Source organism: Melanostigma gelatinosum, assembly GCF_949748355.1.
Source record: "Melanostigma gelatinosum genome assembly, chromosome: 4".
Taxonomy (NCBI): Eukaryota; Metazoa; Chordata; class Actinopteri; order Perciformes; family Zoarcidae; genus Melanostigma; species Melanostigma gelatinosum.
This window is the reverse complement of record NC_136637.1, coordinates 10716261-10860439: the sequence shown is the minus strand read 5'-3', so window position 1 is coordinate 10860439 and position 144179 is coordinate 10716261. Positions and strand designations below refer to the sequence as shown.

The 144179-nt window shown below is 41.2% G+C and overlaps 7 protein-coding genes across 9 annotated transcripts; 6 read left to right on the top strand and 1 right to left on the bottom strand.

Annotated features, from left to right (window-relative positions):
- Positions 1-1592: 1592 nt before the first annotated feature.
- On the top strand, positions 1593-11686 carry slc5a5 (solute carrier family 5 member 5; the record flags this gene model as incomplete). Its single annotated transcript, XM_079266620.1, has 16 exons — positions 1593-1940; positions 2379-2444; positions 2602-2653; positions 3919-3986; positions 4555-4709; positions 5344-5484; positions 6284-6413; positions 6858-6946; positions 8209-8321; positions 8600-8670; positions 8912-8998; positions 10256-10458; positions 10732-10829; positions 11059-11144; positions 11526-11620; positions 11674-11686. 16 exons carry the CDS (start codon positions 1593-1595, stop codon positions 11684-11686), a joined length of 1815 nt encoding a protein of 604 aa, XP_079122746.1.
- Positions 11687-13866: 2180 nt separating this feature from the next.
- On the bottom strand, positions 13867-17204 carry LOC306775973 (uncharacterized protein). Its single transcript, XM_079266563.1, has 2 exons — positions 17167-17204; positions 13867-14669 (listed from the first exon to the last, which is right to left on the bottom strand). Exon 2 carries the CDS (start codon positions 14551-14553, stop codon positions 14095-14097), a length of 459 nt encoding a protein of 152 aa, XP_079122689.1. The 5' UTR covers positions 14554-14669; positions 17167-17204; the 3' UTR covers positions 13867-14094.
- On the top strand, positions 16341-24928 carry cluap1 (clusterin associated protein 1). Of its 2 annotated transcripts, none has more exons than XM_079266562.1 (13): positions 16341-16450; positions 17289-17351; positions 17453-17564; positions 18174-18258; positions 18353-18532; positions 18931-19026; positions 19261-19344; positions 19432-19565; positions 22312-22453; positions 23001-23076; positions 23166-23276; positions 23447-23492; positions 24559-24928. In XM_079266562.1, exons 2-13 carry the CDS (start codon positions 17330-17332, stop codon positions 24692-24694), a joined length of 1224 nt encoding a protein of 407 aa, XP_079122688.1. In that variant the 5' UTR covers positions 16341-16450; positions 17289-17329; the 3' UTR covers positions 24695-24928. The 2 variants fall into 2 exon arrangements, with proteins under 2 accessions (XP_079122688.1, XP_079122687.1); XM_079266561.1 differs by having other exon boundaries at positions 23443-23492.
- Positions 24929-25748: 820 nt separating this feature from the next.
- ccdc124 (coiled-coil domain containing 124) lies at positions 25749-27815 on the top strand. Its single transcript, XM_079266961.1, has 5 exons — positions 25749-25835; positions 26381-26558; positions 26737-26935; positions 27074-27179; positions 27319-27815. The coding sequence occupies exons 2-5, from the start codon at positions 26400-26402 to the stop codon at positions 27521-27523; spliced, it is 669 nt and encodes a 222-aa protein (XP_079123087.1). The 5' UTR covers positions 25749-25835; positions 26381-26399; the 3' UTR covers positions 27524-27815.
- Positions 27816-30980: 3165 nt separating this feature from the next.
- kcnn1b (potassium intermediate/small conductance calcium-activated channel, subfamily N, member 1b) lies at positions 30981-36556 on the top strand (the record flags this gene model as incomplete). Its single annotated transcript, XM_079267869.1, has 9 exons — positions 30981-32114; positions 32521-32955; positions 33105-33200; positions 33683-34101; positions 34488-34629; positions 34922-35032; positions 35297-35424; positions 35612-35681; positions 36269-36556. The coding sequence occupies 9 exons, from the start codon at positions 30981-30983 to the stop codon at positions 36554-36556; spliced, it is 2823 nt and encodes a 940-aa protein (XP_079123995.1).
- A 1835-nt stretch (positions 36557-38391) lies between these two features.
- On the top strand, positions 38392-50090 carry uhrf1 (ubiquitin-like with PHD and ring finger domains 1). Of its 2 annotated transcripts, none has more exons than XM_079266691.1 (17): positions 38392-38501; positions 40428-40585; positions 40807-41073; positions 42253-42404; positions 43118-43333; positions 43755-43870; positions 44076-44262; positions 44462-44585; positions 44742-44849; positions 44980-45084; positions 45245-45351; positions 45469-45631; positions 45796-45933; positions 46313-46415; positions 46622-46773; positions 47084-47182; positions 48229-50090. In XM_079266691.1, the coding sequence occupies exons 2-17, from the start codon at positions 40433-40435 to the stop codon at positions 48373-48375; spliced, it is 2337 nt and encodes a 778-aa protein (XP_079122817.1). In that variant the 5' UTR covers positions 38392-38501; positions 40428-40432; the 3' UTR covers positions 48376-50090. The 2 variants fall into 2 exon arrangements, with proteins under 2 accessions (XP_079122817.1, XP_079122818.1); XM_079266692.1 differs by having other exon boundaries at positions 38403-38501; positions 40423-40585.
- Positions 50091-50804: 714 nt separating this feature from the next.
- On the top strand, positions 50805-97242 carry kdm4b (lysine (K)-specific demethylase 4B). Its single transcript, XM_079266928.1, has 22 exons — positions 50805-50904; positions 53295-53694; positions 54111-54286; positions 54976-55090; positions 56242-56435; positions 62090-62139; positions 67309-67412; positions 70376-70513; positions 77050-77246; positions 77448-77695; positions 78448-78656; positions 79239-79338; positions 80380-80540; positions 80838-81033; positions 84891-84967; positions 85851-85906; positions 86450-86558; positions 90523-90711; positions 91013-91189; positions 91407-91526; positions 93752-93844; positions 94277-97242. Exons 2-22 carry the CDS (start codon positions 53323-53325, stop codon positions 94718-94720), a joined length of 3525 nt encoding a protein of 1174 aa, XP_079123054.1. The 5' UTR covers positions 50805-50904; positions 53295-53322; the 3' UTR covers positions 94721-97242.
- The last annotated feature ends 46937 nt before the right edge of the window (positions 97243-144179 follow it).

Below are 144179 nucleotides of genomic sequence, written 5' to 3'. Positions count from 1 at the left end.
CCGGTGTGAACGCAGCATTACACTGTTTTTTAATTGTTTTTGAAATCTCCTTTTCTTTTGCCTTGTGTTTTGATGCTTTTAATGGTTTTATGTGAAGCACTTTGAATTACCTTGTTGTTGAAATGTGCTATACAAATAAACTTGCCTTGCCTTGCACTTATCGGATTAGCCACACGTACAATTTAGCCTAAAGGCAATAGGGGTGAGAAGCCCTTTCATCTTGTTTTCTCCTGTTCATCTCTTAGGGAGGTAAGCTGCCTGTATTTTTGTGTTGTTTATTTTGGGAATAGTTAAGTTAGAATATTGATAGAAAGATTAGAAGGTTAGAAAGATTGATCTGTGCATTGTGACATCAGTTAGTCCACTTTCTGCAACATCCAAATAATGGGACTCTGAGAACATGGGGTCAATGCTGCTGTTGTATTTTTATTTCATATAATTACTTCTGTCACTCAACATTTAAAAAAATAAGCGTGCATTCTAAAGGTCAATGAATCACTTTGCCTTTTTTCAGCAAAAATGTAATGATTTCTCTGTTTCCAGCTCCTTAAATGAATACTTTCATGGTTTCTATGATGGGTAGGCTAGAATGAACATCTTGTATTCAGACAAAACAATATGTACATTGTACCTATATTTTGTGAACGAAACAATTATTGATTCATCAAGAAATGAATCATCGGATTAATACAAATATAGTACTATTACATGGTAAGACGTCTTTACACTCAGTCGTAGTTTTAAACACAGTAACAGACAGAATAATATTTTAGAATAATAATTACCCTCTTATTTTTCCTCTCTTCCCCACCTCAATTTTCTATCCATACATCTCATAAGCACACACACACACAACAGCACCCGTGTTAACGTAAACAGTCGCGTCTTGCACACACACACAGCGATCATGCGCTGCAGAAAAGCAGCGCATGATCCTTTTACCACACACCTGAGTGGCTTTTATAGGGGTAGACGACAAGGGAACATGTACGCACGCCTCACGCAAGCGCGCACTTGCTTTAAATAGGGTGCGCTCTCAGCAAGGGTCGGTAAATACCGCTGAACAACAGCATACTATCGGCCACCTTTCGATCTCGGCGCTACTGCAGCTTTTTCACTGAGTGGAAGCAATGGGCCAGTGGTGAGTCTCTTGAATTGTTTTTTTTAAATGCAGAATTATTGAGTGTTGACACTAGTTATTTAATGCAACTCTAATAACTAAGAGGAACCCGATGTGTAACCTACCACATTTTATTTAGATTATTCACAGTAATGTGCCTTCTAGAACTCGATTTTTACTGAATGAAAATGTGTAATTTTAAAAGTTCTTTTTTTTAAAACTTCATAACAGTAAAATTACTAGTAATATTGAAAATTGTTACACCCAGATACCCAACTTTTGCATTTTACCACAAATTAGTGTGGCAAGTTATCACATTTAAGATTTAGAAATCCTAAAGTTATCACTAAGAATAAATGACATAAATGCCCTGTGTCAGTCAATGTATGGTCACTACTTGACTCTAATTCACAGATCAGCTAAACATCTGGATCCACCAAATTACAAGGCAGAGGGCATTCAAATAAAAACAATGGAGGAGCAGTCTGCAGGCTTCATCTTGGCCGACTACGCAGTCTTTTCTTCCATGTTGTTGGTCTCTATGTCCATCGGACTCTTCCAGGCCCTGAAGAAGAGGCCAGGGGACGCCACTGCTGATGACTTCTTCACCGGGGGTCGGAGCATGCCGGCAGTGCCTGTTGGGCTGTCGCTCTGTGCCAGTTTTATGTCAGCAGTCCAGGTTCTTGGTGTGCCCTCCGAGGCGTCTCGCTATGGCTTTAAATTCCTCTACATGTGCCTCGGACAAAGCATCAGTTCCCTGCTGACAGCTTACCTTTTCCTGCCAGTTTTCTTTCGACTGGGAATCACCAGCACCAATCAGGTCATAATGAGCTTCCAGTTATTACCGCAATTTTTGTCATGAATTTAGGGGGAGCATAATGTAAACAACGTGGTATATTTTACTTTCATGTGACCTGTTTGCAAAGGTCTAAAGAATTAAATTTGTATTTATTTAGATATGATATATTCTTTTTTGATGGGAGTAATTGTATAATCTGGACCAAACTGTATAAATATTCTCAGGATAACAATATAAGAAAGTGGTTTGATTTAAGTGTGTAAAGAAAACTGAACACAAATACTAGTACGAGTAAGTGTTTCTAACCAATCATAGGTAGACAGATGGATTTTTACGTCAACATTTTAAAATTCACCTGTGGGTCTGATGTGTGGCATGAATATAAGAGGTGAGGAAGGATGAGGAATGTGTGCAGAGATACTGTGCTGTGTTGTAACTGTTGCCATCTGCCGGTCACAGTATCTGAAGATGAGATTTGGCAGAGGGATGCAGCTGTTGGGGAGTATCCAGTTTCTGGTGGCAACGGTATGACAGACATTGCTGTGTTCTCTGATATCAAAGTTGTGTTCAGTGTTTTAAAGAGGATGTCACATTTTTCACCCACACATGGTCTTTCATTTGCACAAACTGAAACCTCACAAAAGTTGTCACTGTATTTGTTGATTTCCTTGTTTTTTCCCAGCTGCTTTACACAGGGATTGTCATCTATGCACCTGCCTTGATCCTTAACCAAGGTAAGATCAGCTGACACTCCTCTCTCTGTATGCATTGATAGGATGTTTTTATTTATTTGACATTTTGATTATTCTCATATTCTCACAATTGTTTGTATTTAGTTGATCTTTCTCCATGATTTTTTAAATGTATCCATGAATTCACCACTTTATCACAGGTAGAAATATATGTCTTGTCAGAGATTCCCTCCATTTCTTACTAACAACACCCTGGCAATGTTAACCTGTGGTGAAATGTTGTGTTCTTCCCTCCACTAGACCTACATATATTTTTGACAGATTTAGTTGCACTTTGTTGAGTCAGAATTTCAATAAAAAATATAATCAACTAATAAATTGGGATGTATGGAATAAGTCACCAGCATCGTATAAATTAGTTTAAATTAGTTCCACATTCACCAGCTGCAACAGTAGTGACTTTACACATTAATGCATCACATCATTGAACCTTTCTACAGCGTCATCTAAATGGTGAGCATATTGGGTGAAGAATGTTTAAATAACCATGCTGCAGGGAGGACAATGTTTTATAAATGTCAAACTTTTCAAGAGGAGGCTTTCGACATCACACATTTTGAGTAATTTAATCAAAAATATTCAGTCATCAAAGTGTGGTGAATTTAATGCTATATGGGCCCTATATAGCTTATTAGACAACACAGGCTGTAGGTGAATGAAATAACATATTAGATCGGGCATAGCCTCTTAGTCAACGCTGAGATCTCAGGGGACAATACATTTATTTGGCCTGTACACAGTTTGACTTTCTTGGATGGTCATTTGTTGCTCATTGGAAGAAAACTACGTAAATATTAATTTGTATTTTTTAAATGTTTTTGTTAAAGCCATCCTCATGTGAGTGTGTATAATGTTAGCTTACCCATGTTGGTTCCTTAAATGTCGTGTCTAATCAAAGCATAATTTGGAAGTAACAGTAGAATAGTGTCTGACTCGTGGATGTGACACGGCATTGTGTATGATTTCATATCATCTAAAATGTGTCATAATGTAATAGGATCTCCTATTTGGTTTCTAATTAGAATATAATTTTGTATAATAGTGTCGTAGCCTACCTTGGCTTTAATTTAGGTGTATGGTGTCGAAGTAGGGTATGTTCATTTACTGTCAAGAACATGTTATTTCTAGTTTTGGCCTAATTTGATACAAAGCAGGGCTTGTTACGTTTTATTAGTGTACTGCAAAACAAGTATAAGATGGTACATTAACTGTATAATTCTATATTAACACTGTTTTCTTTTTTTAAGCGACTGGACTCAATATGTGGGTGTCTCTGTTCTCTACTGGGATTATTTGCACACTGTACACCACACTGGTAAGGAAGTATTTTTTTCAATCTCATTAAACCTGCCTGGTTCTTAGCTAGATGCTCTTGAAGAGGACTGGTTTCTGTTGGGATTTAAAGAAGACTGGCAGGAGTCCCATCCTTTTAATATAGGTGCCACATTTGCAGTAATTTTGTCACTTCAGCCACTGAAGGCAAGGCAACTTTATTTATGGAGCACATTTCAAAAGAACAACAAGTCCTTCTTCTCCTATGTTTAAAATGTATTTATTGTCTGTAGTTTCAATACGTTTCATCCAAAGTGTTTGTTGGATGGTTGAATGGTGTTTGAAACCCCCTTCCAACTCAGACAATTTTGGGATCTTTCAAAAAAAAAATACGACAAGCACGCCTGCTTCAATTTGGTGAATGTGAAAAAGTAGTTGTGCAGTATAGTTTTTTAACGTCTTTCTCAAGTTCTTAGCGCACAGACTTCTCTGTGAACATTGAAACTAGTGGAACAGAAGAATACATTTTGCCCTTAATTTGTTTTTTGTAAATGTCTCATGTATTGTGGTTGGTTTTCCTGTCTGTCTCTTACATCGTCTGTCTGTAACAGGGTGGCATGAAAGCTGTGATCTGGACTGATGTGTTCCAGATTATAGTCATGTTGGCTGGCTTCGTGGCCATTTTCATCCACGGTACAATTCTGGTTGGTGGTCCTGCAATGGTGCTGGAAATCGCCAGAAATGGATCACGCATTAATTTCAATGAGTAAAAACACTGTTTATTTAGTTTCCCTTACATTTCAATGCATGCATATCTGGACAACCCCACATTACTGTCTGAACACATTAAGATGCTCACGTCATAAACTATTACCATATTCCTACTGCAGTTCCTTGCCAGTCGTATCAAGTACGGTACCTTTTGATAATGATGTTTACATTTTGGATTATTTCAGGCTGATATGAAAAATTAAAAACAGGAAATACTACATGTTACTCCTGGTAAAAGTAGACTTACAGTTAAGCACAAAAGTGAATTCCTGACCTGGGAAACATACGGTTGATAAAAGCAATCTTAACTCAAGGTCCACTCACCAGGTTTTCTTGAGCTTTCTTCTTGGTGGAGAGAGTTTGCTCCAGTTGTTGTCACGGCACTGAAATCCAAATCCCATACTAAAGTCCAGTGATGACAACTGAGCAAAACATATCAGGTGCTTTTACATGGGGGAGAAATTGTAAATCCATGACATGCTGTCAAAAGCCCTGAAAAAAGTGAGTAAGTGGACATGGATTTAAGATTATTTTTTTTGTCAAACTATACCTAGACTCCAGATGTTTCAATGGAAAGAGCCTGTGAAGTGTGGAGTGTCACTGATTTGTTTGATAATATTTTGCAACAGTTTTAGTGTTGACCCACGGCAGCGCTATAGTTTTTGGAGCCTGTCTGTCGGAGGTGCATCGCTTTGGCTGTCCATGTATGGGGTAAACCAAGCTCAAGTCCAGCGCTACATCTCCTGCAGAACAGAAAAAGATGCCCAGTGGTGAGTGGAGACCTGTTTGTCATTCACATAATTATTCGGAGTTTAGAACAGCAATGTAAAAGGTTTCATGAATTTCATTTAGGTTAAGTTCATGGATTGTGGATAACAACAATGTAGCATCTGTGAAGTCACCTTCTGGTTTCCAAAGAGACATTTTAAAGATTTGTATTAGATTAAACATCAAACAGTATTGTGACACGCATCTACCACACGTCACCAATATTCCTGACAATAACAGAAATGTTATTTTCCTAAACTGTGTTTGGGTAAAAGGTGTAACTTTAACAGCCAATGTTGAAGAGCAAGGTTTCATTATGTATACAGGTATCCACATATCAGCTTGATATCAGTTTGTTTTCGGTCAACATTTATTTCCTGAAGGTAAAAACACCAACTAACTCCAAGTAATATTCCTTGTCAGGTAGTTCTCTCAAGGGTTTTTCTCAATATACAATTTATATTATCATAAATTGTTGCATATTTTATTTTTCGTGTCTTTTCTAAAATGTTCATGAAGATATTCCTCTGTAAGATTATTAATAAATGGTTGAATTAATTAATTAATGTTGACAGTCAAGCCTTTAATTTACATGCAAGGCATCAATGAGCATCTAATTCCTCCCAAAAACATACAGCCCTTCAGGTTTCACAAAAGTGCTTGCAATTATAGATTGTACAATAATAAAACCATCATCAGGCAAATCTAAAGTTGTATCTTTCCCACACAAGTGAGGAGCGAATATGCAGAAGTCCAACAATGAAGCTGCGTCACTATAATGATGTTTGCTTTTGATTACAGGGCGTTGCTTGTGAATCAAGTGGGTCTGTGCCTCATCGTGAGCAGTGCAGCAACCTGCGGCATCGTCATGTTTGCTTATTACATCAACTGTGATCCACTGATGTCTGGGAGAATTTCTGCTCCGGATCTGGTACTCAAGACACTCATATTGACCCAAGATGACAAAAGCATGATGCTGTGTAGGGTTAAAAGCTATTGAAAGAGAAACATCTGTATGTATAAGATGTTTGACTTCGCTACTTAATGTGCTACTGCACTGCAGATGTTTGCTTAGGCTAATTACCACACCGTGCTTTGATGTGACTAAGGAACACATTAGTGTGGATGTAGCCATGGTCAAACAGGGCTGCAAGCTCAGGTGTGTTTTATAGATCAACTCAGGAGAAGCCTTTGGTTGGTTGATGAGTCGAGACTTTGAAAAAACATTTAATTTACGAAATGAATTTGATTTGATTCAATCAACAACAATTGGAAATAATAAATGTTTCTAACATAGATTTCTCTTTCTTACCGTCCCCCCCCCGTCCCCCCCCCCCCTCTCTCTCTCTCTCTCTCTCTCTCTTGTCTGATGAAGTGCATGGCCTACTTTGTGTTGGACATATTCAGAAATCACCCTGGATTTCCAGGTCTCTTCCTTGCCGGTGCATACAGCGGAACGCTGAGGTATTCAATCATAGATTCTCTAAACTAAATTTATGACAAATCTCCCCCTTTTAAAGGGACAGTGTGTAGCATTAGGATGAACGTGAACGATCGTCCAAAAGCTTTTTTTTTGTAAACTTCTCCGCCCGCTGAGACAAAGCAGTCATGTGGACAGAAGACAGGGGAAGTGACTGATACTGACGGATGTATGTGTTCTTCATTCTTTATAAACTTCACTCAGAAATGTTATTTATTTAATTGACATTTGACATTGTGCAATATGAATTACTTTATATAGGGACTTTGATTAACTGTTGCTGCTCTAGAAACAATATTTAGCAATATATTACAAATTACTTCTAATTATTTTTTGATTTTTTTTAAAAACAATTATTCAGCAATGTAGAATTATAATACAATAGCCCCTAGTCGTACTGAAATCCTAAAGATATCCATACCTGTAGGTCACAGTAGTTTTCCAACACCCTTGGAAAGGGAGGGGGGAGCGGAGGAGTATTTAATTCTTTGCAACCTGCCATAAACCACTAGATGCCACTAGAACTGTTCCATTATTGAGAACCAGTGGTGGAAAGTAACCATGTACATTTACTCAAGGACTGTTCTTAAGTATATTTTTCGTACTTGAGTATTTTCTGCATCTTTATACATTCTATTCCATTACATTTCAGAGGGAAATATTGTATTTTGTACTCCATCACATTTATTTGACAGCTATAGTTACTTGTTGAACAAGTGCTTTTACTTTTGATTCTTTGTGTAGAAGGTAACAAAAGAAAAATGGCCTTTCAACCATTTTAGACCACATCTCCGGGTCATATTGTGCACCTATTAACAATATTCAAAAAGGAATTGTGGTTTTATATCAGAATCCATCTTTTCTTTCTGTAAAACAAAATATGTCATGCGCTTACGTAAGCAGGTATTGACCAATTTCAACCAATTATACATACATCCATCGATCAATCCGCCACTTTTAGAGACAATGGAGGTGTGTGCGGCACCACAGTCCTCTGTAGCTTGGTATCGAGCTACATTCTGAGCCTGTTCACTTTTTAGCGGTGCAATAAAATGCAAAGAAATGAACTTAAATTCCTCTTCTAACTATACACCGCTCAAATATTCAGTCACAGACAGTACAGAAGCTGAAGACACTTTAGTCCTTAGTGGCTGTGATATTCACAAGAAAGAGTACTAATACTGTGTAAACATGGCCAGTGAGCTGGTGTTGTGGGATATTTGGTGACCACGTGTCTTTTTCACAGCACGGCCTCTACAAGTATCAATGCAATGGCTGCAGTAACAATGGAGGATCTGCTGAGGCCTCGTCTGCGCCTCATGACCCAGAAGAAATTGATACTCATTTCGAAAGGACTGTGTAGGTCAATCCTCACCGAAAACATCCACTTATGAATTCTTTTACCCTTGCATGTGTTCTCAAAACCACTATTCTTTTAAAACCAACTGACAATTATATGAGGCAGAAAACTCACGTGATTTACATTGGCACCTACTGTCACTTCTTGGAGTACAAATCATGTTTTATCAATGTTTAATCACGTCATATTTAACATCGACCCAGTAAGAGATGATACTACTTTCTGTGGTTGTATTTTGGAACCTTGGGGAATTTTCTTCTCTTTTTCTTCTCTTAAGCGTTGCTGTACGGAGTTAGTTGTATCACAGTAGCTGCTCTGTCTTCTCTCCTGGACTGGGGAGTTCTTCAGGTATAATACCTAAATATTACTATCCACTATCACATGATATTTAATATATATATATATATATATATATATATATATATATATATATATATATATATATATATATATATATATATATATATATATATATATATATATGACTATTATAGTAAATGCGCAATAGTTCTGAACTGAACTACAGTATAAGATTGACTATGTTTTTTCTGATAAAGTCTCCAGAACTGCCTTTGTCTTTCCTATTCAGGGTTCGTTCACAGTAATGGGTGTGGTCAGTGGTCCAATACTGGGTGTATTCATTTTGGGGATGTTTGTCCCAGCAGCAAACAGGCTGGTGAGTGGATTGATTTTTTCCTGTGTTGTGCACCGTAGTTCATTTGTTTATTCTCTTATTCAGGAAAAGCTATAATTATGACGTTATTTTACTGAACTCTAAATTAATTCCTGATTGTTTCAGACACTGGAATCGTTTAAACGCATTAATGTAAACTCCTCCACTTTGTGTTATCACTGCACCATTCCTATATTATTATGAACACTTTTAGACCAAACAGGGCTTCTATCTAAGCTATGCACTTTCCATGTTATTCTTTTTTTTTTACTGTCAATACCTCTTACTGTTTAAGAACATCACTGTTTAGAATCGAACAAAACTATTCATAAACATTAACTTCAAACCACCTTGAGACAGCTTTCAGAGTTCTCCCTGTATGTGTCGGGGCAATTTTTATATTGTCAAGGAACAGTTGTAATGTAAATCAGTTTTACTACTGCAGCAATAAGTCATTTTATGACGGCTTTCACTTCCGTTAGATGTCACTGATTTATATGATTTTATGTTGAGTGCTCTATATGAACCACATTCAATTAATATATTAATCAATTTCCTGCATTTCTGCATTTTACTACTGAATTTTATTTCTTACACTGTTTCTTTAATTGTTTTTGAAATCTCCTTTTCTTTTGCCTTATGTTTTGATGCTTTTAATGGTTTCATGTGAAGCACTTTGAATTACCTTGTTGTTGAAATGTGCTATACAAATAAATTTGCCTTGCCTCTATTTGTATGATAGTGTACAATATCATAAAGTGAGTTATCTTTATTGAAATCCAACTTTTAAGAAAGGACAGGTATTATATATATTTATATATATGGGGGGCGACTGTGGCTTACTGGGTAGAGAGGGTTGTCCGTCCAACTGAAAGGTCACCGGTTCGATCCTCGGCTGCACCGTGTCCTGTGTCGAAGTGTCCCTGAGTATTGTTGTATTGTATTGTTTTTTAACAGCAGACATTGTACACTGTATGTATGTTTCCAAGACAAATTTCCTTCGGGACAATAAAGTCTATCTTATCTTATCTTATCTTATCTTAACTGCTCCCTGGGCGCCTGTCATTGGCAGCCCACTGCTCCCTATATATAATACAGGGATGGGTCAAATGCAGAGAATAATTTCCCCACTGTGGGACTAATAAAGGAATGTTTCTTCTTCTTCTTCTATATATAAAATGAAGTCCAACTAATGTGTGGCATCCTGTTTGCCTCAAATTGCCCCACGTCTTTTGTTAAAAGTTGTACATGATCTTTCAGGGGGCGTTCTCAGGAATCATAGTGGGCTTCTGTGTCTCTCTGTGGCTGGCTGTTGGTTCAACTCTTTACCCTCCCAGCGAGGAGACCATGGGTGTGCTGCCCTTCTACACAGGCGGGTGTGGACCCAGCAACATCACCCTGAACAGCAGCCATCCCCAGGACCAACACTCCATCTCCACGCTGCCTTACCCCGATGACCAGGGGTCAGTGAGTTCAGCAAGGCCTGCACTGACACAGAATGTTTTTCCCCACATGGTTTACATTGGTTAAACATGGAGCATCTATAATTACAATTTATTTGTACTAAAATGAATATAATTAATGAATGATTTCATTGAAGGAGCAATATACGACATTCAGAGCATTAATATAGCAGCGCCACCTATAAGTGTTGTGTAGTCAATAAAAAAAGCAACTCAGGCTGTCATTAAACTAGATTTGTGTTCCAACAATAAAACTTTCTTTTCTGAAACCAGGGGCTTGCTTGACTTCTACACCCTGTCCTACCTCTACTTTGGTGCCATGGCAACTGGTTCGGTCATTCTAGTTGGGCTAATCATGAGCTATGCAACAGGTAAGAAGATAAAAAGCCACACAAGGACACCTTCAGAACTGCTGTTTAAATACACTGAGTTGCCAGTATTTTAGCCAGACAACCGACACCATCCAACACAAGTTTCTGTGCAATCCAAGCGTCTAATGTTCCATTTTAGACACCATATCAAAGAGATGTGATTCAACTCCGTTGACACTTCTGTCTGTTGTTATTTGTGGTGACATTACATTTTTCTCTCTACACACAGGACCAACAAAGAGGATTGATATTAAAGAGGGTTTGTTGTGGTGGGATCTGGACAAAAAGCAAGTAGAGGTCCTATCAAAGCACAGCGTAAGTACTAACTATATCACAAGCTTGTGACTTTGGTGCCCGTTGTTTTACTTGAGTAGATACACCTTCAGAATGTAGAAACATGAGGATAAAGTTGAACAGGATGAAACAGACATCTTAATAAATACAAGATATTATCTTCTTTTTTTTAAAATCTTGGCTAGGTAACACACTGGATTGTTAACTTATGGATTCACATTTTTCTGTATGGAGTGGGCATGCCTTCATCTTAATGAAGGGTTTTGTTCCAAAAAGTTATAGGTCAATTTTGTAAATTGCACAACGAAATGAATCCCTGCTAAGACTGTAACACCTGTATTTTGTTAATAGATCATTTGCGTGTATAATTGTGGATGCATTGACTGGCTGTGTTTGTTTAAGACTGGAACAATGTCCAGAATGTTTCCCTGTCTTCTGCACAATGCATGCTGGGATACGCTGCAGCCGCCTGTGGGTCTGAATAAAGCAATAACCAGGTAAAGAAATGAATAAATATGTTATGACTTAATAACTTGGTCTTTTTTTGCAGGGAGATGAGGTAACAGATGAACCACAGTTTGTGCCTTTGATGGAGATGCATAAAGAAGAAACAAAAGAAGAAGAATATTGACTCACCACTCTGAGTTTAAGTGTTGAACAGCTTTTTAAAAATTCTAAACATCACTAATGGGAGGTTATCGTCTCCAGTGGCAGTAAGCATTTTATCACTATTCTTTACACACTCAATTCAACTCCTAATTCCTTAAGTTGTGTCTCTTTCTAAGTCTGCTCCACATTTGGTGCTATGTTTAATCAAAACAAAATCCTTCAAATGTTCTTGGACAATGAAGGTCTTTATTTTTGCGCCAAGGAAGGTATAGACTCTAATCAAAAAGCCTCCGGTTTTATTTGAATTCCTGTAATGCCGAAAGTCTCTTTCATGACAATTCTGGTATGTTCCATATCTGGAGCAATGCACACCTGCACTTCAACCAGTGTGAATGGATATGTGACAGGTGGCCTGGGGTAAACTGTGGGTGTGTGCATTACCAGTTATTCAACTCTTGTTTCATGTTTAAGCTCATGTCCTTACATAACTTTAAATGTCCTCTTAAAGAGACAGTAAAGGGAGAGTCTTTTTCTTTGCATACACAATGGAAGATCTATTTTGCCTGTGATGCCTAATATGGCTTTCCATGTAAATCACATTTATCCTATAATTGCCACAGTTGCCGCTGTTTAGCAAGTTATATCGGCCGGTTTCAACTAATGTACACTCCCAAGTACAACTGCCAGTGGTATTAGCAGTTTCTAACACCTTTAATCTATTTCAAGTAGGTTTTATAGTACATGCCTAAACCACAACTTATATAACAACAATAAATGAAATTATTGTTGTTATAAAAATGAATATTATCCACATTACAAGCTTTATATATATATATATATATATATATATATATATATATATATATATATATATATATATATATATATATATATATTGGTGAAGGTGAAGGGTAACAAGTCGTATTACTGTTAATATGTCGATTTTTAATGTTCCTATAGTTTTATGGGTATTGTTATGGGAAAATATGTCAGTCTACTGCTTTAGGGTTAAAGAATGTAAGTTTTAGAAGTTCAGGCACTAAACCTTGTTTATCTTGGTATCTGTTTGTTCCTGTGCATTGTTTCTGTCTTTAAAGACGGGGACACACACAGGGGTCATGATTGCGGTATTTCCCTTGATGGGCATCAGCTGAAGGGCATGACCCTCTGCAGGCATATATGATGTGTGATGGTTCACAGGCTTATTCCGTCTCTGCAATACTGTGACTTAACTCTTTGACCAGGTCACAGTGACATCAAAGGACGCATCTGGCTGGGTGTATCCATGGTTTATTGTGGGGCAAACTGATAACAAAGGGATTTGTAAACAGGCCATAAAGTGCCTTCAGGTTATTGTAAAGACAGGGACTATGCTTCAAAGAAAAACATCTGCCTTGACTGGTTTCCTTCTTCTGTTTATTCTTGTTTGCGAACCAAGATAACAGCATGCTGACTGAGTATAAATGTCCATGCATTTAACTGTGTCGTCAGAACACCTCTTGCAGATGACGGTGATGTATCTGTGAGACTGTGTTCTCTTTGCTTGCAAGCAAATAAATTGACTATTACAACTTTGATCGTTCATCCAGACTGTTTCATTTGACATTGATTTGATAACACTTTGACACTCTTCTCCCGACTATTCATAGAAATATTCCATAACAGTATGTTCTCAAAATACTGTTTAAGTTCTATTATTTTAAATTGAAATATTGTACTTATTTTATTTGTATTGTCTCTCCATTCTAAGTCGGAATAAATCTTTCTGCTGTTGAAAATATGGTCACGTCTTTGGAGAGTATTTATTCAAATTTCTAAGTTGTAGATTTAGGCTTAAAGAAAGTAACTTGAGCTTTAGGTGCTTCATATTATCTTATATTTTTGGAAAATAACCATACTTTTAGTGAAGTAGGATAGTCTGTATCTTAATTTAGTCTCTCAATTTCAGTTCTCATTTTAAGGCCCTTCATAAGAAGCTATCCTGGTATTAAGGTGTGCTACATTCGGCTATATTTTGGTGCATACTGACACCTGCTGATGATAGAATGTCACTTCAAAATTGAAATGCACACACATGGCTGCCACACGTCCATTATGGCTGCCATATACATGTAACCAATAAGTACAAAAGCGCTTCACATCACATGGTGGTCATTTATTGCATTTTCTTAATCGTTCACTCATCCTCATAATACAAAAGTAAGCACAACATTTCCAGACACTCCATCTTCCAGAATGAATCGGTAGATCTCACTGAAATCATTTCTTTATTGTTGTGGGATTGTGCTTCCGTGCACATTGGTCCTGAATCCCTCAAAACACCTCCACGTTGCCTCTGCTGCTCTTCAACCAGCCCGGTGCCTCACCACTCATCTGCGGCCCTGTTAGAGTCCTCGTCCGCTACTGCACAGTCCAGGCGCTGAACACCGGGAAGCGCCAGGTCCCTTTCGTTAAGCTTCTCCAGAAACGAGGAGAGCAGCCGTTTGTTTAAATGGTCCGTCAGGGTCCTTTCCTCTTCGACCCGCTCATTGGCAACAGTTCCATCCGAATCCACATCATCCGCCTCGGTGTCCGCGCGGAGCTGCGGAGGGGCCGACTGGTGGTTCAAGGACAAGCCGTTCGACTGCTCGTCCTCCCCGGGCTGCTGCTCCGTGCACCTCCCGGCGTCCGCTCCGGATTCCGTCTCCATCTGTGATATTAAAGTGGTTTGCAGGGCGGCATTCTCCAGCTGTTTAAGGCGTTTACTGTGGAGGCCGCAGGCAGGAGGTTCATTTCCAGTCGCGTTGTTGTTGTGAGGTGGCTCACCAGTTTGCTCCATCATGCTCTGCGTCAGGAGTGCAGCCCACAGATATGAAAGGCTTACGTGGCGCAGACTGGGAGGTGTCGCCTCCCTGCGCCCACACGTATTACTGCACCATTACCGGACACCCTGCAGCTCTGTGCCAGTGTGAGAAAGTGGTAAAAAAGTTAATGTGTGCAAAGTAAAAGTGAATTAAAAGTACAGAAATATAAGCAACATGCTATTTTAAGCAGTGGTGGGATGTGCATTTAGTAGGCCTGTTCTTAAATACACTTTGAGGTACTTGTACTTCACTTGAGTATTTCCATGTTATGTTACTTCTACTGCATTTTGGAGGCAAATACTGTTACGTTAACTACATTTGTCTACACTTTCCAGAGACAGGTTATAAAAACAAAATGTAATAAAACTAATAAAGTAATTAAAATGAGTTGCAAAAATAGTAATGCGATTTACAGATTAATGCATCAATAGTTATAATCCAATAAATTAACATTTATCATTCTCAAATATGACCATTCTACATAATGAGTACCCTTTTTAGTGCTTTAAGTATATTTCTGATGCTAATGCTTTTGTACTTTTACTTCAATAAAGTTTTGAATGCAGGACTTTTACTTGTAACAGAGTATTCTTATAATACTTATTCCAACACTGCTTAAAAGTATCAAAAGCAGAAATACTCATAAACAGCTGTTTGTTGTCAAGGCGGGATTCATTTTAATGTATTTGTAAGTATCAAAGTCTTAATATGAAAGAACTCAAGTATAAGTACATTAAAGTTGTACTAAAGTACTAGTACTATGTAGAACTATACTTGATTCTTGAATAAATGTATGTAGTCACCTTCCACCACTGTCTATATCATTATTATTACAATAATTCTTCTTCTATGTGTTATTATACATATTATTATTACTACTGTGGTTATTATTATTGCTATATTAATAATTATGTTTATGATTATAGTTGTTGTTTGTTGTCCTCATTATTATTATTACTAATACTTATTTTCACCTAAAACCATGGAAATTATTCTCAATCTCTAGGTCATCTCCCTATTTCTGTCCTTTCTATAAATTCTATAATTCACAATTTCTGTGTATGTTTGACTACTTTGGGAAGTGGCTTTACAACAAACTTTATCACAACTAAATACCAACATCTTTTTTTGTTGGTCTTTATTGAAAACAAAAAAGGAACATCAATAAGCATGTGCAGACACCGTGTAAACTGTGTGCTGGACCAAAAGAAGATATATAAAATCATATTTTCATTGCACGCTTGGGAAATCCATTTAGTCAATTAAAGTCAATTTACTTCTCCCTATACCCAAATCAGCATGAGTAATAATATGCAAATGCTCCTGATGCCACTGTAAATAAAGCAGATAATATGTTGTCTTTTGGACCACGTTGACTTCAGTAGAACCAGAATATACATTCATTAAGTCTACGATCTACGTCATGAAGCAATGAGCACAGTCTTATATCGTGCAGGACACTTACACAGAAAAGACAAGGAATTATGACAAACAGTTTGTGTCATAATTCCTTGTCTAAACTATGGAAAAGGGTGGGGCTAGAGGACAACGTATATATATGTATATGTTTATGTGTATATGTAAATGCAAATGTATATGTTTATGTGTATAAGTATATGTGGACACAGTGCTCAAGGGAGGAAGTGGTTATTTAGTTTTTCCAGGACGACTGGACTGGACTGAGCATACCGAGAGAGGCTGAAACCTAAGGGTGGCAGTAATGCAACATTGTGAACGCTTACTGCCGTAAAACATCATAGAAGAAGAAGAAGAAGAAGAAGACGAAGAAGAAAAAAATCGAACAAGAATATGTTTCCATAGCGACCATCAATAGTGGAGGCGAATGGCCACCTACCTCAGATACAACAACGACAGGTAACAACTCCATCATCAGGCCCGGAAACACATCAGATATTTCAGAAGTTGAATCTCTAGTTTACAGGCTGACCCGCAGTGAACAACCAGCGACACCAAGCTTTAGCTCTTTGCTAACGTTAGCATCTAGCCACAAGCTAGCCTCTGGGGTCAGGGTATGATTTATGCACAAGCAAACAGTCTCTCACGCAAGTTTGGTCTGTGTACAGATGGAGTGAAGATGTCTCTGTTCAGAGCATATTGTACTCCACTCTACACTGCACACTTGTGGTCAAACTACAAAAAAAGAGTTTACAGAGACTTCAAGTCGCGTACAATGACGCCATGAGAATACTTTTAAAGAGACCGAGATGGAGTAGTGCTCGTGAAATGTTTGTGGCTGCACGAGTCAACACTTTCCAAACAGTTTTAAGAAATCTCATGTACAAATTCATCTGTAGACTGAATGACTCTGTAAATGGGATCATACTTGTTTTAACCAACATAAGGTTTAGCACCACACGCTACCAGTCCCAGCTGTGGCGACATTGGTACAGCTGTCTCTTTGTAAGGCATTGCTAGGCCTATGTACTTTTATTGTTTGTGTCTGTCTTTTTATGTAGCTGTCTGTATGGACCCCAAGTCTGAAATAAAGTCTATCTGTAGTCTAGTCGTGTCAGATGTATTTAGCGTTCTATACCGTTAGCTAAATCAAAAATGTGTCTCGGAGGACTTACCGGTCTGGTCAGCACAACTACGACGCCCTCGATCCTTATCGAAGTCTAACAAACGGATACGCAGAGTCAGTAACTTAAGGTTGACTGTAAATAACCCCGCATCCTCTCTCCTTTGCTGCTAGAGGAGGAACCAGTGCATATTGTGCTTCACGGGGCTTTTAAAATGTCCTTCAGAGACTTAAGAAGTAAGTGATTGAATGCAGTTAACATTATAGCACTTTGCTGAAAATCTGTGCTTTATGTCTGCACTTGCGTTGGTAACTGGAGTTGAATTTGATTTTGACAGATTTCACAGAAATGATGAGGGCCTTGGGCTATCATCGGTTGATATCCATGGAAAACTTCAGAACACCAAACTTCACTTTAGTGGCAGAAATCCTAATATGGCTTGTGAAGAGGTATGCTAAAACTACACACGACTGATCCATCAAGAAGTAACCACTTAATCATCTTTAAACTACACACTACTGATCCATCAAGAAGTAACCACTTAATCATCTTTAAACTACACACTACTGATCCATCAAGAAGTAACCACTTAATCATCTTTAAACTACACACTACTGATCCATCAAGAAGTAACCACTTAATCATCTTTAAACTACACACTACTGATCCATCAAGAAGTAACCACTTAATCATCTTTAAACTACACACTACTGATCCATCAAGAAGTAACCACTTAATCATCTTTGTTTTCCATCATTTTGCACACTATTTTGCATTAATTCAATTCAAAGTTGTACTTTGCAATATGTGGAACTTCCCAAGTCACTTTTTAGTTCAATGTAGTTCATACATTTTCTAACTCTGAAAACACATCTCTGTATGTCATTTACTTGTACTCCACGTTTTGTGTTCTGCATGCCCACTGTTTGGAACGGATGTCTTGTTTTTAATTTGATCAGCTAAAACTACGTATTGACATCATGTGTGCATGGATACTGTGATACATTTGGCTCTTTATCTTTTTCCCTCTGTCCCTCTCTGTCTCCTTTACACTGTAGATATGAGCCTCAGATGGATATTCCCACTGATGTTGATACAGAGTCAGACAGAATATTCTTCATCAAGGCTGTGGCCCAGTTTATGGTAATGTACTTTCTTGACTTCTTACAGACTGCACAGATTACTCTTAGCTTGTTGTTTATCAGTCTGTCTTAAACGCTGTCTCACTTGGTTTCAGGCAACAAAGGCTCACATCAAGTTGAACACCAAGCGCCTCTACCAGGCTGATGGCTACGCAGTGAAAGAGATGCTGAAGATCACTTCAGTGCTATACAGCGCTATGAAGACCAAGCAGATGGCGCTGGGAGACAGAACCGAGGAGGACAACAGCAAGTTCAAGTTCGACCTCGGCTCCCGGGTGAGATGCAATATTCACACAATGTTGGCATATGTATCTCCATATGTGTGTATGTTAGTGTATCTGTAATCCTTTTTAGTTAAGTCAGTGTTTGGAAACTACAACAGAGAATAGGATATATTGTCCAAAAGTTAGCAGATGTGAACGTTCCCTGCAATTACGTTGGTTTTTATTCACTTTTTCATTGAAACACCTGACTTGCACAGTTGGTCACTGTAAGTCTGACCCACATGCATGTAGACTCTCCCAATAAAACAGCCAGAATTATATGTTTGACTTAATACCCTCATGCTATTTATATTTCCTTCTATTCCATTTTTTATTTTTCTGTTGTCAAATCCAGAGTGGAAGAGAAAACCTTGTGTCGCTGATTAGCTCTCACTCTCGCTTCACTCTAGATTTCCGATCTCAAAGCAGCTCGGCAGCTGGCATCTGAGGTCACATCTAAAGGAGCATCTCTGTATGATTTACTGGGAAAAGAAGTGAACCTAAGGGTGAGGGAAAACGGATGATAACAGATACACATGCTGGTTTGCATTTACCTTGATCTCGAGTCCTCACAATACATGACAATGTGGCTGTTTCTCTTCATTCATCAAGTAACTGTTGAACCCTAAGCTATTCCTCGGTGAGTGCTGATGAGGCTGGTAGCATGATGGGGCTTTGTTTTGTCAGTGAACGTGATGCAGGTGATGACTCTGCTGTCTATGTTTTCAATGTTGCCACAGGAAATGAGAACTGCGTCCATCGCCAGACCTCTGGAGATCAATGAGACTGATAAGGCCCTGAGAGCTGCCATCAAGGAGGTTTTGGTATGCATTCATCCTGACAATCCACAAAGCTTTTAACTATGAAAAGGCACTGAATCTGCCGACATGCCTTTTGTGTTCATTGTCAAGGAAAGTGTGGCGAAGACGAAAGACATGCTGAGCAACGTTGTTTCTGATGAAACCAGTCTGGACGCTAAGATAGAAAAGAAGACGCAGGAGCAGGAGAGGAGTCGGAAGAGGCTCCAGACACTGCAGAGTATCAGGTCAGTTCACTACCCTGATAGCTAGCAGACATGCTCAATGACAGCAATGATTCCCCGGTGCCTTTGGCAAATTCAAACAAAACATAGAATGAATGTGAGCTACTTTCTTTTGTGGTTGAATTATTTGTACTCTTTGCTCGAACGTTTAGCTTTTAGCCAATTTTCTGTCTTCGACTTACACCAAATCTTTAAATACAACTTTGACTGACAAGTAAATGTGTGCTCATCCCATAAGTCAGGGGTGTCAAACTCAAATACACAGTGGGCCGAAATTAAAAAATTGCTACAAGTCAAGGGCCAGACGGGTTCAACGTTTATTGAAAACTTATTGAAAGAACCTTAGTGCACATATTGAACCTGGAACTAACAAGGCCTATAGAGTATTGCCTATAAAACAACATTAATTATGAAATAAAAAGAATAAATAGTTCATAAATAAATAAAAATAAAAGTAATAAAATCAGTTTCATTAATTGCTTATGGCTCTATCTGCAGTCATTTAAAGTAAAAACATATTCTACAGGCAAACAGCCAAAGATAATTTACTTCAAAGAAAAATCAAATGTTCTGTAGTAGCAAGAGAAAAAAAAATGCAAAAATGAAACTGCATTCAAAACTGAAAATGCGTCAAAGCACCGTTTGCTGCTGTGATGCTCACTGGTCTGAGCCAGACACTTGGTGTCTCATCTTGGATACAAGTTCATCAATGTCTGGGGTCAGGCTCTGAGCTGAGGAAATCCTCAGGATTGAGTGAAGGTGCTCATCAGTAAGACGAGTCCTGTGTGAACTTTTGTTTGTCTTCATCAAAGAGAACAGTTGTTCACACAAGTATGTGCTGCCAAACATAGACAGCGTTTGAGCAGCCTGGGAGCGCAGCTGGGGCATTGTGTCGGGGCTGAAACGTGGACACTCTGCAGCGCCCACAGACTCATATTTTGCCTTCAGTGTGTCATTAGATTGGAGCTCAATCAGCTCCATTTGGAGGTTTGATGGTGCGTTTTCCACGTCAGCTGCAAATGGATTACTGAGCAGTTCAAACATGCTTTTTTGGGCTTCAAAATCGGCAAATCGCCGCGTGAAGTCAGCACCAAGTATGCCGAGTTTTTCAGCAAACTGTGTTGTTGGGAAGGCAGCGACCTGCTCTTTCATTGTTTGGCAGTGCGGAAAATGGCTCAAGTTTTCCTGCAGCATCTGCGTCTCCCACAGGCGCAGCTTGGCTTTAAAAGCCCTCACTGTAGCGTACATGTCAGTGATGACACGGCCCCGCCCCTGAAGCTGCAGGTTGAGCGCATTCAGGTGGCTCGTGATGTCACACAGAAACGCCGCTTCACACAGAAACATTTTATTTCGGAGCTCTGTTGTGTCTTTCCCTTTGCTTTCCATGAACTCACAGATCTCCTCACCCAACTGGAAAAATCTTTCCAGCACCTTTCCCTGGCTTAGCCATCGCACCTCTGTGTGACAGGGCAAGTCACCATATTCTGTACTTAACTCCTCCAGAAAAGACTTGAACTGGTGGTGATTTAAACCTTTGGCTCTGATAAAGTTTACCGCTAATGTTATGATGCTCATCACATGTTCCATTTTCAAGGCTTTGCCACACAACGACTCTTGGTGGATGATGCAGTGATAAGCTGTCAACTCACTTGTGACGTTTTCCTCCATCTTTTCTCGGATCCTCCCCACCAATCCACTCTTCTGACCGCACATCGCAGGCGCTCCATCTGTTGTCAGTCCCACAAGTTTATCCCACGGCAGCCCCATTTCATCCACACATCTGGACACCTCTTCAAAGAGATCTTTCCCTGTAGTTCTGCCATGCATTGGGTGTAATCCCAAAAACTCTTCTGTTACGCACAGGCTTGAGTCCACTCCACGGATGAAAATTGACAGCTGGGCAGTATCAGAAGTGTCTGTGCTCTCGTCCGCAGCAAGGGAGTATGCGATGAAATCTTTTCCCTTTCCCACAAGCTGTTGTTGGAGATTGGCAGCAAGGTGACGCACACGGTCAGCAACGGTGTTTCGGCTTAGGCTCACATTTTAAAATGCTTGCCTTTTTTCTGGGCACACGGCGTCGCAAACTTTAATCATGCAGTTTTTGACAAATTCCCCCTGGGTGAAGGGCCGGGCTGATTTTGCAACCTCTGCTGCCACAATAAAACTGGCCTTAACAGCAGCCTCGCTTTGTGATTTGGCTTTAGTGGACATAGCCTGCTGTGACACCAGACTTCTTTTTAACTTCTTTCCTTCTGTAGCCTTTGTGTCGTGTCCAGATGCTTGTATCTGTCTTGGTGTTTCATAGTGTCTTCTTATGTTGTATTCTTTCATGACAGCCACACTGTCTCCGCACAGAAGACACACAGCTTTGCCCTTTACATCCGCGAACATATACTGTGCCTCCCACCTGTCTTGAAAACTCCTGTTTTCAAATTCCACATTTCGTTGAGCCATTTTTTGGGGCGAGGGATCGTTGAAAGTTGACACAAGTGGTATGTAATACAGACTGTGAGGCGCGCGTTCGCGGGCCCGCGATTGACGTGCCGCCACACGGGCAGTGCATTGTGGGATTTGTAGTATTATGGTGGTGCGTGCGATATACCGGCGGGCCAGCTCTAATAGTAAATAGATTTTATCATGCGGGCCAAAGATAATTCATTCACGGGCCGGATGTGGCCCGCGGGCCTTGAGTTTGACACATGTGCCGTAAGTGCTTGTTTTTTGTTGGTCACTGACTTTTTTTTTTTAGGCCGGCCTTCATGGATGAATATAAAAAGATTGAGGAAGATCTGCAGAAGCAATATGAAACCTATGTGGAGAAGTTCAGGAACCTCTGCTACCTGGAGTCTCAGCTGGATGAATACCATAAAATGGAGCAGGATAGGTTTGAGGTGTGTGTCTGTCTGTCTGATCTCATATTTTGTACTTGCTTAAACCACAGAGCATAATTGAAAGGAGAGTGACCTCTTGTAAGAGCTATAATAATAATTTCATGGCCTGTAATGATGATAAATAAGACCATATTGTTCATAAACATAAATGAGAGGAACTCATGGCGTGGATGGAGGAGAATAGAGACGGCCCTCTTTATGCTGTCTATATGTGGCTGTGGCTCAGGGTGTAGAGCGGGTCGTCCACTAACCGGCAGTTTGATCCCCGGCTTCTCCAGTCTGCATGTTGAATTGTCCTTGGGCAAGATACTGAACCCCCAATTTCTACCGAAGGCTGTGGCATCGGTGTGTGAGTGTCTGTGAATGAGCATTAGATGAGATCCTTTGGCACCTTGTATGGCCGCCTCTGCCATCAGTGTACAAATGTGTATGTGACTGGGTGAATGTCGGCATGTAGTGAAAAGGCTTTGAGCGGTCAGAATACTAGAAAAGCACGATATACTGTAAATGCATGTCCATATAGATTGTGCTTTTCTTTCCACTACAGGAGGCTGAAAACACACTCAGGATGATGCAGGACGTACTGAGGGAGGAGGAGGAGAGGGATCTGACGAGGAGCTCCTGTGAGACAACCAATTACAGACCGTTAAAGCAAAGCAGTAGTCACATAATCTCAACCCTTTGTATGATCTCACACACTTGTTTTCTGCAGTGAAAGATGAGGATTCTGACATGGACGTTCCAGAGGACGACGGTTCAGACAGCGACATGGAAGAGTGTCGACCTTCTAAGCCACGGCCCGCACGAAACGGCATCATGGCAGGTACACGAACAAGAAACAGTCCTTTTTATGATCCCCCATTAGTTGCTTGGGGAAAAAAAATGCGAAGACAAAATTTTCTCCACAACGTTCTGCTTTCTATGAAATGCTTTATCTATCAAAACTGATCATCAAACATGATCTGTGTTACCCCCTTTTTGCACTACAGGAAGAGGAGCTCGATTCACCGGGAACATGCAGGGCGGTGATAGTGATGAGGTTCGTATTGTCAAAGCAAAATCAATACAATATTCCTTGTTTTTTCGTCTTAAGTTAAACCTTATGTAGAGAGTATCTTTTAATTTTGAAGAGGTTTTTGCTGAGTTTTCTCCCAGTGGCCCTAGATGGCATTCTCTGTGCTGTCTCTCCTTCATTGTTAGCCAACTACCCTGTGCACCACCAGCTCTGATCAGTTTCACATCCCCTTTGGGTTTAAATCTTGTACTCTGTTCCATCTTTTACCTTTGACTTTCATTCACTTATATTTTAAAAGCCCTCTTTAGCTGTGTCCAGAAAGTTAGTCCCTCGTGCCAAAAAACAACGGAAAGGAAAGGTTTGTGCAGGACTGGGATCTAGTTCACTCCTTGTTCCTCTGTGTTTTTAAAGGAAAAATCTATTCCCGAATTATCTGACGGTAGGGATTTTTTTTACACAGGACAAGGAATGGATCCTCATCACTTTCATGGCATAGTCCTCCATGTCAGGAGTGTTCGTACGGGAGAAGTGCGCTTTGAGCTTACAGACCTGCTAAAATGATTTTGACATGGACTATTTTTTACTCACATAAGCAGTACAAACCTCATCACCTGTGTTAGTTATCTAAATAAGGAAGAGGAAAAGAAAGGAAGACAGACTAACTGGAGAGAGAGGAAGTATTGCTTCAATGCATTTCTCTCCACTGGTGCAGGAATTGGTCTTTTCTACGATGCATTTTGGCCAGTATAGTTTATGAGCATAGGTGCAGATGTTTTTAACAGTTGGAAGAGATTTTTCCTTCAAATGAGGTCAATTGTTTATCTGGTCTGTGTAGTTATCTAGCTCCAGGTGGATGTCCCAGTTCAATGATTTTCATCAAATCGGTTCTGGACTGGCCATGGTGTCATTACAGCCCAAGAGTTGATTCCATGATTAGATCCGTTTTTGTGAGACGTTACCTGGTTCAATGTTTCGTTAGAATGAGAGTGTGTCCATCCCTGTTGTAGTTCCACATTCTGTGTTGTAATCATTGAGTGGACTCTGAACACTGAAATAGTTATTCTGTGTACCTGCCTGCCTGCTGTTTCAGACTGAAGACAGCGAGATTGATGTGGACGAGGATGACGAGGAAGATGAAGGCGAGGAGGAGGAGAGCAAAGATTTGGAGGATGACAGTCTGGAGGGCCCAGTGTCCAGGGGTGCCCGCCCTTCCAAGGGGGGCATGAGACCAACTTTGCTGGAGGAGAGTGACAATGACTTCTGAAAGAATACAGATGAGCTCCAGCTGTTTCTGTGTCGCTCAGATTAAACCATCGAATTACTTCTGAGAGATATGCACTAATTATTATGTTCCATCATGTCATTTTGCAACATGACATCAATATAGTTCCTTTTTTATATTTGTGTAAACTGTTACCATAATGTTACCATTTTACCATAATAAAATATTTACAATTTAATATCTCTTCTGTGTCCCTTGATTCAAGTGTGACAGCAGCATAAAATGTTATTGTCCAAAGAGTCAATCAGTCAGATACTGAGACTGAGTATTTAAATTGTGTCCATTTAAACTCCATTTAAGAAGACAACACTGTACTTCTAACTCTGTTTTACTTTGATAAACTGTAAACTATTAATTTTATACTGTTTTACGTACTGAATATATGGATGGAAATTCCTGACAGAGGAAGAACATAAATCAGAAATGGAAAAAGAATAAAGTGACTGCCTAAGTATGAAGGATAATGAGGACAATTGTAGAGTGAGTGCTGAGGAAATGTGTACAGTACACTAATAGAGAGGTTCATTTTAAATACATGCTACGCTGTCTCTAGGCTGTGGTTTAAAATCTTTGGCAATAATAATGCCTTGTTACATTTCCCTAAAATGAATGTACTTAATTGGATGAAATTCACATTTCTTGACATTTCGATAAAAATGTAACACGTGGCACACTTGTATAGTATTTATCCAAAAGCTAAAGAGGAATTTAAAGGACAGTGTTATAAACTTGAAAGACTTCATTAAGCCCATAGAACTACACCTTTTACACTATCTCCTCACATCATTTGGGACTTTTAGTTGTATTTAAAAAAAATTATAATTCAACGTGTTGTGTGACGTTTTAGAGAACATTTTCAAACAATTTGTCTTTCTCATTACCAGAAAAAATGTATGTGTATATATATATATATATATATATATATATATATATATATATATATATTTTTTTTTTTTTTTTACGATATGACAACAATAGGAGACGCGACGTCATCAGAGTGCGCCCTGGTTTCAGAGGCGGCGGATGCCTCTTCGAAATAACAGCCAACAGTCGTCTACTTGCGACCTGTTTATATTCTCATACTGGTATGAAACCGTGTGTATGCTTTGTGTGTTGTGGTCACTATGCTCTCCGCTACATTTTGGTAAAATTGAAATAGGGAATGACCGGTTTTTTGACAAGCAAAGCAGTCTTGTGTATCAGGCTAACATCAGCTAGTTATGGCTAACTAACGTTAGCTAACGTTACACTGTGCAGTAAAACAGTCATCTACCGTTAACAAGAACAATCAGCTAATAACTGGCTTCCGTTTTGCTACTTTATTAACAGGTTAAACCAAAATGATATAGCAAACGTTGGACTAACTGACGTTACCTATTCATCTAACGTTAATTATCAAAAAAGAGCTGCTGCACACTACTCAACATAAATACTGCATGTTGAACCATCACAGTTTATACAACATGTAGGTGATGAACACTAAAAAGAAAAGTCTTTGACAGAAATAAATCTGTAGGAAAGGGTTCTGAATAATTGTAATGTTAAACTGGCTATATCTGTATTAAAATCAGCCTTGAAGACTATCTTGCGAGACAAACTCTCATTGGTCTCTTGTCTCTCCTCCTCTCAGCTGAAGAGGAGCTGTTGGGATGCCAAAGAAGTTCCAGGGCGAGAACTCCAAGGCGGCCACAGCCAAAGCCCGTAAGGCCGAGGTCAAGGCGGTGGCAGACGCCCACAAGAAGCAACAGGAAGAGGATGCTCTGTGGCAAGAAACCGACAAACTTGTTCTCAAAAAAGGGCAGAGAAAGGTGAGCGCTCTCTTCCGTGTGATGTTCACATTTGGGAAATTTCATACTCGTGCTGCTTTACTTGGGCTTCAAGAATAGTTCAGTGACTGCATGTGTCATAATACATTGAGTGGCCAAACTACTTTATGTGTTTTTTTACGAAACCAAAGTCTGATGAGACAGCTTTCGGACTTTGCAGGATGACAAGGAGAAGAAGAGGCTCGAGCTTTTGGACAGGAAAAAGGAAAACCAGCGACTTCTGGATGAGGAGAGTTTGAGCATAAAAGGCAGAGCCCTGCGGGAGGCTGGACCTGGAGGAAAAGTGACTCGTGCCCAGATCGAGGAGGTGCTTCAGAACGAACTACAGCAACAGCAGGAGCAGGAGCTCCAGCCAAAAGGTCAATTCTGGGTTTAAGTTGACGACAGAAGTGGTTAGAATAAAGACAACACGAGTGGAGATGCAATCGCAGCTTTGGCTGTGTTGGGGATCAAATCGGTACATTTGTTTTACCATCAAATACAATTTCTTCCCACAGAAAAGAGCCATCTGGAGATCCCACTGGAAGAGAACGTGAACAAAATTATACTTGAGGAAGGAGCCGTGGAAGCCAGAACAATAGAAGATGCCATCTGTGTGCTCAGGTACCACTTGTACTGTGTGTGTGTGACATCCTGTTGTCCTTGTGATTTGTCTGATGCTGATTTGAATTAAGTTTCTTTAGGCCTATAAAACAACAATGGTGCCTTGTGAATGTTAACGCGCCATCATTCCGTCCTCTAGCGCGGGGCCTGAGGACGTGGACCACCACCCGGAGCGGAGGATGAAAGCAGCATTTGCTGCCTTTGAGGAGGCTAACATGCCTCGCCTAAAACAGGAGAACCCGAACATGAGGCTGTCGCAGCTGAAGCAACAGTTGAAGAAGGAGTGGATGAAGTCACCAGAGAACCCCCTGAACCAACGCTTTTCCACCTACAACTTAAAGTGAATGCACTCTTTACCCCCCCCCCCCCCCAGATAACTCAATTTGAAAACTGTCTGCCTATGAACATAGGAGACGTTGAAAAAATCTAATAATTTAATTTAAAAGTGGGTGTTGCTATTGAGAATTTTACCCGTTACCTCCGAAGCCAGATGACTCAGCTTTGTTGTTCCATTCACCAGAAAGGAGAAGCTCCTTTTCCCCGATCAAGATCATAATAACATCATTATTTGAAGCACTGCTGGGGAGGTGGGAAGTCAGATGTTTTGAGAGAAACTTATTAAAGTTCACCACTCGATCATCACCATCTCTTGTTGCTTTCTACTCACAAATCAAGTCACACACTGAAATCAACGCCGCTGCTGTGAGATGGAGTTACATAATTCAGACTTCATTATTCATTCATGAAGATAGTTGTCATTTTGTGTCCGCGGTAAACAATCAATGCTCACCAGCAAACATCACAGCTGCCTTTCAAATAGCTGTGGCTGCAAATCACTCTTTTTCTTTCCCTTTCTATTACTTTGAGAAGTTTCTTCAAGTGAGTTGTTTGTTGAATTAGCAAAATAGTTTGCATTGAACATCAAAGCCACTGTCGCCAGTGGATTAAGACTCAAAATGCTGACGCTCAAGTCCTTCAAGTACGAATTGTCCATTGGCTGTTAAGCCTTCTGAATGTCTGACGTGATCGTCTGCCGATGTCTCCTGTCCAGTATCTTATGGCGTCATCCTGTGAAATATGTGCTCAGATCAGAATTGTTCATGTAGTTTCTAGTAAAATCCAAATGTGACACTTCGTTCAGTGGCCTGGTATAACCCTCTCTAGATCCTAAACTGTAGCTGCGATTGTCCTCCCTTATCTTCTTTAGCAGCCCTGTTGGCCTCTAGCCAGCAGTGACTTCAAGGTCCTCTGATCCTCTCGTTGTAAATGGATGGTGACCTCTGAAAAACGAGGACTCGGGTTGTGATCCAAACACTCGGAGCTGCATTGGTGCTGTATTTAAAGTGTGGGCTCGTGCTTCAGTGTGCATGAACACAACAAACCTGTTTTCGACACTGCAACAGACCCGCCACGGGTTGAGTCGATCGGATGAGCGGTCGTCCAGAAACTGGAAGGACAGACGTGCACACAGACAGAGGCTCCTTCCATGAAAACAAACATTTTAAATCCAGTTCATTCAAACAACAAAATGAATATTGGGGAAATTACTTGTTGTACCTGTTGTTGTTTTTTCGCATCCCTATCATTTGCAATTAATTGATTATTGTTTTAGACCCGGCCATGTGTCATACCATAGTTATTGCTTTTGCATTCAGTTATGTGTCCAGTGCTGCCGTTTGCCACAAAGGTTTTCTCCAGCACAGCAACATTCACGTACTGAGCTGCTGAGGCAGCAAGCTTTCGGCTTTGTGGGTTTGTCCCGATGCCAGATGGAAAGACCGAAAACAAGAACAAAAACTGAGCTTTCGCTGTCTTAAATGTAAGCATAGAAGAAAAACATAACAATTTAAAGTATCTGCAGTGTTATTTGTGAGTTGGGGGGTTACCCAAACAATGATGCTCTTCAACAGGCCTGAACATTAAAGGGAAATGTATACATTTGTTGGGTTACATCTGAAGAGACTTTGCACTTGGCTTGATTAATTCAGAACCCGATTTTTTAGAAAGGCCACGGTTGTCCAGCCAGGCTGTTGTGGCGGAGGAGATAAGAGCCTCTGCCAAGGCCTTTGAACCACGGAGCTTCAATGACATGTTCAACTGACCTTTTATTTTCCTTTTTGCATTGAAAGCGCCCAGTTCCTTTTCTTTCCCCGAGCAACCAATCAGTCCACTCCCAATTTATAGGGATGTCTTTGAGCTCGTGCGTGTGATGTTCCGCCTTAACGCTGGTCTGATGTTACAGGTTTCTTTGTTTTTCTGCATCCTAACCTTGTCGCTGCACCCTCACACTCCCTGGCCATTTGCATTACAGCCCTTTACCAGGCCAGCTGCTGCTGCCCTTTTCTTTCTTCATGTTGAATTATAATGATTACTTTCAAAGGAAAGCCGTCTCCAAAGCTCCTTGATCAAGTGTGTGTGGAGGCAAGCCGCTGTCCAGCACCCACTCAGGCTTCTCTTCTTCTCAACACTTCTGTTCTGCAAGCGGGACCGTTTGCTGTTAGGAACCTGCTTTTTCAAGTTTGGAGAAAAATTATTTGTGGAAGAAGAAGGTAAGGATCATCAGTACTCATCGGGCTTTGTACAAATACGCTATTTTTGTTTGTTATGGAGAGAATTATGAAAATTGAGATTTAAATTGCAGTTCTAGGGTTAAAGTGACGAATAGGACCACCATTTAGAATAATCATATTGCACTCTAATGGTGCCTTAATTGTAAAGCACGTTAAGATGAACAATTAGTTTTCATGCTCTTATCTTTCAGTATTTGCATCTACTCTCATTTCCTCAAGTTCATTTAAGAGTGAACACAGTTTTCATTTGCATAATGACAATTTACGCATCTTTTTGGGCTGCGCTTTATGAGTCAAACATAGTACATATCATGTTGTGTCAGTCGTTCTGTGCATTGCATCAGGACGACATCTGTTATGAAATAAAGCATAAATTACCACTTTTCAGTGGTTCAAAAGAAGATAACCGAGGTCTTAGTTTCTGAGTCTTTTTCCCTGTTAAATTAATGAAATAAACGAATAAATCAACAGTAGATAACACAAACTTACATTAACTTCTTAAACCTTTATAGAGAGCAATTCAAGACTCGAGCAATAACTCTAAATTATGAATTTCTTTCCTCCGAAATAGTTAATTCATTTTTGAAACTGGTGAGTGATAATTCTTTGAGATTTCCATGTTGAGCAGGCTAAGAGGGGGTCACATCTGCTTTTGTCAGAATGCTTCACATTCATAACCAGCTGTGTACACAATCTCAGATTAAGCAAATCATTTATTTTACAACGATGATGATTTTGCTTTGAGTAAATACTCCCAACACAGGAGTGTGTGTGTTGTTAGTCAAACGACAGACTGTTATATTCACAGTTTAGGGACTAAGATCTTACAATACATTTTTTAAAAGACCATTATTGAGGCTTAAGACAAAAAAAAGACAATGCTATAATTAGAATACTTTATTTCTGAAGCAAAATAACACTTGTTTCTATGTATTTTCTGTTGCCTGTGAAAACAACATCTTTAAAGGGCCTCTGAATTTAAGATGTTTCTATACTGCTTATTCCAGGATACTTCTGCAGCCCAGGCTTTATACCTTATGCTCATTTATGTTTGTAGCAAAAAAATGAGAAGAAAAAACATGAATTGATGGATACTGTGTGCACATCATTCAACCGTAACATCCTGCATTCAAATGTATTTGAGGACACTTGCTGCATGTCATCTTCATCTTTCTCATCTCTGTGAAAAAATGATTTGAGTGTGATCTCATTTCAGCCCTGCAGTGATGCCATGAGGTTGATTCTGGTTAAACCCACCAACGCAACGCGACGTCTTGACTCAACGGGTGAAGTCTTCCGTGATGGGGACCACGAGCATTGTACTGCAGGAGGTCCATCGCCTCCGACAAAAACTCCTGAGGGGATGCGGGATCGATTCTCAGGTACCTCTGTGGAAGCATCTTCTTCCCCACAGGAAACAAGTCTGTGCTGTGTTTCATCCTCACCCCACGAAAGATCTAATGGTATCAGCCCACTAAGAAGTTCGGTCCAGATGTCGCCATTGAAAACCAGAAACCTAACCTTATCACAGCTGAGTGATCAGGACTGGCTGCTGCTTTGCGGCCAGGTTAGCAGTGTAGGAGATGATTCTCCGTCAGCGGAGAAAGCCGGCTCCAGTGTGGGACATCCAAACCACAATGACAGGTGTGGTTGTTCCTGTCCTGAGGCACACCAACATCCAGAGGCTTCTGGTTTTCATCCTCAATCAAAACAGGGCACTGTCCAACAAGACTGTCTCTCCAGAGTTTCGAACAAGAGAAGCCTTTCATCTCCACCGCACACCCAGCCTTTTCCCCAAAGCGCCCAAGCTTTGACCACTTGCCAGGTTTTACCACAGCAAACAAACCAAAGGGATCTTTTGAAACCAGCAACAAACCATCCACAGGACAATTTCATGCGCCAATGCAGCGACCGAGAAGGTCAAAAGGAGCTATTGCAGCAACAGCCCTGCAATCATTTTAAACTTCAAGACAGCAGCCAAGCAACTTTATTCAACATTCCTCTGAACTCCATTGAGTGTGTTGAGACTAATCAGAAGCTATACCAACACCCTCAGCCTGCCGTCACTGCAGACTTCAACTGGAGAGAGCTTTTTGGCAAAGAACCACTGTTAGTTCAGCAATGTCAAAAACAAGACTCTCATTGCTCGATGAGCGGTGATCAGACCTGCAAGTCTTCTGGAGATCCCTCCGTCGTCCTCAAGTGTCGACATCTCCCTTGCAACCCTTTAACCAGCACTACGCGGGTACAGAGGTCCTCTACTCCAGCCAGTAACAAAAGTGTCCAGTCCTTCTCTACCAGCCAGTATAGCTCCCTGGAGAACCAGGATTTAGTGGCAAAGAGAGATAGACGGCGACAAAGTCAGGTACATGAATTTTCTTTAAATGCTGTTGCTTTCTGACCGAGTAAGGGAGTGCATTTCCCCCCAAAATGTATTAAATCTTATGGAAATGTTTTTGTCAAATGGCAGCATTGTAACTGAATTCCCTATTTTATTTTTTTTAATCTTATAACACATCTTGAATGACATCTTACCAGTCTGTTAAGGGACAATAAAACAAAAGACAGTGCAGTAAAGGAGAGTTATTGCAGTGTTGAAAGTTTCAAACAAGATTTTCTACCAAAATCTGAATTTAATTTCGGCAAGTCCAGTTCATGATTGTAAAGGTAAAATATATTTTCTTATTTTTGCAGTCCTCTGACTCTCAGCATACGGTATTTTGTCTGATTAATTACATTTCCTGTGCTGATTGTTTTACTTTCTTTCGCAGAGAAACTCTCAGCACCTCAGTGGATCAAGACACTCCCTCCCTAAACACACTCCTCCGCCTACCTCCACCTTAGCTGGTGACATAGTCAACGGGGACGCAGTGCGACCGCTAAGCAGCCATGTTAATTTAAGATCCAGTCTTGCAAATCTCCAGTCAGGTCAACAGCCTCTTCCGATTCTTCACAGTGCCATCCTGGAGGACGCCTTCTCCAAAGTCATCAGGGAAGATTCCATTAAGGCCAACAGCGAGAGCCTGACCAGAGAGGAAGGCAGCGTACCACAGAAGAAGACCAAGGACATTAGCTACCGGCTGGGTCAGAGAAAAGCTCTCTTTGGGAAGCGCAAACAGTTGAGTGACTACGCCTTGGTCTGTGGGATGTTTGGCATTATCGTTATGGTGATCGAGACTGAGCTGTCGAGGGGATTTTACAGCAAGGTACTGTAGTCCTCTTCAGAATCACTGTGTTCATGAAGTATAAGAGGTTTACAAAAAAGTTCACCGTACAAGAAACAAAAGTCACGTCTGGCTGTCATCAAAACTGGCTACACTTATTATGTTCATGTTTTTGTCTCCATTATTTACAGGAATCCATGTGTTCATATGTACTGAAAGGCCTGATCAGCCTCTCCACGTCTATTCTGCTTGGACTCATTGTGATGTACCATGCAAGGGAAATCCAGGTATTTGGATAGAAATCAAGAGAACTTGCATACCTATGGTCCCTTGGTGAACCTTATTTTTATCCAGGAGAACCTAATACTGGGGTGTTCTTAGTACTCTGACTGGGAAAACCTGCCAAGTTAACCATGTGTTTCATCTGATTTGTATTACATCCTGGGGCACAAACGTCACCAGAAAATAGTTTTTAAAATATATTGTTTCACAGAATGCAGTGGAAGATCTATTACCTCCGTTGGATGAAATTCCAAACCTGCCATCAAATGTTTTAAATAGAACAACGCTTAAATAGTCATTTCACTACTTCATGCTGAGTTTTAGAAACATTTTACTGTGAACGAGAAAAATCTCAATTGCATCAATGAAAAGTTAAATTCGAAATCTACAGTCCAAACAAATACATTTAGCATTAATATTCCTCTGCTTTTGAGGTCAGTTGGGTCATTTGCTATGCAGAATTCATCACCCTGAAGTCTCTCGACAGCTCTTCATGGTGGACAACGGAGCAGACGATTGGAGGATAGCGATGACCTTTGAGCGGATCCTCTTTGTTGCGTTCGAGCTCCTTATCTGTGCCATCCATCCAATCCCGGGCCAGTATGTGTTCACCTGGACTGCTCGGCTGGCCTTCAGCTACACGGCATCAGTGGCGGACGCTGACATCGACATCATCCTCTCTGTGCCGATGTTCCTGCGCCTCTACCTCATCGGCCGGGTCATGCTGCTCCACAGCAAACTGTTCACGGACGCTTCCTCCCGCAGCATCGGGGCGCTCAACAAGATCAGCTTTGACACTCGTTTTGTCATGAAGACGCTGATGACCATCTGCCCTGGCACAGTCCTGCTGGTCTTCAGTGTGTCCTGTTGGATCATCGCAGCATGGACCGTGCGTGTATGTGAGAGGTATCAGCTTCAGACTTCTGATCTTCTCACTCTTTCTTTTCTTCGCTTAGTACCCAGCAGTGGTGGAAAGTGCATACATTTACTCAAGTATTGTACTTTAATTGAGTATTTCCATTTTTTCTGCTGCTTTATACTTCTACCCTACTACATCTCAGGGGCAAATATTGTACCTCTTACCCCAATGCATTTAAGCAAAAGATTTAAGCACTTATTCCACCATTGGTAACCAATTACATTGCTTCAATATCATAAGTTTGTACATTTTCAATGATATTCAAAAGGTGGATCACTAAAATCTGTGATAGTCTGCTTGCAAAACATCTTGCTTGGTGTAACTGAGCAGAGACAGCCTTCAGGGTTTACGTCCAGGTGTCATGTGTCCATAGGTATCACGATGCACAGGAGGTGACCAGTACCTTCCTTGGAGCAATGTGGCTAATCTCCATCACCTTCCTATCCATCGGCTACGGCGACATGGTCCCTCACACCTACTGCGGGAAGGGGGTTTGCCTGCTGACAGGAATCATGGTGAGATTTGTACAGATACAGCACAACCAGGCGTGTGGTGGAGGGTCATCCAAACATTCTTTGGCCTTACATGTTATCGTAAATCTCATCGTGTGTAAATATATTTGTAAACCAATGCAAAGGAAAAATAATATAAACATAACAAAGTTTTCTTAAAATGTTGCATGTTTTTACAAGATCCACGGCTGTGAATAGTTTTGCTCTATTTTTAACTGTTTACACATGCAGCACTTGTCTATATACATGATCATTGTAGTGCCGTGGTTATGAGTTTCATCATCGTTTCTCTTAGGGAGCAGGCTGTACAGCATTAGTGGTCGCCGTCGTTGCAAGGAAGTCAGAACTCACCAGAGCCGAAAAGCATGTCCATAACTTCATGATGGACACTCAACTCTACAAAAAGGTCAAATTTATTGTACAATTTTGTTGTTATATTTACGGTTAATTTCAGTCTTTTTCTTTTTTGACCATATTGTGTCAGTTTATGTTTTGTCTGATTTATATCTCAAAGAGCTTTACAGAACAACCGAATCAAGAAAATGATGCGATTCAGTCGACCAAAACAAAGCACATGATACAAACATTACTAACTACAACTGCTACTGGAAACAATTCAATAAATCCCTCTTTTGCACTTTTATCCGTATGAAATTTGAATCCTCTTCAGGTAAAAAACACTGCAGCCAATGTGTTAAGGGAGACGTGGCTCATCTACAAAAACACCAAGCTGGTCAAGAACATTGACCGTGCCAGAGTACGCCACCATCAGCGGAAATTTCTGCAAGCCATCCACCAGTAGGTATAGAAATGTCATCCCCCGGCAGTGCAGAGTTAAAACAACAATAAACGTCATGTAGATGGGTAGTTTGCTGGCATGTCTATTATTATATTTATTAAGGCCATGATTTCAGTTGTTATCAAGACAAACTGTACTTTGTATTTGTTTTATTTGGCACATAAGTGACTTTGGTTCTTATTTCAGACTGCGAAGAGTCAAACTGGAGCAAAGGAAACTAGCTGATCAGGCCAATACAGTTGCTGACCTTGCCATGGTTTGTATATGCATCACCCTCGTATGTATGTGCAGTGAGTTAGACACTATAAGGCTGGTTTCATATTCATCATCTGAAGGGAGAAAGTGTCTCTGTGCTTCCCTTAAATATGTGTACGTAAGAGCAGGATTTTGTTACATCTCAACTGGTTTGGAAGTCAATAGTGGGCCAATCGGAAACTTGCACAAGTGTGACATGGAAACGTGAAACCTCCAGTCCACATACACTAAGAGTGGACTTTTCAGTGAAGTAGGAATGGAAACATATTGGCATATTCATAGATTCTGGATGTTTGAATGAGAGAGAACGTTTGTTTTACTTTTCTTGTCAAAAAAAACCCATTAGACAGATTAATGTTCAACATGCCTGTAGGAGATGTTTAAGTTGAATGGGATTGAAAACAGATCATCTTGTTATAATGAAATTCACAACCATAAAACATAACATGTTTTTGGTGAAGTTAAATCTTGAAACTTTCATAATCTGTTTGTAAAAAATATGGAGAGAGAGGTTCCCTGCTACACTTAACCCAATGTCTCTTAAAATGGACCACAACATCGTGTAAGGTCCTCCCTGTTGCTTCCCAGACTCAGAACATGATGTATGATCTGGTGTTGGAGCTTCAACATCGAAGTGAGGAGCTGGACAGGAGGATCGTAGCTCTGGAAGACAAACTGGACTCCATCCTTCTCAGCGTGCAGTCGCTGCCCGTTGTGCTTTCTCAAGCGATAACAAAGCTACAGAAGGATTTCCTGGACGACTTGGCCTGTCGTGTCCACTTCCTGTCATCCTCCCTGAGCTCTGAGTGCTGTTCAGTCCCTGCCAGGCCGCTCTGTCAAGGACCCACCACACCAGAGACACCATACAGCTCATAGCCCTTACACAGTGGTTTCGCTTTAGTCTGCAACTTTTTTTCATGCTGAGAAGGATTTTCTCAACATGCACACTCTTTTTTTTTTTTTTAAGTAGCACTCTGCTACACATTCATTCAGTTACACACATTCACCCCTGGGAGTTACAGCTACCGTCTCATACTGAGCAGCTCCAATGAAAAGGGAAGTGCCTCAGTCAGGGGATTCTAGAGGAAGGGAAGAGCATTATTCCTTTATTTCCTCTACTCAAAGTTTCACTGTTAGACTGAGTTCTCACCTACACATGAGTCCATAGAGCCCGCTTTTTTCTTACTTCATTGGACCCATTGGAAGATGATTTGTAAGCTATGGCTACATGGATAATTACAATGTCATTGTCAATACAATATATGATTAAAATAGCTTATCTTATACAGTCTTATTGAGTTAATTCCAAAGCAGTACATGAGGAAATTGTTTGAGGACACAAATGAGCTCACAAGATAAGATAAGCTCTTCTTGTTTTCACTCCTCTATCTTGCAATATTAATTTCTGAAATGATACTCATCATTCATCATGACATCGTGGACCTGGAAAAGGTTTTTGACTGGTTCCTCTAATGAACTGGTTATGAAAGAGATGAGAAAGGCTTCCCATTCATCTAAGAGTTGTTGTTTTTCCTGTTCCAGTACAACAATATTTTCAGTTGCAGCATACAGTAAATGAGGTTCTCAATTAGAGAAAAGTGACTCGTCATAGAGAAGATATTTTCCAATGTTTATGATTACTCTCAAAGCAATAATGGTCTGGAACCGGCTAAGATTTCATTCAAGTGTAGTCCCAGATGTTTAGACAAAACTGTAAGTGCCAAATCAACCTACACTAAGAACATTTTGCCTGAAGGTATAACATCCATTTAACACTGCAACTTGTTCATTTTAATACTCTTGTTCTTTACTCACATCCTTGTATTTGTTGTTGTGCTCATTTAAGACCTAATTTCTGTCTGGCGATTGGCTGCTTCTTGGAACATTTTCCTGTTTAGGCCTAGTTAAGTCTATTAAAGTTGTAAACTTGAAATAGAATGCAATAGAAATGAAGTTAATTCATATTCAATAAATTATGAACATTATTTAAAGCTCTGAAATCTTGCTTTGTGTTTCACTAGCCGTAGCCTTTTAGCTAGTAGCTTTTGACAAAAAAAGGAAGCAGAGCAACTGAGGAAGACAGTAGCTGTGCGATGAGAAAATAAGCGAATGGGAAAAAAATGACAATACATGTAGTGTATTTATGAAAAATTATAAAATAGCTATAACTTTGTGACACACACACATATACCCAAATACAGATCCTCCTCTTACATGTGCACCTGCTTATTTCCAATGCCCCAGTTTGAACTAAGTTGACCTCATTCACTTTCAGCTCCCGTCACACTGAAGGGGAGGACAGTTTACATCATTAAGCCAAACAGGGGGACTCCACATACACGTTTAAAATATATTGACGATTCGTTTGAAGAAGTAAACTCATTGTGTAACCAAATACCGAAGCAGTCACACACGAGATATGGTAAACAGCTCTACTAACGAGGTTGTTTACAAGAACTACCATCTGTCTCTCCGGGTTACTGGTTTCTAGGAGTCCTTCATAATCTCGCGATAAGTGTCCCGGAGGCGAGCTGCACCCACGAGAATGTCGTTTCGCGCGCTGAGGCTAAGCTCCAGTCATATTTCAAACCGACAGCTCTGTTACCCAATGAACTCGATTTGCCAAGAGGCATTCGTCCAATGGCGAAGCTGTAGTTTTAGAGCAGGCGGGGTTATGAAAGTCTTGAAGAATAACTCATTGATCAATCTCCAACAAGCCATAGAGTTGCTCGTGCAAACCTTACTAAGAAGTTATTTGCGGAAAACCTGCGTGGTACTCCGTAAACGTCAATTTCGTGGGTTCACTTGGACGAACGAACAGGTACAGCAGCTTTTCTCATGTTTTAATAACTTTAAAAGTGTTGCTCATTGATATTTTTTATCAGTTGCTAGCTCACTATGGTTAGCTAACTTGACGAAGTCCTGCCTCGTTTCTGTTTTGGGTTCACGTCACTACCAAGTTTCCCAGCCAGCCAAATGTAGAAATCTGCATTAATCATAATATTTAATCACCGGGACAGTCTTCGTGATGTTGAATGTAGTGATTTCGTATCGCTAACGTAACGTTACTAGAACGCTCTGTAACAATAAGTTGTAACGTGGTTTGCTGTAACGTTAAGCATTGATGGGGGCTGATGAACTTGACGAGCTGTTATCTTATGTTGTTGATCTGTAGTGTAGCCACATATTGTGTAACACATGGTGGAATTAACATTAGCTTTGCCACCTAACCGCGTCACACGAAACAAACACGCTAACATCAAATACTTCGCTTAGTTTACTTTTTTTTTGTATTTTCCACCTTGTGTTTTTTTAACTGAATGGTGTCGGTGAAATAAAACTTCTTGGTTGGGAGGAAGTAGTTTGTTTTCGGTGTTATTACTCGTGCTCATTAGTGTTTTGGGTTTATTTGGGGCAAGCGGAGCGAACAACACCTCAGCAGAGCGCAGAAGTGAAAGACGAGCAGCCGTCGAGCTCGCAGCGTCACTCCTCGCGAACAAAGCACGGTCTCTGTGGGCAAAGGAGGGTTTCAGCGTTACAATAATCGAGTTCAAAGTGCGTACAATGTAGTATTTCGGTGTGTTTTATTGTCAGAGAGCGAGGGCACATTGTTTGCTAGCGCTCCCTCCCCTCCGGATGTGCTTGGTTTTAAAAGAACTGGGAGTGGCCTGCAGCTTAGTTTCCCGCACTGTATTTAAATCAGCTTGTTCCCTCCCTTTCTGATCCTCTGTTGAAGTGACAGCCCAGTACAACATTTCCATAATACACGGATCAAGAACTTCACATATTCATATTTAGTTAATTCTTTAACTAAAATTTGATTTAGAGCATTACAAAACCTTTTTGATGACTTCATTGGCAGGAACCTCCAGTTTTGACAGTGTCCACAAAATGCTTTCAAAAATACTTAATCTCGGGTGTAAAAATGCTTTTGTGTGGATTGGAAGGTGAAAAGGAGGAAAATATTAATTTATGAATTTGACCAGTTGAGTTTAGTATTAACATGGGCTTGGCAGTCACAGTTGCAGGCTCACAATCGGTGAATCTGTATCGTCCATTACAAGGAAATAAAGAAATTTGTCTTTGACATGGTTCACAAGAAAACAATGGACGCAGCAAATAATGAGTCAATGCAACAGAGCATAAGCATTAAGAACCGGTTGAATTTACATGGGAATCCCAAAACTTCATAATTTTAAAACATCAAAATGATGATTGGCTACCCAGCAAGTCACACGTAGCGTTGTCTGATCAGCCTCAGATAATATATGTATTCAGTTATTGCACGCAAATAATCATGAATCTTTGCTCAATCCTTCTGAAGGCAAACAATAATAATTTTGGGTATTAATAATCCTCTTAAAATGAGCAATTAGCAGGCCAAATCTACGCTTTATTCTGTTGCGAAATTGTTTTAAAATTGAAAAAAACTAAACATTTGTTTCCAGCAGAAACAGTCAAAAACTAATTTGGATTGATGACAGACCAACCCATATGTTATCAGACATGGCCATAGTTATTTATCAAGCTTGATCAATGCTTTTTAATGCATGTTTTACTGTTGTTTTGAAATGTTTTTGCAGTGGATGCAATGACACAAACGAATAGCCGACGAATCTTGTTGCTGTTGATGGAGTTCAACAATACTGGCTAGCTTACGTATGGTACCTGCTGGAGGTGACCAAATGATCCATTACACTAGACTGATTGCTTAATGGGTCATGCTTTGGCTGTTGACACAGGGCAGCTGCAATGTGGATTCAGGTGCGCACAATGGATGGGAAGGAAACCCACCAGGTGGATTCCCTGTCGAAACTCACCAAAGTGGACGAGCTGCGTCTCAAAATCACAGAGCTCTTCAAGGTGGAGCCCGAGAGACAGCGGCTGTTCTACCGTGGCAAGCAGGTGAGGAAGCATGCTTAAAAACTAGTTCAGAGATGTGTCCTGGCTGCTGTTCGTGGCATTTGTGTCCCAGTTCTCAAATATATGAGCATTTTAGGAACGTAACCGTATAGGAGGGATATGGGTGATGGTCGTAGCTCATTCATGAGCATGATCTACTTTAACATTTCCTTGTGTGCTGCCTTTCTCCTCTTTAACCACGTCTTACTTTTGTTTTGGTTCAGATGGAGGACGGCCATACCATATTCGACTACAACGTGGGTCTAAACGACATAGTGCAGCTGCTTGTTAGGCAGAAAATGTCTGCTGTGGATGTCGTCAAAAGCAAAGACAAAGAAGCCGAGCTTTCCGACTCTGATTCTGGCTGTGGCTCAACCCAGAGCGAGTCTGACAAGAGCTCAACTCACGGTGAGGTCGAAGGTCAGACCGCCGGTACCTCTGCCCAGACGAACATCGCAGAGCTCGTCGATCCGGGGTTCGGATTTTACAAGGTTTGTTTTAAGGCTGGTAGTTGGGATTAAATTGGGTGTTTTTATATCTTGTGTTTGCAGGTTACTTTTGCTTTGTGGGGAGGGGGGAATCAAATACTTCTATGCGTCGCATGCTACAACAGGGTTGGAAATAAGCATCAACCATCATCAAAATACAAACAATATTTTCATTGGGTCTGTAAAAATTGTTGTCTGATGGAATAATGTAGTTACCTACTAGCCTATGTGGCTAGTCTATTGTCTAAGAGTGTGTGTGTGTGAGTTACTTCTCGTAGTGCAAGACAAAAAGTTCAACAATAGTTTGTCACACACAAGAAAAATTACAAAAAGAAGGAAAAATAACCTTTTTAGAATCCACCAGCCACTTTTACTGGAAGAAAAAGCTAATTTCCTAAACTGAAACAATATGAACTGTTACACCGCTGAACGGCATGCTGGGTACAGCTCGTGCGCTGTCTATGTTATTGTGAGCTTTTGCACCCAAATGTTGCAAAGACTCTAGCGTGTGGATCTCTTTAAGAACAGCTACGAACACTTTTGATTGCAGAGGTTGTCAGAGAACACGTTGTGCAAACTACTGCTTTTTTCTTGTATAACCGAACCGTGAGCTGAATCACTGACCCATCTGTATGACACCATGTAATGTGACGCTGCTGAATTCTTCGTTAAACTATACATGAGTTATTTTACAGTATGAGGTTGTTTTTGAAATTGGCTTTACCATGATGGTGCAGGGTAATGAGTTTTAGTGTGCATGACTACAATAATAACTGAAGTATAAAAACACAACTCTGTAGTTTGGCATGTCTGTAAACGTGCTGTTGATTAGTTTCTTTGGGCATTCAAACCGAACTGAGATGGGTGTTCATTCTGTGAACACTTTGCATGAATATACAAATATGGGTGATTTGCATAACGTGGGGGTGTAGTTGCTGGAATGTGTTTGAGCCTCCTTTTCTTCCCCCAGAGTCTTATAGATGTAGAAAATGTGTAATTTTCCATTCTGTAGTGTATGTTAGGATAACGGCGTGACAAGACGCGAGAACTTCAGGCGAGCCATTTTGCAAAAACAAATTCACCGAACCCTGAATGAGATTTTTGTTTTGGGGTTGTTACTAAATACGGTGAAAGCAATTAGTACAATGTCTCTGAAGATCTTTCTTTTCTTTGTCTTTTAAGATCAATGAGCTGGTGGATGCGAAGGACTTGAATATGGGGGCTTGGTTTGAGGCCCAGATCGTGAATGTTACGAAGACAGCAAAGACTCCCAAAGAGGAGGCCGCTGAGGCGCAGTCAGCAGAGGAGATCCTGTACCATGTTAAATATGAAGAGTAAGAATCTTTTTTTCTGTTACTCATGGCTGGGGATGTCATGATTTTATTGATACAATCTTTTTGGCATTAATAGTTTTAATTGTGTATTAGAGGGCCATGATTCACTCTCTTGTATCAGACGGACACTTCACAATGAAACTGTATTCACTCCGGTCTAATAATGTGTAAATATGTGAAGAAAGATGATGCTAGTTAGAGGCATTGTAGATTAGAAGGCACCTTACTAATTTAAACCAACAAACACCATTTCAGCAGCATGACTTGTGCACTTTCATTGGAGTTGAAATAAGATTCTGTTTTTCTACTACTTCTGTAAAACGACCACTTCCTGCTGCAGCTTCACATAAAAGGCTTACGATGGATCCTTATAGACTGACACAATTTCTGGTTCAAATACTTGAAAACTTACTTAGGACGGCAGTGGCGTTGCCTTTTGAAATCTTAATTGTGGGACTAAAATTGACTTGACATTAAAATATATCATTCAAGAGTTTTTTAGTTTTGTGGTATCTATGGCCTTTCCCCTGCCTGAAAGGTGCTTGTGTGAGTATGTTTGAGGAACATTCCTCTGAGTGCACCGGCAGTTGATCCTCACCATTCAAAACATATTTGTGTTCATTGGGCTGCACTGTGTAGGAAGCACCTGTGATGGTGTGTGTGGCTTGCCTCTGAACCACAAACTCACATGGCACCACGTTTTACTGTCGCAGCTACCCAGAGAACGGTGTCATTCAGTTGCTGGCTAAGGATGTTCGCCCGCGGTCCCGTACGGTATACCAGTGGCACCAGCTGGAGCCCGGAATGGTCGTTATGGTCAACTACAACCCAGACGACTCCAAGGAGCGGGGGTTCTGGTACGACGCCGAGATCCAGAGGAAGAGGGAGACGCGCACCGCACGAGAGATCTACGCCAAGATTATCCTCGGGTAAGGACTGTGATGCATGTAAAGTTACTGCGTTCTGGTGCAGTACACAGAGTAGTGGGGGGGGGGGGGGGGGACTCAACCTGCTGCATGTGAGCATCTCGTGGTGTCATTTTTAAACACCATGTCAAAGTTGTTTTGGATGCCACAGTAGCTGGTGGGAACGGGTTCATTTCCTGCCATGGTATCAATGCAGATTGCACATCTGGGTACTATGCTGTTAAAAGTTGGGGTACAAACTATTGTATGTTGATTTGGCTCTCATTTACACTTTAATGAAAGAGGTACACTTGGCTGTTTTCATGATAGTTTAAAAAGAAGCCTTACTTTTTATGTGTGTATTGCCTACAGCTGTGTTTCTGTCTGTGTAGTTTCCTATTGTTGCTAAGTTTCCTGTTGTTGCTCTTCTAAACTTTGTCTGCAGTGACGCTGGTGACTCTCTTAATGATTGCCGGATCATGTTCCTGACTGAAATCTATAAAATCGAGGAGCCTGGTTCTCTGGGTGACGCCCCAGCTGGATCTGAGAGTCCGTTAAAAAGTAGGTTTAAGATGAAAAAAAGTAAATTATAAATATGTGTGTCAGTAGCTATTGACTTGGTGAGGACTGACTTGTGAGGCATCAGGGTTTTGAATATTGTGTTTTAACAGTTGATGTTTATTGGTACATATGAAACTTGCCCCTCATTGAACATGCAGTATAATGATATAGAATACATAATTAATGAAATATCCTTATTCTCCAGGATCAAATGGACCAGAGTGCAAGCACTGTAAGGATGATCCCAAGAAAAACTGCCAGTGGTGTAACTGCCATATCTGCGGCATCAAGCAGGACCCGGACAAACAGCTGCTGTGTGATGAATGCGACATGGCCTTCCACACTTACTGCCTGAACCCTCCGCTCACCACCATCCCAGAAGACGAGGACTGGTCAGTAGGATCCAATGCAAAACATCACAATTCACATTCATACATTGAGATATCCTGACATTTAACGTTGTGAGATTACCAGTCATGCGTTGAAGATTAGAGTCATCTTGTGGCAATTGTCGCCTTGTCGTTCTTTTGGTCATCCCTTGTGTTATTGATGTGTTGCGCTAGACATTTACTCCATGTCATACTATCTCAGGTATTGCCCAGGTTGCCGTACTGATGCCAGCGAGGTGGTGTTGGCTGGAGAGAAGCTGAAGGAAAGCAAGAAGAAGTCCAAGATGGCTTCTGCCAGCTCCTCGAGCCAGAGGGACTGGGGCAAAGTGAGTGCTGACACACTGCGGCCAGACATTTTAATCAGTGTGATATATTTATATATGTATTTAGATTTACAGCTTACATGCTCTGTGTACCTGTACGCAACCACCTACGATGCGATCCTTTTCAAATACTTCAACTATGTATTCCTCCCCTTCCAGGGAATGGCCTGTGTCGGTCGCACCAAGCAGTGCACGATCGTCCCGTCTAACCACCATGGACCGATCCCCGGTGTCCCCGTCGGCTCCCTGTGGAAGTTCAGAGTGCAGGTCGGTCACTCGACTGGAGAGTTGAATTAATGCTGTTTTGCAACATGCGTAGAGTACTAACAATATCCAGGTTTTGTGATCACTTCTTCCAGTGGCCGCCAATAATGTTTCCGTTCTTTTGCTTTTCTAGGTCAGTGAGTATGGCGTCCACAGGCCTCACGTAGCTGGGATTCACGGCAGGAGCAATGATGGCGCCTACTCTCTGGTGCTGGCTGGAGGATATGAGGATGACGTGGTACGCTTCTTTTTTTCTTTCTTAAAATCTGCCAAATGAAGGGGCTTAAGTAATGTCAGAAAAGTCGGTGTGATATGAAATCCATATGTTTTCCATGAACGTAAAATCTGCTGCTAAGCCTTTGTAGTTTGTGTAATATGTGATGCGTCTCACATTGTAGGATGATGGTAATGAGTTCACTTACACTGGCTCTGGGGGACGAGATCTTTCTGGAAACAAGAGGACGGCCGAGCAATCGTGTGATCAGACACTTACCCACATGAACCGGTAGGACATAACTTCTGTTAACTTCCTTTTTTTTTAATGAACAGGTTTTATGAATTCGCAAATCTTGCTTCGTTTTATTCTGCATATCTTATAATGGTTTACTGTGACTCTCACCAGGGCGGTCGCTCTCAACTGCAATGTCCCCGTCAACAACAAAAATGGAGCGGAGTCCAAGAGCTGGAAGCAAGGAAAACCAGTCAGAGTTGTGCGCAGCTGCAAAGGCCGCAAGCACAGCAAATACTCCCCCGAGGAAGGAAACAGATATGATGGGATATATAAGGTATGAGGGAACAGTGGACATGCGCACAACAATTATGCAAACTATCTTTCAAGGGGTGTGGAATTAGTTAGTTAAACTCCACCCCACATGTTTTGGTAACTTATCGTGTGACTTTGACTCTGTATTTTTATTGAGTATTACTTTGTGTCATTTACTTCCTTCAGGTGGTGAAGTACTGGCCAGCCAAGGGCAAGTCTGGCTTCTTGGTGTGGCGGTATCTGCTGAGGCGTGATGACGATGAGCCGGCTCCATGGACCAAAGATGGCAAGGACCGCATCAACAAGCTCGGTCTCACCTTGCAGGTAGAGACGATCATTCAGACTACATAGTACCAGATGTATACATGTACATAGTACCAGATGTATACATGTACATAGTACCAGATGTATACATGTACATAGTACCAGATGTATACATGTACATCGTACCAGATGTAAACATACGTATGGTGTTTAGATGTGATCAGATTCCCAGTAAAATAAACTTCACATCAGAAAGTTCCTTTTTATATACTTAAGCATGATATGTGCAAAAACTTGTTTGTTCAATAAATATCAATGGCCTTGTTTGACAAGCAGATCCTCAACTCCACATAATTGAAGTATAAAATGTCTGAAATCCATGTTTATGGATTTCTTGCAGTAGCATAACTTTAATTAAATGGACTGATTCTTGTTCTAGTACCCTGCTGGCTATCAGAAAGAGAAAGAGAACAAAAATGAAGTGGAGGAAGAGGCGGCGACACCCAGTAAGGCAAAGCGGAAGAGAAAATCTCAGGGCAGCGGTAAGTTCTATATTCTTTTCTCCTTCTATATGACCTGCCATTGCAAATCACCCCAGAGCCGTGCATTGGAAGACTATACCATTGTCAGTAGAAGTGATTTATAATTTCTAATTGCAGATGGCAATAATGTTTCTCCTGTCAGATTTATAGTAGGCCACCTTTATAACTCAACGTGGTTTTAAAATGCTTTTTTTCTTCCTGAACAGAGTCCGAGTCAAACTCTCCACCAGGCAAAACTCCTAAGAAAAGTAAGGTAGAAGTGTACAAGCTTACCCAGGCGCAGAAGTCCCTCATCGGGAATGACGAGCCAAACAAGAAGGTGTGGGATGAAGCCATGGAGTCACTGTCTCTTGGACCGGTGAGTACGGCTGTGTTTAATACAAGCAAAAACGTAATACATCGCATAGGTGTGCTTTCAATCGAGGAAAAAAATATATGTCAACACGTTATACCTTGAAAACGAAGAGTGCATACAAATCTGTACTTGTAGTTGCTGAACTGATGGCTAGTACGAATGAAGAATCTGGTTTGTTTGTTGGATTTTGTTTAAAAGCAACAGAAGCGTTTGTAGATGCAAAGGATAACTGAGGTGCTCAGCTCAATCTCTCACGCTTTGTGATATGCCGTCCGTAAAGCCGTTTCACATGTTGACTGTTTTCTTTCTGCAGAAATTCTTGAACAAAGTTGAAGAAGTTTTCCTCTGCATTTGCTGCCAGGAAGTGGTCTATCAGCCCGTTACCACAGAGTGCCATCACAACGTTTGCAGGGTAAGAAACATTGTGTCTAACGACTTGATAGTTTTGTTCTTTTCATTTAGTATTGTATGAGGTACCTGCCCATAGTCAGTGGATTACCTACAGATTGCGGTGGGCACACCCCCGACTTGGAGACGCAAACAGGAGTTATTGCACTTGGGCAAAGCAATGTACTGCTGTGGACATATCTGCAAAACGTACAACCTTAAAGAATACTTTCCACTGGGGGGGGGGGGGGGCGCATGCACGCACAGTCCTGGGAAGCTAACAGCAAATGTTAACGGAGGTTGCATTGACTTTCATTATGTGTTCAAGCTCTATTCAGTAAAACTGTGTAGATGAGTTGGGTAATGGTACATTTTAATGTTATGTGATGTTGTGCCTTTAAAGCAGGGGTGTCAAACATACGGCCCGCGGGCCGGATCCGGCCCGCCACGTCATTTTATGTGGCCCGCGAATCCGCCAGAAAAAAAAGAAAAAAAGAAAAAAGTTTTTTTTATTTTTTACAAAAATTTAAAGTTAGATGTGAAAAGTGATGAGATGGCATGTTGTCTGTGTGCCGACATTAAAACTATCACAACAGGTGGACAGGAGATGCAACGGCCCATAAAGAGGATTTCCAACAAGTTTCTCAACATGCGTACTTCTCTGTACTGAAACGTCATCAGTCTCAGCCCAAGTACTGTTCCAATTCAAAGTTCACATCGAGCCAAGCACGGCCCTAATGCCCGGATGTGGCTCCGCCCATTTTACCCGGGATGCATCGGAGGTGACTTGTCTGTACTTGGGACAGCCAAATATCCCAGAATGCATTTTGCACCAGCAACAGGAAACAATGGCGGAGGAGAAATCACACAACTGGAAGTACGTGTTGTGGAAGTCACAGATATCCCGGGAAACTAAACTAACTATGTTAGGAGTACCGTAGTTACATTTACACCGTCTTACATTTACAACCGGCCCTTTGAGGGCGACCGTGATGCTGATGTGGCCCCAGAGTGAAAATGAGTTTGACACCCCTGCTTTAAAGTGAAAGCTGTTGTCTCTTTTAACCACAGGAATGCCTCCAGCGGTCCTTCAGAGCAGATGTGTGCACCTGCCCGGCATGCAGGCACGACCTGGGCAAAAACTACCCCATGACCGTCAACAAATCCCTGCAAGATATTCTAAATCAGTTTTTCCCAGGGTACAGCAGTGGGCGATGATCATTGGTTCTGCCCACTCAGCCCGGGAGGAATCGCGACGTAAATTGGAAGGGGAATTTTCAGTAGAGGCAATAAAGAATCAGTTTCTCTTAATATATTTTTATGACTATAAAACTACAATTTTTGTAGACTTCAATGCTACCGTTTTGACCTTTTTGGATCTGCCATGATGTGTAGTTAGAATGATTGAAAATTCCTTTTGTACCTGTGCCATTGCTCCGTTAATACCTTACACCGGGACCCGGCGCTTTTATTTTGTTCCATTTAACTAATGTTATTCAAATTGTAAAATGTTTTAATCAAATCCCTCCGTGTTTCGCACTCAAGAGAATGTTGACTCACAGTTGGTTTAGCCGTTTGCTCAACTTGTTTGGATAATTTATTTTATTTTTTTAGAATCTGGATCTTATTTGTTCTGCCGTTGGTTGAGGTTGGTCGTTATTCTGGAACATAAAAAAATCAGATCGGGGGGGGGGGGGGGATTAATCGGTTTACGTTCACGTCTTACCTGGAAGCCTCTAATGTGGGCCTCTCTCACAGAATGCAGCACCTGCGCTATGAAACCCGTTATACTTCCAGTGGCTTGCACAGCGACGCGATAGGTTTCCGTGACATGTGCGCTAAACTCCAGTGAGGGTAGTGCACACTGTGTGAATGGGTTATTCTGCCGCTATTTACTCTTCTCTACTTGACTTTTATAATCTCTTTAGGGTTCAATAGAGAAACTATCAACATACTCTTGACAGACTTCCAGATCAAATGTGACGTTTGTCGTGATCACATGATTGAAATTGCACCAACATGGCAAGTGAACAAAGCTGCTCCATACCGTTTAGATTACGCCTGGCATACGAGCAGGAAGTGAACACGTTACTTTTTTGTTTTTCTGCTCTTAAGCAGTCTGAGAGGAAGTGTCTTGTCGGGAAACAGTGTCATCAAACGTGGTTGGATTTTCTAACTAGTGTATTGGTTCCTTAAATATTTTCATACAGGAACTTTATACCCGTACATGAAATTTGGGAGATTTGTTTTTAAAGTAGCTTTGAATTTGATACAACCGTGAAAGCTAAACATTGCACTGTGGGAAGATTTTAATTGTCCCCGTTTTTTTTTTTTTGGAAACGTTTGGACTTTAACAAAAGGTATAAATAAACGGGTGTAATGTAGGACTCTCATCTATTGGATCCTTTGACACTCAAACCTAACTCAGTCTAGAAACTTTATTTGTGCTTTTTTCTAAAAATTGAAATTTGTACATTTTCATCTTTTATAATCATTATTGCCATCTGTGGTGGAGGAGGAGGAGAGGGGGGGGGGGCTGTTCAGTCAAATATTTGTCACTTGTAGTTCCTGACCTTATTTACAAACCGCAAATGCCTTCATCGAGATGAAATGTTATGGAAGTTCCACACACTGAAATTTAATATTGAATCAACTAAATTATCTGAATTTGTTATTTACTGCTTTTGCCTTTGTCATTTATAAGTATTTGGTGTTTAATTTCAACGTGTGTGTGAGAGAGACGATGTCTGTCTATATGCCAGCACTTTGAGTTTTTATGAAGAGACAAATATTTGGATAGATCGGGAAATGTATATTTTCTGAAATTGTATAATTTGTAGTCCCTTTTTTTTCGGTTTGATATGTAGTTTTAAAATTGCTTGCACACTTGTAGTGCAAAAAATTGTCAATACATTTTCAGTGTTCAATAAAAAAAGTTTAAATGACCTATGACCAAATGTTGCTTTTTGGGGGGGACTTTAAATTGTTGAAAATGTTTCTTTAATCCTGAAGTCATGACTTTGAATGGGCTGTCTGTCTTTAAAAAAAAGACAAAAAGCCCATTTTTTTTTTTTTAGCTCTGACAAGGATAAAAATACCAGTGTTTTACAATGAAAGTATGCTGGCGCATACATGGAATTTGACTCCAGTTACACATTACTGTCATCATACATGCACGCATATGAAATATATACAATAAACAAGAGCAATATAAGAAAAACAAGGACATTTAACTGCTATATACAATATAAGTATAAATATATCCCACACAAAACTATGTATATATAAAATACAGTAGTGCAAACATAGGTCGTGCAGTATTTATGGATCTTCAAGCAATAGAGCACGATGAACACTGTTTTGGACAACCACTTCAAAACCTTCAGGCATCATAATATTTGTGTTTAATTGCCCTGCGGCTATTATTATCAATCAGCGTTTAGGTAACGGCCAAGAACGACCCGAGGCGTGCACGTCGGTTACGCGGACAGAGGACGTGTAGTAACCAGCGTCGATTTCCATTGGTTGATTTCTGTGTCTATTAACCAAATAGGCCAATCATCTAGTTGTGTTTGTGAAGAAGCATTCCTTCAGCTGGGTGATTCAACCAATCTCGAGGCGTAGTTTCTGAGGTGGGCGTGACTCCGAGTAGCTAATGCTAGAGGAAAATCCATCCAGGGAATTTTTGCAAAACGAAACCAAATTGATTGATTAAAACAAGTACGGGACACAACTTTGCTGCAGGAGGTAATAGTTCCCAAACGGAATTCCTTTTTTACAATCGCAAAGAGCGTATTCTCGTGTAATTGTGTTGTGTGGTGGCTGTCGTCGCGTTGTTTTGTTTTTTCTAATTGCAGATATGGAAGTAGCTAGGTTATCTAGCTTGTGGCTAACCAGCGTTAGCTAAGCATACATGAACGTCAGGACACGGTGCAGTGGGGCTGATTCTGTTTATTTCGCCTATATGTACAATTTAAGAACACGGCATTGAAGGTTAATGTGAGTTCCACATTTTACTCATTCTGAAGCGTGCCAGCTACGTTTTTTAGTTTGCTGTCTTCGATAAAATGCTAACAGGTAATGTTAGTTGTGCATAGCTATCGTCGCCCTCAGCTGCTGCTGCAGCAGCAGCCTTCACTAACTTAATTTTAAATCGAGCAGCGGCGTTGTACTCTCCACGAGTCAGAGATATGGATTAACTATTATTTGAACAGAAACTGTGTATGCATATTTGCATCTCAGTATGGAGGGCAGTGTACTGCAATATTGAAACAAGTTCCAGGCCCAGATATAGTTAAAGGGGCCGTGTAGGCCCTTTTTGTTGTGATTAGACAGCTGGGGGGTCATGTGGCCTGCCAGGGTCCAGTCTATACATGAGTACTGGTGGGAAAGCTTGTGACACGGTACCACATGTTGGGGCGAGTGAAATATAATATGTTGTAAATTCATGACTACCAGTTATTAAGGAAGACATTCATGAATGTATCAGTCACTGAGCAGGAAACAGTAATAGGTTGAGGTTGAAATCATTGCAACATATTATAAATTAATTATTTTCCCATTTTGATTCATATCTAGAAAATAAAATACTTATTTCTACATGCACATCCTGAGCGCACATCTTACAAAGTAGGCAGTCATTTGTATTCTGTATTTTTCAAACTGGTTTGTTCGATTTCTTATTTTCCATTTTAAGTTGATTCAGGAAACAATTCTAAATCTGAGCAGTGTTTTTTGAATTTTACATTCAACCGAATGGACACATTTTTGATTTCATGAAGTCGGGGAAAAGGGAGTCTAATAAGAACCATGACTTCTTCTAGATGCTGTCATGTGAAAATAAAATATTTAGTCTTTAGAAAATAAAAGGAAGTGTTCCATTGCGAGGATGGCGAAGAACACCCTGTTGACCCAGATCCCAAACAGAACCACCATTAATTATTTAAATGGAACACGTCTAAGTTGAATTTTTAAAAATACAGTTTGCAGAGTTGGTGTTCATGATGGAAAAGGTCTGAATTGGTATTACTTGCAATCCAAAATACAGACAGCGTTTCTGCTAGATCATTAATCCTTAATATTTAGATCTCTTCTAGACAGATGTCTTGTATTTTAAAGCACAATTATTGGCCCATTTTACCTGCCGTAACTTTTCCAGGAATTCTGGAACATTTTTAGGATCTATACTTGCGGTTTTACTATTGTTTTCTTTTTTTTCTTCTTTTTTACAATGAATTGTTCAGTCTACAAAATGCCAGAAGGTATTCAACTCCTGTCACAAGTTAACAAGTGCTTTAGTAGTTGGTCCAAAACCCAAAGATAATCGGTTAACTATAATATAAAACCAATAAATGTATAATTTTATTTTGCTTAGATAATGGATCATCAGGGGCTGAAATTGAACTTCCTAATTTCTTGTTGTTTTCCGTCAGATGGCCTTGGAGCTATCGGGGAGTTTGTTGTACTTACGGTCACAGGTTTGTCAAACACCAGCCTCTGGGAAGTTTGTTTACTAGTTGCCAGTAAACTACGGCTCTAAATGACCTGTGAGACAGAGTTCAATACAAGCCTTCCTGGTTTGTCTAAATATCGTGAGATAAAGTGAGAGTTTCAGTGGATGAGAGAGAAACAAAACTCAATTATTATCGGCTAATTCAAAACAAATACCTAACAGAATAAATCCATTGAAACAATCATTACAGTCACGCAGCAGTAAACCACAGAGTACATCAGTTTGTCTCTGTTTTTAAGATAAGGTAGGATAATCCTTTTTTTAGTCCCACAGCTCAGACATTTGCATAATTTCATCACGTCACAAGTTTAACATGTTTGGGGACCTCATGCTGTTGTATGTTTATTATATTGGGGCAGCACAACAGAATAAACACTGCCAGCTATGGTGCTGGATGTGGTCAGGTGTGGTTTGTTGGGATCCAGATGTATTTATTTTGCAACAACACTAACTGTTTATCCTGGCCTTCACTTTGTCAGCCTGGTTAACTCCTAAAAATCTACCCAATGTCATGTTTTCATTATTATTTCTATTTATGAAAGCAACCCTGTGCTCTACTCCTTGCAGTTTTGAATATGCTGGGATGGAATGAATATGCCCTGATTGCCCATGTTCTCCCCTCCAGGTTTACCTGCAACCCCTTAAAAGACCCAATGGCTACCGACATGCCCATGGTCACGGTGCCGGCTCCCCCCGACACTGCCCCAGCTTCCCCTCCTGCTCTCAGGTCTAGTGCAGAGGTGCCAGCAATAGCTGAAATCCCTGACAGAGCAGTGACCTCAGAACACGATGCCGCTCCAGATCTCAACCCGGCTCTTCCGACAGACCCAGACGCCGCCCCGGTCCTCGTTCCGGTCCTCGTTCCGGGTTCTGAGCTGCTCCCGGCCCCTCTGCTGCCAGTCAGCGCTAAGAACCCCAGCTGCAAGATCATGACCTTCCGGCCCACCGTGGAGGAGTTCAAAGACTTCGCCAAATACATCGTCTACATGGAGACTCAAGGAGCTCACCGCGCTGGCCTGGCAAAGGTGAAGACAGCACACGTGTACTCTTTTACACATGCACACACATATTTGATGTAGTCCTTTGCAGTCCTGTGACAGTAAAGTCTAATTATTACGTTTCATTTTGAGTCCCATCAGCAGCTACCGTTCATACACAACTTTATCTTGTTCCAAATAACCCAAACTGTTATTCATTATGTATTTACTTTTGTTTATTTTTTTCATTTTAGAATCTGAAATCGGCAAATCTTTGGCAATTTATGTTAAGTTAGGTTGTCGCAAATTCATTTTCAGTCAAATAATTACCCGAGTATCAAAGGTAATGCAGTTGAATTAAATATGAATTGAATGTATTTGAAAGATTTAGCCGCATGTGGCTACAGGTCATGTTAAAACACTGAATGTAAATGTAAATGCTATCAACCCGTCTCTTTCACCAGGTGATTCCCCCAGAGGGCTGGAAGCCCCGGAGGTCCTACGACACCATCGTGGACATGGTCATTCCTGCTCCCATCATGCAGGTGGTGACCGGACAGTCGGGTCTGTTCACCCAGTACAACATTCAGAAAAAGTCTATGACCGTGAGCGAGTACCGCAAGCTGGCCAACAGCAAGAAGTAAGTCGGTCCCCAATCCAGAGGCCTCATCTATAAATGTGTATGCGCTTTTTAATAGCGCGTGTTTGGAGGGGATTCAGATTGATTGTGAGAGCTTCACTTTTGTTTTACAAGCAATACTTTGTTAGATGTATGTGCTCACACGTAGTCCAGTTTAATAAATACAATCTAAGTATAATGTCTAAAGACATTTATTTTGGGCAGTGTAAAAAGAAGTAATCTACTGATTCAAAGTTAGAAAAAAACTAAACATCAGAAAGTCCAAAGGACTCTCTACTGTATATTAGGCACTGTGTATATTCTGCCCTCTAGTGGTCATGAAGTTGAATGAAGGCAATAGTAAAACCATATCTATGTTTATTAAGGGTTTTGTCCAGGGATGGGCATGTAAAATACGACTAATAATATTGATCTGTTTCATATAAGAACAGTGACTTTGTTTCGGCTGTGAAGGAGTTCAAGTTATTTGGATGATCTTGTCTCTTATTAAAAGTCTCAACGCAAGTAGTTTTTCCACAGCAGAATCTAAGAATGTCTCTATGGATTCGTTTATTTTTAAGTTAGCACCTGTGGCCCTTTTAAAGTAGCTAACAACCTACATGTTATCGATTGAGAACTGACCGCTTATGTGAGGGTTTAGTTGAAAGGCCGTCTCCCTGCTCACAATATGACTCCTGTGCTGTTTCCAGGTACTGCACACCCCGGCACAAAGACTTTGACGACCTAGAGAGGAAGTACTGGAAGAACCTGACGTTTGTGTCTCCCATTTATGGTGCTGATGTCAGTGGGTCCATCTATGATGAGGTGAGGGTTATGTGTGTGTGTTCCCAAGAAGTATGTAAGTGCTGGGGCTGATTTTTTGAGAGACACTTCGATCATGGTTATTAATTACGACTGTTCTTCAGTGATTTGAGGACAAAGAGACTTTGGGTATATCCTAGGTCTCTTAATTGCATCCTCGTTTCCCTGAGTTGCGTCCTTTCCTTGCAAGGAAACCATGCGAGGAGAGAGGAAACGAGGAAATATGTTTGAAGAGAAATGACACGTCCTTTTCTCAGTTGCGCCACATGAAGCCACGTCTGTTTCTGATGACGTTGGATCAGCTGATCACAGCTGCATCAGCTGTCAGTCGGCTTTAACAGCTGGAGAGACTTTTGAGAAGTTTGTCTGTTCACATGATCACTGTACGTAATAATAGTAACTATAATAATACTAATAACACATAAGGACACACAGTTATCACTGCCAGAGTAGAGAGTGGGTTTACATCGGGGTTATTTTACTCTGGAATTAATTCATTGGGCTAATTGTTTTGGGGGAAATTAAAATTACATAACTCATCAAACCCGACAAACCAGTTTCTGGTTTGAAACTCCAGTGATGTTGGGAACAATCTGTTCAGTCTGATGAGCTGCAGCGTCCAATCAAATAACTGATGAACAATGAGGGGGCGTGTCGGCCGTTAAAACACGTCCTGGAATGCGGCTCTCCTGCATCCTCGCTCATGGCTCCTCTGAGATCCCTCCTTGCTCCTCAAGCGAGGAGTGAGGAGGAACGAGGAAATTAAAATGATGAGACTTGGGATGTACCCTATATGTGAGCATTTGAACTGTTTTCAATGACGGCGTACCTTTTTAATTGAGATTTCTCAGAATTGCTGGTGTACAAATATTATTGGATGACCTGGAAACACCAGTCAAAAAACACCTTGTGATTAATGAATGCACCACAGTGAAGCATGTTTTAAATACATTGATTAATGGATAAATGTGAATTGTGATAGCAAGCCCTTAATATAAGAAAGCCACTCTTAAGAGTGGGTTTTTATCACTGTGGTGACGAGATCAAAGATCATTGAGCCAGCAGGTGTTCACTGATTGACATCAAAAAACATTTTGAGTGTGTAGACTACTCTGTACACGCTAATTATGAAAATGTCTGTTGTCTCCGTTCAGGACATTCAAGAGTGGAACATTGGCCACCTCAACACACTGCTGGATATGGTGGAGCAGGAGTGTGGCATCGTCATCGAGGGCGTCAACACTCCCTACCTCTACTTCGGCATGTGGAAGACCACGTTCGCCTGGCACACCGAGGACATGGACCTCTACAGCATCAACTACCTGCACTTTGGACAGTCAAAGTCCTGGTCAGTCACTTTTTAATTCTCATCGTACTTAAATGGTGTACCAACAATGGAGGATATTCTTTAGATATCAGCAGTAGGGTTCTGCAGAGAGAACTTGGTGGAGGCTTCAGCTTAGCCAAAGGCACTTTTGGGTTGTTCTCTGATTTGGCTTTTTAGGCTTTTCTTCTGATCCCTCAGTGACTTCAATCACTAATTATGATTACCCGATCCACCAATGATATCCTGTTGGTTGTTATTCAAAAACTCTTGCAAAATACATGACTTCATATTATATGACAAGCTAATGTTATGTTGAGGTTATTTTCTAAATATTTAAAAAGAGTAATTCCTCCATACTAGGGGTGGGTGAAAATATCGGGTGAACAATATATATTGTTTTACTTCGGCTTGATGTTATTGATACACTGGTGCAAAATATCGATATTCTTATTTAATACGTACATGTAGACATGTTTTTTTTTGGAGGGAATTTCTATGTTTTGTGCCACTTTGAACATGCTGTGCTCACAGTATTGATTCCTCTCATTGGTTTTTTCACCTTCTGAGGATTCCTTTTTTGGAAAATAACCAAAGCTATTGAGAGATTTTATCGTGCTTGACATTCTTTTGTTTTCAAATTGGGTTTTGACCTTTTAGATATTGGGTTTGTTCATCGTCTCTTCTTCCATCATTTCCAGCTGTTATTTTTATTTGTTGAAGGAAAATGTTTTCCTCTTCTGTTTTCCCATCAATTTGTACAGCACATCTGAGGAATGTTGAACAAAAGAAAAACATTATATCACCACCTGATTTTCACGTGTCGTGAAATTTGAGGTTTCATTGTAACTCTGCGCTTGTGAATGCGTGTGAAAGTGGAAGCCATTTGTTGCAGCTGTTGTGTAGGTATAGCTGTGAGCTGTTTGTCTTTCTATTCTGTGCATCATTCATGTATTTCCCTCTGTTTCTGTCACTCACCTCTGGAGCGCCTTGGTCCCTGCAGAAAAATAAAATTTTCTTTTCTCTTTCTGCCCCTTAATGTTCTTGTGAGTGTGTTTGTTTTCTTTCCCATTTCCTTTTTTTTTTACCTCCACGTTGTTTCCATCTATGGCGCTGCAGGTGGTCTGGAGCATTCAGAAATACAGTATTATCTGTGTGTGTGTGTGTGTGTGTGTGTGTGTGTGTGTGTGTTTGTTTGTTTGTTCTCTCACCTGTCTTCCTTTTTGTCACAGTATGTATCCCCCCAACTTCCCCCCTCTCCTGTCCGCTTCCTGGAACGGTGTGTGTGTGAGACTGTGCGTGTGTTACTAGTTCCCCCTCTCTGTGATGTGATCTCTCATTAAAATGTTCTATCTGTCTCATTTTCACACCTCACTGAGAGCGGGAAGGTTTCCTTACAACTTCCTGTCAAAGTTTGTGTACCTGCGGACAGCTGCGGGCGGTCCACGTTGGCCTGGCCTTCCACACGTGCGCATTCATAATCCATTCCAGGTGGCGGCGGTAATGCATGATAATACTGTTCAACGCCATTTGGCTGTATTTATAATTCTCTAAAGACAAATTGTCTAAATGTTGATAATGGCGGATCTTCTGGCACAACCTCTCTTCAAAACAAGCATCCACTTTGTTATCTTCTTCTTTCTATTGGCAAACCAGCTAGAGGTGCATGCGCCACCAGCTGGACTGGAGCATGCGCAGTTGGCGTGCTTGTTGTGCAAACAATTGGATCACAAATGTCTGGCTGAGCGTGCAGACATGCATACATGAAGTTGTTGATAATTACAAGCAAATGTGCATATGTGTTTCGCTCTTTTATTAGACATTATTTGTGTATATCTGTGGCTTTTCAAAGCTTAAATCTGCCCATGCTGAGTCTGCAGTTTGCCAACACACTGATGCATATTCAAGTTCTTGCTCTTTTCATCTTTATGCCTCCACTTACTTTGCCCATACCATCATCCATGCTAAGACTAATTTAGTTTTAGATGGATTGATGCACACCATTCATTTCTTCTTTTCCTCACTTTCTTTTAATTCTCTCGCTTGGTTTTGTTCTCCCTCTGTCACTCTCTCAGTGCTCGCCAAGCCATCCCATCCTCATTTTTCAGAAATTGAATCGTTTTCACTTTTACACTTGTGTGTCGTGGGGTAATTACATGCTGTTAAACGGAGCATGTCCCTTTTTAAAACACACACTCTCTTCCTCTCATAGTGCAGCCGTTTGTGAAATTAAGTCCATTCTCCCCTACAACTCAGCTCCCATCAAAGTCAGACCTCACCATAACCACTGCCACGCACACACACACACACACACACACACACACACACACACACACACACACACACACGCGCGCTGGCGAGCGTGTAAAAGATCTCAGCCTTAGCAGTCAGTCACTTTCTCCTTGTCTTTATCCCTCCATCACTCTTCTTCTCTTTATTTTCATTGCTGAAACCCTCTCAATCACCTTTCTACTCCAACACACAGCAGCAGATCTGCTGTCAGATAAAAGATTAGCCTCCGAGCATGTGAGGGAGAGGTAGGTACCCCAGCTGCAGCTTCCCGAGTTTATTATGAATCCATCACTCCTCATCCTCTGTAGTCCAAAGGTTTAGAACCATTTTCAGTTTTTTTTTGTGTGTCTCAGAGGAGAGAAATGCAGAGCTTAAGATCTGCCTATAGCATTAGTTGGGTTGTAACTGAAGTTTGAATGCTTGGTGGGGCTTTGACTTAGACTCACCTTTACAGGTTCCATAGTTGCTGTTAAGAATTGTCAAGTAAGCTCCGAGAGGGTCTGAGATCTGCTGCCAAGAGCATCCCTCTCTTTAAAATGTGTGTTCAGACGTGTGTGTGTGTGTATATATATATATATATATATATCTCAAAAATAAAAGACTCTTGCATGTGGAGATAGTGTATTAAAATTTGAAAGGGATGTTAAGGGTCCGATGTTTGTTCGGGCACACAAATACAGCAAATACTGGAGGTGAACTCTTGCTGACTGCTAAATATTAAATGTGTTCAGGTATTATCGTTCAAACCGTAGTTACTGACAGCCGAGGTAGAAGCAATCGTTCCGGTCAGTCTCCCAGTTGTAATTTGGAGTCTTGGATATCTGGAATTTCTGGCAGCAACAACATTGAACATGCATAACTACAGAAGTGTCAACAAATCAGTGGCACAGGAGCTGCAAAGCTGCCATCATTGGCAATTGCCAACGCAGTATAATGCTAGTATTATTTGTTGTTGTAGAAGCTTAGCAGCCACCCTTTCGTTCGCCCCCCCCCAAATCACACCTCATTAAATCAAAGAACGCTTGCGGTGATTGGCTGCGAGCAAAACCGCACAAATATTCAGATCTGGCCACAGAAAGGATGAACGTACGGTAGGTATTGTTTGACTGGAGAGGGTTCAATACTACTTCCAACATAAAGGTTGCTTAGGTCGATCACTTCAGAGGTTGCGATAACCGATACCCAGCCCGAGTCACCTGACAGATATGTGCCCTCAGTACTTCTGATTTTTGTGAAGACTGGAATTGTATGTAGTTGATAAATGTTAAACAAGAACAACTTGCTTGTCGTACATGTACCGCAGCACGTCTGTAAAACACAAATACATGCTGTCTCGTCATAGATAAATAATACTCTGTATCAGACAGGTGCAACATTTAAACCCTTCATTTGCTGTGTGTGGTCTTATGTGTGTATTTCTCTCTTTGCTGCCGGAGTGATGGACGTGTTGCAGCCATGGCAACCGTGGTTTTAGGAGGGAGGGAACAGGAGGAGACACGCTGACTGACTGATTTGTTTAGTCTGATCCTGGGATGGAAGGGATCATCTGAGTGGTGACATTTACACACTCACCCCCCCCAAGCCGCAAACACCTTTTTAAAGTAATACGCTGACATTCTAGGAAATTTACTGTCTTACCAAGAGTAAGATGCAAAGATCAATATTAATTTCCCCTTCAGAACAGAGGTACGTGTTTAAGCTAGCTAAGCAAACACTCCTCGTGATGCCCGAGTGTTTTATCCTCCTGGTACGGCTGAGTTATGACCCAGTACGGGTTGTGTGGTGTCGTTGGTGTTTCTACGGTACAGGTAGTGGATCAAAAGTAAATAAAATGCAGTGATCCATGTAGAGACAAAGTCTGAGTGCTATATTTGCTCTTATTGGCACTCACAAGTAGGCTTGTTGCATAACTAACGGAAATCTGGAACTAACTGTGGTTTGATTAAGAAGTGACACCCAATGCTTGGTTTAAGTTGATGCCAAGTTTTCGGGTAAGTTGAAATAAAACCTGTTCGGACTCAGAAGTTATTACTTGTCTGTAGTCACAGGACAAAGTACAACTCTGATCCGATCACCTGGTTCATTATTAGTGTTGTTACTCATCATTAAAAACCGTGAGAGCAAAATGCACAAATGAAAAGTATATTTGGAGAATGATAATTAAATTAAAACGAGGACAAAGTCACAGTGGGCTGCATGTTTATTCACTAAAACCGTCCCGTTACAACTCTGAGATAATGACCTGAATTTTAAAACGCGTGTTCCAAATCTCACTTGCTGGCTCCAAAACGGAGTGAAGGACTTTAGTCCAAGTACTGGAGGAGGCTGCACCTCTCTGAAGCGCTAAGCTTTCGTCCACAGATGGCAGTGTGGCACCATATATTGGGACCTCTCACTGAATTTGACTTTGTCTGTTACTTTCATTGTATTCATTATTTTTCTCTCTCTGTCTTATTATGTCTCTCCCTAAATGTTTCTCATCGTCTCTCCATCTTTGCGCTTTCTTCTTTCTTTTCTCCTTTTCTTTCTCCCTTTGTTTCAAACAGCCTTGTGGTTGTTGAAGCTTGAGTAAGGAGAGAGAAATGCAAGCGTTCTCTTTTTTTACATGTGTGTGGAAGAGAAGGGGGGGCAGTGAGGTGTATGTCACGGGTAATTTAAGTTCTTAAAATGGTGAGTGCTGAGGGGAGTGAAATAACCCAGCTCTCCCAAAACAGTCCTGCCCTTCACCGGCCATTTCATCTTTTTCACCACTCTCCCTTTCTCCCCTCCAATGTTTTTACTCTGCACAGCAATGTTATCAAGGGCAGTATTTAGTGATTGATACTATTGTGATAGCTTTAATTATTCAGGTATGTTAACATTTAACTCTGACTGTTATTTCCCTGTGTCTCTTGCCAGTTTCCTCTCACCTCTGGCCGTTAAAACTCAACGTAATCAAAATTGGAAACGTTGCTCAAGCTGAAATGCACCTTCAGTTTGAACACACTTATGACGAGGCTTTGTGCATTGCTAAGTGAGGCTTCTATTTAATTCAGTACCAGTAGAGGTTGTTAAAGAAGATAGCGGTGTCATGATATCTTGAAGGTTGCCCTCTGATGGACCTACAGTTTCCATGTTGACTTCTATTTTACTTGCAACATCCTATGATCAAAAGGTCTTATAGTTGCGATTCAACTGGACAGCACGTCCCTGTAGATCATCAGCTACGGGGCAGAAAGAACCGAAGATGAACATGTTCTCTGAACATGTTTGAGAAAAGGCTGTGCTACAACTTGTTTTGCTGTTACAAATGTCAACATTGTGCCCATCTGGTAATAAGACAATATTTCTTAACGATAGGCGAACCGTGCACTAAACTGATCCCTCGTTTCCTCGTCTGTCTGCAGGTATGCCATCCCACCTGAGCATGGCAAGAGGCTGGAGAGGCTGGCTAAAGGTGAGGCCCCAATGATGCTTTTCAATTCAAATCTATTCTACCTTTCTCACGCCCGCCTGGGCTTTCTCAGTGAAGAAGCAAGTTCCGACTGTTCAACACACACCATGGGATCACGCTAAACTCTTGTTTGGCTCTCACCGTGGTCCTCACAGTGAAATATCTTTTGCATGTATTCAGCGGGTGAGAAACTTTGATGTCCTCCGTTCTCATCCCATACAATCACATTTATTTCTTTGTCACCTTGCTGTGCTAAAATGGAGCCCGAGAAGAAATGGCAGCTTGAAGCACTTAAGTGGGTGCAGTCACTTGTATGAAAAGGAGGACTGTAGATGCTGAACTTGGTGGAGAGGCTGGTGGAACTGAAACCAGCAGCATCGACTGTGTGTGTGTTCTGCAGAATGAATTGGAGTAAACCTACAAAGCCTACTGTTGGGGGAAATTGGCTCTTAGTAAATATAAAGCAAACATTTACAGAGAATCTGTCTTTTGGAATTTTATTGCAATAAGCAAGGTTGCAAATGCAGATCTTCCACCTTGGTTTGTCCCTTCATGACCTCATGTCTCCAGAGTCAGACTCTGTCTGCAGGGCTCCTCAGTGTCAATACTATGCAGGTTTTATTTTGAACACCATAACAGCTTCCGAGTTTTAACATTCAGTTAAAAGAACCTTACTTTTTTTGAATTTCAACATCCAACTATCAAAATGAGATCTATTCCATGACGCACAAAGTTTTTCTATTGTCTCAAACACTATCTTTGTGTCCCAGGTGCTATTTTTATTGCCACCGGGAAGATGGGGACATCCTCAATGTCATGCGCTGCACATGTGTTGCTCACAGCACATTAGAACTCGGATAAATAGTGTCTGAAGTGAAATAATCTTGAACCACTCGTGTCGCTTCAGCCACCCGCCCTTCTCTTTTTGACTTCTCCTTACGCCTCTCCCTTTGTATTCCCACCACTCATGTTCTCCTCCTCATTCTATCTCCTCTTCTGATCAATGAGGCTTAGCTTGTGTATCGCAAGTTGCTCAGAGTGACGTATTAGATGCCCCCAGTCTACACTACGTTAAAATGACACGCCGTTTCTCCTTGTTGCGAAGAGCCGAGAACAAATCAATAATCGCCAATGCATAGCCCGCGTCACTTGCTATCTTTCCTTTGCACTGGAACACAGTTCGTGGTAGTATGTAATACACATTATGTGATATTTGACAGATGAGCAATCTCTCCACAGGGAAGAAAACTGTCCAGGTAATACCAAACCCATTATTTACAGTGAAATGTACACAAGCTGTGACTCATATCAAACAAAGACATGCAGCCACTGTCCATGTTATTCATGGCCAGTGAGAGAGAGAGACCCATTTCCTTTCACCCTAGACCTCTAATAACGTCTGAGTCGCACTTCAGTAAACGACCTGGTGAAAACCCTAAAAAATCTGTAGTGAAAATAACCGCTGCCTCGGATAAAAGGACCGATTTCACAGTGGACATTAGGAATGGTAATAATGGCTGCTTTAGTTGTTTCAGTTTCACAGTTCACAGTGACTTCCTGACCCATCGTCATGGAAGGGAGCCACAGTTAGTGTTATTACTTCCACTTGTACTTTTCCTACACTGGCAAGTCAAATACATGCTGTGAGAAAGGCCTGTTGTATTGACAACGATACACAAAAAATAATATATAGATTTCAGATTAAATTTGTTAAACGCTAACTTTACATGTTCTCTGTTTTATTATTCAAGATTGTCAATGAGATTGATAAAGTGAACCTTAAATAGATTTAATAAGAGACTCAAAAGGATTCCTAATTGGTGGCGAATTCAAAAACTGAATTAATAGATATCAAAGTCCAACCTTGAAATACACACTGTAGACATTATTTTTATCATGGACCTCTCCATGTGGGCATTGAGCTCAGTCACAGTCAGATTGCAGCCTTCGTCTCTCCTCATCGAAGCAGCTGGCAGTGGGAGGAAAGCAATGCCAATGTTATTTAACAAGCACCCACTGTCCTATCAAAGCCATCGTCGGCAAAGGTAGCCAACTGTTTACGAGGTCCTAAAAAGGCAGTTATGAGTGTAGTAGGAATTCCTAATGGGGCTGGGACAACGGTCTTGTTACTTGAAAACTCCTCTCCAAACGTTTGACACAGCGACAGCCGTTGGTCTTATCACTCCTCATCTCCGCGTTATTTCAGTCATGGCTTCAGACTTTTTTCAGGAACTTCATTTTCAAACTGAAAAGGACAGAATGAGGCCTTTAAGTTAATATTACCCCGTGGAGAGCTCGGAGAGCCAGCTGCATTTTAATGGGGATTAATACCCGCGCGCTCTGTGCACATTATTCACCTTTTTTATCAGCTCCAACAAGCAGGTGGGCGATGAGAGAATAGAAGCCCTCTCTCCCTCTCTTGCTCTGTAGGGTGGAACAGAGGCTGAAACAATGCAGTGAAAATGAAGGATGAAATGGGTGCCGATTATACTGTCAGTCACATTAAACTTTAACTGGGTGGAGGCTTGGATGGACCCCCCCCCCCCTTTGAGGCACAGACGGTAAAGAGCGGGAGAGTGAGCGATGGAGGAGAATTTCTTTCTTTTGATTATGCTGAGGCAGAGTCTCTGTCTCCCAGAGCTGAAGTGAGCCTTTTATTGGACAGAGTTGTGGCTTTGGAAACCCAATATGTCAGTGGAGTATATTATGATCTCAAAGCAGTTGGTGTTTTTATTGGGGAATCACCAATCCAGCCCGTTGAGTCCCGATACTGACTGGTGGCCCGATATTGGTGTTGTAGTGGTGCATCCCTAGTTAGGGGGACGTACGTGATTAGTCGACTCGTCGATAAAACGTTTTTTTTTTTTTTTATGGTTGTGCCGAATGGGACGAAGGTTTTCGGAAGTGACAGAACCCAGTCCCAGTTTTGTGCAATAGTCTTTTTGTGCCCAAATGTAGTCCAGCAGAGATCCAACCTGGAGGCACACAAACAATGCATTCGTGCATCATTGTTCCACACTTTGAGCAGTAGAGTAATTCACGCCCATGTCGAGGGGAAACCGGATTTCCTTTTCCAGGTTGTGGGATTAAAAATAATATTGGAAACATTTCTGCTGCAGAAATCTTTTTAGCCTAATTAGCAAAGCTTATCTGGCATTCTTTAAATATTTACCTGCCAACTAAGCCCTCTTCCAAAACCCGTCCTTAAAGCAGCATCCTATTACTAAAAAGTGTGCCAATATCTTCCGTGAGAAATGTAAGAAATCTTGTTAATCAAAATACATAAAAAAATCCAATACATATCTGAAGATCACCACATTCCCAGTAAAATAAAGGTAGCATACAAATCTGATTGCTGATTCTACAGCATGTGAACAGATTCTTTTTAAATCAAATGAAACACATGTAAACATGTTCCGTGATTTTGCCTTTAAGTGACGCACAGGTCATCTGTTTTTTTGCATCTTAACACAAAGTACATTTTCAATTATTATCTTTTTTTGTATTGTGCATATAGATGTTTTGAATCCAAGTTGTAGGCAAGGCAAGTTTATTTGTATAGCACATTTCAACAACAAGGTAATTCAAAGTGCCTCACATAAAACCATTAAAAGCATCAAAACACAAGGAAAAAGAAAAGGAGATTTAAAAACAATTAAAGAAACAGTGTAAGAAATAAAATGCAGAAATGCAGCAAATTGATGAATATATGAATTGAATGTGGTTCAATGAAAGGCAGCAGCAAACTGAAAAGTCTTCAATCTTGATTTAAATGAGCTGAGGGTCTCAGCAGACCTGCAGCTTTCTGGGACTTTGTTCCAGATATGTGGAGCAGAAAAACTGAACGCTGCTTCTCCATGTTTAGTTCTGACTCTGGGAACAGATAGTAGACCGGTCCCAGACGACCTGAGGGGTCGGGATGGTTCATAAGGTAGCAGCAGGTCAGAGATGTATTTTGGCCCTAAACCATTCAGTGCTTTGTAAACCAACAGCAGGATTTTAAAGTCAATTCTTTGTTGGACAGGAAGCCAGTGCAAAGACATCAGAACTGGAGTGATGTGATCCACCAGCCTGGTCTTAGTGAGGACTCGAGCTGCTTGTAGCCTAAAGGTTGACGGTCTGAAGGTCCAATGATCATAAAACTACTGGGCTGCAGTTTCAGTATCGGAGTGAGGTGCAAATATTGTGGCAGCGCTGCTGATTGTGTCCCCATTCACACATTTAATAATGGTGGACAATCCTCTCTTGAATGCTACACCGGGAACCAAATGTTAAGCAGAATATTGGTGTTTTCTAGCTTTTGAAAGCAGAATTACTGGCATAATTGTTTTTTTCCCGAGAAAATCATTGATCAGAGTTGAGCAGTGAGTGATAATGTTTGCAATTGTGGCAACACCTACCACAGGGATGGGCATCGTAACATGGGGTGATTGTGGGACCGGGAAATTATTATGACAATCAAAGGTTTTCAGGACCAACTGCTGCATTAGTGTCAGCTCGTAACCGATCACCTTGAAATTGCGGAACATCCTCAATCTTTCTATTGAACACTCACCACCTATATTCTGGCACTAGACGATGGCTCATTCACACAGCACAAAGAAGTTTCTCTAACATTTCAAAACCATGATCCTTTTTATAATCTCTGCAAGGAGGAGGATCATGCAATTGGTCGTCTGTGTGTGTGTGTGTGTGTGTGTGCGTGACAGAGTAACTGCGAGTCTGTTTCTGTGACTGAGAGAGACCGTGAGTCCGTGTTTCTGTGACTGAGTGTGTGACTCTGCAGGCCGCTTGTGAAAACACAACTGAGTGCATCTACGACGGTAGACAGTGTGTTTGACTAATTGCTAACAGCTAACGGAACCGCCAGAACACACAGTGATGCACCTCGCTGTCATTCAGACACGGCGAAGTTGTTTACTTTGATTTGAAGCAGGCAAACACTATTTGCTGGTGATCAATTCATGCTAAACAACATGTATGTACAGGAATTTGTATCAGTATATGATGGAAAGAAAGACGGGTACACAGCACATATGGCTACGTTCAGTTTGTTGTCGTAGAGCCTCCTGGTATTTATATAGCTTTTCATGGGTTTATCAAATAATTTGTTTTTTATCTGGATTTTTGGTGAAATACGTTACATATTCCGTGTTCGCTGTCACCCTGCAGGATTCTTCCCTGGCAGCTCCCAAGGCTGCGATGCCTTCCTTCGCCACAAGATGACGCTGTTATCTCCCTCAATCCTGAAGAAATATGGCATTCCCTTTGACAAGGTGAGTGCCGACTGGTCCGTGTTGCATGACATAAAAGGACATTTCTTTTTCGATCTCTTTGAGAAAATAGTGTTCATGTTGGTCTGAGTACGAGGGGACAAACTCTGTTACGGTTAGAAGCTTCTGCAGCTTTACTTCAGCCAGGATTGAAGGACCGTCACGATGCATTCTTAAAGTTAGAGCCACTTGCACAACACCATTCAACATTCCCTACTCTCTCGTCTGCTAACTCAAGTGTTTGGCTTAACACTCCAACAAAGAAAGCTGTTATTCCCCGGTCACAGGGACTCTAATACATGTATGTCAAGTGACTGCATAAATATTTATATGGTGTAAAATCCGTAGCAGTGCATAGGCCACAGCATAATTCTCATTGCTTTAACAATACATGCATTTCAAGAACATTTTTGGCCGAGAAGAGTATGACATGCATCAGAGGTCCCAAAGCTGGAGTCAGACCCGGGACATTGGGGTTATATACTGTACCCACTCTGCTACAAAGGCAAAGACCTTCACAGCAACATCTACACACATACTCAGTCATGTCAAGACGTGGCGAAGGCATTGATATTGAAATAATAAAGAAGCTTAAAATATATCGTGTTTGAAAGAGGAAGTTAAGTTCTGTATGCCTGACTGCTTGCTGCCTGATAACATTTGTGGGTCTTGCATAAGGAGGAGTGGGCACACAGGAGGTTAGTGGCTCAGCTGTGGCTCAGCTGTGACACCACAACTGCCGCAGGCTGCACTATTGACACAGTAGGAGAAGTGATCTTCGGTCGTGTCTCTCGTAGGAAATTGATTAGCTTTGTTTTTGTTCTATTCGGTAGGCAATATACATCTCCACAATGCAAAAATAATAGAAGATTGAGAAAAAACAAAAAAGTGGCACAGAGCCGGCATACAAAGTTCTCCACTGTCGCAGAGGGTCTCCCCCCCCCCCCCCCCCCCCCCCCCCCCCCCCCCCCCCAACCCCAGTTATCTTTTCACTCCCCCCTCAGGACGTCATTATCACAGCGAACATGTTACACACCTACAGTACTCTCGATTCATGTGTAAAAATAAAACCGTCTTCTTGCGTTTTTGCAGAAGTAAAAAGGGATGTTTGATATCTGAACCACTGCCTTTAGTTGACGAAGTTTATCTCTGACTCTCAGCCTCTACCCCCGTTTCTCCCCGCATACCTGTCACCTTGTCTGGCTTGATGTGTCGCTTGAATGCCTGGATCCAGACTTCACAAAGAAGTTGTGATCCACAACCAGACATATAGGGCTTACGTTTTGGGGCAACACATAAAAAAAAAAGAATATGCTTAACTTGTCTCCACATTTTTAAACATTCTCAGAATAACTCTGAGCTCATGGGAAGACACTCAACCCTTGGAGCAGCAGTCATGTTCGGCTGAATTCATTTTGCTCGCGAGTCAGAAAAGCTTAGAGACAAGTTGCTGCGGTTGTTAGATTCATGAGTGATAAGAGAATGTTTTAGAAAAAAGATCAGATAATACCTTAATTGACGGAAAACTTGGAGTCACAGCTGCAAATATTACATGTGTTCATCCCAAACGATACTTCATTAATAAGATTAAAGCAAAAGGGGTTCATTTGGCCTGGAAAGGGCTCTGGGTTCCCCAGGAGGACTATTTTATAAGCCTGCTGCCCCCGCGACCCGGCCCCGGGTGACTGGAAGAAAATAAATGGAAAATAGCATTGACAAACGCATGATGAAGTGATACTGATACTGTACATTGAGGCTACGCAGGTACTGTACTTAAGTATAATTTTAAGGTACTCATACTTTACTTGAATATTTCTATACTACGTAACTTTATACGTCTACTCCATAACATCTCAGAGGGAATCATTGCACTTTTATCTCCACTAGATGTACTGGACAATATCAGTTCCTAGCTACAATTCAGATTCTTAATGCAAAATATAAATCAACTAATAAACTATGATGTATTATTAAGTAGTACATAGCCTAATTATTAAGAGGATCAAGTAGTTACAATTAGCTCCATCTTAACCAGCTGCAACATAAAAGTGATGCACGCATTCATCAATAATTATGATCTAATGAAACGGACCCGCCATATTATTCCATAATGAGCATACTTTTTATGGTGCTTTAAATATATCTTGATAAATAATTTTTAAAAAAGTGTCTCTGTGCTCTAGTAAATAGTTTGATCATAAACACATTAGTTGTTTAAATATGAATGGTGATGACACAGCAAAAAAGTCACACTGGCAAAGCATGGTAAACGAGACCGGGTCTGTGCGTCAAGACAGGTTTAATAACTTTATTTATATAGCACCTTTTAAACACAGAGTTCACAAACAGAAAGCTCAGTGAGACAGTTGGATACGTTATAAAGAAATGAAATGAAATAAAATAATAAAGGATAAAAAGGTTGGGTGTGTCACGTCGGGAACAGGGCGCTCTGTCACTCCTCGCAGGGAGCGACTAAGTTGAGGGCCCCAGCAAAGCAGCAGTGCGGGGGAGGACTGTAAAGCTGACATGGCCAGAGCAGCGAACCACTTCACCCCCTGAACTACAGCCAGTTGCTGCGCACCACTACAGTGTGCCAGGAGAGGGCCAGCCAGCCCACCTGTTGAGAAGTGTAAAAATATTTTCGGTTTATTAAACTGTCGTGAGACAAATCAGACTTTGACGGGCTGCCGTAGTCTAATGGGAAACACTGAGTCAACACAGTTATTGAAGTAAGTGATTTAAACTTAAACTAAAGTTTTCTGTGTTTGAGGTTTTCTGATTATCATTGCTACTGAAGAACGCCTCAAAGTAAAAAGTCCAATAAAGAATATCAAGAAATGACGATATTTATAAAAACTGGATGAAAACTTGAGAAACAAGTGTTTTCTTTTAAACAAAGTGTTTTTAAAAATAGTCGTAACATTTGATTTGTAAGTCTTGTTCTGTTTTTCTCGCTGTATGAACAGATAACTCAGAATGAAGGGGAGTTTATGGTCACCTTTCCCTACGGCTACCATGCTGGCTTCAACCATGGCTTCAACTGCGCAGAGTCCACAAACTTTGCCACCCTTCGCTGGGTCGACTACGGCAAAATGGCTACCCAGGTAAGATAAGACGGACAGATGTGCGTTTTTCTTCAGTCCTGTGTCATTGAAAGTCAGTGTAACTGTAAAAGAGGTAATAGTGATAAATTCCACACAGTGAAAGCGGGACAATTAACAAAACAATCTCAGAAGTTATGTGAAATTGTACATTTGTGGTTCCTGGAAACCTCCACCTAAATCTCCACCAATGTCGACATCATCACACAAACACCCCGCGGGCAAACGTAGACACTGCACTTGAACAGGTTTGATCCGATGTATAATTCAGCAGCAACTTTACAGCCTTCTTGCTTTGGCTGTTTGGTTCTCTGAAGGGATGAAGTAATAGATCGTATCGAAGTATAAAAGCAGCGTGTGCCTCTCTGCTTCACACCATCTGTTACCGACACTAACCGTACCCCCGCATTCCTGCATTGACGCAAGCTGCCTCCTTGCCCGTGGGCTGCTGAGCATGAAATTGACGGGGCATGGGCCGGTTATAGACGGGAGCCCATATCCAGTGCCCTCTGGAAGAACCTTCCTCCTTGTCTCCTTTCTATACATTCCTCTAAATGTGCTTGTTCACTTCCCCCTCTCTTTCCTTACGTGTGAGTGTTCACATATATTCTCTCTACTTGGCTGCATGTCGGATTCAGTTTGCAGAACTACATGTCTGTCCCTTCTTCCTCCTTTCTCATTTTTGCCTTCCTACTTTACCCATGTGGCCCCTTTATAATTTAAGAACCACTAGTCCAGGCTCCAGCAGTCTTCCCTCCATCCAGCCCAGTGCTCAAGAGAGCATCCGCGCTACACTTGTCTCAGCGTAATACAAAAGAGTGGTCCACTCTGCACCGCTAATCCAAGTCCACAAATCGTCAGTGCGCAAGACACACGCAGTCAGAGGAATATGAAGGAGAACAGCTTGGCTCTTTCTGCCTGTCCACCTTTTTTCTCTCCGTCTGGCCCACAGACTATTTCTTTCTCTTGGGGCGGTGTGGTAGCACAGAGATTGTCCCATAACCAGTGCTGCTTGAATTCAGTCCAAACTGCAGTCGTTGTGCTTGTCCTCAAGCAAAACCTTAAATCCATTCAGACTCCCTCACTCATGAATAATTGAGAAAGAAGGAAGGCTCGATGCCCCTTCACTGTCAAAAATTAATTCATCTCTTTAATAAGTGGGCCCTTTAAGAAATAAGATTTTCTAAAACCATTTGGATTTTTTGGGCACCAACCGAGCCTTTCTCCTTACTTACAAAAAAATCAATCAGCACTGTGACCCTCCTGTATGTGCTCTTTCGCTTAAGGCCTTTCCAAACTCCCACTAACTCAGCGACTTCAAGTGGCTTTTTTGGCCACGATTTCAGTTGTCAAGAGTAAAGTTAGAGCAGGAGCTACAGATAGTGTATTGGTCTGGAGAAAATGTAAATTTATTGACTGAAGTCTTTGATATTTTATTCCAAATGCCTGGAGGTCCTGAACACATAAATTGGACCACCTGTTTTCAAGCTCCTGGAAGCCAAGTTTTTGAATACAACTTTCAATACAACTCAGCCCTTATGTTAGACCAGGGGTCGGCAACCTGCGGCTCTTTTGCCTCTCTGTTGCGGCTCACTGAGTCTCATCAGAGGTCCCAGGACCTAAAGCCGATAGATAATTCTGAATTATACATATTAGGCACAGAGTCTAAACTTTAACCAGCGCTTCTTATTTTAGTTAAATCCTCTACCCCTGTCGAGCGCTTTTCCCTGCAGGTGGCTGATCATGATTTTCAGACCCCCGCCCTCTGTAAACTATCAATGGACAAATCCAAAAAAAGAAAAGTCACGGAGGAAAATAGAGTCTGCGTGGACGTCTTCATTTGCTTTCACTGCCAACGATGCTGGCTTACCTGTATGCTTCCAGAACAAGCACACAGCATGTGCTGAACAGTGTCGCGCTGGAGATGAGCGACAAAGAGCGAATTCTCAGCTGCTGCAGCAAACTCTCCTCTTCATAAGAGTTTGATATTGTTATATCAGGTAAAATTGCAATGAATTGTCTTTATTCTTGTTCTATATTTTCATAAATACAACAAACTATAGTTTTTGTAAATATAATCTAATGATATATAACACTTTGTAAGCTGTGATATCAAATAGCTTTTGCGGCTCCAGACAAATTTTATTTGGTGGAAAATAGAGCAAAATGGCTCTTTGGATAGTAAAGGTTGCCGACCCCTGTGTTGGACCATGAACTTCTTCTTCAAAGCAATATAATGCAGCCTCGGTCAATTCAACACACTTAGAACGTGCAAGCTTCTGCACCGTTTGTTCTCTGTGTTAGCGTTGACCTGTCTGAATGTTACAAAGGTTGGCTTTAAGTAATGTAGTCGTACATAGAGTCCTAAAAATAATTGGAGTGCATTTTCAGTGAGAAATTGGGTTTTATATAGCTGGCCTCTGCCAGCCACTTGCTTGGCAACAATGAAGTCTCTCGTATCTCTCGGTCTTTCTAACTCCTCCCCCCCAATCCTCCCCCTCTGTCTTAAGATCAAACAGTCATCTGTTAACTCGTTTGGCTTGTCTCCCCTCCCTCCCCCGTCCTCTCCCCACTGAGCCTTATTCTGGCGGCGCCAAACGGGACAGTGAACGATGGGGCTCGAGATTGAATTTGTCACTGTTTGGGGGCTGCCAGCACACAAAGCGAGAGAGTGAGCTTGGGCATGCTTCATGTCAGTCTTCTTAAATACAGACTCCCCAACTGCTGACCCATCTGTCTGAATTACCAAGCGAACACACACTTGCGGTCAAAGCAGGCCCACTGTCGGCACCCCTCGCAAGCTGTGTGTGCATCTACTTATACTTCTGTTATTTCCGACATTGCAGTCTTAATTAACCTTCTCCTCAACCTTCCTGAATATGCATTAGATTAGTTATAAGCCTATCACAGGGGTTCAGCATCTCACTCAAAGAACTTCAAACAGGCTATTGACTTTAGTCGACTTTTGTAGGGATCAGCTTGTACCAAATCAGAACAACAATGTACCAGGCATCAATATCCATGCACAGAAAATCACATTCACAATAGATGCCAGGGACAAAAACTCAGAAGTTTAGCCCATCTTGATCTGGTCACCAAGTGCCACCATCTGCTTAGAAAGAAATTCAGGTAAACATTTAAACGAGTTAGTTTGGAATAAACAGGAAAATCACTTAAAGCAGGAAGTAGCTGCACTAGTACCGGTAGTTACATATTTAACCTGTACAAGTTTGTTAGCAAACAGCTCAGCATCGAGCCCACTGAAGATGGAAAAATAACCTGACAGATTATTTCTGGAAACAGTTATGTCTGCAGCACCATTATGTTGCTGAATGTTATCCGTTTCTGTGTTCTGGTGCGTGGTTTTCTCAATGAAAGCCTCTCTCTGTTGGTGTGGTGCTTTGTCACACTTTGCTGCTGTTCCCTCAGGCTTCCGCTGTGATTTTTCTGTCTGCGAGAGGAGCAGAAATCATCCTCTCGGTTCCCCGACTAAATCGCATCACTTTTTCATCCAAAAAGTGAATTGCAGAGGACCCACTCTGTCTTTTTAAAATAAAGAAATGTTTGCAGACTTGTCTTGTTTGGGCCAACCCAGGCATGTTGTGACTAGACACACAGAATTCCTATTAGACTTGGTTTATGTGTAACCTATGGCCATCATTACCAATCAACAAAATACATTATTTTAGATGTGTGGTCGGCTTACTGCAAACGGATAATAAAGCATGATTGTTATTGTGGCAAACACTGCAGAGAGCCACGGACAAAAACAGAAAAGAAAACATTTTCAATATATTTTGAGCAAACTAGGTTTTTATATTTGGTAATGACCATAAAAAGATGATTATTGGCACTTCAGTTTCAAGGCAAGCCGTGTAATACCCAGTATACCCTGCCACCATTCACTGCCAAAAGAGGGCAGCCATATTGTGATCAATGACGGAGACACACAGTGAGATTAGTGGATGCTGTTTCATCACAGTAGAAATGTTGCTGACATTTACAAGAGAAAACATAAACTCTATGGATGCAGCAATGCAGTGCTAGTTATACAGTTGCAGTCTACAGTTGTGACAGCCATACACCACGCATTAATTAACATTTCTACATCGCTTACAGTTTATATTATCTCCCCCTTTCTATTCAGCATGTTAAGCAGCTGCTGGTGAATGGGGGTGTTTATTAGGAGATAAATGAGGGACAAAATAAGTGGGAGGAGGGAAAATTAGTGCAATTTAGTCAGTATTTAAACCATAGAATCATTCGTTGAACAGAAACAGGCAACTTAAGCTGCAGATGTGTTTTTGTCTCATTGCACAATAGGTTTTAACAGCATGAGCCGTTGGAAGGTATAAAGGACTGCTGTTGAGTGTGTTCTGCATCTTAAATCCCCTCACCAATACTTCTTGTTTCTTAGATCATCACTCTGGTTATTTCTGTCCTCATCAGTCACAGCGGGATCAAAGCAATCATCAAGGATTTTGAATAATTATATTTTCCCCAGTCACTGTTAGACGGGTCAGAATACAAGCCTGTTTTGTTATTCGTGCATGGCACATCCAATGTGTCCACTCATTCATCGAGTCCCCAGGCTCGAGGTCTTCCGTGACTCCAACGATTTAGCTTCATTAGGAGCCCAAGTATACTTCAGGGCTCATTGACCGGCTGCCTCGGGGCCAGTTTTTGTTTTCCCACATCTTGTGCATCTCCAAATCTGTTTCCCTCCTCTAATTAAGTTTTTACAAGATAATAAAGTGTAACTCGTCTTGGCCCTTGAGGATGGCAACAATCTCCATCACCTCTTAATAGTTTCATACAAATAAAATGAGCCTTTACTGTATATCCTTTTACAAATGATAATGGCACATTTTGCCAAGTACAATCAGTGTTGGAGCAGCACTTATTTTGTGTTCTTTTTGCATTTGTAGTGTTCATGGCACGTTGATGTTTTTTTTGCTAAAGGTTTCGTGATAGTAGCAATCAGCTGCACTCATGCTCACTCGCCCCCCTTCTGCCCTCCCACTTTCTGCTCCAACACCTTCCACTCCACACCCTGTTTTTATGTTTCCGTCTGACAAGTGGTGTCTAGATGAGATGTAGGCTGGATATTGTTTTGCTGGGGAGGCTGAGTCTCCATGTTTCCAGTAATTGAACATAAGGCTCTCGGTACAGCTCATAAAATAACAGGGCCAGGTTTTTAGCAGCAAGCAAAACACAAAAGGAAACATTTTCGTCTCTGTCCTCACCTGTCTTTGTTTGTTTCATCTCCTTCCTTTTGTTTCCTGCGTTCCCAAACTTTTCTCTGCTTTACCTTGCATTCTGTTCGGCACTGTGGTTTAATTTTTACAGCTCCTCCCTTCTCTCCTCAGCAGAATGATTCATTGATGCATAATGCCATTATTAAGGTTTGTGGAGGCACCTTGAGGTGTGAGGGGTTATAGGATACGGCTATCTCACACAGATAGCGCTCATTTACACCTGAACTATCGGCACATGGCCAAAAGTACCATCTACACAGTACCACATTGACCAAAGTCTTATTACCGTAGCTGCCATTTTACTCACGACCATCTTTTAGCCTGATGCATATTTACATCCCCATGGGACACCAATTATTGGCCACTCAACTGTACACTTATGGCCTTACAGAGACAGAGATTATAGTGATGTATTATTCAAACCTTTTCAGCCTACTGTCTGTCTTTCATCTTGCCCCAATCAGCTTTCACCAGATGCAGCACAACAAACTCGGCGCATGTCATTGTTTTGATGCTCGTTGGAGCTAAACCTAAAGACTAAAACAGTCGCCACTTTTGTTTTGTACTAACCGTCTTTATCTTCATACAGCTGTTGTGCTATGCTCGGACCCTGACTCGTTTTACTTGTTAATGCCCAAAATGCTCTTCTCACTCCACACTGCAGTAATATGTACAATATGATAAAAAAAAAATCACGATCATTAGCAAATACGGCTGTCAACCCTATTCACTGGCGGCATAAATTTAACCTTGCTATTGTAGCTCCCTCCATTCTGGGATATAATTAGGATGAAATGAAGTTATGTCAAGGTGTATCATAATTAATGCGATTTGCATACATAATGTTTCAAATGCAGAATTGGAGCATATTCATAATGTTTACTTGTTCATTGCAAAGAGTAAAACCTCTTCAGCGGGGAGTATAAAGACACCTTCTTGGCAGAGTGCATAACACGCTTGTCATACAAATAGATACAATTAATGCATCGAATGATGCATTAATTATAAGACACGACATATTCTTTCTGTAAATACATCAAATTTCAGTTCACGGACAAATCTCTCTGTCAAGTGGAATTTCTGCAGTGACGCGCTTTTCACCACCGCCTTCCATTCTTTTGTTTGGGATTCTTCGTCAGTAATATTGTAATATGTGTAGCACCTGCTCCATCTGCAGACAAACACCAGTATTCCCTGTAGAGGAGTAATCTTGTTTGCTTGAAGCTATTCTCCAGTCTTAACATACAGGCATCTCTTCCTTCGCCGCTTGTTTTTCTCCAGTGTACCTGTCGTAAAGACATGGTGAAGATCTCCATGGACGTGTTTGTGCGCTGCTTGCAGCCGGACCGCTACGAGATGTGGAAGCAGGGCAAAGACACCGCGGTGTTGGACCACCTTAAGGCCACTGGGCTCAGCAGCCCCGAGCTAGAGCGCTGGAGGGAGCAGCGTGTAAACCACAGAGCAAATGTCCTGAGAAGGTGAGAGGTCAAACTACATATATAGCCTTGAAGGAGGACTTTGGCAATTTTTTAACCAGCTTTGTATCATTACAATGTGGGTAGTATATGCAAATTAACAACAACACCCAGAGCTACCCGCTCAATTGCCATGAAAAGTCATCTGGTGGACTTTTGCCGGCTCTAGGGCTGTAATTGAATGGTCATCGTGTCTCACTCCAGGGCCATGCAGAAGATGAAGCAAGTCCGTCGTCTAAAGCTGGAGGAGGTGAAGGTGCTGGCGCAGGAAGGCATTGAGTTAAATGCTGCCGAGTACCAACGTCAGGTGGAGGAGCGTGAGGCCCAACGGCGGCAGGAGAGACAGGAGCGTCTAGCCAAGGAGGCCATGATGACCCTGGAGGCCATGGAGCGTGAGGAGCAGGAGGCTGCAGAAGCTGCTGCCAAAGTCGCAGAGAATCCAGCTGTTGAGGGTGAGGACGATATACGCAGTAAGAGCTTGTTTGTTTGTGTAAACACACGAAACAGGAAGTTATGAGGTTTTATTCCAGGACATGTCACGAGATTAACGTGGACATGATCTCTTAAACTTTCTGCGGCTGCACTATGAAATGTGGATACCTCAACTCTATCAAAATCATTCTAGATGGAATATTCCAAATTCATCCCGTCTCAGCTCAATCCCCACCCCATTAAATAATCTCAGTGCCTCATGCTGTCTATCACCTCTTCAGCCTCCTCAAAGTTTTTTCATGAGCCCTTACTGCTCCGAGGGGAATTGTTGTGTTAAGTACTCATGTGCTGCCAAAACATAATGAAGTATAACCTAAGAATGAAGCCTTGCTCTCATAGGAGCGAAGAGGAGTGTGAAATCTTGAGGGGTTAATGTTTACCGGTAAATGTTGTCTTCACCATTTCAACTGTTAATTGTAAAAATAAATGTTGTTTGAAAGGGGGAGTGGGAGTGTTCTGACCTTGTTGATAAGCTTGCACTTGTTTCCAACAAAGAATGACATTCAACTATAAGCTGCAATGTAACCCGTTTCTCTTCAGTCTCATGTGCGTCTTCCCCAGATGTACATGGAGGCTTTTGCAAGCAATAAATAATCCTTTGGAGTATTAAATTGCTTTTCATCGCACCTTCAATAATTGCAACAGTTTTTCTAGTTGCCACAACAGCCATCACTACCCTTCTAAAGTTATTGTTGTTGTTGTTTTTGCCAAGAACCCGAGGCCAAACCACAGAACCTGACCGAGGACGCAGAGAAAAAGAAGCAGAAAAGGTCAAAGAAGATGTCAATTACCCGCAACGCCATCACTGGGTTTGAGGAAGCATTTGAGCAGTTTGCTACATCCAGCATCAAGACTTCAAAGAACTCCATGGTCGGTCAACCAGAGGAGGGGGAGAGGGATCTCTCAGCAGACAAGCTGGATGTGAGTGCCACCCATGTTAGATTGTTCTGCTTTAAGTTGATTAGATTTGTCCCCGAGTTGTAACACGTTGTAAGTATCCAACAGGGCAGCAGACCTTTATTAATCTCAAGCCACTGTTGGTATTTTACTCCACAAATATTTAGCTGGCTGATCTAAAGTAGTAGAGTTGAACCTCTAAGTTTTAGTTTTCTGCCACAGTTTCAGTTAAAGTAGGTTCATTGATGGTGCTGCAAAATATACACAAATTAAATCCACAAAAAGAATCTACTGATTTATGTGATGTTGTTATGTAACAAATGAATAGAAAAAAAAAGTTACAGCTGTACTAATAATGCATTTGTACAAAGTACGTGCCCATAACAAAACAACACATGAATTACCACTTTTTTATATATTGAAATAAAATAAAATTTTATAATTTAAAATTGGTGTTTACTGCTGTATCAGTGAGAATACAGAAACACACACACTGCTGCCTCGGGCTTCAATCAGCCGGGTTTACGACTGTATATTGCAAAGTTAAAAGCACAGACAAGAAATGTAAAAATAAGACGGCGTGAAACAATCTCTTTGTTTTATCAGGCATCCTTCTCCAAGGTGAAGAGTCGCCGTCACCCCCTCAGCAAGCCGACCATGCGCTCCCCTCTGTCCATCCTCAAACAAGACCCGACCAGCGACAAAGGTGTGTGTTTGTCATTGCACCTTGAGTGTATTTTATTTCATTGTAAATATATTTATATTTGAAGATCTGTATCATTTGTATGTAATGTTTTTCTTTTGAGCAACTACAAGAAACTTAAATTGTATGTTGTTATTGGCGGTCCCTGTGAATAACAGCGGTAGTGTATCCGAGTACCAGATTCCCTTTTAGAAAACCTTTACTGGAGTCCTGATTCTAGCTCTCCCATGCCTTCCTCCCCTCTGACACTGACGACTATTCATCTGTCGTCATTTGTCTGTCCCCTTAATTATTCATCCCACTCAGTGTCCTCTCTATCAAGGTACTTAAAATGAAGAAGACACCATTTTTGTTTTGATTATTGATCTGGAGAAAGAAAAACAAACGTGACCAAAGCTCCCTGTGGGGATAATGAAATCAAGACCGCAAGGCCTCGTTTCCCTCCCCTCCCTTCTGTCTTTTTCTTTTCATTTTCTGACGGACAGTTATTGATCCGGGGATCATCACTTCCAATTACCTGCTTTCAAAGTCACTTTATGTCCGCGACAGGGGACCTGACTCGGGGCATGTCCTTCAGAAGGGTGGATAGGGAACAAGGAGGAAGAGAGGGCTGGTGGGGGAAGAACATAAAGAGTTAAATGGCAAGCTTATAAAGAGTTCTTCCTGCCCTCTGTCCAGGTTTAACAAACTGTCTGGATCAGTAGCTTCGGGGGGCTTCACTGCAAAATTGATTCCAGACCCACAACAGCGAGTTGTTGACGCCTGTGCTATTTGTGTTCATCAGCCAATTATATCAGAAGTGGTGGTGTTATTGTCTAGAACAGAATGTGTTATTTGTGTCTCTTGGCAAGGGCTCCGTTCTAAAAAACCATCCTTGTGCTTTTCCAAAAATGCTTCACATGCATTTCAGACAAAAATAAAATAATTACCAATTATGAATCTTCCAACATCTCTTCAGTGCGCATCACTTACTTCATATTGTAGAGGTCTTCTTTTGAAGCAGCAAATCATTTGTGTATTTTTTATTTATTTTTTTACCCACAGAGCTGTCGTCCCCCATGCCACTGGACAGTGACATGAAGAAACAGGAGCACCTGTGGCAGAATCACTCGCCCAACTTCCTGGCAGAGAAGGCCTTCAATGCTGCAGTGGCAGCACTCCAGCCACACTGCACTATCTGTTCACTCTTCTATCCCTACACAAAGGTACAGCCACACACTGCATAAAAAGCACATACCGGTATGTGTCAGTGAAGGAATGATGGTCGGGATTTTTAAAGTAGCAGTTGTTCCGTTGAGCAGGTTTGTGGCCTTAGTGAAGTCCGTAGTGTGAGTAGTAGCAGTTTAGGTGTAACTGTAGTAGTGGGAAGACTGTAACTGTATAGTTAACTCTCAGAACTACAAATTACAACAATAACCCCATCCTCCATTCATCACCATTGTGAAGGCTGACACGGATACAATCCGCTAACGGTATTATCTTCTTTCCTCTGGCCATTCCAGCCACACAAAGACAGTTTTGTTGTCAATGACACCCAGCATGGCTCCGTTCCCCGCCTGACGCGTCCCCTGGTCCCAGAGATGTGCTTCAGCGTTGGTGCAGGCAACACTGAGCCTCCACCCACCAACTATCACATTGGAGAGGACGGAACCAGTCCTCTGCTCTGCTGTTCATCCTGCCACATGCAGGTTCATGCCAGTAAGTATAAAAACCCTCAATTGTGTGCCAAAAACTGCAGTTTCCTAAATGGCCACTCTAGTCAGGCTCCAAAAGCAAAACAATCCCCATAGAGCCGAATGTGAAAATGCCCAACTTTACAGCAGAAATGAGCTTGTTCGCAGCCTGGTGAAAAACCTGTTTCGGTCTCTATAATTATTAATATACCTTTTTATTATACCTTCATGACAACTATACGGAGGGTGAATTTTATATCTCTCACCCGTTTTGATTATATTAAGGCGTACAGTCGGGCATAGCTGAGAGCGTGGCCGCTTTGAGCGACAGGTGGATGTTGTGCCATGTTGCTAGCAGCAAGCTGTCTGCTCTGCTGCGTTACCCGGCTCCCTTCACAATGGCTTCACGATGGCTCTTCAGAAACCTACGGCTCATGTTACAGCGACTTCGCTGGGTGACCGCTGTACAAGTTAAAACGTCTTTCCCTTGCATATCTAATAGTTTTAGCTGAGCAGTTAAAAATGAATCTGAGCCCAACAGCTCGCAGCTCCAGGAAGAGCAAGTACAGTCACTGAGAACAGCCTCTGGTTTGTCAGGATGTTACATTTTTTCTATTTATTTATTTATTTATCACAAAAGTAATTTATCTATTAAGAGCTCCTGCTAATTTTAACTATTAAAGAGCAAACGTACAATTAAAAAACCAAGACTTTTGCAAAGAAATGGTAAGTGTTCTTTGCTTTCTCCTTATTGTTGTGAAAGGCTGTGTTTGATTCTGTTCAACTGGGAGACTCTTCGCTGAGGGCACACTGTAGCGTCTGATTTATAACACTCCATGGGCTTCAAGCCCATACACAGACTGACGAGCTTTACAGACACTCTACTGGGCATTTCTCCACTCTTTTTACTTCATTTCATCCCTGGACCCCTGAGAATAGTGTTGGAAAAATAGGAGGCACAGAAGATGAGACTCCACTACAGCAGTACAACAATCTGCTTGCTCAATCCCCCTGTTGCCCCGCGAGTTCAACTCTCCTTGACTCGGGTTAAAATAGCCGAGAGGCCGCTCAAGCAATGCAAAGGCCTCTCTGAAGGCAACACACCAAAAACTGCCCCAGTTCTTATTTGCTCTGCTTTCCGCACTAATCATATTTCACAAAGAAATTCAGCTATTGAGGGAATATGGCTTCTGTCAAAGCAAAGCGGGAAAGGACAGGCAGCTTGTTAACTTTGTGTTTGAGTGTATGAGCATTGGGAGCTCTGTGCTTGGCTCTGCTTCTCATTGCTAAATGTCAACAAATAGAAAAAGGGTGTGTGTGTATATTGGTTGGGGGATTGGTGGAATATGTCAGCGACTGGCTGAGTACATTGCAATTTGGCTTTTTTGTGCTCACTGTATTCAGCTAATTAAGTGGTCTGCCTCCATAGAACGAGAGCTGCTCAGCAGGCAGAGAGAGACGGTGGGGAAAACAGCATGTAGAGTCAGCATATATCTAACACGGGGAAATAAGGGTTTATGTCAACCAAACCAGAGTTGGTGATGGATGGAAAGACTAACCAAGATCTAATCCACTGCTTGAACGGATGATCTACCAGCTGGAACTATGGCAGGGGCGAGCAGTTGTAGAGCCGTGCCACACACACACACACACGTACATGTCCGAATATATTGGCAATTGCTGGTCGTTGGGCTGGTGGTGTCTGGTTAGAAAGTTGTAGTATACAGTCAGGGCCGTAAGTATTTGGACGGTGACACAATTTTTCTAATTTTGCCTCTTCACACGACTCCAATGGATTCGAATATGTGGTTGAAGTGTAGAGTTTCTGCTTTAATTAAATGGATACAACTAAAATATTACATGAACCGTTATGGAATTATGGTCATTTTTATACAGTCCCCCACATTTTCAGAGGCTCAAAAGTAATTGGACAATTGTCTGACAAACGGTTTCATGGCCAGATGTAGTAGATTCTGAATTCTTTCCATGAAGAAAAACCCCTTCATAACATCGACTGAAGTCAAGAACACTCTGGAGGAGGTCGGCGCGTCACTGGCAAAGTGTACAATCAAGAGATGCCGTCATGAATCTAAATACAGAGGGTTTACGACAAGGTGCAAACCTCTGGTAACACTGAAGAACAGGAAGGCCCGATTAGACTTCAACAGAGAACATCTGAAAAAGCCTGACTAGTTTGGGAAAAAGATTCTTTGGAGAGATGAAACCAAGATGAACTTGTACCAGAATGATGGGAAGAGAAAAGTGTGGAGAAGAAAAAGGAACGGCTCATGATCCGAAACAAACCACATCATCTGTCTAACATGGTGGAGACAGTGCTTTGGATGGGCATGTATGGCTGCCAATGGAACTGGGTCTCTTGTGTTTATTGGTGATGCCACAGCTGATAGAAGTAGCAGGATGACTTCTGAGGTGTTTAGGGCTAAACCATCTGTTCAGATTCAGCCTAATACTACAAAAATGATTGGACGGTGCCTCACAGTGCAGATGGATTATGACCCAAAAGATAATGTGAACACAACCCAAGAGCTTCTTAAGGCAAATAAATGGAATATTCTTCAATTGGCGAAGTAAGTCACCTAATATAAACCCAAGCGAGGCTTTTCACTTACTGAAGATAAAACTGATGGCAGAAAGACCCACAAACAGCAACTGAAGGAGGCTGCAGTAAAAGGCCTGGCAAAGCATCTCATCACCCCCGTACTCCGATCTCTCCACTGGCTTCCTGTAGCATCTAGGATACCCTTCAAAATTCTCACCATCACTTACAGAGCACTTCACGGTCAGGCTCCGGCTTATGTAGCTGATCTACTTCGCCCCTAATTCACCCTAATTCTAATTCACCCGCCCGCACTCTCAGGTCAAATGCTCTAGGTCTTCTGTCAGTCCCACGCACACGATTTAAGACCCGTGGTGACCGAGCCTTTGAGGCAGTGGCCCCGAGGCTCTGGAATGCTCTGCCTGCTACTCTATGCCTCGCAGATACTGTGGATACTTTTAAAAGCTCAAAACCCACCTGTTTAGGCTGGCGTTTGAGTAAAAGTAAACCCATGTCCTAGGCCTGCTCTTAAAATATGTTTTACATTTTATTTTATTTTTTATTTTATTTTTTATTTTTTACTTTTCTCTGTGTATATAATTTATTGACCCTTGGGTCACATTGTGTTTTTTATGCTTTTAAATGTCTGCTCTGTTAAGCACTTTGTGATATTATTGTCTGTGAAAAGCGCTATATAAATAAAATTCATTCATTCATCTCCAGGGGAAAACACTCACTGTTTTTGGTGATGTCTATGGGTGCCAGACTTCAGGCAATCATTGACTGCAAAGGATTAAAAAAATAAAAATGGCTGTAATTTATATATATGCTTTTTGAAATGTCTGCACATGTGGATGTTTTGCATCAGGCAGCACATGCAATCAGATGAATTACATTATGGACATGTGCTCAGACAGTAACGCACACACACACACACACACACACACACACACACACACCAAACCTCCTGGGTTCTTATTATCCCGAAAGCTGGAGTGCACCTTCAAAAAGACCAGTTCATTAGTGATCCAGGGATAAGCTGAACCCGCTGGGGAAGCAGCGCTGCTATTGATGAGAAGATGTGAAGCAGAAAGAACTCCTGCCAAAAACACCAGCTCTGCGCTCCATTTCGCTGCTCCTCATTGGACATTCAACTAAAAATCATTCAGACACGTCGAGGTGCGCTGTAGACGTACAGGCCTTTTGATTCAGAAGCTTAAATTGGAGAACGTGGGGAAGAAGATCATGAAAGTTATAAAGAGAAAGTTCAAACAAAATGGTTAACAAAGGTCTGATATCAAGCAATTATTCTCTCCTGTTTACAGGCTGTTACGGTGTGAAGCCAGACTCCGTCAGGGATTCCTGGATGTGCTCCAGGTGTGCAACAGGAGCCTGGACAGTGGTGAGTAGCAGAACAAAGATCATATGGTTCCAACACAAGTCTCGAAAAAACAGTACGATCTTCTCCGCAACTACAAGTATTAAGCTGAAAACATTCTGCTGCCGCAGTGTGTCATATGACATGCATCAATCTGCACCCCGGGCTCCAATAGGAAGCGTCTCGCTGCAGAAAAGCACTCATAGCCGTGTTCTTTTCCCACTACACTTGATACAGAACGGTCAAAAAACAACGAAATGCCACAAGCAAGTTGCTTGTGTAAAATGTATAATTAAAATGTATAACCTGAGTAGTGAGATTATGTTTTTAAATCTATTCTTTAACAATCACAAGACAGCAACGGTTGAGGAGAGGAAGTTGAGCTGCTACGGGAGCCTGGATGTACAAGTAGGGAGAGTGGGGAAAAACATTTTTGTTTTATCACGGCTGGATTAATAAGACGGCTGGAAATAAGACTGTTGTGTGAAGTGTCACGGGGGCTGCGTGTCCATGAGCGCCAGCACACGCCTACCCGTCAGTGGAGGGGTTGTACACTGTACATAGAAAAAAAAGGGGGGGAGGGCTGTTTTGACGTGATTTTGGCCTTTAGAATTAAATCTGAAGAAATGGGTGAAGCAGTTTCTCAGAGTTGACTGGACCTGCAGCCTCTATTTCCTCACAACTTCTGCTATAATCTGCTGTTGTAAAGACTGTTCTAGGCAGGTAGGTAGATGGATGGCTAGTTAGCCGATTATGGACCCCAGCTGCTATTACAAAAACAAACCAACGTATTTACTGGAAAAAGACTGAATTGACCAAGGTATGAGGGCTCAGAAGATCCGTGTCAGAGTGTCTTCTCTTTCTATCTCTGCCGACGCCTAATCCTCATTTGCTTCCTGTTTTCCAGGAGTGTTGTCTCTGTAACTTGCGGGGAGGAGCTTTGAAGACTACCACAGACAACCGGTCAGTAGCGTGTTCTTGGGTTTATTGTGGCAGTTTTTTCTTGTGTGCAGAATTTGCCTAGAATATCACAACCTTGCACATTATGAAACATAATTCCAGAGTAATCAATTTAACAGCCATTGATATAATATGATTATTATTGACTTTTCATTTCCTGAGGATTTCTTATGGCTTTAACATACTCTATATGTAGGTTATGATATGAGAAATCCACACATTTTCTTACGCATGCAATCTAGTCCTGTACATTTCTTTTGGAACAGACTTTGTAAAGCAAGCACAGAATATGTAGAAATATTTTTGTTTTTGTTGGTCAATCATTTGGTTTGATTGATTGGGTTGGTGTTGTGGTCCCAAGGCTGTCTGGGACGTGTTCGGTTGTCCGGACAGAGCCTCGGGGTCCGCTGGCTTTTGGTCTTTGCAGATTAGGACTGTGTGATGGTATATATGGGGGTCACTTGTTTTTAGGTGATTGTAACATTTCGTTGCTCTTTTTTTGTATTTACAATATGAGGGGGTATTGTTTTCTTCCTTTGTAACCAGGTGGGTCCATGTCATCTGTGCCATCGCTGTCGCTGAAGCTCGCTTCGTCAACGCCATTGAGAGGGAGCCGGTGGATGTCGGTGCCGTTCCGGATACACGCAAAAATCTGGTAAATTCAGGCAGAGACGAAGCAAAAATGTGTTCATCTCTCATGATTTAATGTGATGTCAGACAGACGGGGATCAACATTTAAACCAAGGCAAGGTCATCTTTACAGTCACAATCTTCATCCTCTGCCTTTAGTTTCTAACTTACTCACTGCAGCCGTTCAATTTCTTTTCTTGTCTGAGCGTTATGGACTTCTCTCTTACTACCTTCTCTCCTTTTCCTTCTCCGACGGCCTTTTCCCACATTTAAGCGAACTCACTGCTTCTGTATCCGCCACTCTCTTCGTGGCCCTCCCTGCTATCCCCGGTGGATGGATAGATCGTTCTTAGCGAGCTATGGAGGACATGGGGTACCCGTGCTGAGGGGAATGGCTGAATAATCAGCTGTCATTTCTCACTGCGCCAAATGAACTGCATAAATCCCGTGGGTAGGAGGCAATTTCCCCATTGCTGTCGTGTCTTTGAACACAACTCGTGCCCTTTCTCCCCATTCCTCCTTCCCGGTCTCTGCTCTTCCTCCAGTCTCATGAGCCCACCTCACAGGCAATGGCTGTGCTTTCTTGTCCATTATAACAAATCTACACATAATGTCACCGCTCTCCCTCCCCATCTCTCTGTATAATCTATCAGAGACAAGTCATTTGCGTCAGAGTGCTGTCAAGGCAGGTTTCCTCCTCCGTCTCCTCTTAAGAGGCCATAAGAAGAAGCTCTGCGGTCTAATGATTTGGATGACTGGGCTGATCAAATGTGAACACACACACACTTGGAAACCAGTTAATATTGCAGTGTGTTCAGCAATCTGTGTTTTCCCCTCTCTCTTCAAACATTGGGTTTTCAGGGACCACGCTGCTTTTGTCTTAGCTGTTTTAGAATTTCTCAGCCACAGTAATACCGTTATTCCTCAAACATGTAATGTAAAGGTAGTGTTGTATCTTGTGCGTAGAGGCAGTTTCTGTAAGAAAATGGCCTCAAGCTTGGAAAAACAAGCTGCTTAAATAAATCATCTTACGATCTGTAAAACAGTTTTCCACCTGCCGTGCCAGGTCAATTCGCCACATGCAACAACACACAAACCAAAACAATGACAAGAATTTTATCAGTTTTGTCAGCATTTACTGCCGTTATAATTTTGGAGTTTGCAGTTTACTTCAGAGGGTAGATTTAGTGTGCATTGGCACACAAAGTGTATTATGCTACCAGAGGATAGACACAAAATCAGACGTCTTACAATTCTATAGACTGAGGCTCGTAAGGTTGTTGTTGTTGTTGTTGTTAAATTCTTTCAAAAGTCACAGATGAACAAACAAATGGACATACAACTAATGCTACTTGGTGCTAGATGTCCCCAGCTATGCCTGCGATCTCGGCAGTGGAAAAGTATTCCAGCTGTTGAAAACTATAAACCCATACCAGCCTGTGAAATATTACACAACACCGCTCTGTTGAGACCTTTGCCAAACGAGGTCACACAATGCAAACGTATTTGCACAGGAGGACTTGAGAGCTCACCTGCAGACGTACGCCATAAGCACACGCATCACCAGTGTTTGCGTAATTACTCCAATGCCAGAGGGGGGGGGGAGACAAAAGTTCCGCATTGCAGGTTTATTAAAGAATTTTTATTTTTTATTGATCGGCCATGCGCTGCACTACAGCTGTGATTGTTCAAAGAAAGAGGAGCAGGAGGATGATGAAGAGGGAAGGATGAGAGAGAATGTGTGAGGGGTTGGGGAGACAGACAGTCGGATGATAGAAGACTCCAATAAAACAAGTACAAAGAAAAGGTAGCAGTCTCCTAAGATGAGGCAGCTGTCGAAGCTGGTTGGTAATAGGTTTGTCTGTTAGATCTAGGGATGTTGATGCCACTTCTCTATCTCTCAATTGTATTTCTTTGCAGGATATTTCTTAATAGATACGTACATATTTTAATTCTGGTTTTGAACAGAGATAATGTTTCTGAAACGCACCTACCCTGGTGTATTGAGAAGGCAACTCACTGACAGGCCAAACGATTGCTTCACATGCTGTTATTCTCTTTCCTTGGTGCGTCCCGACTTTTCATCTTTCTCGTTCTCTCCATTTTAACTGAAGCGCGGAACAGATGAGGGACGGGGAAGGAAAGTGTAAAGATGAGGGGAGGACATGGTGGGTTGAAGGATTGATAGTGAATTGGAAATTTAAAAAAAAGATTGTTGTGTGGCTTGTGTGTGTGCAAGGTGGCACATGTCAAAGTGTCTCAGCGGAGAGGGGGACCAGTTCCCCGGCCAAAGGCACAGATTTGGTTGACTGGTGGTAATTTCACACTCGGGATGTGGGGATGGAATGAAGGGATTTAAAGAGGAAGTGTTTCCAGTCTTCTGATTGTGCAAGAGTAGGAGTCGAACAAGTGATGCAAGACACCAAGAAGTGTTGAGGATGAAACTCACCCCAGCGTGGAGGAGGCCAGACCACACGTGTGTCCAGCTGCTTCGTGCAGTTCACACGCTGCAATAATAACTCTACCAAAACTGGTTTACAGTTAAAAGGATTTAATCCCACTGATGCAAGTACGATTACAGTTAAACATTGGAGTACATACTCCTATGAAATATTACAATATTAACCCACTTTGGAAAAAACTACCTCTGGTCCCAGGACACAGCCGTCCCAGGCAACCACACGCTAAAAGAGGCAGAAAAACACTTCTATCCCCGCCCACATATTCGTTCGCGACTATCTATCTCAATTTTTGTTAGCTAACTTCTCTATGCACTTCAGTAAACGCCTGTCTCCACGACTCTCTTTCCCTGAGTTTCTAACACATTCAATGACCGTCAGTTACGGTTTAATCCCTTCTATGATAATCCTTCAGTATAATCGTGCAACTTTGGCAAAAGCTTCATGTCTCAAATTCTACTTCTAGCTACTAATCCTAAAACACTTGATGCTTATCTTAATTATGCATTTCCAAAACCCTTATGTTTATGACTAATTCTTAAATATGAATCATTGAACACTTTTATTATAGCTACTAAACACAGTTCTATGCTCAAATTACTTACAGAAGGATGCAGGGAAAAAAAGATGGAGAAAAAAATAAATGTTTTGAATGTGATAGCGGTGGTTCAGGAAGCTGTTATTAACGAGCTGTTCTTCAAGGAAGTGTTGACATTTTCAGTGTAGGGAATCTCACCACGCTGCTGACACTGATGACTGCACAAACATGTTTTTATGTGCTGTCAGTCATTACTTTGAAAAGCAAGTTTTGCCCTCGACCCCCTCACATTTAAAGATGACACGACGTCAAGTCACCCTCACCTCACAATACAACCTCCTGCAGAGACGGACATCTGTCGGTTTACGTCAGCTGTCACTGATCATTTCTATAATATTGGAGATTATATGTTAATATTTCTGTGTGAGCAGCTGCAGGATGTCAGTTTTTAAACGGACTGTGTAGAGTCTGTATGTTTTTATCAGCATGTCAGAGACTGTGTTTGAATGTTTTACAACAGCTGAAATAAAGCCACAGAATACCATTGACCCAATAACGGTCCAAATGTCTAAAATAGAAAATCTACTGTATGTTAACCTTTAAACCACCGATCGTATTATTAGTGGCTCAGTTTTTAAATTTTTTTAAATCTTTTAAACAAACTCGAGGTTTATTGAACAAACTCTGATCAGCTGTTCTGGAACCAGTAACTCAGAGCTTCCCATCAGTTAGTGAGTCGACTCAGCGTTCAGGGTTAGGCCCATAGTTTGTTAAACCTGCGTTCTGAAACCGGGCCCACGTCTCCACCAACAGCAAGTTCACTGAAACACTCGACTGAGACATGAGCTTTGGAGGAGGATCCATAATAACAGCGCTTGCCCAGCTGCCAGTACCGTTGGACTTTTATTTTCACTGGCGATGAAGAAACCAGTAGTTGTTTGTAATTAATTTATTAAAGGCGTTTTTGTCTTTATTTTCTGTTTTTATTGTAGAAGTGTGTGTTCTGCCATGGCAAGACTGCCCATCAGAACCGCGGCGCCTGCATCCAGTGCTCGCACGAGAACTGCGCCACCTCCTTCCACGTCACCTGCGCCCAAATCGCCGGAGTTGTCATGAGGCCAGCCGACTGGCCCTACGTGGTGTCGGTCACCTGTCACAAGCATAAAAGGCTTTCCTCGAAGGTAAGTGCACCGTTCATATCAAGGTATTAGTACCACTTTTGTTCTGCGTTAACGCGAGCTTGAATGCCTCTTCTTTAGGGTTCAGTCATTTGGGTTTTGAACGTCTCCGGCTGACTTCTAGTGGATGAAAAGTTAATCTTTCGGTATTTATCTAGATGTGTATATATATTTTGTTGAGGTTTTTAGAGAGAAAGGACTATATGTACCACTGCTGATTGCAACAAGTGCTGGATGAGCGCACACAAACGGGTTCAACCTAATCTTAACCTGAAATTATCCGTCTGGGTTTTCCTCCCTCCAGACCCGGACGACGTCCAAAGGCCCTCAGACGCTGACCCTGGGCCAGAGGGTGATCGGTCGCAACAGCGACGGCTGGTACTACCACTGTACCATCATCGGCATGGCAACGCAGATGTTCTACGAGGTCAACTTTGACGACGGCTCGTATTGTGACAACCTGCACCCGGAAAACATCTTAGTGAGTGTTCTTCCAGCGTAGTTAGATGCCCACCGGTGTACAATGTACAGAAATAACTCCAACGAATATAATTCCTTTTAAATTTTTTTTTATATAACCCGGGAGAAAATATCCTAGCAACTGTTATATACTTAAATACTGTGAGTTTACACCACAAACTCTATTCCTCTCAATCTTCTTCCTCTTTGACTGCATCCTGTTTCTCTTCCTCCTTCAGAGTCATGACTGTTTGCGCACCGGTCCTCCTGAGGGGGGGGAGTTGATTGTGGTCACCACACCCGAGGGTCAGGTTGTCAATGCTTCCTTTGTCAGACAGCTCACCCACAAATTCTACCAGGTGAGGAAAAACACAAGTTTTAGATGTTAGCCTCGTTTACAGTCAAACCTGTCTGGAAAGTCACAATTTTATCCCAAAAAAATGTATCCAGATTTAGATTTGTAAATAACACAATTGATAGGTAAATGTATTTTTGAAAACTTTATAGAAAACAATCATATTCCCGAGCAACTGCTGTTGAAAAGTAAAAAAAAATAAATTTGTACTTCCCAGCTACAATGTGTGTAAATGTATGAACTTTTACAAGTAAAATCTAGCTGAAAAAAACATTTCTGAATAGAGTTTTACAAGCATGCGGTGCAGAAAAAGCTGTTTGTCAAGTACACTGTGAGCAACGACGTTTCATAATTATCTGGTGCTCTTCTGCAGAATGACTTTAAGTGATTGAACCTGTAAACCTTTGGTAACAGGGTGCTCTCTCTATATATATATATATATGTGTGTGTGTGTGTGTGTGTGTGCGCGCATATGCATGTGTGTGTGTGTGTGTGTGTGCATGTGCATGTATACGTGTGTGTGTGCGCGCATATGCATGTATACGTGTGTGTGTGTGCGCGCGCGCATATGCATGTATATGTGTGTGTGGAGAGAGAGCACCCTGTTACCAAAGGTTTACAGGTTCAATCACTTATAAGCTGTGTGTGTGTGTGTGTGTGTGTGTGTGTGTGTGCATATGTGTGTATGCATATATATGTGTGTGTGCATATGTGTGTATGCATATATATGTGTGTGTGCATATGTGTGTATGCATATATATGTGTGTGTGCATATGTGTGTATGCATATATATATATGTGTGTGTGCATATATATATGTGTGTGCATATGTGTGTATGCATATATATATGTGTGTGCATATGTGTGTATGCATATATATATGTGTGTGCATATGTGTGTATGCATATATATGTATGTACGTATATCTCTCTCTCTCAACGTGTGAAACGCTTGCCTGCTAGAGTACGGCGCATTTTGATACAGTGCGGCATTAAAACATTGAGCGGGATTTAGCGTCATTGATGCATGCTGGGGAATTTATGGGACAAATACGGAGAGTGCTTCCAAAGTAGAAAATGTAGAATTGAAAAAGCTTTATTCTAGGACTGGTGTCGGGGGATGACATCTCGAAAGTCACTTGCATACATAGATGATGCAGGTATGCATTAACAGACGAGGTTAAGTCAGGTTGTTAATCTTTTGCCGTGATGCTGGTTTTGTGAGCACATCTGTAAGTGCTTTTCTATCACAGACACACTGACAGAACAGGGTTAGTGTTTATGGAGGCTCCTTCGTAACCCAAATCTCAATTGCTGAACAAGTGAACCTACATGGCTCATGAAGTCTCTGAGTGAAAACATCAGTGAAATAGTTTTACTCTAATGTGTAAAATATTGAACTCGCTGTTCAGTTTTTTTTCACTTCGTGTAAAGGTGAGCTTAGGACAGTTTATATAGCTTCTCATTCGTGTGTCCCCGGGTGGCATGTACCGGTAGTATGTTAATGCACCACAGACTCCTTTCTTGTATGTTTTTCCAATGAGTTCCTCTTCAGAAAGTGAGTCCGTGTTGTATCTTACTCTGCTCCCTTCCCATCTGTGCCCTCTGGCTGCAGTACTGAGAATCCCGTTGGAGACAAGAAGTGCTGTTACAATGAATTAAAAACAAGTCTCCAGCTGGTCACTGTGTCAGGTCCACAACCCTGACCACATCCTTGTATTTGTTTTGTTTTTAACCTTTAAAAAGGCTTCAGGGCTTCAGGGCCACGGTCAAAGACATTTTGGTGGTTGTTGATGGAACTATTTGCTATGGATGAGACATCTGTGACTTTCTGGGTACATGTTTGGATTTTTGCTCACGAACCCACCCTGCTATTCTTTTCTTCACTACCCATGGTTGCTTCTTGTTCTTCTTTGCAAACTATGTAGTTTCCTGCTGCTACAGCCCTCCAAGCCATGGAACACTCTTGCCTATTTAAATCAGACATGCCACATTATAAGCATTTTATAAAATCCCTTCTGAAAACTCTTTTATATGACTGTGTTTATGAATATGTAATGTGTTGCTGGGCCATTGTATACATTGTTTCACTTCATTTTTTTATCATTTGGTATTTTTATTTGTATGATTCCTATTGTTGGATTGCTCTTCTTTCTGTAAGGCACTTTGTAACCTTGTTAAGAAAAGATGGAGATGTCAGTTTCTTAATACACATTTTGTTATCCGCCCAGGTCGAGTTCCAGGACCAGAGCCAGCTGATACTAAAACACTCAGAGATCCATCAGCTGAACCAGGAACTGCCGAAGAGGGTCAGAGCCAGACTGGTGAGTATATTACTGAAATTCTGCTTTCTACTGTGCTCGCACACCTACACGCTGTAATAATATACAAGGAGAAGACACTTTAGTGAGGAAGATGTATCTCTTTGTTGACACGGTCAATTTCAGAATTGGTTGCAGAGGCAAATGCAAATACTATGACTGCGTCCGCCCAAATCATGTCATTTACTACTTCCACTACTTTTGGACACTTGCTTATTATTATTATTATTGTGCCTCATCACTGACAGGTGTAGAGACACACAACCGTAATTTTCTCATCTATGAAATGTGGAGCGTTGCATTGTGGGGGTTGTTAGCAGAAGGTAGTGTACATGTCATGGACAAAAGTAAATGGGGAGTGAATTCTGACACAGAAACTGCTGATGGTCCCCATTGATCCTCCATCCGACTAAGTCTGTACCTGTTTGTTTTCAGGCCATACCTGTACCACAGGAGGAGGTTTCATCAGCAGATGAAGCCAAAGCAGCCAAGCGCCGGCGCCTGACCTCAGACTCGGCCCCAATGGCTGAAGCCTCCGCGGAGATGACCAACACACCGGCCTGCTCCCTAACTACAGCCCCGGGAGGAGCACGAGCAGCAGAAGATCACAGTATTCATACACTGCCGACGTCACAACCTGTATCCCAGCCCACCACGGCCCCACGCGGTGCCGCCGCCCCAACCAATGCTATTCAGATGGACGCTGAGACCCCAATGGACATGAGCGTCGCTCTCACCGATGCTCTAACGGAGTCAACCCTGGCCTCGGACCCCACGCTGACGCCACAGTCGACCCCTTTTTCAGTCGACGTTTCCTACATGGAGACCCTCCTCCATTCACATTTCACTCAGGACAGTAGTCAAGGACCCCTGTATTAACAAGTGACTCCCCTATATTATTATTACTCTGCCAGTGGAGGCTGAGCCGTTAGGAAGTATGCCTATGGAGGTGGATTCTACCTAGTGCTGTATTAATGGACAAAACATTTACTCCACCGGCTCTAAGAGTTCAGGGCGGGAGCGAAAAAGACACAAGCACTCTTTTAATGCATGTTAGTTTTCTATTTTTGAGTTAACGTATTTGCAGTGGTGCTTTAGCTTGCTCTGAAGCAGCAGCTAAAGAAGAATATTTTTATTTTAACGTTATTATTATAAATTAGTTTTGGGGCCGTGTGGGGTTTTTCCGATTTTGGTCAGCTGCTGTGCTTTTTTCCTCCATCTTAAACTCTATACCTCGTTGCATTAATTCAATAACCGCTACCTGTACTCAAGAAAATGGGAGTGTGCTAATTACTATAACAGCCTCTCAGCACTGAGGCCCCTGTGGAGCTTTATTTTCCTTTTTTAAATCAAATAACCAGCAACAAAATATCTATTTTTCAATCTAGCCACTCGTGGCTTTGAAACTGTTTGGTGGAAATAACTGATCACATCCATCTTCAGGATATTCTCAGTTGTGTTTTATTGTCAGATTGCAAGAGGTAAATGGGGAGAATGAGGTAAAGAAATGTATTGTTGGGGGAACTCAGTATTTAAATGTCTGAGTCAAATATTGAACTAATTGTTTGTAATGGAAGAACTATGTTGAATGCAAACTAGTACATTTGTCAGCGGGATGCATCGAAACGTTGTGAAGATGTGTCATGGTAGTTAACAAATGAGACCTTTATGAAGTGGCATCATTCAAACTTTCATTTGGCAGCTCCACTTTTCACACCCAAAACTGTCTCAGGGTTCCTTCATTAGGGAAATAAATTTCATTATATCGTCAAAGTCTGAGCACAGTTAAGGAAATACAGATCAGCCTCGAGAATGTTACTCGGTCGTAATTGGAACAGGAATATCCTTTGCTTATTGTCATAGATCGCCCGTTAACAGTTTGTCCACTATAACGAGTGGTCTTTGTTTACTATCAGCTTTCTCCTATTAGCACATCAACTGGCACGAACTGTGAGGTCAATTTAAAGGATCAAAGGCTGGAGAATGTTTAATATTTGGAATAAGGAAAATATGTATTTGTAGGAACCCTAAAATCTGGAAATATGTCGCATCATTCTTGGTTTAAATTGTATGTACAAGTCAATATTGTATATTAATGATTTTTTTCTATTACTGTATCATTTCTATGTTCATTTTTTGAATAGAATTCACAAACTTGGCTGATCGAAAATGATTTTTTTGGGACCGATTTTCAAAGGCATATCTCTTAGTTTGTACTTTTAAATACATATTTCTTTTCCCAGATATGACCATTTTGTGCTTTAGAGGTGTGCGACTACTGATGGACTAATTTTCCCAACACTGTCACCTTGTACATACTGCAGGCCCTGTGTATTGTGAATCAAATGTGTAAATGTTACACTTTTCTTTTTCATTTTTTTCCTGTCACCACAACGGAAATTTTGGGCCACAAATGTGTTCCAGTGTCCAAATGATATCCATCAAGGACATTTGATTTCATAGGGATTAAAGTGGGTTGCTAGTCGCCAGCTCTTCAGTGTTTTGTGTGTGCAGTAGCATCAGAGATTCAAAGAGCCGTTTCTGTTACAAAATCCTTGGATTAAGGATGGAAAAATAATGAAAAAGACCTTTCAGTATCTACTAATCCCTCCTGATTATTAGATGTCACTTTGAGGGATGGGTGAAAATACCATCTACATTTATAATGTGATATCAATCAAGATGTAGGACATTTTCCTTTTAGTTGTTAATGAGCTATGGAATATTATGTTTTGACTGATCCAAAATTTAATAACGAATCAGTGTCATAAAAAGCCATAGTACCGGTATATAGCTCAGCCTTCTCTGCTGACCTAAACAGAATCACAAAGTTATAGCTATTTTATAATTTTTATAAATTTTCACAAATGCACTACATGTAATTTTTTTCCCCATTAGCTTATTTTCTCATTGCACAGCTCCTGCCTTCCTCTGTAGTGCTTTCATCCAATCAGATGCAGCCCCGATGTCTGTGTGAGGAGAGAGGCCTGAGGTCTCTGGGCAGTCTTTGCAGATTAAAGTATATGGGGACGAAATTGTTTATTGTATATCAACCAATCAGATCTTTAGTTTGACATGTTGGGCGTATTCTTTGACATTGAAACATATGTAAGAGAAGTTATGACATTTTTAGCATTTTGCTTGGTGTAGATTCATTTCTTTTCCTTTTTTACCTAGCTTTGTTTTTTTAACTCTGGCTGAAGGAGGAGGAGAAATGGATTTGGGAGTTACTGGCTTTGTTGACAAAGAAAGGAGGATGGACTTTGTCTTAAAGTGAACAGCAGCTGTGGTAAGTCAACTGCTTTTTGTTTTTTTTACATCTGCAGTAGCGCTACTACTGTGTTCAGTTGTCTATCGTGTTGTTTTTATGAATAATATGAATGGCTCGTGCTCGAGCGCTGCTGGGCTGATTTGTCATGCTTGACATTTTGTTGTCATAAATATATGTGACTGGTTCTTGTCATTGTGTTAATTACATTGATTCTGACTTGTCCGTTAATGACGTCATAAAAAAGTAAAAAAAAGTCATAGAATAGTTTGTCGAAATAAGTCACAATATAGCATTTCGAAGAAAGTCATGAAATAAATCATGATATAAAAGTATACTCTAGTATAGCATGTTGAAACAGTAAAAAAATATAAAAGTATTGCTTATCAAATAAAGTAATAGTTTAATATGTCAAAACTATAAATAAAAAATGATAGTATAGTATGTCGAGAAAATACTTTTATCAACTTGTTGTTCTATGACTTTTTTTGTGTTGTCTTAGTTTTCATTTTTTTATATATTTTTCACTTTATTTGTAAATTCTGTGGAGAGCAACGAAAAACGTCAAATTCCTTGTACGCATACATGGCCAATAAAGCTGATTGTGATTCATATAAAGTCACAGTATAGCATGTCAAAAAAAATCATAAAAAATTAAAAGTAACCTTTACAGGTACATGCACAACTATCGACATACAAACAGTTGTTTGAAGGGTAACATCACCTAAATTAAGAATTCCAATATGTTATTTCCATGGCCTGAAGTTCAATCAATCAATATTTGTGAACATGAGCCATGATGATGTCAAGTATTAATTCTGGAGCTGCTCCTTAGACAATGAATGGGAGACTGATATGTTTGGACCGACAGATTGTTTGTTCGGTCTTCAGAGAGTCAAATCTCAAGTCTTGTTTTTGTGTAACTGAAGGCTTACTCAAGTCTAGATATCTGGAATATGAGAAATTTAAGGGGAAAAAAAATACAGATGTAAACTTTCTCCTGCCAATGCTCTTAAATTGTAACCCAAACTCTTACCCAACAACATTTAATACACACTTAAACATAACTTTATAAACGTTTGACCTATTCCATCAGAAGGCTCTTATGTATCATAACCTATTTTTATCTTTTATCTTAAGCCGACCTTCTGGTTTGGAGGGTCAATCACAGTGCCATCATTTTGCATGTTACAGAAAATAACAGATTCAGGATGATATTTAGTTTACAACATTTTAAATGCTTTCCCCTTAAAGTGGGGGAAATCATTTTTTTCTTATTTATTAATTTAATAATGATGAAATAGAATTAAGGCCTCCAGGGTTGCTGTGGGGCTGTGGCGCATAATCTCCTTTTTTTGAGACATGATCCTGCGCCTCCTCCTCAGACGTAAGTATATTTTCAGTAATTGGCAGTGCAAACCGCAGCACTGCTGTTTAGTCATTGCTGCGGTGTCTCATTGGCAGGAATTCTGATTTTGCACTTTAATCACACAGCAGGGAATTATGTTTTTGTGCTCTGTTGCTGGGCTCGTCACACCAGTTATTTTTAAATGGTATAATTAGCAGGAACTACCACCCAGCTGAAACTCCCTCCAAATAAATTTAAGGGCTTTTTTTCGGAAAAAAACTGCCTGCTTCATCAAGAAACGATACTGATGAGAAAGGCTAAAAGGTTTGGTGAACTTGAGAGGAACTGCTGAGTGGAGAGTTCATTCACTGTTGGTTTGTCACTATGAGCAATATCTATATATCTATATCTATATATCTATATATCTAGATAGATAGAAAGATAGATATATATCGATATCTCGTGGGCTGTATTTCTTTTGGGGCCTGTTTCATAAAGCGTTTTGCAGGCTATGCAAACGGTGCTAGCATGATGATTCATTAATGGTTATTGATCACAAATAACAATATAAAGTTAAAGTATGGCATTTGTTTTCGGTGAACTGTAAGAAAATGATTAAGAGGAAATTATCTCACGTTGCAAATGTTTATTATTTAAATTGTGGCTCTGGGGCGACACTCTTGCTCCATGATTCTGATAAACTGTCACCAAAACATATTTTTACCGTTGTTTCTGACCGCTGAAGATTTGGCTGTTCCACTGTAAGAGAAAATTACGTCACGCTGTACACAGGTTCAAAATACACTTCCATGCAATCAGTGAGAGCTGTTTTGTCAGGATCAGTGTTTTCTTCCTTTGTGTCCACATACTAACAGGATTTACTTTGACTCTTCAGTGTTAAGAGCCTCTAAACCTGGAAGAAGCCCAACGAGAAGAGGACAGAAGAGGAGAGAGGGAGAGAGAAGGTCACTGGAAGAACAAGAAATCTGTGTCTTACTGAAAAATCGTTGATGTGAGCTCTCTCTCTCTTTTACTCTGACACACACACACACACACACACACACACTACCTCTGCATTACCCTCACTGGATCAGAGTGGACATTAACATTCTGAAGTGCCCGCTGTGTCTTTGCAGAGAAACTGGGGATGTGCCAGCTTGGCAATTACTTTAACAACTTCAGAGTTTGATTTCTTTATTCAGTTGAACCCAGCCAGGGGTACAACTGAGGAGGAGTATGAGGACTCTGAAAGGAAAAAAAGTTTAGACTGACCCACCTACAGTTTAGACAGGGAAAGAAACAGGAAACCTTTGATATTTTGATGATAAACAATAACTATGAGGTCCTTAAACCAGCACGTATCCTTGTGGCTGTAGAGTAAGTTCACAGTTGGTGAAAGTCATTGTGAACTCGTCCAAAATGTCCTTGAGGACGACACTGAAACCGCTAACCTGCTCGATGACGATCAGACAGCTGAATGGCTCACGTGGAAATGGAGATCGGTGAATGCAGGGGGATCTAATTGCAGAGGAAAGTGGCAATCATGTTGACAAGCTGGTTGATATGACAGGCTCCATTATAGCCTAAAGCTTTTATTACACTTCTGCCTTGTAAATCACATCACTAAAGCAGTATTACCGTAATGGCTGTCTGTCAACACGGTCCCATGTTCCAAGGGAATTTGACTGAGAAGTTGGCGGTGCCTAATCTTTATGAACACAGAGGACTTTCAAGTGACGTAGCTGCATTCATTAACTCCTTCTGGTGGCTATATTGGATATCCACTCTCAGACAGCGCTGTCAGTGAAGAGCAACTGAATATTAAGGGTTAATCTCCCTACTTTTCTGTGTCTAGTTGGGAGGAGGCGCATCTCTCGGGCATCTCTGCGCCACTACAAATAGTTTACACATGTGCTGGTGAGAGGATGGCACCTTATCCTGAGGTAAACGATTCATTGAGACAGCCAAAGTAATTTTGTCTGCAAGAGTGATAGCGGAGGTATTCATAAGGAAAGAAATAAAGACAGTTTGTCACTGATTTAAATGCATGACTAAATGAAAATTGCTCATAGTCCATTTACATCTAGACTTCTACAGTCTTGTTTCTTAGTTGGACTGATTTATGGCCATTTGGGTACAGTGGAAACAAGCCGCAAAAACAACTCTGGCACGGCATTATATAGCTGTGAACTTGTTAGCACACGTGCAAATTCCTTGCAGATATGGTGCAAAGTTATCATCAATTTGGAGTAATATTTTGGTCACCTAGCGAATGTAAGATCAATATTCACTCTTAGTTTTGTTTGGTCTCCACCAGGGAATCTCTGGCTCTTTCGCTGCTAAACGCTTCAGCAGAGGTTGCCCACTCTGTCTGCTGTTTGGTGCTGAGCAGGTAGAGTACAGGGAGTTCATCAGAAACGCTTCACTGTTAGCCAACATAAACTTCAAAGAGTTTCCAGTCATGTGTATTGTAACAGAAGAACCAAAGATGAGCCTTTCACACAAACCTCCATCACATAAATCAGGTGGCTTAACTTTCACGTTCAGTGTTACTGGCAGCACAAAACTGATAAGGCATTGATGTACGGCACGTTGTCACCTTTATCATCAGGTAGCTGTTACCAAACCTGCTTCTTTACCAACAGGATAAAGACACTTCCTACACAACATCATCTATTATTTTAGCTTACATGTGACACTTTTTACTTCACTTCACTTTGCAGAGTAAGAAGATGGAAAGGCGGGATCAAAACCAACGCAACCACCAAGGTAGTTCAATACAACATCACACACTGGAAACACATGTATGAACTGAAAAACTACAACATAACATTTGCAAACTACACCTGAAAGCAGTGTGATCAACACAACCAACATACCCACATACAAAACGTACGACTCATTCTGTGATGCACAGATTGTTTTAGCCATCTCGTCTTCAGATTTCATTCTACATCCTGTGGCGTGAACGGTAGTAACAAAGTAACAATCCTTGAAAAACATGGTTACCACATACTCATCTCAATGTTTTAACACATAACACATTCTTACATCATGCATTCATGGACTGTTTATCTTTTTAAAAGGTAAACGCAGTTTGAGCAGCCATCATTGTTTGGAAGAAGGAAGCTGTCTTGAACGTCTACATTTGTTGATGTAGGACTTTCGCTCTGCTGCCGTTTTTTTTCTGTCCCACAGGCCGACATTTGTTTTCTCTTGCTCCAGACTCAATTAACTGAAGAGAAGAGAGGCTTGTTGGAGAGCAAGAGGGAAGGAAAAAAAACAATGTTGGTAAGTGCCGGGCCTTATTAATGAAGTGAATCTTCATCCAGTCACACACAACAAATAAATGCCCGCCTCCTTGAAGCTCTTCATCGGCCCATTAGTCTTGGAGAGACCGCGAGACCGCAATCCCCCCCCCCCCCCCCCTCCCTCCCTCCTTTGACTTATTCCCTTTAGACGAGACCAAATGCATCTATCACTGTGTATTTGCATGCCGGCCACACACGCTGACAGAGCTGAGTGCACAGCTGGAGATGCTACATCATAGTTTGTCCCTTACTTGTGCAATAAACACTGTTCTCCACATCTGAAGCCCGTCTCCTTTCTCTCCCTCCATCATTTCAATACTCGCATTACTCATTTTCACAAGTAACCTGGAAACTCAACTGTTCAAGGGGCTAACATCTTCACTTGTTTCTCCTCCACTTCCACTAAAAACACTCCTGTCTTGTTGTAATATATCTGTTATTGCACTTTACCCTACACAATCATTTTGAGGAGTATTTTGTTCCATCTGTTGACAGGCTGCAGTGACTTTTATTTGCTGATGTATGAATTCAATCTTATTCTGTGGCTCACTGTAAACCGCTCTGCAGCAGAGGGTAAATGACTAGAAACGCAAGATGAATATGCTGTGACAGGGTTTGCTCTTCTAAGTCAGCCTACAGGAATGAATCACCAGACGGTGTTCTGCGTGGTTTAAAAGAGCTGCACAAACACAGAGTCAGACTCTCGGAGAGCTGGCATGCTTATCTGTATGTGACCTGCGCTTGCTTTCCCTGCATTTTCCCTCCATTTCTCAGCCGCCATGTGCGGCACCCTCTGCTAATTCAGCCGCTTAAAAACTCATTTCAGACACAATTAGCCTTTAACCCATCCAAGTGCCGTCGCCTGAGGTGGGGTTTTTTCCCCTTTCATCCTTTGTGAACATTTTCCCTTTCCCTTCTAGATAAAGATCATTATCGAGGTTACTGAAAAGGAGTTTTGATCATTTGCAGGAGAAAACATATTAAAGGCCCTTTTAGCAGGCCTATTAGGAGCCTGTTAAAACCTTTGCTTGTTGCCACCCCAGGGTTATCATTCCTTTGCCAGAAGTTTTTTTTAATTACACTTAAAGGGAGAGAATTCGGCAGAGCTGGCTTTGCTGCTGTTATTATTTTTTTTTGTGAAATTCTTAACTGCAGAGCTTATTTTTTTACTTTGCAGGCAAGTCACCACACAATTGTACTGCGTCTGCTCTGCAGCTGGCTCTAAATGGGATTTTATTTCAAAAGAACCTTTGGGTAATTTTTGTTTGTCTAAGTGCACAAAGTCTCTGTGTTTCTTTTCGAGTCTGTAAAGTTTCTGAGAAGAAAGTCATTCAGCTACCGGATTGTGTTTCTTATGAACTTTGATTCCATATCTTCAGGATTTTGAAGTGGGGTTGATGTTGTGGCCCGGTGGTTACAGGTTCTCCTTCAATCAGAATGTCGGTTGCATTTTCTGAAACTAACTCTTGAATGGCAAACCGTAGGTACTTAAAGGAGAACTACACCCATTTTCAGAATGTATTCATGTTATTCCTATGGTCTAAGACAGTCCGAAAATGTGAGTAAACATGAACAACAATCCAATACCTAGAGTGCTAAAACTCAAATTTATGATAACATGGCGACTGTGGCTCAGTGGCTATACTGGAACTGCTCCATAGACAATGAATTAGGAAGTTGTTATAGATGCTGTTGGCTCCATTTTTTCAGAAACCTCCAGTGTTTGAAAATGGAGGCAACGTGAAATGCCAAGAACTGCAGTTCCTCAAATGGTCACTTGAGTCTGGCTCCAGAAGCGAGTCAATCCCCACAGAGCCACATGTTATGACCATGTTGTGACCAACTTGACAGAATAAAAACACGTTTACAGCCTTGAACAAAAAATAGTTTTGGTCTGTATAGCTAATATCCCCATTAATAACATCAGTACGGGGCTGAACCTTCATATTACTCACCCGTTTAAATTATATTAAGGCTTTAACTTATGCATCATTAAGAGGATGGCCTATGGTGACGTTATGGAGACTCAGTCCATATTTTATACAATCTATGCTTCTGAGGATGTCTGTTGTGCGCACAGCCACGTTCTGGTATCAATGTTACACATGTAGGTGCATAATGCCAGCGTTCTTCAGTACCGGTGTCACTTTTTTTCTCACTTAGATGGCAAAGAACAGAAAAGGTATACAGAGAAAATATCGGTTATTGGATGCAAGTCTTAGAGAATCTCTCCTGAGCTCTTCGGGACACTGATATAGTCGGCGGCTGCCTGACTACTATTTCATGATTTATATCTACATAGTACTACTATTTGGATAGCTCACGCCTATATTAAAGGGGACCCTGGTCATTAAGAGGCTTAGGCTAATGTATTTAGGATGAGGGCAGTATCACAATTCATACAGTTCTCTCAGTTCCAGCTCAACTCGAAATACAAGAAAAATATACACGAGCAAATAAGAATATACAAATCGTATTGCACCTTAGCATTATGTTGTGTTGTGATCTCCTGACCTGTTAAATAATACTATTTACTATAATATATTTTATTTCGTCTGAATGCTTTTTTGTTTGCATAGCCTTCTCAACACTGCCAGGATCTCAGCCAATTGGCTCTTTGAAGCTTAAACCCCATTTTGCTTCACTTCTCTGAAATCAACTCGATTACCCGTTTAAAATCAGAAATACAGTGCCAAGTGCTCCTTAGGCTTTGCATGAAGAATAAAGACAACTGGAATCCACAGCTGAAGCACATCTCCATCTAACTCTCAAAAAAACATCATTCTGCAGAGGGGTGAGTGAGACACATCCAATGAACTGTTAAGATTTGATGCAGATACAGATAGTTCCAGGTGTTACACAGCAGCCTTTGTTTTCAGTCTAGAACACAATTGAGTGAGTCACCAAACCTCTGTCAACAGTCTCTCAACACTAGAGATCAGGTATGACTGAAAACAAAGTCATGAAAGACTATTCTTCACTTACAAGCACGCAGCATGAGGGACGATCAAATCTTCTCCAGCATTCCTGAGCCAACCTTCAAAATTCTCCAAAAATGAAAAAGGGTTCATGGTACACAGTTCCCGGTGCAATTGAACACATTACATTACACTGTGTTAAATATCTGGTGAGAAAAAACAAAACAGAAAATGTCTGAAGACAATCATGGAACATTTGGACATTACAAACATCAAGACCCCATGGAAAACTATTTAAAGGAATATTCTCCCCCTAAACAGTCACTTAACAATATTTATTATAAAAAAAACAAAAACGGAATCAGCCTTGTGACTATATGCGTCATTACAAAACCCTAACGATACGACCAGGACATCCTCACTGTTACAGCTCTGGTTGCTTTTTCTTCTTCTTAAGGAGTGTGGAGATGTGCTGCAGTAACTTTGGGTTCTTAATCGAGTGTCCTTTTTTTCACGCTGAAATCCTCGTTTCTTGCAAAAAACATCTGCAGCATCTGATCCATTCACATTCGATATACGATTTGATGCTGACTGTTATCAAACTCGTCGTGAACATCAATCTGTGCAAAGAGCTACATCGGCAGTGCTGATGCAACAGATGATGAGCCGGCGGCGCGGAAGCTGAAGATAGACATCAATGTTCAGCTTATCTGATTGGCTATTCCTCCTTAAACATCTGAAAGAAGACGTCCCATTCAACCCTCCCTCTCAGTCTCATCCTGCAACAATTCTTGGATCATTATCACATCCGACACCTCAACCACGGCCCCCTTCGGTAAGGGTCATCTGCGTTTTTGCAATAGGGGCCCGTGGGGCACGGCCCTACAAGAGGGTGCTGTTGTACAGAACAAGTTAAAGGCGTTTCTCTATTTCAGACACAATAATGGCAAACTCAGTCCTCATGTGATTCACACTTTTAAAAACAGACAGCAATTTGTGAGGTTCCACACACAGTCCCTGTTTCTGGCACAAAAACAACTGCTCAAACAGGAAGTTGAACACAACCAAACAAAACTGAAACATTCTGCATAAAAACGGCAACAACAAAAAGCACAGCTACAGTAACCCTCATCATGTCACCTTATCAGTCCCAATCTGCATGCTAATATACTTTGATTATTATAAAGAGATGAATATGGATTTAAAAAATGTATTTAAATATATTCAAGCACAACTGTAAATACAATCGGGTAGTTTTTGTCTTAGCAGGTTTATTAGGCGTCTCATTACTTCCCTTTGAATAACAGCTCTTGTCCTCTCTCTTCAAAACAAAATATATTGATGTGAGAGAGCCATGAACATACTCTTTGCAACAGCTGTTGTGTTGTGCTGACAGTATCACAGCCAGTGGCGGCTGGTCAATAGAGGGCCATGGGGCATGGCCCCACCATGAGCCACACAAAAATAAAAAATAAAATTATAATAATCATAAATTATACAAATTGTCAATATTTGTTTTGTGAACTATGGAATGTACCCAGTAATGTGTGTAAAATATATCTGCGCAAAATATATGCTTTTCCTGCTCGTGCTCTCCGCCTGTGTGCTCTCTGCTCGTGCTCTCTGTCTGTGTGCACGACACTCTGAGAACGCGCAGCTTGGGGGGTCTAATCGTTTTGGCCCAAAAGAGGCGGGTCTATGAAGCAGTTTAGCCAATTGCTGATTCAAGATATAAATGAGTGACATAAAATTTAGCCAATCAGCGCCCTCAAATAGATTCAGCTGTGGGCCAGAACGATCAGGCCCCCCTCGCTGCGCGTTCTCGTCAGGAGAAGTCTCTACAGGCGCCCGCGCCAGCGCGAGCACGACTCCAAGACCCGTTTGAGAGGAGAACTTTGAGGAGATTCTGCAGCCAAAGAGCTGATATCAGATCAGCCTGACCTCACAATCAGACAGCACAGTACAGAAATGGTACATGCAGTACAGAAAAGATGTACAGAAAGGATGTACATGCGAAGCTTCTGTACTAGCTGTACACCAGACAGGTTTGGCTAGCTGGATGACGGGGACGGATCCAGCACGGACAGTTACGGGAGTGAGGGATGAGGAGGTAAGGAAACATGAGAACACCAGGGTAGGGAGTGAGGGATGAGGAGGTAAGGAAACATGAGAACACCAGGACACACATGAGAACTCTGTCAAGCTACATATTAGACAAAGTGAACATCTTTTCTTCTACATAGTTGTCCTCAGTCTCATCTGCTTAACTTGGTCATGGAGGCATCAACATGTAATAGAGATGTTAAATGAACAGTGAAAACTCATCATAGCTTAATTTAACATCATTATTCATAATTACACTTCATGTTTACTTCTCCTGATCTTTACCTCCTATAACAAGGTCCATAGGGGCATCTCAACAAATAAACATGTTATATTATATAAGTGTTATTTACTGATTGTTTTCGTGTTGGAATACATGTTAAATATTTAACTGCCAAGTAATAATGCGTGTTTGATACTTACATTTTATTTGCATTAAATCATACTGGGATGTTTGCTGAAATTGATAGGATGGCCCTACCTAGAACATTTTCCACCAGCCGCCACTGATCACAGCAGTTCATATCAGCAAATTAAACTCTTGGCTGTGGATCTATATTCATCTTTGGCCTCGTAAGGTGACAGGCCACATACTTCACAACCCCCTTTTACTTTTGAGTGCATCAATGTTCGCTCTTCCAAATAAGTAGCAGTTGCCTGGAAGCTCTGCCCTCCATTCCTCCGTCATGAAGGCTAAATGTATTACTTCAACCAAAGGCCACAGTGCGTTTTCCCTCCCTGTCCTGCCTGTAACGGCAGCGGCTGCAGCTGCATGTCACCGTATACAAATGGAGCCGGGCATTCACATAATTAAAACCAAGATGCTAGGACATAATTCAAAATTAAGCACGAATGTGATAAAGTGTGAGTAGGACAGAACTCTCCTTTAAGGGAAGGGAGGCCTTTGTAATGAGGTGATTAATGGATTAAGATGTAATTGGCTGGTCGTCCCTCCCAGCTGTGGAGCAGGACACCTCTCGTCCTTTGCTGCAGAGGGCTGCTCGCAGAACAGAGTGAACTTCAAGAAAGAGACTTCTGCCTCTCAATCCCAGAGTTCTTTTCTTTAAAATTGTTAAGATCTGAAATGACTGCAGTTCTTAGTTACAGTGTGCCAATCGACCTGTGCTCACGGAACTAGGGTTACGATATCGTACACTTCGTTCTAACTCAAGCCTGATTCATGCACGCCCTGTCACCGCAGCCCACCTACTTCTTTATAAATCAGAGCGCCACAGTGGACAAGTAGGGGTCCTCAGCCAACCTAGTTAGTACACAACTGCCACGGCCTAAACGTACACACCACATTCACCGGTTCATCGAGGAGCACGGGAACCTGTATCATGCAAAGAGTGGGGGGTCATGTGCAACACAACCGACGCACAACCCACCATTTTCACCAGTCCTGTGTCGTTCCAGCATGCACACACCCTGAAAATTAGCTCAAAATGTCAAAGAGATAGAACCGTATGAATGGACAGGCCGCCATGCTTATGTCCTTCACATCCAACTCAACAGGGCAACAACCCCGATCAACACTGCCACGCTGCATGTAGAGCCCACCCACTGACATTCCCTCCTCCTCACTGGCACGTTGTTGCGCTTCATCTCAGATTTCCTCTGAGGGCGACGAGCGGCAGGTGGCAACTGAGCTGTGATTTCTAAACCCCAAGTTTTAAGTGAGTGACCTATAAAATCAATCTCCTTCTGTGGCGATGGGGGCTCCCATGAGATCATCCCGGTTCCAGCGCAGTGATCCCCAGCCACAAATGAGGAGAACCTCCAGTGGCCAGAGACCTCACACGGCCTGAGGCCATTCAAACTCCCTCAATCAGATTCTTCATTTGGCCGATACTGTGGTGAAAAATGTCATTCTGAGACAGTGGAGCAGGTGCAGCCGGGGAAGATGCCTGCAAAATGCCCGACACACCCAAAAACTGTGCACCCACAGTTTAATTTTGTCAAAATGTCCATCATCTCCCTGTCATGCAGCAGGGACAGTAGAGACTTCATTCTCTCTGTGGAAACCGGTGGGCCACGAGGCCCTCATTTTGGTGAGTACACAAGAGTAGGATTATCAGTGGAGATTTGCAGTCAGTGGTCACATCATTTTTCGCTGAGGAGAAAACGGATGGCAGACAGCGATCTGTGGGGCCTTATATACTGTACTTATGCACATTTCCAGTGACCCAAACACAGGAAAGGATGACGAAGAAGCAAGAACAATGATTAAATAAAGAAAAAAACACTTACAAGCTGAATGTCCAGAGGCAGGCAGGAAACATGCAGTAAGCTAATTCACAAGGCCGATCACAAGAAAAACACTCAAAACATGAGTAAATTATCACCAGGAAAAAACTGGTAAAACACTGCACAGTAGACGCAATGATGGATGAAAATGAAACAGACTTTACACAAGGGGAACAGGTTGACTACACAGGTGGAACAAATCACAAAAGCAGGATACACACAAAGGCTGGAAGTAAAACATGACAAGACACAAGGGGTACAGCCTAGGTCTCCTAATTGTATCCCCGGCAAGAAAACCATGCGAGGAGAGAGGAAACGAGAAAATATGTTTTCAGAGAAATGACACGTTTTCCTCAGTAGCGTCACGTGAAGCGACGTCTGTTTCTGATGACGGCGGCCGCTGATCACAGCTGGATCAGCTATAAGTCGACATTAACAGTAACTAATAAAAACACAGTTATCATTACTGCCAGAGTAGAGATGTGTTCTCTCTTTAACAAACGGCATTGAGTATTTATACTGTGTCCTGCTTACAGAACTGATTTCTACCGGCGGAATGCATTTGTCTTATTTATGTCTGTATGTTTTGAAATTCTGTTTGTGAAGTCATTGTTAAATAACACAGAATATGATTCCCAAGAGCTTTGGGACGGCCGTCAATATGGCGGCGCAGAACAGCTTCCGGTTCACGTGAGGAGCGAGGAAATGACAAATAAGAGACGTAGGATGTACCCAAGGAGAAGACTTTCAAACTAAAACAGGAAATAAACTGTAACAAAAACTCAATAACCATGACAATGCGTGCTTGTGATTGGAGGAGATTATTACCCACAGAATCCAGAAGACCAGTTTTTTCAACTTTATAACAACTTTTAAAAATCTATTTTCAAGGCTACAAATACGATTCAAATACAACACACACTTCTTGTTCTCTCTGAAAGGAATTTACAGCTTTCATGGAAAATCCAAACCCAAACCTTTCCAATCCTGCCTTCTGAAAGAACAAAGCAGCTTAATGTCGCTGCCTATTCTTCCTGAATATTCTGCTGTTTGAAACTAAGAATCACGCTTAGAAACAGTGCCAGTGATAAGCTGCAGGATTTGCTGAATTTTGCAGTTGCTTTGATATTGTTGTATCAAGAAATCGTACCTGTAGTGTCTTTAAAGTCGACCACAAGAGGTGAATTTTGGGGAGAAACTCCAAACACTCTATAACCAGCCTCAAATATTACATGACAACTTCAAATATAGGGAAAGTTGTATGAGGAATATCAGTTTTCTCGGTTTATTCATCTATTTTGAGGTCATATCTCTTTCTGGATCTTCTGGTTGTAAATGCATCCAACACTGTCAAAAGTCAAAGCCTGTGATTCACTGTATCTTGAGTTATCAAGTGATCATGAAAGTAACTACTTCTGTTGGAAGAGACCCAGTGAAAGTGCTCGCTCACATTCTATATACATATGCATAGAACTGGTGGTGGAGTTTTTGCTTCACATCTACGTTGCTGCTCACTGTCCTCTTCAATAACACGTTTTTCTGGTCAGATTACATTCACGAATTTCTGGTCACAATCATTAAAAAAACATTATGCTCTATTATATCTTTGCTACGTACTCAGTCCAGTCGTCTTAATGTGTGGCTGGTATTGTTTCTACCTTGAGTGAAATCATGGAAAAATGTTGTCCTGTAGGCAACTTCTGCAGCAGAACTACCACAGAAGCGGTCTTCAGTACTTTGCCAGTTGGTTGTCTGCATGTCTGTCTGTGGTCAGATTTGTCACAGTAATAGTGTCACAATAGATTCAGTCACAAACTCCGTCAGGAGTCGGTGGGTAACAAGCGGTGAATGGGGCATTAGCCCAGCCTACCTCACACCCCGGCCTGATTTGGCATCGTTGTGGCGCGATTCTATCTCAAGATTGTCTGCTGTTGATGAATTCTACTTATTAATAAAGTTGATATTATTGCATTCTTCTAGATAGCTACTATTTATAGCTTTCTGCTAGTTCCTCCTATCTGTCGCACTCTGGTAAGTGGATCAATGTATCATGGTCTAGAGCAGGGGTCTTCAATGTATTTCAGGCCAAGGACCCCCAAACTGATCGAGAGATGGAGCATGGACCCCCGACTATATATATATTGTATACAATTGTGTTTTATATTAAATGGGCCTAGTGCCATGTATAAACATACCTCTTTATTATGCATTCAATACGAAGCTATTCAAATAATACACAGGTTCATATAATCATGTTTAAATGTTCCGTGAACTCGCATCAATGAAGTGGATGCTTGCTACTGTATCTGTGCAATTGCTGCAGACACTTGAAATTTGCATAAAAATGAGTTCAGCTCCTCTTTTGGCACCTCAACACTCACTTCACCTTCCCATAAACCGCTACAACATGTCTGCATCTGCTGTCATTCAATGAACACCTGTTAATAGTGCTCCTGGATGGACTTCCCTAAACACAAATACAAAAGGAATGAATGACTGTGTGAACATCTGTGACCTGTGTCCTGCACCGTGTGTCTGCTGCTCAGCTTCTCAAAGTCAAAGGGTCATCAACACCTCTGTGTATAAATCCCTAAAATGGAAAGTCTAAATGCTATTATCTTCCATCTGCTCCTCCACTCTCTGCTCATCTATTTCAATATATATATAGACTGACTTTTTTTCTTTTTATTGTTTTTTACATTTCTGGCTCACTTTTTTTCTATCCCTCTTCCTCCGTCTCCTTTGATTTTGTCCCTTTTACACGTTCTGCGTCTTCTTTCTTTCCTAGTTTTCCTTTAGTTGTCCTCATGTTCATGTGTTTTTGTCTGTCTCCATCCCTTTATCTTTTTACTGCATTCAGACCAAAACTGGTGTGGAACAATGCACCTTCAAGGCCTGGCAAAAAGTACACGGGACATGAAACGACACGGGTAGAGTATTTGTTTAAAAATTGAAATCATGTACGTTATTGTCTATCAATGTCACAGCACTCACATCCACACATCCAATATGTCTTTTACTCTGCTGCTTGTTTTATTCACAAGGATAAAATCAATCAATATTGTCTCACCCTGTCTCTCAAAATAAATGCTTTCAGTCCTTTCCTCTTGCTCTGTTTCTCAAGCACACCCCACCTGTCTCCCAGTCTTCTGCCCCAACTTATCTCGCTGCATCTTCCATCACTTTAGAGGACATTTACATCATTTTCCTGGATTCTTACCGTAACGTTAACTTGCTTGACTGATACCATTACGTAAACACAACCTCACATGATTTATGTGATGGGGATGTTCATTTTGTCACCAGTAGGAAGGTGAGTTCCAACAATGTGACAGTGCTAACAGATTCATGTCCCCACATCATGAGTTTTACAAGGCCACACACACTGACCCTCGTTTCATAACTGGTTAACTCTGTCCATATGTTGCCACTGGGGGGCACTAAAACTCCACATGTTCACCCACGATAACAATAACCGGTGTTAAATGATCCCCCCCCCCCCCTCTCTCTCTCTCACAGACAATAATACAATTACAATTTCAACGTTTTCATCTCTGTTACTGTCTGCAATACAGTTTCTGACACATGATTTTACACTTAAAATAAAAATCATGAACCATGAAGCCCAGCTGTGTCGGTTTGGGAAGTGAAAGATCATTGTTCATCCGTTACCTGAGCAACGTCCGGTCCCTCTCAGGGTCTGTGAGGGTCAGTGGTGGCTAGTCACTCAACAAATTGAGGACAGAAGGAAAACCAACCCACAGTGTCATAATCTGCACTAGTTGGCTACTTATCTCCACTTTCTTTCTTTTTTTAAACAAAAACATAAAACAGATTCAGTGTTGGGGGTGGAATACAGATAGAACAATAATATAATAGCCAGGGTATCTATCACACAATACATACATATTATGAAACATACATGTATAAAGTGTCTTTATATCATTTTTGTTAGTCAAATTAGAAAGTAGTTTCCCTCAGGCAAACATCGATATATATGTATTGTTAAATGTACTTTTTTTTATATATAAATAAACACATTTTGATTACATTTTTCTTTTTTGGACAAATATGCAAAGGTCTTGCCACAAGTTCTTGTGGTGATAACGATGCAGTAATAGGTGTACTGCTTCTGAATATTCATCACAGAAAGAAGAACAATTTGTGTTTATGACCTTTTAAAAAGTCTGCATCTGGTGACAGGGTTGCATTTTTCAACACTTCCTTAACCTTATTCATGAGGAAGCATCTAGACCTCATTTACAATATTTTTTAAATAGGGTCGATATAGGTCTACTACTGTTTTGGGGATGTGGTGGAAAACATTTTCTTTCTTCTGGGGAGTCAGTTGAGTTGAGTTGGGGTTATCTCTAGCTTCTTATGAGCAGTAAAACAAAGCCCGAGGCGGCACCAGCAGATCCTGCTGCAATTGCCAGTCAAAATTTCTACTATATAGCTACTAAATAGCTACTGCTCCATAAAAAAATGGAAACGTAAATCTGAAAAAAGGAAAACAGGCAAACAAATCCAACAGGGATCAGGCAAAAACGTGGTCGGTACAGTCACGGATCACCAAAACACGAGGAAAATCACTTGACAGAGCGGACCAAGATGAAGTGGCACACAGTCAGGGGAACACAGGGTTTGAATACACTGGGGAGGTGTCGGTGATTAGACACAGGTGGGATCAATCAGGGGCGGGGCAGACAGTTACAGTGGCAAGAAAACACACAAAGGCAGGAAGTGAAGTGACCTGAAACAAGAGGAGAGGTAAGTAACACACAAAAAACAGGAAATAAAGATAACTGATGAAAAATGGACATAATTTAGGAAACAGGATCAGACATGACATTTTTTTTAATAACATACAGTAAAGATAGACACATTTCAAAACAAATGTGACAATTTGATAATATAAATATGCCACTCCAAGTGTGCACTTTCTGTGATAATTGTTGAAATTAGATGATTTTAATTCTGATATGTAAACAAGTTTATTCTATTACTTTTCTATCCCACACAATCACAGATATGAATAGAGGACGGTACGTTTTCGTATTCTCTGTGTGTGTGTGTGTGTGTGTGTGCGGGATGTGAGCTGCCTTCTCTTCGGTTACGGCATGGATCTCATTTCAGGAGGTGGAATTAAAGCCAGCTGAGACCTAATCCCTCTTCTCACCTCCCCATTTTATGATGCAGGAGGAGAGTGAGCGAAAGCAGAAACCAGGAGGTAATTGGAGGAGTAGAGAGGTGACTAAAGACAAGGGGTGAGGAGGTGTTTGGGGTGAGAGGCAGAATGAGAGGCAGATGAGAAGAGCAACATCTGGTTCATATCGGGTGTAATCCAACTAGATATCTCAGAAGTGAAACAATTAGAACTCTATCTTGTAAATGGCAGGATAAGGATACATATATGGTAGTTTTGTATCAAATGATACTGAGATATACATACAATGTAACATATTGCTAATGTTAGTTAACGTCACCGTCATTTTTATGAAAACCACTTTGTGGTAAAAGATGAACAGTCAAGGATCACCAAAGTCATTTCAATCAGGAGAGACTTCTTTAGAGTGAAACAACAATGTATTACACATGCATGACGAAATGAATCGTGAAGAGTCTGTGGCGATTGAATTCCATCGTGACGTAGTGTATTAAAAGGAGGTAGTGATGCTGAGATTAGATCAACAACAGTCCCCCTGGAGTCTAGAAACTGGTGGTGGTGATAAAAGAAGATACTGAAGATACAACAATGGGATGTGTTGGGATCTGGCTGGAAGTATGAAAACCAAATCATGGATATCAATAAAATGATTAATATCAACAGGATTATTAACATATATTAACAATAATGGGGCACCACCCTGGGATCAGGGACCAATAACCACATTGTAGATACTCTTAAGTTCGCCCTTGCGACATATAAGCGCTGTGTGACCGTAGTTCTGCTCCCAATTCTTTTCTTCAGTGTCGAGCAGTCAACGGTTGATGAGGAAAAGAAGATGACGACATCCCGCAGTGTCTGTGTACCGGCTGCCGGGGGTAGCCACCCGACAGACCTTCATCCCAGCTGCGAGAGGTGCTGTCCACACCAGGCTAGCTCTTACCCAGGAGTCCCAAAGCATGCACTGAGGTACTCCATGAACACACAGGACCAACAGCTTTTAAAGGGCAAAGCCAATACAAAATAGAAAATTAGGTTCGTATCGTAAATCCAAATTCTACGAGTATATGTGTTGCCCTCTAAACTGTGGGCCCCTCTGGTTACACCTACTCCGGCTGAAAGAATGCCGGTTTAATTTTGGGAGCAGAATGCGCCTATGCTCATAAAATCTAGCGTTATGTTACGTAACTAACATTCTTGTTAGATAGTAAGCTACTAGGAATGTTTGCCTGCATGTATGTTATTGGCCCACGCAGCGCCTTGCATGACTACCCTAAATATGTTTTCAGGAGCCTCCTTTGTTGACGCCCCCTGTGAATCGATGTTTTTATATATGATCCCGGTACGGACACACAGATTGACAGTAAGTAGAAGAAGAATAATGAGAGAATGCAAGGTGAGAGGACATAATCGATTTCTGCTGTTGTAGGGGTTTACACAACGGCGAGGTGTTTTGTGAAGGCCATTGATTACATTGATACATTCCTCTGTTATTTCGGCTTTAAGGGATGAGAGCCAATCAGAGCACTCTAAAGCCGTTTCCCCCAAATCCTCATCACATTATGTCGCAGCATAAGCCCTGTTGAATCAGCAGTAATCAGCTTAGTTTAGCCCCATTGTAAATATGCAAATAGTATTTGGTGATTAATTGACCCCAGTTGGCAGAGGGAGGGGGGGGGGGGGGGGGAGAGAAGGTATTATAGAAAAAGCAGAGAGAGAAAGTCACAGCTGCAACGATGACTTGATTACTCAATTAGAACTATTTAACAAACAACTTTATCATTTTGAGTTACTTTTTCATCACAAAATGCCGAAGTTTCTTGGTTTTTCTTGTTTTCTTAATCCTGTTTGATATTACATTGAATGTCTTTGGATTTTAGGAAACAGACATATGAAGATGTTGCAATGGGCTCTGGGAGAATGAATATAGTTGTTAGTTACATTCCTAATCGACTCATTTCTTGAATCGATGTGTCAAATGTCCATTACTCATCGCAACTGCGAATATTTATATATTTATTTTAGAATTCAAAATCTATTTAAACAATCAAGATGTTTTTCCTGCGATGTTCAGTGAAACATTCCTTTCACTCCAAAAATTAAGAAATTACTTTCACATGCGAAATGTGTGATGTATTTATTTTCAGCCTTTTCTGTAAGTAGATGAGCAAACAGTGTCGTCTGCATGTGCTTCATCAAGCTCCCGATCAAAATGGCATTGCTTGTGCTTACACATGCAGCAAATGTTTAAATAAATATCAAGATGGTTTAAGTTGGTTGGGGTTTGTTTGATGTCGGACAAGTCCTTTCGTCTTTTAAAAAATTAAAAAAAATTATTTTGCATTGTCTAAGTTTGATTATGGAGACAAGAGTGTGTGTTCAAGAGAGAGTTTGGTGGTGAAAGTGAAGAAAAAAAAAGATGAAAGCAGAAGTCGACAAGGATTTAAGGAAGAGAGAGAGACACACACACACACACACACGCACGCACACGCACACTCACACACACACACAGTGCCCCCGCCCCTACAGCTCAAATGTCAACAAGGAAAATTGGAAATGAGTAATTCTTTCAGAGTGTGAAATAGATTGCTTCTCATATACGTACGTCCCTGAATATGACAAATTGATTCATGGGGAGAGGCGAGCGGCAAATCCACCAGACAGTTTTCATTGTATATTTTTTTGAATTATGATTATGTTCATTTATTTATTTCGTTTTTTACCAAACATGACTCTCCATTGTAATTGAAGTCCCCTCGGCCCGCAGGGAAAGTGTTCTTTCTCCAACCCTCTGATTTGTTCTTTTAGCAGCCTGGATTTTCATTCCGTCAATAAATCTGAGAGTCAGAGAAAGTGTGTGCAGAGAGAAATGAAGGAGTGATTATTCAATATTAACATGCTGGAGCCATCTGAGATGTTTCCTTCGATTACAGTAGTCATCATGTACCCTGCTGTCATTCCCAGTGTGTGTGTGAGTGTGTGCCGCTTCAGCTGAGAATGAGGGAAATTAAATTGATTAGACGTCTGTACAACCCTTTGAAATTGTCTGCTTTCTGTTTGTGTGTGCGTTTGATTGTCCAATTTTCCATCCTCTCGTTTTCTGGTGTGTTTCAATGTATCCGACCCCTCCCCCCTCGACTCCCCCTGAACACATGATCAATTATTTCGCTTATTCTTCCTCTGCTGGTTTTCTTTCTGCCTCACGTTTCTCACTGTTGCCTCCACGTCTCTCTTTCACCCTTTCCCCGTCTCTGGAGGATCAGCGTTTTATTGGAGTTTGTTGCTCAGCAGTTGGTTGGTAAAAATACCTCCAATTGCAGGTTCTCTGGCTTCTGCTATTACTCAATATATGATTTCTTTAAGTATTACTATTAGGGGCTTGGATTTTGCTTGTTTTATGTGTGAATACAAATGTAAAGATATCAGTGAAGGGTTCATTATCTGATCAATAATCTGTGTTCAACTAGATTTAAATGAAAATGTGTTTCGGAAAGGTTCGTAAACTACCAATGGCCCATTTGTTGCATGCAATAACAAAAGAGAGAGCAAAAGAATCAGGCAACACAACTCAGATTTGATCAAATCTCACATTTCAGATAGATTGAAATTGATGAACCAATATGATTTACATCAGTAACAGTTATGAGTGAACAACTACAACAACATGTGACAATGTCTTTGAAAATAAAGAGCAGCAAAGGAAAATACAAGTAATTAATTAATGAATTCATTATAAGTTACCAAAATATCTAGTAATCGTGTCAAACAGTAAAGTACCGTAGTTGTCAGCACTTTTGTCAAAATGCATATTTACTTCAAATTGTGCATAGGAAACAATGACTAGATATGTTGTGGATTTATTTAAGTAATCCTGAATAAGAGAGTCAACCAGGTGCCTTACATGTAAAGTATAAATACACTGATGTTAAACGTACACAAATGTTGCCGTGACACATTCATACACTACTCCTTCCATCATACCTTTTGCCAGGGCTCCAGATAGTGACAGGGTCGTAATGGAAACATTATCTTTCTGCTCATTAACCTTGGACAGGGTTTCCATTCCACCCGATTGATTCTCCCTCCTCCGCCACCTCTGTCTTCACCTCCATCTCCTTCCCCTGTCGTTCTTCTCCTCCCTATTTGTCGAGGCACTCACCCGGATAAGACGAGAGCCTTTTAAAATGTCTGGTGAAGCTTCATGGTGCCTCTCCTCTGCATCGGGGATCGACTTATCTGGACAATTTGTCCCGCGAGTTGCCAAGACACTAATGAGATCATCCGCAGCAAAGTTTTGGAGGTTGAAGTTACAGCCAGAGAAAAAGGTTTTCTCTGACCATTTTGCTGCCTTGAGCCGAGGTGACCCCCTCTCTGAAACCAACAGTTTAAATTAGGAATGAATTCAAAATAAAAAACAGAAGTCACAATTCAATGGATTAATTCTTCATATATTTCTTTCTTTTTTGCTCCTTTCCGCAGTTTTCTACATTTGGGAATTTTCATAGCTAATAACTTAAACAATATTTCAATTTAAACTCAGCGTCACAACATCAGATAATGTACTCAGTCACTACTGGACTGAACTTGACCTATCTGCGCAGGTGCTGCCAGTTGCTTTCACTCTCAAACTGTGAGTGCCACAGGTCAGCTGGCATCTGCAGGTCAGCAGCAATTTTGTGTGAAGTGTGTTTTATAGAGGAAGTGGAGAGCATCAGGAGCCATTTTGGCCTGTGTGGATGGGGTGTCTTACAAATTAAGATCAACTTTAACTCTACCTGCCTGGACACACACCTCAGGCCTTGTATCTCCCCTACCTGCACAGATGAAACAAAAACTCTGGGTTTCATCAGTGGGTGTTAATGGTATCCTTCCATATTGATGGCCTACTTTTGTTTAAACTCATCCTTTTGTTGTGGGTGTCAAAGAGATGCAGCCCAGACAAACCAATTTTAAAAGAGTACTTTGGCATTAAAACATTGGCACGACTCATGATCGACAGTTAAAAAAATGAAGGATGGATTAGAACCAGAGTTAACATCTTTTTCATTCCACACATTCATCTTCTTTTATTGAGAGCCTGTGGTTGTGTGCCTTGTTCTGTTTCTGAAGGCTCTCCACATTCCTGGGTGAAGTGGGTCAGTTTGCCAACCCGATGCCAGATGCAACAACCAATGCCTGCTATTGTTCTCCTGGCACAGCAGGACAATCCTTCCAATCCGCCTTTGCACAAGTTCCATGTACAGGATAGCTGCTTTGCGCCTTTTCCGCCGCTCTGGGAGTCGGGAGCAATTGTCAATCATTCTGGAATAGCTTCAGGTTAACAACCCTCTCTAGAACTAGAAGTTCTAAATTGATTTTAATTTAAAGAACTGAAAGTGGAGAAGAAGAAAACACTGTTTAACCATCCAGCTGCATACACACATAGTTTTACCCTCCTTGCCAACATTTTGCCAATATTGTCTTGATTAAGTTTATATATGTTGGAAGGTGCTTAGAGGACAACAAATACTGTTGAAAAATGCAGATTTAAAACATTGAGGTAGCTGATTTTATCTCAAATTTTTAAGCATGTTCTATACAACGTAATCAATATTAAGTAAGATCAAATAAGTCTACAAGGAACTTAATTGGCATATTGTTGGACGTCTGAACTATTCTAAAGACGTGGGACTCATCTCATTTGAGGAATTGCTTCTCTCTTGTGTGGTTCCAATTTGTTACTTAAACCAAAGCAAAGTCTTTCTTTGCACATTTCTAAACGAATTAACTCGCTGATTAATTCATTAATTTGTGCCTTCATGTTGAGACCAACGTCTTTACCAGGTTTCACATGAGATGCAAGGTGTTGGAGAAGAGGAGACTATCGACGACCTGGAGGATGTGTTATCGATGTGATCGCTCTCACTTAGCGAGGGGAGCCAGTGAAGTGTGACTGTGAATAATCAGCGTCAGCATGCATCACCGCCACATTTTCCACCAGCAGGGCTTCTCTGGGGTGGTTGTAACCCAAACAGGAAACGGTGATGTGGCTGGCCCACTCAAGCTTAACATCATGGCAGAGAAATAGGTTTTGCGTTTCGATCACTTGTGGTCTTACAATATACTGCAAGTATATGCAGTGTGAAAAGCGCAGCACTGCATTTCAAATCTAACTGAAGTAAATATATCATTTTGGCACTGCCATAACCAATAGATGTATGGAGTTCATTCCTGGGTTGGGGTTTGCATGTCCTCACCGGGACAGGATGGATACTGTTTTCTTCTGGTTTTCCGGCTTCCTCCCACAGTCCAAAGACATTGAATTTAGGCCAATTGATGACTCTAAATTGCCAGTAGGTGTAAATGGTTGCACGCCTCTATGAGTCAGCCCCGCAAATGATAAGCGATGGACAAGGGATGGATGGATACTGGCTTTGAGAATGTATTGTTCATTTCCATTAGAAGTTGAATTCTTTTTCTGCTTTCAGTCTCGTTTTTTATCATATGTTGCTGTTATTTTCCACAGTTTTATTAGTGACAGTCATGTTGTGAAAACAGATATACAACTCGAGAACCTATTTCAACTTTTATTCAGATTTTTGGTTTCATTGATTTTTAAACCTGCCTTACTAGTTTTCCCATTGTCACACTTCATGAGACAATTTCAAGACTCAATAAACTGTTAAATCTCTTGGAACTCAAACACTATTTCTCTTGGCTCAATAAAGATAACACCACTGCAGTCAGTTCAAATTTCAAGTGTCTCTCCTGTTGTGAGGTGAGCGCTGTAATTTAGTGGAAACGCAAGAGCTCGATCAGCTCGTACTCCGGAGTTGTAATTCTCCTCTCAGTGGGGATTGCTCTTTACTGTGCGGCTCATTATTTTCCTGATCAGTGTTTGCATGATGCTGATCCTTGCTTTCACTGTACTCAATTTCAGATGTCAAGTGACAAAGAAATGGCAAACAGGGAAATGATCGCAAGGATGTAGAATTCATTTTTGAATCTAACGCCTCGCTTGACATTCATTCAGTCCTCTACTGTTCTATGCTTTTTGAGAGTCAATCGTTGGGCTTCAAATGTCAAAATTAGACATATGCTCTTTTTTAAATGCCTGATTTCCTCACTGGCTGGAGGGAATGCGCCCTCTTCTGAGTTGTATACTTTAGACAACTGAATGACGAGGCATCTGTCCATCTGTCATCAATTTGCTGCAAGGACACTGAAAGTTAATTGGCACAACCTGTGGGATGGTGTAGCTGGTAAAGCCCTGTCCAAGAAACTCCTGGTGGGATGTCTTTGTGAGTGCGTCTCCAAAGCCAGCAGTGGAGAGACCCTCCCACTCTGTGCACACTTTACATGTAGTGTGGCCATGTGGGCGGCTGAGTTTGTTTGGGGTGAGGGTCGAGAACATATGTTCGGCGGCGGCGTGGTGGACGCCTTGTCCGTTTATACGGTTCATCTCTTGGACATGTTGGGCTCCTTTTCAGGGTGTTTCCTCGCTGGAACGACACAGGAGTGGTGAAAGGGGTCTGTGTGTGTGGTTGTATTTTTGCTGAAACTCTTGAGGGTTCCCTTGGTTGTTGATGGTTGTTCCTTTGGTTGGTTGTTCCCTTGGTTGTAGATAAAATGATGAGTGTCACCTACCGTGACTCACGTGACGTCTTAAAAGGCATCAGCTGTGGCGGACACAAATTACATCTGCTATAAAGCTCAGTCGCTCTACATGTGCAATGAAACGGAGGGCAGCAATTTGGAAGTTAGAGGAGTAGAGATAAGACATAAACTTCTCAATGGACAGTTCTCTCCTTTTTTTCCTCCATTTTTCCATCCGTCACTGCTCAGAGAAGTAGCCAGTCAGCAAAAAGTGAGTTGGGGTATTGCTTTGTGGCAGCGTAAGGTGATGTTACGAGAAAAAACAGGGGGCATCTTGTCAGCTGTCAGCTTCCTGTCCATTCATTCTGGTGATGGATAGAAGCAATGGGGCCTTTATCTGTAGTCTATTTGCCAGTATAGGCATGATTGCACCCAATGTACACATACAAGAGGTCCCACATGCCTCCAGGTGTACTAACACAACTTTCCCCTCCAACACACACACACACACACACACACACACACACACACACACACACACACACACACACACACACACACACACACACACACACACACTGCACCTCCCAATAGCTAAATGTTTATGACTAACATAACCCTTTCTTGTTTGCAAAATGTGTAAAAACAGTAGCTGTAAAAAGCCATCTTCTCCACTGATGAGGTTTTGTTTGAGCCTCGTCATTGAAATTGATTTCCCCACTGTCTTTGTTTCTGTGTGTCGACTGTTCTGCTACCTCAGCAAGTGTAACAAATCATTGTTTCAGAGGGGCACAATGCGACACATCAAGCCCTAGAATTGGGAAATTATTAGCACATATTTTGGATGCAAGTCAGGGCAACTAGGCTGTACACACTTTGCACACACATCACTGAGGCTGACTGTGTATTGTTAACAATAAGGCAACTCACACAACTGCACAATGCAACAGAATATTCAGAGCACACTCGCCTCGCTCTCGCTAACTAGACACACAAAGACCTTGACTTGGCTTCCTTTCATTGCTATCCTGGTATCCAAGAGGAGGAGAGACAATGTCCTTCTTTAATCCAGGTTCTCACAAAAGGCACTGGATCAGATTTGTCCAAAGGGGGTCCATTTATGTCCACAAACAGACGTGAAGACAGGCTGGATGTGTCTTACGGTGGAAAATCGTCTCACACACGCACTATTCATATTTGTGAACAAATGTTAGGCAGCTCGAAAGATATTTCAGTGAGAATTTTAAGAGACAAATAATCGTCCAATGATTTAAAAGACCCCCCGAATCACACACTGCACCTTTGGCCTGCTGCTCATTCCAATGTTTGCCAGGACAGATGGACACCTAAAGTTTTGATACGAGGGCACCGATACTAAGTGTGGAGTATCTATGGCTCACAGAATTGATAATAGATAAATGAACTTTCCCTATGTGATAGTACATTAGCTGTGAGGGTGTATGGACCGGCCCTGCAGCGGACAGCAGCATCCATCTAAATTAAGACATTCCCATGTTTCTTATTTTAGATTGTATTTAAGGTTAGGCATTTAGCCACTAACTGTTGTATTGGTTTAATGATCCCCTTTGAAACAGAACAGCTGTACAATGGATTTGACATTGAGTCCTTCTCTTGTTGTTTGTCTTCTAGATTTCTTCTGTTTTATCTGTGTTCATGCACTCCGCTCTTATAACAGCTTCATGAATACATTTGTCAAAGGCTCAGTCGGACTAACAATCAAAATATCTATGCAAATGGTCAATGACACCTCTACATTCCCTTTCATCAACCTTTATTAATAGTGGATATTGAATTGCCTGACACACAGATCTGTTACATCACTCTGACATGCAGCCAAGACCCTACGAAAAGAAATGCGTCAGCAGTGTGGTAGTATATTACACAACTAAGTTTCATGCGGCATGTTGGAGGAAATATTCATCTTCACAAATAATATAAGCTTATATTTTTTCCGCAAGGTAGAAAAGGGTTTCCAGTGGAATTTATCAAGGTGTCAGGGTGAATCAAATCATTTAAAGTTTTTTTCATGTTGAAATATGGTAGGATACTTCAGTAAAGAGCATATAATTATGAAAATATTACATCCAGTTTACAATGAAATTGCTACTCCTACCCCATCCTCATTCAATACCCTCTCTCATACATTAACCCACACCTCCTTTCTTTATATTGTTTCGTTTTTGGTGGTTTTGGAGTTATTTTCTGTCTTAACTTGTGTGACTCGATACTTTTTTAGTCATTACAGGAATAGTTTAACTTTGTAACTTGCATTGTCATCTGATACAAACAGTTATTCACACATTAAATTAACCTTCAGTTACACGGTTGCATTTTGGAACTTGGTGTTCAAAACTGGCACCACAGTGTGCTGTAGAACAAACAACAGAGACTGCATCTAGTATATTTCTACATATATTAGTGGTGTGGACCCGGATTGCCTATTCCTATTAGTTCCATTCATTACCCACTGAAGGGAGGCCTAATGTATCTTCTCCCCTGCCGCCGTCATAAGCCTCAGATTGGTTCTGGGTGGTCAGTGGACTGCAGCCTGCTGCAGAGGAAACATATTGAGCTTCTCCACAACTTTACTTGGGGTCATTTCATCAAAGGAGGGGCCTTCTGATTAACTTTCTGTCAGCCTCATTGCTTTGAATGCCCAACAGATTTATTTTTTTTTGGGGGGGGGGCTCTACTGTCCCCTGATTCTGTACATTAACATTACTCTGCTTGATGAGACGTTCAGAGAAAAGTCAAAGCAAATTACGTAAACAGTCATGATGGATATATTTTCCAAAAGTAGCATCACAAAACACAGAGAAAGTCTTAAAGAATGCCTGGCCTCTGGAAGTGTTGCTTGCAGCATTGTCGAGAACCCGTCATTGCTGGTTGACTCCAGGGAAGTGAAGTAGTGTTTGGTTGTAATGTTAGTATATCCAGCATCCAGCAGCAAAAGTGAACTGCAGTCAATACGCTGCGGTATGTAAAGGCCTGTTGGGAAAAGGTGTTTGACTCAGTCCGCAGAGTCCTGATGCACAGAGAGCTGGTCGTTTGGTTCTTGACAGGAACTGACTGACATGCACAGATGATGACAGATTGTTTGATGTAGATTTATAATATTATTTAGGTGATGCTGCTACAGCTTCAACACAGCACCAACTTAGTGGTGATGTACACTTAGACATCATATCTACACATATCCACAAACTGTGGTTGCAAAAGCAGACAGCATTCAGGGGGTGGGACATTTTGTAATATAAGCCATGCCCACAGCTTTTAAGCGAACTTTGATGGCCTGCAATAGCAAAAAAGTATGGAACATCCAAAATATAACTTGGTCTGGATATGGAATCTACCAATTTTGGTGAATTTTACTCAAACTTTGAAGGAGGACCAGCAAAAACAACCCAAAACAGATTAAGACACAAATCAAAATGGCTGAAAATGATGGAAAGAAGCCTCTGGACCCCCAGAATCCAAGGATATTGAATGAAGCTGAGGACATGGACTTAAGCTATGGGTTATAACACATGCACAGCGTAACTGGTGCGGCAATGTTGGAAGGTTACAGCAGACGGCACAGGAAATAACGGGAAGGTGTCTGCTCAGGTGCTCTTTGGGCACGTTTGGCCTGACATATCTTTTTGGGTACTCTCGAATGGATTGTGGTCGATATACAATAGAACGTTTTCAAATAGAAAGCATTTGTTCATTTTTAAAAAAATGTTTTTTTCTTTATTAATAATGGTGAATTATAATTTCTAAAAAAAGTAGGCTACTCAACGATTCAAGGATAATCTATTGTCTTTATGCAACACGGGGTTGCGCAAGAAAATGCGTTCACCCATTATCTAAAAAAGAAAAACATGAACAGAACAAAACAAAAATAATCTAAATCAGGTGAAACATTGCCCATCAACTCTGAACATGTTTGAGCACTAAGCATCATTGGTGTAAACAAAGAGTCTGCCTCCTCTCGTCCCACTAGCTAGTATTCAAACATAAATTCGTAATACAATTTCGAAACAGTAAAGCATTGTGGTTTTACGTAAATCAGTACGTGCCATGATTTAAAATAGCATTCTTTTTTTGTTTTCACACAGCTTTTTAAAATAACAATTCAACTTTATTTCCAGACACACGAGTCCATACAGCAACATAAAACAACAACAACAAAAAACAACTAAATACAATACAATACGAGGACACCAAGACGCAGGTACAATCATTGCAGTTCAAAAGTCACTCGTGGTTAAAAATCATACAGACATTTGTTCCAATGTTTCCAAAAACAAGAAGAATACCTTGTGTCACTCTGTGTTGGCTCAGTTAAGGCCTTTATGATTACATTTTCTGAGTCATTCAATCGACATTTAAATTTGTAGATAAAATTCCTCAACAGCACGGAAGGTGGGAACATTACATGTCTCAAACATATTACCAGCACTTGTCCATCTTGGAAGCTTGATCAAGATTTTAAAAGAATCATTAAATACCACCCGAATCTTTTTCATCTTTAATAACAATAATAATAATTTAACAATGATTTTCTCACTTCATTTATGACAACCCTGTCTCCTAGAAACGTAGACTACAACTAAACTGCACTCTCAAATACATTTCGAGGGTCTTATTTCCTCCATTCGGTTGCATGTGGCATGTCAATTGAAAAAAACAATATAAAAACATCATAGTTTGGTTTAAAATGACTATGAAATTGAAACTAAATATAACTGAAACTAAATTCTTGTTTGTATTTGGGCATTGAAAGCCCTTTGTTTACACAGGACACAGGTCCCCACCACAGACATCCTCCCTGAATTCCACCGACGTGTTTAAAATGTATTTGTGATGTGTCAAAAGCAAATGTAATCCATGACAAAAGATGTGCCCCTCGAAACGTAATTCACAACGCAGTTTTGTTATATTGGATCGTAACTTTAGGATTGAAGGATGTTTGTGAACACCAAGCACACATTTCCCAGCATGGAGAGCTCTGGAGCCTGAACCTAGAGATCACCATCTGACAGTATAGATCTTTTTGTAACAACATAATATACATCCAGAAACACTTAAACCCCGTAGGCAGCGGGTGTAGCAAGGGGAGGGGGAGGGTGGGGGGGGGGGGGTTACCTTTCTGCAGGGTATCACCATGCTCTTGACAGCAAATGGTGTCAGCTTTAATTGGAACAAGCACAATATAATGGAGCGTGTCAGATGGCTTCCACTGCGCCTGAGAGGAGGTATGGCTTCTAGGTTTCTCTGTGGTTGGAAGGTCAGAGATGGGAGGGGGAGATGCAAAAGAAATACACAAAAAGAACGGAAATGACAGGAAACCTGTACATTGTTCTGCAGAGAAACTATCATGATATGTTACATGAAATTCAACAAACAGCTGCACTGTCAGGCTGTTATTCTTTTACTCCGAGTTCATATAAGAGAAAAGCATATTTAGACGATAACAACAAACAGAAAGAAAAAGCTGAAAGAATGTTTAAGGTGCTGCAAGTTGATGAACGGGAAAAGCTAAAGTTTTTAATGCAAATGCCAATCTAGATGGGAAAAGGAAAAGTGAAGGGGGATCGCCTAATAAAGAGAGGAGACATCCAAAGACAAGTATTTAGTTACAAATATTTACTTGAAACTGTATCGAATAAATGTATTGAAATCTATTGATTGCAAATAGACAGAACACCAAACAGTCTCAAAGGATCAAGCGCTGTGCTGAGGCAAAACAACAGTGATCCAGGGTAAACAAGGCAAGGCAAGGCACGTTTATTTGTATAGCACATTTCAACAACAAGGTAATTCAAAGTGCTTCACATAAAACCAAGAGAAACCTTATACTTGTTTCTTTTGTATGTTTTGTTACATACCCCTAAATTCATGAATACCTTTTAAAATTGTGATAGGGTCATTGATACATGTACAAATGGAAAAAAACTAATTGTTACCAGATGGTCTCCCATTTGTTGAGTGATTTAGTGGTTTTATTGGGCAACAGAAATGTCCGTGAAATTGTTTTTTCCGTACTTCTGTTTATTGAGAATGTAATGTAGAGTTTGAGAAAAAGATTTGCAATGTTCGAAGCAAAATATAAAAATTGGAAGAGTCCTATTTTGAGTCTGGTTGACACCACAAAGACATAATACAACTCCTACATTTCGGAAAATTCGGTTTCACACATCTCACTGATGCCAAATAAACCAAAACAAGTGAGAATAGCTGTTAAAACATACGTTTATGCAGCCCTGAGTGCATGCATTCACAAACACACACACAATCTCACAAACACCTCCATGAGGCGTAATTATGAATCCCACTTCTTTTCTTGGCAAGACCGTCCCTGCGTAGCTACTTCAGGCAGAGACGATTGGTTAACAGCCGATTAGTCAGTGCATCGGACCGGAACAATCAGGTTACCTGAATCTTGGCTAGCGTGGATGCCTGGCCAATCCTAGCGCTTGAATGCTACGCAGGGCAGGTCTCGCCAGGAAAGCAGTGGGATTCCTAACATCCCCTCCATGAGTTATCAAAGGGAGAGGGCCTATATTCTAGGGGGCAAAGCAAACGTCACCAATGAAAAAGGAACTTTGCTGAGTGCGATGATGTCTCACACAACTGGGCGACAAACAGTCCATGAGTTTGGCCATGGTACATGAATCCGTTTAGAAGTTATGCAATTGTTTTTTCTTTCCAGCCCACTCTCACTGCCACACCCCTTTTTTGCCAATTAGCATGAACACAAACACACACATTCACACACTTTTTATGCATGCCCCTCTGGATAGCTCATGGCTGCCGCTCGGCACTGCTCTCATACGCCGGTGACAGCTAATGGCATTTTTGAGCCCCTTCAGGCAAACTCTGTTAGCTCTGTCAAAACTAATGCCATTGTTTGCTCTGTCAGCATTGTTTGCACCTGCGAGCTGCCGGCTCAGCTGTCACCAAGATGAGAGCCGTTGCTCTTAGCCGTTGATCTGAGCTCGATTTAAGGTTAGAAATAATAGATCAAAGCAGAAATGTGACGGCATCAATTTGATTCATCGGTTACTTCTGATGGTAATAACTGATGTGGTAGATGCTTAGCTGTTGCGTCAGAGGGGTAGTGATGAAAATATTTGGCAAACGGAGGAACTCGCGAAAGAATTCCAGCAGATGACTAAATCATGAACACATGAGGACACAGGCGGTTTGCAAGGACTGGCGCTGGGATGATCAGACTTTGAAACTAATCCATCTCATACATTTCTGCAAATTTCAACGATCATTCTGTCTTGAGAGATGTGATTGTACACTGTGATTGGGCTGTCAGGTACACAGTTGTAAGAATCCACAGCTCCCTGTGGAGCTTTGGTGGGGCAGAGAGTTTTACAGGTGGCCACTGGGTGTCGCTCTTTATTTTTGAATTTGAGATTCACAGCACCAAGACCCCTCCCAAACATGGAGGGATTACACATAACTGTAAATACAGCATTTTCATTATAGAGCTTTTACTTTCAGTGACAATTCTGTGGCATTTTGTTCTGGTACGGCAAGATCTGTCTGCACAAGGCTGTGACACATATTGTATTGGAAATACTGTGCTGCTACAATTACACATGCTGAGACTGCTATGGGGGTCACAGTATTTTTTTTACAAAGCTGAAATAATATTGAGCAAAAAAACCTGATATAATAATTTGAATCATTTATCTTATCTCTGAATGTACAGGGACAGTGATGAAGTAATACTGTACACCAGCTGAGATAGACAACACTTATCTTACACTGTTTACTTCTGAAAAACAAATCTGCTGCATTAATGCATGTCGTTAAAGGAACAGTGTATATGTATATTCTTGAAAGATTCATCGATTTCTGTAAATGAAATGGAGGCAGTGATGTGCCGTTAGCTGTAGTCCGTCGGTTTTTTCCTATGCTTCCACGTTCGCTTGCAGAAACAGGCGTTTAGCCTCTGTGCCTTCTGTTTGCCGAGCCTATGACAGCTTGCGACGCAACACTGCTGTGGGAGTAACTCTCACATGGACCTTAGCACCCTGGAGACTTCCATTGCAGGGCACACAGACAGATAAGAGGAGTATGCTGTATATACAGTAGATATACTGTATATTCTGTGGCTCTTGCAGAAAAATCTTACAGATGGAACAATAAATGGTTCTTCTTGCAAACAGCTTGTTGCTTGCAGAGGTGTGGGTACTGAAGTGTGAGTTAGGACCAAGAAAGGTGGAAAGCAGGAAAAAAATAGAGGGGAGTGGGAGTGTTGCATCATGCTGTGATCAGCTTTGATGAGTGTCTCAGACTCAAAATTTAGCTCAGATACAAGGTGATAACAACAGAAGAGGTCCATCATAACAAACCTTTGCTGCTGGTGTGTGATGTGAAACATTGTTAATCTGTTGTGAGATCGCTCCAAAATATGTTTGGCACCACAAGGTGCTCCCATTAATCATGCAAGCATTGCAGAGAATGACTGAAGGCTGACGGTGTGAAATGCAATTTATTTGTCAGGGAAGTGGAGCATAGTGTCTTCCTTTCTTTTAAAAGCAGATTCATTTTGGTTCATCAAGGTTGACGGCTAACAGCGTTGATGATGTTTAGGAGGAGCACTTGAGGCTAAACAGCAGTGTGCTGCTGCCTTGAAGCTAGACCAGCTTATTTCTCTGTGTGAGTCGGTGCTCAGATGAGTCAGTGAGTGTGTGTGTGTGTGTGCTTTTTGTTTGTTATATTTTTCCAAGAGTTGTACAACATCCACTGACACTAACTGTGCACACTAACAAGTTTTTTAAACTGCAAAATAAGTAATATGGCTGTGCTTTGATGAAACACATACTGTAACTGCTGGTGTTAATATTTGCACCTCTTACCAAATTCATGAAAGTTGTCATTTCATGGTTGAAATGGTTTTAAATCAGTCCTAATCTTGCAAGGCCATATCTGATAGAGTCGAGTATTTTGGACTATGTCATGAAATAAAATAATGTTATTGCCATCTAATCAGACCCCCCTCCTCGCCTCTCCCAACAGCCTCGTTGTTATTTTTCCCTAACCTCTATGTAGCATTACAATCACAGCAGCAAAGCACAACCCTTTTGTCTCTTTTCTGTTTACTTAAAATTGAGATATCAGCACATTACACAATCTTGTGAATCAGTGTTAATGACTGATTATCTGGCGATAGCAATGTGCTTTCCTATGCTGCGACCAGAGTGTGTAAATGAAGCATTACGTCTTAATTTCACACATTTAGCGGCTGGCTAGTTAGCTAGCTAAGGCTAGCTTGCTAATTCCACCACCACAGTAAATGAGAGAAGATCAGTAGGGCCAGTGGTAACCCTCGGCCCCTGCTCCTCGCCGCTAAGAGACTAAAGCCGTTAGGAGACTAAAGCCGCCAGGAGACTAAAGCCGTTAGGAGACTGAAGCCGTTAGGAGACTGAAGCCGTTAGGAGACTGAAGCCGCCAGGAGACTGAAGCCGCCAGGAGACTGAAGCCGTTAGGAGACTGAAGCCGTTAGGAGACTGAAGCCGCCAGGAGACTGAAGCCGCCAGGAGACTGAAGCCGTTAGGAGACTGAAGCCGCCAGGAGACTGAAGCCGTTAGGAGACTGAAGCCGTCAGGAGACTAAAGCCGTTAGGAGAGGTGGCCGCTCCGGAGATGGAGGCGCTAGGGTTTGCACAGGCTGAATATTATGCTAATACAATGTATTATTATTATTATTTGGTGCCCAGCTACCAAGCATCAGTGATATCGTTGAGAAGAGGTGCTAGCTAAGAGTCCAAAGGACGTAAAGACAATACCCACCCCAGCAACGTATCCTCATGATATTTTACGAAAAGTTAGTCCTCATTTATCGTGCGTTTTTCTAAAAAAAAGTCAGCAACACGTCTCAATTTCAGTTCATTACAAGCATACAGTGTACAAGCAAATAAACTCCCGTCTTCAGGAAACTACTCAGTTTGTTTTTCTTGTGTAGCAAAATGGGCCAACAGCTGCATTTTGTTGTGCAACCCTGTGTTGTACAATTACTATGAATTAACTTTGAACCTTGAGCAATAAAAATCAAAATGCAATGAAAGGAAGGGAAGAGAGGAGCGCAGGTGTCATCATGACAATACTTTGATGTTCAAGAACAATAGCTTACTGTGCTATAGTGTGCTAAGTGGAACAAGGGACTCACTGGAGACATGCCAAGTACCAGCCTGCTTCAAGACCGCCACCGTCATCCTTGTCCCCAATAAACCGAGTACCACAGGTATTAACGATTACAGAACTGTTGCCCTGACCTCTGTGGTTATGAAGTCTTGTGCAACTTGTCCTATCCCACCACAAAACCATCACTGACCCACTCCTGGACCCTCTGCTATTCACCTACAGTGTAGATGATGCACTCAACGTGGCCCTCCATTTCATCCTACAGCATCTGGACTCCTCCGGAATATATTCTAGGATCCTGTATGTCGACTTCAGCTCTGCCTTCAACAATATCATCATCCCAGGTCTGCTGCTAACAAGCTCTCCCAGCTGCATGAGCCTGAAGGCGGATCACAGCATGAAGCAACACCTCCCCCACCACCCTTCATTTCCCCCGTAGACACTACACCTTACGTTTACGTCTGTCTGTGTGTGATACATTATACACACATATTTGGGACTTTATCTCTGTACATTGCATATTCTTGAAATAATAGAACTAAACCACCAAAGGATAATGGACCAGAAATTGCAAAGTACATATATGGCAGTTTGTTCTCTCGTGTTTTAGGATTGCATTTTAATTTGAATTGTGTGGGTAGCATTGCAGCTGCTGAGCAGCTTCCGCTCAGGCTGTTGGAAATGAAGCCTTCCAAAGCCACTGTGCTGCAGGTGGGCAGAGCGCTTTCATCCTTGTAGGAAAGACAAGGATTTGAATTAGAGGCTCTCTGGTCACAGCCGCTCTATGGCTGCCACAGTGGAAACAAACTACAGAGCTAAATGTGTTTGTATGTAGTACATGGGTTTCAACATGCATGGACGTGTCCTTCTGCTCGTGTCAGACTGGGGTTTTGTAACTAAGTGATTTAAGTGGGAGCTGTCAGGACTGAGTGCACATTGCAAACTGGTCTAATGCTGTGAGATAATTTGTTCTCTCTTTTTTCTCACTTCCTGTTTTCTTTTCCACTATTCTTCTTATTTTCCTGATTTAAAAAAAAAAAATCTTTATGTCTCCCTATTTCTGTTTCTTCTTTCACTGTCCACTCACTCTTCCTTGTTTGTCTGTAGCCTACTACCTGTATGCCATTTTTTCTTATTCAGTGTTGGGCCATTTTCTTGACAAATGTGATCAGTTCTGTCGCCTTCCTTCCAACAACTCAAGCGCTGCAACACACACCTGTATGATACGCGTATACAAATCTGTAAGACGTTGTGGTTCAACAAGCAGCCAGCTCACAGTTTAAAGGTATTTACTGACCATCAACAGTTAATCCTAACCATGAACAAAATATGAATATAGGCTCACAACTGGCTAACTAGCCAGCTAAAAAGACACAACATATAAGTAAGACAACTGGGAAGGTGTATTCTTCCACTTTTGCTAGCAGTAAATAGTCTCCCCTACTACCACCCCCTGCACCACACTAGAGTGACAGGTCCTGGACTGGACGAGGCTTTTACTGAACACACCGAGTGACATCAAACCTCACATATACGTCCTGGTAAGACAGCAAAAAACTTTAGGCTTTGTCAAGCCGAAAATGTCAAAGCAACAAGCAGTAAGTGGGATCATTTCCTGTCATATAGACAACTCAATACCCCAAAAATAACATATTACTCAGTGATGCTTTACTAGCCAACATTTCTCTGTTTTTCCTATTTCCCTCTTCCAGTGTATATCACAGTCTCGTCTCTTTTTCTCTTTCTTCCTCTGCTTTTCTTCTACCCCCCTCTACTTCTGTCTGTCACTTCTTCCGCTTATTGTCACCATCGCTGCCTCTCATTCTCATTCTCACCCCTTCACTCTATCTGCCACACCCCTCCCCCCATCCCCCTCTCTATTCAGTCTGGATATCCTCTCTGTTTCTCCCCTCCTATCTCGCTGTCTTCAACTCTTTTAAGGACTTCCTCTCTCTACATTCTTCTCACAAACAGTGCCTCATAAGCAGCAGCAGCTTCTCTTTGCTCCCTGTTTGCAGCCAATGGGCCATTAGTCTGTTGTGTGCAGGGCAATAAATCGCATCAGGCAGGAAACCAAGCGCTCTGACTTCCTCTCTATGTCGTCCAATCAGGACAATTCACTGTGGTTTGGTGAGCAGTGTGGATACGGGAACAGTAGGCATGATGTTCAGTCCAGTCAGTGGCGTTGTGCTATAGCCTCAGCGATGCAGTAATTGAGGACCGATGTTAAGAAGATGCTCATACTGTACACAGGGGTTAAAAGCTCTGGACAGCCCTGGTCCAATTTAACCCCTGACTTTACATGTATTTATTATTAGGAATGGGACTATAAGTAGTTCATTTCCGTGTACAAAATAAAGATGTCTCATCACTTAAAAATGTTGCAACAAGCAACACAACTCAAAAAGCTTACAAACCATATTTTCTCAAATGCAATTGAGGTCTTGACATTTCTCTGCACTAAAAAGAGTGCAACAACAAGATAATGTGTTGTCTTACTTGCAGTGAGGAAATTAAAGGTTCGACTTTTTATCCTTCAGTGCAATGCAACACAGACAAACTGGTGCTGGGCAAAAATGATCAACCAAATCACACTGTAGCTTACTCTCAGCAGTGTGGGGGGTGACACGTTTTTCCTTTGGGACTTATACCATAGCCATGCAAACTTACTGCAGTGCTTGGAAAGTTCAACACGACTGGCAAAGCTGTACACTAGACACAGCTCGACTTGCATGCTGGGTCACTAGCTGGTTTGCATGACCGTGTTGTGTGCGGTTCCCCATACAAGATAGTACAATGCTGCAGTAAAAACTTTTCCTTTTCACTGCTGTTTGGGACTGCCAGTGTGTGAAGTTATGCAGCGCTAATGATCCCAAGGGGGAAACTGCTGTTGCAGCAGCAAGTAGCAACAAGAAAGGAGAAGAGCAAAGAAGAGTTGAGCATGAGATAAGACAAGAGAAAATGGATGTTATGAACACAGCACTTTTGAAATTCAAACAGTCAGACATGGAATGTTTCACACACAAAATGACGTGATCAATTACTTCGCCTTTTTTTTCCTCAAGAATCAAAAAACAGAGAAAAGTCAGCAAAACTATATCAAAACACCCGTTCACAAACTCGTACAGTGTTATCCAAGTCTTATTTATCCAGCAGTATTCTCAGGACTTTCAAAACGCATGCAAGCATGAGACTGTTTGTACGGAAGTGTTTAAAAAAGTAAGGTTTTAACGAAGTTACATGGAGGCATGCAAGAAAGACAAAGTTTTCAAGAACACGTGTGAGTAATTGATATACAAATGGTCATTTTGTGGCACACTAAATATTAAAAATTACAGAAAAGATGGATGTATTGATTCATGTATTGACAATTCAGATTGATTTTTGAAAACATATTTAATGTCTATTGTGCATTGCTTGCTTCAACCTTTTCCAGTTCGGTGTATTATCATCATAATGAAGGTACAAGATCCAGGCAGTAACATCGTCTAGCTGCAAAGAACACATCTGGAATACAAGTGAGCCTTTTTTTAAAAGAGTAGGACAAACATGCATGAATTTTGCTTCTCTGATCATACCGCTGCTACGGACCGAGCTGACCTTTAAGGTCTGAGTAAGACTGCAATTTGAATGTTGCCGAGACACTGGCACGGCAATGGCTTCATTTCTATTCAGACTCAGTAACCCTGCAATGTTTTATGATATCTTAATTATGACTGCAGTGTTACATTTTGAGGGCAATGATTAATTAACACACACAGTGTGTGTGTGTGTACAAATGTGTATGTATACAGTACATCAGCGTATGGTAGAAATCCCACATGCTGATGGATGTTGGGAAATTCATTCGAGATGTTTTTTTGGGGGGGGGGGCATAGCTGAGCAAATGTGCGTGTGTGTACATATACAGTTTGTCTATTTATGAGCTTTGGGTGTCTTTTTGTTTGTGTTCTTGAGAGTGTGAATGCAAGTGAGTGGTAGATGTGAAGCAGTAGTTATGCATCATCATCAGTAAAATACTGAAGCAGAATCCCTAAAAGCAACAACACACCCACCTCGGCTGAAAAGTATAAAATATAAATATGAAAAAGATGCAGCACACTGGCAGCTTCAATGTTCAAGAAGAATATTGACAGAAAATGAATCTGTGTTTCCATAGTAGATTATTAGCAGTGTACTGTACTGTTTCTCACTGGCATTACATCAAAACTGAGATAATGAGAATTTGTAGCAGCTCAGAATCTAAACGGGGACTAATATCCCAATAAAAAGTGCATCTTACCTCCTTCATTCGATTTATTTCCTGTTGAAACAGTGTCAGTTTTGCATATTAGATTATTTATGTCATGTACAATTTACATGAAATTTAACATGCTGTTGAGTAATGTCCTACACTAGCCACAGCAGCTTTATAATGTGTGCACACATATTTTTCTTATTTCCTTCAACACACACACGTTCCTACGTGTAACATCTCAGTTTCACAGTACAAGGCGGGGAGAAGCAGCGAATGAGATCTAAAGAACGAGAAATTTGAGGTGCACCCTGTGCCTTGTAAAAGGTTATTTGCGTCCCAGTCGCTCATTGTTAAAAAAAAATCCAAGCTTTTGTGTAAAGCCATCATACTGTTTACAAGTAGGTGTATGTACAAAGAACGGAGAGGGGAGAACGGAAATGTCAGAGAAAATGTCAAATGCCTGCTGGCTCTGTCCGCTGTGTTTCTCCGGCTGAAATGGTCTCTCCAGGGAAGAGGGTCCTGGGCAAGACGACTGTGGTGGTCCAAGGTCAGCAATTGTTGGGGACTTTGAACAGAACCAGCTCTATTGTGGTATGAATGGATTTAGTGAAAAATAAATGGATGGGTAAATAATGTGGTTACGGGAGGTATTCATAAGTTATTGATTGACCAATGGATAGAGCGATACTGCACATGGGGCAAAAGCATGGAAGGATTGATACACTGAATGAATGGAAACATGATCGAGTTCAAACCTTCACTGTTCACTTTGGCTATTGACATTTTAAACAGATTTATTTATAATAACCGATAACCAAACTTTATCTACAGTTTGGTTAATGCTCCCTGATCAAAGGGTGGTGCCTGGTTATTGTTAATATGTTAATAATCCGATTGATATTAATACTTTTATTGATATTAATACTTTTAGTTTGCCACCTTGCAAATAACCGAACACACTCCTGCTAGATCCCAACAGATATGAACAGAGGGGAAAAGGCATTGAAAAGTTCAAGGATTAAATGCATAGAATATGAATGGCTAAATTGATGAAAGAGTGGAAAGATAAATGACAAGTTGTGCATAAATAATTAGAAAGTAGGAGTGAATAATTGATGTATGAATGGATTACTTGATGGGCAGATCTATGGTTAAAAAAAGGGCTGATGAATAAATAAATTGACAGACACGATGCGACTGATTTAAAAACGTTATTTAATCTTCATTTAATCAGGCTGTCTCATTGAGATTAGATCTCTTCTCTGAGGGACCTGGAAACAACAAATAACACAATCAGCAATACAGAAACAACACAATAATACAAAAACAGTCACATGAATCATAACAAATATCAACAATAAAGCCTTCAAATATCCAAGGGGAATGAATGACTTTGAGGGCAGTTTGCTGTTGAAAAGGCCCATCGTAAACCAGTTCTGACAACTACAGTACATATATGAGAGTTGAAGTTAAGTTGCTGGATCATGTACTGTTGTTTAATTTAAATGAGAGAAGAGATGTGAGGTAGAGAACAATTTAGGAGTAATTTAATGAGTCCAAAATTTGTCAATTGTGAAAAAGCTGATACACAGGGTTTAAACAGCTGAATTGTTGATGGGACAGCATCATAGACTGTATATAAGTCGTGGACATAGTCACAGTGAGGTCAACTATTGGTTTGTGGACTGCCGTTTTGAAGCCTCAACTTTGGACCACCACCGTCTTGATTTTTGACCTTTGCATCTTGGCTTTTTGCAACCAGAAGTGACACGAGGGCGTGGAGCGAAGTACAATGGAAAGCTGAAGAAGACATTTTTAGGTAAGCCAAAAGGTAGCAATTTACCCACAGAGGGTTTTTGTGAACTGAAAACCCTCTGTGAAAGGGTTAAACTTGTAAGACGTATACCTGGACGTTTCTCACACGGGACAACGCCATGGCAGTGACTTGTCATGCGCAAGTTAACCACGCCCGAATGCATACCCTGTTTTTTTCATCTATTTTACTCTAAATGAAAATCATGCTGTTTCAAAGAGGACTTGTAACTTGCGAATCAGAACATGCACTCATGTTTACAATGTTTATTTAGGTAATACATCAAGTGAGAGGAAGGTTCATTTCCTCATAGACTTCTCTACGATCGGACTTAATTCTACAACCAGAGAAGTCGCCCACTGCTGGTGATCAGAAAGAATGCAAGTTTAAGAGAGATTGCTCACTCAGAATGGACAATACAGAATTGCTACCGAGTCAAGGACGGACATGAAGGTTGCACAATAGCTCTATGGTTGGAAGAAGACATCCTTTGATTCTATACAAAAAGTCTAGTTTGGTTTTAGAGTCACATTTTGAATATGAATCTCGAATGACAGTCTTCTGTCAATTTGTAAGACCCATTTAAACTTGTAATGGCAGGGGTGTCACTGGAGGTGGAGATTGCCATGTAATTGGTCTTTTCTGCTTTTTAAATTAGTCTATGATTAAGGAGCGATCATTTGAAAGCATCAAAAGCAAACTGAAGACAAGTGATCGAGTTTGATGGAAGGACAGACAAATATATGAACAGATAATACAAGTGAATACGGCGGAATACACTAAACAAGTGAATACGGCGGCGTATTACACAATATAAATTATTTTACTGCATACACACAATATCACAAATCAAGGGCCTTTCCATATACCCCTATCATTGCCTACTCCCCTTCTACTGGCAAAATCCAGCTCCAGAGAGAAATTGCCTGTCTTCACTCTTTTGATTTGCTTGTTTGTGGGCGGCTTATTTATGGCTTAATCAATTATCCATTAAAGCCTCTTTCACATAAAGACTAGTGATGGTAGTTGCCAGCAATACTGTTGTGTTTAATATGCATTAGTGTGCCTATCAACCCCTACTTCCCCCTTTGTCGTTATAGGGTCGTGGCACCGTTACAGCTATTATTATGTGTCATGCATGTGTGCATTTTTCTCCCCTGTTTCCTGTTAATGGCTTGACTGAAGGACAGTACTACACTAAATACTGTGGGTGAGATCTCCATTATAAAGTGACATAGTAACAGCATAACATCTGTCAGAGACTGTGTAACTCACTCTCACACTATCCTAGTGTCAATCTGGATAATATTGTGTGGAGGTGTAACACATAACAAATGCAACTTAACAATATTGAACACATAACTTTTTGTCATTTGTACATATAGATACAGAAAACCTTCACGAAGCTCACACCTATGTATAGCTTGCTCCTCATCAGTGCTCCAAAAGCATCATTAAGCTTATTAACAATTACTAATAATAACGGGGCACCATCCTGAGAACAGGGACCAATAACCAAACTGTAAATTGAGTCTCAAAATTGGTGCTCACTCAAAATCTCCAGTCAAAGTATTGTTCTACATTCAGAGCGAACAGTGAAGGTTGAATTTGAGCACAAGCCACAATATCCAACTATTATCCCATACATATGCACAAGTAATCACAGAAGACTGCTCTTCAAAGTATAACAGAGTTTATCAAATCCAAACAATAAATGATCGAATCAAATAATATCAAAAGCCAAAACTCTTTTACTCAAGAGTCCACGATGCCGACACAATAACACGTTATAAACACTACAGTAACTTAAACAAAGCAAGCTGGCACTGTATACATTAATGTATACAGTGAACGGGTCGTAGCGGTTATCCATTCTCTCCTGCAGGATCAAAAACAAAAATATAAAACACACTCTATGTTCGTCCAGCGAATTTGACTTGAGACCTATAGGATTTCTTGAGAGGCAAACGTTTCCTGGGGGACCTCCTGACACCGAGCGAGCTCAGACGGAAAGGGATGATTTGAAACTCGCGCTGGTGTTTTATCAAATCTAGGTCATGAAACAGGGGTCCACAGCGATCGACCAATGAGGGACCAGTATTAAGTTTTGGCTGGGACTCTGAGGTGTGGCACATTCCTTGGCCCTGGGTGCCTTACCTTACAAGGATCAGGCCTTTTGTTGAACAACAGGCCAGAGCTTTTTCCTTAAGAGCACATGGTGAGAGCCTTGTCCAGGCCATGAGGACATAGTCAGACCCCAACATACCCCAGGACACATTAATCAACAGCAAGCAGGTCCAATTCATGCATGTTTACATAGAGTGAATGGTATAACAGAGAGAACAAGAAGGACTTGGCCCGAGACCATAACGGCCTGTGTGTTGCCATAGTTGGGCTAGGTTTGGGTCTATTTTCACATGTAAACTGCAGGATTGGGTTGGTAATGCACCTTCACTATAACCATCAACAATAAACATTGAACGTTAAGTATTACTTGGTTTGCATTTGTTGCATTGGATAATGTCATTACTTTTATTTTACACACACAAACCACTGGTCAAGCTCTTTGCAAGCTCAACTAATCAGGCAATGAATTACTTTTGGAAGGCCGGGTGAACCTGGTAGGATAGAAACCAAGAAGCACTCTCTGTCGTAAAGGGCCAGGTTTGACAACCACTGTTGTATGACACGCTGTCTGATTGTATTCATAAAAAATGCCAAATGTGAATACGCTGGATATTGTTCTGTATGCTTTGCATTGTCTCATATGCTCTATATTACAATGATGCTTATGTAAATATCTGTTTCACATAAGAATCCCCCTGTACTAAGTAGACCGAGATTTCTTTTCAGATTATGGAATATCTACGAAACACTGGTCTATTTGTACAAAAGAAGCATTTCAGTGATTAAGACTGTTGAAAAAGGATGTCCAGAAGTCTGAATTTATGCTTCTATATGTGCACAGCAGCAGTCAACAACAGGCGTATTTAAGCATGAATCAGTCACCAGTGTTTACCCTCTCATGGGGATGGATTTAGCACGAAAACATGCCCATTGTTGACTTCTGCAAGAAGCATTAAATCACGCTTTTGCTTGTGCAGGCATCGTCTATAATATCTATGAGTCTGCACCTTTTTCATATTCATTAGGTTTAGAGTTGAGAGTGACAGTCTTTTGTGTAAATGAGAAAATATCTCAGTTCTGGCTCACACAGCGGAGCTGTTGCTCTGTCAGTTTGCATTTGGCTACCTGAGATGAGAAGCTGCTTGGGTTCAGTTCAAATATATTTTCAGTGGTTAAAAGCACAACAACAAAGTCTCAGAGTTTGGGATTGCACCACTTCCAGCTTCTTTAATGAAGTTTTCCACGCCAAGCTACTACCCATGGCCCTCAGACTATTTCCGCCTTCGTGGATTCGGGAGCAGACGCGTCCATTATGGACGAAGGACTCGCTATATAGTTGGGGATCGACCGGATACCTCTCCCCCAGTCTGTTCCAGCCAGCGCCCCTTGACGGTCATCTTCTGGGGACGGTGACACATCAAACCTTTCCGGTCCACATGCTCCTGTCCGGCAACCACCACGAGACAATCAAGCTTCCACATAGAGGGTACATCCCAAGTCTCTTAATTGCAATTTTCTCGCTCCTCGCTTCAACTGGAGGTTATTCTGCGCCGCCATATTGACGGCCGTCCCAAAGCTCTTATTTCTGCTCCTGCTGAGCGAGGAGCGAGAGGGATCTCTGAGGAGCCATGAGCGAGGATGGACGAGAACAGCCTTCCAGGAAGTGTTTTAGCGGCCGACACGCCCCCCTCATTGTTCATAAGTTATGTGATTGGACGCTGCAGCTGATCAGACTGATTTCATCATTTTTTGCCGACGAGTGAATTGTCAGTTTCTGCTGAAGCAGTGTTGATTGTTAAGTGTGACAGCAGCAGGAAGGAAAGAGCTCCGGTTTCTCTCCTTTAGACACCACGAGTGACATCTTTTAGTTGCGCTTTTTGTAGTCCTTCATTGTAGTTTTGCCATGGCAGACCTACATCAGTGACATCCGCCGTAGCATCATAATTACGTGGCTTCGTGAAAGTGTGGTCGGATTCTCAAAACACCACGGTTGTCTTTTCTTAACTCCTCATGAACTCTCCTTCACATCTTTCCTTGATCCCAGGACATTTTCCATAGAGGTTAATAAGGAAAAGTGGTTAGGAATCGACCATTCGACCGCAGCCCAGATCTCAAACCAGTTGAACGCTACCATCATTAAAAAGCGGATTCCTTAATGGAGGAATGGTTTTTTAAAATATGCACGGCTGCATGTGAACAGGAATATTAGTGGAATATAAATTTTCATTAGCCATGTAAACAACTTAGTATGAATATTGTCTTTTTGGAATAAGGGTAAAAAGCTGAATATTTGGTGCATGGAAACGTAGTCACTGTGTCTCATTAACTGTCATCTGTCTTCTATCCTGTCAAGAAGATTTGACTGAAAAATAAAAACAAAAAAGGAAACTTTTTGGAATTGAACATATAAATTTCCATGGGAACACGCCTTCAGTGAAAGACAGGATCTAGAAGTTCAACTGTATTTAAATCAGAACATTAAAGGAAGAGTGTGTACCATTTAGGGGGATTAATTGGCATCAATGTGATATAATATTCATAACTATGTTGTATTCAGTGTATAATCACCTGAGACTTAGAATTGGAGGTTTTCATTCGCTTCGGAAAAAGTAATTTATAGTATCGTAGGGAACAGGTTGTCTTCCACGGAGTCCTTAATGAAGTTTACACGAGCACAGCACGCACCATTCGCCATAAGTATTTTTTTATTCATATAAACTTCTCTGCTGGCTGTGTCAAAGCAGCCAGGAGGACAGAAGACAGAGGAAATGACTGATACTGACAGTCTGTGTTCTTTGTTCTTTATAAACTTCACTCAGAAATATTTTTGATTTTATTAACATTTTACATTTGTTTCCAGTGACATATTAATGACTTTATATCGCTTTGGACTTTGTTGTTGTGAACTCTACTGTTGCTGCTCTATAAACAAGTTCCATATATTTTAAATATTAATTCTAATCCTGTTATGTATAGAATTTTAAAAACAAATATATTCATAGTCATGATTCATATAATCAGTGCACAAGTATTATAGCGTATAGTTTTATCACAGACGTTGCATCTAATAAACACTGATATATTGTTCAATATTTTGCAGAAATTTAAATGTGTGATGTATCAGTTAACACATGTTTGCAAGCAAGAACAGATTTACTTCATGCCAAAAAGGTGGTCGCTTGGCGGGGAAGGACCATGAGGGAGTTTTTCCTGTAATGCAACCTACGGGTTTTTTCGCCCTTATATGAAAGTGAATCTTAGCATTGAATGATGTTGTTTGAATTATCTTAATAACTCAAATGTTCTGTATTGGTATAGAATCAAGCACATATAATTTACATAGATCACTTGTGTTGTTGCAATGCAGTAAGGGATCAAAACTTTAGGTATCAGGGCCAGACAAAAAGTAATTAATCTCTCAAGTGTACCAAAACATTTCCGTACATGGAGCTGTGTTCTGTGTGTTCTGTGTGCCCAGAACAAAATAAGAACATGCCCTAATTAGGAGTCCAGATGTGTCCTGATACTTGATTCACCAGACTGGTTTGATTGGTGGAACGTAGCAAAAGGGGGCATGAATTTTGACTATAAGAGTGATCTGTGAAAAGCAGTAGGGGAGTCGTTTCAATATACTGAACTGGTTGATGTTGGCTTGATCTTATTAAAACACTACCTGCTGGATTGCAAACTCCAGTTCGCCGTCTCGTCATTTTGCCACAACAATGCTTGATAAGGGAGGGGTGAGCAGAGGGGTATTTAGTTGGTTGCAATCTGCAACACACCACGAGATGCCACTAAATCTTACACACTGGGCCGTTAAAGAACGATGAGCACCAAGAAAGTATCTGATGTTCCAATGCAGGGCTATAAAGATGTGATGAAACACTACTCAGGCAAGAAAAATTGTCCACACATTCGTTCACTGCACACACACATACCTCTAACCCCGCCCCTAAAAACACACTCTACACAAACACTCAAGCAACACCACTCCACACAATATGATATCCTGAGCATATTCCATCTATCATCCGAGGTGAGACAGAGAGGCTGCT

What these genes read in the sequence shown, in the direction of transcription:
- LOC306775973 (XM_079266563.1), bottom strand. Translation starts at nt 14,553, where the DNA reads ATGATGGAGCAAACTGGTGAGCCACCTCACAACAACAACGCGACTGGA.
- cluap1 (XM_079266561.1), top strand. Translation starts at nt 17,330, where the DNA reads ATGTCCTTCAGAGACTTAAGAA. An exon ending in AGGCTGTGGCCCAGTTTATG is followed by an intron (nt 18,259 to 18,352) that starts GTAATGTACTTT and finishes ACTTGGTTTCAG; the next exon opens with GCAACAAAGGCTCACATCAA. An exon ending in CAGACACTGCAGAGTATCAG is followed by an intron (nt 19,566 to 22,311) that starts GTCAGTTCACTA and finishes TTTTTTTTTTAG; the next exon opens with GCCGGCCTTCATGGATGAAT.
- ccdc124 (XM_079266961.1), top strand. Translation starts at nt 26,400, where the DNA reads ATGCCAAAGAAGTTCCAGGGCGAGAACTCCAAGGCGGCCACAGCCAAA. An exon ending in GCAGGAGCTCCAGCCAAAAG is followed by an intron (nt 26,936 to 27,073) that starts GTCAATTCTGGG and finishes TTCTTCCCACAG; the next exon opens with AAAAGAGCCATCTGGAGATC. An exon ending in GATGCCATCTGTGTGCTCAG is followed by an intron (nt 27,180 to 27,318) that starts GTACCACTTGTA and finishes TCCGTCCTCTAG; the next exon opens with CGCGGGGCCTGAGGACGTGG.
- uhrf1 (XM_079266691.1), top strand. Translation starts at nt 40,433, where the DNA reads ATGTGGATTCAGGTGCGCACAATGGATGGGAAGGAAACCCACCAGGTG. An exon ending in TGTTCTACCGTGGCAAGCAG is followed by an intron (nt 40,586 to 40,806) that starts GTGAGGAAGCAT and finishes GTTTTGGTTCAG; the next exon opens with ATGGAGGACGGCCATACCAT. An exon ending in CGGGGTTCGGATTTTACAAG is followed by an intron (nt 41,074 to 42,252) that starts GTTTGTTTTAAG and finishes TTGTCTTTTAAG; the next exon opens with ATCAATGAGCTGGTGGATGC.
- kdm4b (XM_079266928.1), top strand. Translation starts at nt 53,323, where the DNA reads ATGGCTACCGACATGCCCATGGTCACGGTGCCGGCTCCCCCCGACACT. An exon ending in ACCGCGCTGGCCTGGCAAAG is followed by an intron (nt 53,695 to 54,110) that starts GTGAAGACAGCA and finishes CTCTTTCACCAG; the next exon opens with GTGATTCCCCCAGAGGGCTG. An exon ending in TTTGGACAGTCAAAGTCCTG is followed by an intron (nt 56,436 to 62,089) that starts GTCAGTCACTTT and finishes GTCTGTCTGCAG; the next exon opens with GTATGCCATCCCACCTGAGC.